A 122,953-nucleotide genomic window follows, 5' to 3' on the forward strand; every position below is an offset into this window, starting at 1 on the left:
TAGGGTTTGGATCTGGATTAGGGCTTAGGTCTTAAAGCCCAAGGGTTTAGGGTTTTGCTACATGGGCTGAAGGCCATTGTTTTCCCAAGGCCTAAAGGCCTGCTTTGAAAGGGTTTAGGGGGATCGGGCTCAGGCCCTTAACAGAAAATGGCCCAAAAGGCCTTATTTGGTTTAAAACAATTTAACTAAAATTAAAATAAAAAGGAAATGGGTTTGGGTTGGGCTCGGCAGGAAAAGCCCAAAGGCTTTGGGTTTGGTGGGTCACCGGATTCCAAGGAAGGAGAAGGCCGGATTTCGGTCGGAGAATTCCCAAGCTCCGATGGAGCTCAAAACTGAACCAAAACATGTCATTCAATATACCAAATTGAAACCTCGAAGGTAAGGAATCGAAATATACCCTTGATTCCCGTCATCGTGGCCGGAGTTGGCCGGAAAATGGCCTGGAAGCCACAAGTGTCAGCTAGAAACTGGGTAAGATTCAAATGGATATAACTTCTTCAATTCTCAACGAAATTGGGTGAAACGAAGAGGAAAGTTGTAGTACTCGACGATATGAAAAGATTGATACCTTGCACGCCGGCCAATTCGCTGTGGTTTGGCCGAAAATTGCCTCAAAAGGGGCGGTGCTCGCCGGAAAACTGAGAAGGTATCCCCGAACTGGTTCTTCTTGGTGTTGACGTCCAAAGCAAGTACAAAGGGGTTAGTTTTCAACTAGTGATGAGGGAAAGACGATCAAAAGGGTCTAGAACTTACCATCGTGACTGAAATTTGAGAAAAGACTTCGAAGCTCATCCTCCATACCGGAGCTCGGTAACTCTTTCGCCTTCGTCGAGTTTCAATGATGCCGGAAGGGAGCTCAAGGATGGTGGTGTTGTTTGTTGGTGAGAAAAGCCCTCGGAGGGGACTGAGATGAAGAGAGCCGAGAGGGAGAGAGAGTTAAAAGAGGGTGAGACAGAGAGTGACAGAGAGACAACGAGAGTGAGAGAGACATGGCGATCGGGAAAAGAGAAAGAGAATGGGAGTTGGGTGTTTGCCACATGGCAGCGTGGGGGGGAAGAGAAATCGAGATAAAGGGTCCGGATTAGATTAGGATAAGGGACCAAAAAGATATTTTCAAAAACCTTTTGGGGAAAATATGAAATTTACAAAATAATTGGGGGTGGGGTGTAACATCAACGATCCTCAAAATATTCCTTTGAGGAAGGATTGGTACTTGATTAAGGAAGTAGAATGTAGGTATATTTTTTCTTTTTCTTACAAATTGTATAATTAGCAAAAGATTATAAACATAATTAACGAACTTTTATTTATGAATACATATTATGGCAGATAATTATGTATACTGTGTAATGGTGGATTTAGTGTTAATTTGTTTTGGCGGATAATTATTAATGTTTTTTTTATTATTAATATTATTTTTGTTTTGTTTTAATTGATTAATTGTGTTTCTGTCGGCTAGGGGCGACAAGACAATATTATTTTAGTTATTATTTAATTGTTATTAATGGTGTATAATATATTTTAATACTGTTTCTGCCGGTTAGGGGCCACCGAAAATTGATTTATCCGATGCAAAATAGTTGTTATTTTATTTAATGGTGTCGGTTTTGAGCGATAAAATATTTGTTTATTTATTCAAAATTGAAATATGTTTTTTTTTATATATTTTTTTTTAATTGTTAGTGGTGTCGATTAGAGGTGACAAAAATTTGCTTTATCCGACAGTCTATCTCAGTTTAATGTCGCCTGTATTCAACGGGAGTTTCAATATCGATTCTATCCAAGGCTAAAATTCTTTAATTCGACACTACTGTCCATTTTTTTATTTTAAAACGCTATGCGTTTTCTTAGTGGTTTAAGGGAACTAACAGACAGCAAAAGCCTTTTTATGACGCAAACAATGTTGTCGATTCTTTTATCCACCATTACATGAATTTCTATCGAATTTTTACTAATATCTGACATAAATTGGCTTTTCTTTTTATTTTTTAAAATGACTCTATTGGGTAGTTTTTTAGTCGTGTTAGAGTATGCGAGTGTGAAAGCCAACTAGTTTTCTCATCAATTAGTAAGTTGTTTACCACTTTATTCTTAATTCTTGATCGTGTTTATTAGTTTATTGTTTAAATTTTAAGAATTTGTATTTTCTTGGTATATTTGTTAGATAGATAGATCGAACATTGAAAATTGAAATTCCAAACAAGAGAAAGGTTATAAACTTACAATGATCTGAGTGTTGGTCGCTGGATTTGGATTTGGGTTTCCGATAAGAGAGAGAATCGTACAAGGAACCGAAACTGCACCGGCAAGAGAGAGCAACTGATATGGTGGAGAATAGACGAGAATAGCTGCTAGGATGTTCAATCCAAGAAGAGCAACTGAGAAGGGAGATAGCGATGAGATCCAAATCTAGGGTGTGGCAAGATTTTTATCCTTCGTCCCTTAGATTAGTTTTTTGTTCATTAAAATGCAATAACCGATAACCTCTAAATACGAAAAGTTTTCTTTTTTTTCGTTTTTTCACGGTATCGAGCCTTTTTTTAATGGGTATATTATCAATTTCCCCCCTGAACTTGTGACCATTGGCCAATTTCCCCCCTGAACTTTAATTTTGGCCAATTTCCCCCCTCAACTCTCATAATTAGTCAATTCCCCCCCTGAACTTTAATTTGGTCAATTTCCCCCCTCAACTCTCAAAATTAGTCAATTTGCACCCTACTGTTAATTTTTTTTTTTTTAATTTTCCATCTATTCTTTTCTTAATTTTCAATCTTTCTAATAGCTTCCAACAAAGTACTAAAATTAACATAAACTCACCTACATAATATAGGGTAAAATGTACAAAAACATAATACAGTTAGTATGTGACATGGGTTGATTATAAGAAAAAGTTATGAATCGGGTTTAAAGCATGTAGAAGAAGAAATAATAACAAAAAGAAATAATAATCCTAAACTCATGGATCAAACCTATTTCAATAAAATGGGTTATTCTTAATAAGGAGTCGAAAATTATGAATAGACTAGCCATTTTTTTACTAAAGCTCGATTCTCCGCAATTTACTTGAACTTAGCTTTCACTTTTATAAAGAAAATTGTATTCACATACAAAAATTTACACATCAATCCTTTTTGTTATCAATTTTGTATAGTCAAAAATCAAATAAAATTACTCCATACTGATTTATTATGACTAATAATACTATCTATGATAAATTGTAAAATTCTAAATTTTAATCTATTTGTAATAGGATAAAGATATAGGAACATGATTAACATACATCTTATTTAGTTTCTTACACACACTTGTTTAATTATGATCAAATTAAAAATTTAACAGTAGGGTGCAAATTGACTAATTATAAGAGTTGAGGGGGGAAATTGGCTAAATTAAAGTTGAGGGGGGAAATTGACTAATCATGAGAGTTCAGGGGGGAAATTGGCCAAAATTAAAGTTGAGGGGGGAAATTGGCTAATGGTCACAAGTTCAGGGGGGAAATTGATAATATACCCTTTTTTAATAGACCGTGCCGACAACTTTCTTGACAAATCGATGCTTCGTCGGGTAAAATTATTTTTTGCAATATTTTATTTGTCAACTTAAACCTATTAGTTTTTAGCTGACAGTTCGGATATTTTGTCGGATAAAGACTTTTGTACCCACAAAATTTTGCTTTGTCGGTTAGAATTTATCGGCAAAATGACATTTTTTAGTAGTGATCTAATGATAATGCACCAGTGTCAACTGAGCAGCTTCATGATCCTCACCAGACATCTAATAAAATTGAACATGAAGAAAAAGTTTTTGATGATGCTTCTTTAGAACAAGACCCAGGAAACGGATTCAAATACACGAGTACCCTGTTAATCAACAAGTGAGGTTCGACATGCTCATATCAAAGTTGGGCCTTATGACCAAAACTTTTTGAGTATCCTAGCTCTCAGTTTGGGTCACAATATTGTCGATTTCAATATTCTTTTTAGGATTGATCCAGCATGTCGTCCAGCACTAGCTGTTGATGGTTTTAACAATTGAAAAAGAATTAAAGACGGAAATAATTGTGTATTTCTTTCTCAGGTCCATCTTCGTTATATAATAATTGTGTTTCTCTTGTAGAAGAATTGATGAACTCATATCAATATGTTGACAAAATTATTATTAAGTGTGTTCGATGGCTTACATTTCAAGCATGTTTTTAGGGGACATGATGAATCCTTAGGTTCGAACTGCATTGACATTAACGAATAAAACCCTAACCATTAAAGTATAGACACGTTTATAAAAAAAAAAATATTTATTTTATATCAATGGAACAGGTAATAGTCTGATTGGAGCCTCCACATGAAGTATGAGTTCAATTTAATCAGTTGCGGAGTTTAAGAGAGAAAAAGGGAGGATACATAAACTGGACATGTCCCTTGCAAATTTTTGGCAAACCTCTGAGTTGTTATTGATTATTTAGCCAAAAATGTGGAGAGAGCACTACATAAACTGAACATGGCCCCGCAAGGCACTGGCCGACCCCCTCTCTCTGGATAATTCCCCCATGGCCTTTTAACATATTACTTCTTGCCACCTGCACCTTATTTTCCACCTGCACGGGCTACACCTTAGATCTCCTCATACATGTACAGGTGGTTTTATTACACATGCATCTTATTTTTCACTTGGTAGTTAAACAGTCAACCAAACCTTAGTCCAATGGATGAAATTATTCGTTTGCATACACAAAACAAGCCATTACTAATAAGTAAATATGTCGAAAATAAGTGTTTCTTTTCCTTTGAGAATGTTTTGTGCATATTTCTATGTCACATGATTTGTTATACGAAGTTTTTACTCATTTTGTTCACAACTTCACGTTTAGATAAGCACTGAAAATATATATCAGCAAAGTTTGCTACTGCATGATGCTCTCTCTTAACCTTTTAAATAAGGGTAATATTAGGGAGAGCAAATTTTTAAACTAAATTTGTAAACCAAATGATGTGTCGCCAATGAGAAACAAATACGTTAATCGACACTTACTTAATAATTCAATCATCTACAACCACATCATTTGGTTTAAAAATTTTGGTCTCCCTAACATCACCCTTTAAATAAACTTAGCGTAGATTTATGATATTGTTGGTTAAAAAATAGAGAAAAATGTTAAGTATAATATGTACTTTAACATATATATATATATATATATATATATATATATTTATTGTGTAAAAATATTAGGGTAAAGTACAAAAAACTACCTCAACTATTGGTGTCACGACACTTTCATACCTCATCTTTTAAAATTGACAATGTCATGCCTCATCTTACGAATTTGTGCCAATGTCAGACCTCCGTCAGTTTTTCTGTTAATTTCTCTGTTAAATGCTGACATAGCCCGACACGTGTCCCACTCACTAATCCAATTGGATTAAAAAATAATTAAATATTCAAAAAATAAAAATATATATATATATATATATATATATTAAATCTCTCTCTTTCTCCTCTCTCTCTCTCACGCTTTCTTGCCTCTCTCTCTTCTCTACATCCCAGAAGACCCAAAACCCATTCCCACCCGATCCCTTCCCTCGGACCCCTTCCCACCCGTCCTCTACCACCCTTTCTCTCCCCTTTCTCTCGCCTCTCCCTCTCTTCTCCACCGTAGTCTCCTTCCACCCTACTTCTCTCTCTCACCATGCCCAGAACCGCCCAAACCCACCTGGGTTTTTTCATTCGCCAAACTCTTGCCCATTGACTCGTGTCCCCCCCCCCCCCACTACCCCACAAACTCAAACTTCGTCGCAAATCAGACCGGTTCCCAGTCCGGGTTTAGGTCGACACCGTCATTTTGGGCGTCCAGGTGCATATCGAGGGTGGCAGAGTGAGGGAGGCGAAGTAGTCGAGGAAGCTGATGTCGTGGAATGGCGTCGTTGCGATCTCCAGATCGAGGGTGGCGGAGTGAGGGAGGCAGAGTAGTTGAGCAATATTGGGTTCTTCGTTTTGGGGTTTTCGAATTGCGGTAACAATTGTTGCAATGGGAAGGTAGGTTTTGTTCCTCCGGGGTCTTGGTCTTCTGGGATGCAGAGAAGAGAGAGAGGCGACAAAAGGGGGAGCGAGGGTGAGAGAGGGTGGAGGACGGGTGGGAAAAGGTTTTGGGTTACAGAGAAAAGAGAGGCGAGAATAGGGGGAGAGAAAGAGAGGAGAGAGTGAGAGAGATTTAATATATATATATATATATATATTTTTTTTTTTAATTTTTGAATATTTAATTATTAAAAAAATATTTTATTATTTTTTAATCCAATTGGATTAGTGAGTGGGACACGTGTCGGGCCACGTCAGCATTTAACAGAGAAATTAACAAAAAAACTGACGGAGGTCTAACATTGGCACAAATTCATAAGATAAGATATTACATTGTCAATTTTAAAAGATGAGGTATGAAAGTGTCGTGACACTAATAGTTGATGTAGTTTTTTGTACTTTACCCAAAAAATTATTTAAAGCTTGTGTTTGGCCCTTGCTAGTCAAGATAGGATCCAAGCTGGATCCTCTTTGTGAGGATCCCAAGGACCTTAATCATGTTTTTTCATCGTACATCGTGTGGTCAGTTTCATCATATACTATTTATGTTCAATTTTAAATAATATAATTTAAAATAATTTCTGACCACACAATGTATGATAAAAGGACATGATTAAAGGATCCTCGGGGTCCTCATAAAGAGGATCCAGCGAGGATCCTATCTCCTTGCTAGTCGACATTCCTGGCTCCATCACTAGTCATAATGCTTTGAAAACCCTACATTTTGGTTCAAATTTTTAGTAGGTTCCTAATGAAGTATTGACGATATTTTAGCAAGACTCAACTAAATAGGTTAAGGTATTTCAGTGGATACGTGTTGAAATATTAAATAGTGTCATTTTTTTTTATTTTTTATGTATTATTAAGTTGGAGCTTACTAAAAAATATGAACTCGTTCGGTAGCTATCTGCTGAAACTTTATATAGTTTTGGCAGATACCTGTTGAAATGGTGCATAATTTTGGTAGGCTTATTTTTAGCAATATTCCTTTGTACGCTTGATCAAGTCTGACTTTATTTTCTATAGGTTAGCGGGGATGCAAGTTTTTGTTCACCTAAACCCTAAACTTCAAGACGTGACATTTCATAATCTGCAATCTCATCCAAGTTGTTTTCTCCTAGTATGTCTAATCACTTGTAAAATGATCACTTTTTCATTCACTTAAAACATAAGGTTTAGCGGGGACGGCTTTATGGCTCAAGACATGAAATTTGAAAACACTGCCGGACCCGACCAAGCTGTCGCAATGCGCTATGGCACCAACCAAGCGGTGTTTTACTGTTGTAGCTTCAAAGGCTATCAAGATACATTATACGTGAAACGACAATCATAGTTCTATCATGACTGTGATATATACGGGACGACATATTTTATTTTTGGCAACGCAGCAGTCGAGCTCCAAAACTGCAGCATATATATACGTGAGAAGACCTATGAAAAATCAAGTGAATGTGGTGACGATTTGCAATCTAGGGAGTATCTGATCAGTTCACTTGCATTGTTATTCACAATTGCCATGTCACGGCCGCTGAAGATTTAAGACATGTGCAACTCTCTTTCCGAACATATTTGGCTAGGCGTTGTGGGTGTACTCAAGGACGGTGATCATGAAGAGTACTTTGAACGGATTGGTGGATCCTCCTGGTCGGATGCCGTGGAATGGAAGTGTTGGCCTGTCCACACTTTACTATGGGTAGTACATGAACTCCTGAGGTGGTGCCTATACATGCAGGAGGGTCAAGTGGCTTGGTTATCACTATTGGAAGAAGCATGTGCTGTTACAGACAGCAAGACAGCACTCAGCAAGACAGTTCCAAAGCATGTGCTGTTACAGACAGCAAGACAGCACTCAGCAAGACAGCAAGGGTGTGCATGTGATTGATGACTCATGGACAGCAGGGAGGTTGCTGCATGTGTGCTGTTGCATCCGAAGCTTTCTTCCAATTGTGTATAAGTTTGCCTTCCCATAAGGCTTTCTCATGATGAGATATATTACAATTTAAATCAGAAAAGTTAATATCTGCTTCTGCATCATCTTATCCTTATCGTTCCTCACAGCCAGTAGCAGATGCCTTGGGATAATCCTGTTCTTCTTGTTGTCCCGAGCTGCATTTCCAGCCAACTCCAGGACTTCAGCTGCGAGGTACTCGAGCACAGCGGCTAAGTAAACCGGAGCTCCAGACCCGACTCTTTGAGCATAACGTCCCTTCTTCAAGTAGCGGCCGATTCTGCCGACTGGGAACTGGAGGCCAGCACGATAGCTCCGACTGACCCAATTGCCATCAGAACGTAATCACCCATCAGCCGAGCTCACCAAAACGCGCCGTTTCAAGCTCGTCCCTCTCTCGGATCCTCACCAACCTCAAAACTCCAAGCTCCTTATCAACCCGGAGCCTCTCCTGCTCTTTGTTCTGCAATTCCGAAAGTCGCTGATGAAAACAGAGAGGCCTCGCATGCCTGACAACGACATGGCTACTCAGATCCAGCCCTAGCGATACGCGCACAGAGAAAGAGCCACCACTCCTGAGCTTTGATGGGTTTGCTGGTGGATTGTTTTTTTTTTTAAAGGATCTCAGCCAGTACTCTTGTGCGTTGTTGCGTTTGAGCGATTTTCAAATCCAATGGCCCATGGGTTCGAACCCGACGGAAGTTGTTGTTGTTTGTTTGTGTATTGCTGTACTTTCAGAATATAAGGTATTCTATAATACCTTTGTTTAAAAAAAAAAAAAAAAAAAAAGGAAGAAAAATTCCTTCTTTATTCTTATAGGTCTTTATATGGCGAAAGAGAATTCTTATTTGTTTAGAGATTCCCAGATACCTTCCTCCTCAACCGTGTCTGAGGTGGATGTCAATCCAAATCAAAGATTAAGCTCGGTCTTGTTAAATGAGTTTAATTACTTACCTTGGTCGAGAGCAGTGAGTCTTGCCCTAGGTGGAAGGTCCAAGCTAGGGTTCATAAATGGAAGCATCGAAGTTCCTGATGTTTCTTCACCAACTTATGAAATCTGGCTTTGCAAGGATCAGCTAGTTATGTCATGGCTCCTAAATTCCATGGAACGTAAACTAGCTGAAATATTCAGTTATTCTGAATCATCATTCAAACTATGGCAGACAGTCAAGGAAATGTATGGCAGCCAGAACAATGCTGCACGTGTGTTTCAATTGAAGAAGAACATTTCCAACATACAACAAGAAGGAAAGCCCTTTGTTCAACTTCTAGGCAGCATGAAGAGCATGTGGAATGAGCTGGAAATGTATCGGCCTCACACAACTGAGGCGTCTTTACTACTGAAAAGGGCAGAAGAAGACAAGATATTCCAACTCTTGTCAAGTCTCGATCCAGGATACGAAGACCTACGAAGCCACATACTCATGAACCCCGAACTACCTTCCTTCACCAGCGTATGTGCAACAATCCAACGTGAAGAAGTACGAAGGAAAGTCATGAACACTGGCACAAAGACCAGTGTAACTGAAGCAAGGGCTTATCTAGCCAACGAAAGAAAATACAAAGTGAAGAATCCACACTTAAAGTGCCAACACTGCAACTATACTGGTCACGTTAAGGAGACATGCTGGATTTTACATCCAGAATTAAAGCCAGAGTTCATGAAGGATAATAAGGGCTCACAAAGACTGAACCGTGCACCACATAGAGCCAACAATGCAACTACCTCAACCTCTCATAGGTCTGATGCACTCAAGAGCTTCACTGCAAATCCAGCTGCACTCATAAATGAGTTTGCAGTGTATCTTCAAAGCAAGAAAGAAAGGATTAAGAGTGACCAAACGGTCGGCTTTGAAGATGGAAATTCAATAGCTTTGCTAAACAAGTTTGCTGGATTTCTGACAGAAACACAACACATGACCCAAGATGACATGCAAGGTATCATGACTGCTTTTAAAACTGCTCTTAATGTAAATATGATGCATGATTTGTGGATTGTTGATTCGGGTGCCACAGATCATATGACCAACCATGTTTCTAAGTTTCACAAGTTTGAAAAATTTTCAAAACCGTCTCAAGTCTCAACTGCCAATGGTGAGAGTTCTAAGGTTTTAGGGAAGGGAAATATCAACTTAATATCGGACAAAATTAAGTCAGTAGCCTTATTTGTTCCTTCTTTTCCATTTCAACTTCTATCTGTGGGAAAAATCACCAATACCTTAAATTGTTTGGCCATTTTCTCTCCTCACAATGTCATTTTTCAGGATTGCCTCACCAAGAAGACGATTGGTGAAGGGTTTTACCTAGATGGCCTCTATTACATATCAAAAAACAGTCCCAGAGGATTTCAAGCCAAGTCCAGTCCATCCCAAGATAGTCAATTGTGGCATCAACGTTTAGCTCATCCTTCCCAACCTGTTTTGTCTTCCTTGTTTCCAAACTTAGGTAATGATTTAATTTCGTGTGAAACATGTCATTTGTCTAAAGCCACCAGATTGTCTTTTACCTCATCCTTATCTAGGACTAGTAAAGTTTTCGAACTAGTTCACTCAGATGTATGGGGACCAACGTTTGAATCTTTTGATGGTTATAAGTATTATGTAACTTTTGTCGATGATTTCTCTAGAGCCACATGGTTGTACCTTTTAAAGTCTAAGAGTGAAGTGATTGAAGTTTTTAAGGATTTTCACAATCTTGTTAAGAACCATTTTTCCTCTCAAATTCAAACCTTAAGATTTAACAATGGCACCGAATATATGTCTCATATCATGTCATTATATTTGAGCAAGCATGGTATCATGCATCAAACAAGTTGTGTCGGCACACCTCAACAAAATGGTGTAGCTAAAAGGAAAAATCGTGACATTCTGGAAAAAACGAGAGCATTAATGTTACAAATGAACGTACCAAAGAGATTTTGGTCACAAGGAGTCATGGCGGTTGTGTACATCATCAATAGACTTCCTAGCCGAGTCTTGGGGTTTAAATCTCCACTTGAAGTCATGAAAGGAAGAAAAATCGACCTTTCACATCTTAGAGTCTTTGGCTGTGTCTGTTTTGTTCATATACAGTCACACCATCGAGATAAGTTGGACCCTAGAGCTCTCAAATGTATTTTTCTTGGTTATTCATCAACACAAAAAGGATATAAGTGCTATGATCCTCAACTAAGAAAAATAATTGTATCTAAAGATGTACGATTCCATGAAGCTAACCCTTTTTTCAGCAAATCACATGAAGTCACAAGTCAGGGGGAGTGCATCTTAGACCTAATTCCTCTACCAAGAATCTGTACTCCTACACCTCCCATTGAAGTCAATAATGAAGGTACTCATCCTGATAATTCTGTGCATGATGATGACAACGGCAACATAGAAAATCCTCAAGGTGTGGATGACAATTTGAACGAGGATGAGACAAACCTCCTAGTACCTCGACGCAATCCTCGGCGTGATAGACAACCTCCCACAAGGTTTCAAGATTTTGTCACATATAAACCGAGGCATCCAATTTCAAATTACGTGTCGTATCAAAAGGTAACTCCATCTCATGCTGCCTTTCTTAACAACATTTCAAGTCACAGTGAGCCTCAAAACTTTTATGAGGCTAATAATCAAGTTGTGTGGAAAGAAGCAATGAGAGATGAACTCAAAGCACTAGACCAACACAAAACCTGGAGCATCACCAAACTTCCACAAGGAAAAAAGGCAGTGGGCTGTAAGTGGATCTATAAGATCAAGTTTAATTCTGATGGTTCGATTGAGAGGCATAAAGCCAGGCTGGTGGCTCGAGGATTCACTCAAACATTTGAGGTGGATTACAAGGAAACATTTGCTCCTGTTGCAAAAATGAACTCAGTAAGGGTTCTATTGTCTGTTGTCGTCAATAAAGGTTGGTCTATGTATCAAATGGACGTGAAGAACGCCTTTCTACATGGTGATCTTGAAGAAGAAGTCTATATGAGATTGCCACCAGGACACCCTCAAAGCCAAGAGCCTAATTTGGTGTGTAAGTTACATAAGTCAATTTATAGACTGAAGCAATCACCACGTGCTTGGTATGCAAAACTAAGTACCGTTCTTCATAGCATTGGTTTCAAAAGGAGTAATGCAGATTCATCATTATTTGTTCACACAAGAGCTGCAAGCAAATTAGTTGTGTTGATATATGTGGATGACTTAATAATTACAGGTGATAATGCTGCTGAAATCACCACACTCAAACAGTCTCTTCAACAACAATTTGCGGTTAAAGATCTTGGGGTGTTGAAGTATTTTCTTGGAATCGAAATGGCATCTTCTTACAAGGGACTATTTCTTAATCAACGAAAGTACGTCATGGATCTACTTAAAGATGCCAATATGAGTGATGCCAAGCCTGCACTTACCCCTCTTGATAGCAAGCTCAAGCTTGACTTGGGAGGCACGCCACTCTCGGATATCAGCTTATATCAGAGGCTTGTCGGCAAACTGATCTACCTAACGATCACCAGACTAGACATCTCACATTCAGTAAGTATTGCCAGTCAGTTCATGCACTCTCCCACCATCGAGCATCTGAACCTTGTCAAAAGAATCTTACGTTACTTAAAAGGGTCTGTTGATCGTGGCATCCTCATGACAAAGAATGACAACACTCAAATCATGGGGTACTGTGATGCTGATTGGGCAGGAAACGCAATCGATCGCAAGTCCACCACTGGTTATTGTACCTTTGTTGGTGGAAACCTGGTCACGTGGAAGAGCAAGAAACAAAATGTCATCGCAAGATCAAGTGCCGAAGCTGAATATCGTGCAATGGCCTCAACCACGTGTGAGCTGATATGGCTAAAAGGACTTTTATGTGACTTAGGTGTGTTCACAGCTCAACCAATGACCTTATTTTGTGACAATCAGGCTGCCATGCACATAGCATCAAACCCCGTCTTTCACGAGAGGACGAAGCATATTGAAGTCGACTGTCACTATGTCCGTGAACAAGTACAGTCGCAGGTGATTCAGACACATTATGTAAAAAGCTTCGATCAGCTGGCTGATATATTCACCAAACCTCTGGCTTCTCATCAGTTTCAAAGACTCCTCTCCAAGCTTGGATCCATCAACCTACTGGATCCAGCTTGAGGGGGAGTGTTGGAAGAAGCATGTGCTGTTACAGACAGCAAGACAGCACTCAGCAAGACAGTTCCAAAGCATGTGATTGCTGACTCATGGACAGCAAGGAGGTTGCTGCATGTGTGCTGTTGCATCCGAAGCTTTCTTCCAATTGTGTATAAGTTTGCCTTCCCATAAGGCTTTCTCATAATGAGATGTATTACAATTTAAATCAGAAAAGTCAATAATCACGTAATAAGGAGTGCAGCGGATGCTGAAAAATTTACTGTTAGGAACTTCATAAGCGGAGATTAATGTATTTCAAGAATAGGAGTACCCTTTGACAGTGGTTTAGAGTTACCAAAATTAGTTTTGTAGTCCGGAAATTGTATACATATGCAATTGAATCATAATAGAAAATTAGATTTCAAGAATAGGACTACCCTAGCTGAAACTAAGGAATACTGAAACAATTTGAACTAAGTTTGATGATCGGATTTGATATGTATTAGTGCGGTATTATTATTCAATTGGGCCAGCAGATAGATAAGGCCTCTTTTAAGCAACCCGAGTGGCTATCTAAATGGCTATCTAAAGTCATCTCTAATCGAATGGGCTATGTTTAGTCTCATTCAAAGTTATAGTAATGCAAGAAATTATTTTTAAATAAATAGTGCCATGTGCCCCCATTTTTTATTGCTTTTTAGAAATTATAGGCCTCTCTCTCTAGAATATGATAGATATCTCTCAAATAGCAGAACCCCTCTCATTTCAGATTTCACTCGACCCTCTCTCCCATTTCTCTCATACCTCTCTCTCTTTAAGATTAAAAATAAAATAAAATAAGCCAAATAGCTCTCATTTCCCTATAATGAAGAACCCTAGCCACTCCTCATCTACCATTTTAGCTCCAATACTTGACCCTCCTCTCTCATTTCAATACACCCACTCATCTTTAGCTACTCACAATAGTCAATCTTCTCTACAAAAACCAAAACCAGCGAGTCTTACCATGGAAATGGTGGCACATTGAAGCTCCAATCTTCCCACAGAAGTAAGCATCGCCCCCTGCCATTGTTGAATATGTATCCATTTGATGATTAGAGACAGAAAAAGTAAGAAGACTAACACAAGCTTTTTTTTTTTTTTATATGTATGAGGGTGAGGAACCGCCTAGGCTGCCTAGAGCCCAGCCGATTTTTCCAACCGATTAGCAAGAAGTCACCTCGAATCACCACCATCCAGCGCCTATGTGCCACTCAAAGAACGAATAGAGATGACACCGAAATCCCCACAACCGAAACCTAATCCTTGAACCATAAACTATGGACCATAACTGTGCATTCCTAAACTATCCAAATAATGAGACAATTCAAGAATTAATTGGACCGTAGTCATGCTTTCACATCCACACGTGAAATCCAGCTAATCATCGAATAGGAAACTAAGTTTTACTACAAAAATACAGGTACGAAGTTAATTACAATTAACTCCGTACATCATAACATATTTGTACGTCATGTACAAATTTAACAACATAATATAAATATAATTTCACAACATAATATAAACATAACAACATAATTTAATTATTTTTATATTTTTTAAAATAAAACGAAGAAAATACCTTCCAAATCGTTCTCCATCAATCGCTAATCACACAGAATATCTCTATAAACAACGAATTTCATGGCGTTAGTATGAATTGACATTAATAATTTTACCCTAAACAAAAAAAAGCTTACCAGACACACCAAGATAGCTCAATCAACCTAGAGAAGAAGATGGAGGGAGTATTAGATGATGAAATTGAGAGAAAATGGAAGTGACGGATGCCTAATTGAAGAAAAACGAAGGGGCAGGAGGTGCAGAGGCAGATTCTGCAGTTTCTGCATTTGTAGCTGAAGTCACATTATAAAGATTACTTTTGCATTTGCGTGACGAATATAGTATTCATCGCGAAAAGCACATTTGCGCGGTGAACCTATATATTCGTCGCACAAGTCTAAATATTTCTTTTTTGTTTATAATTAATTAATGTAAACAAGTTGCGCAATGAATACTCTATTGGTCACACAACATGCATATTTTTCTTCTTCTTTTTTCATTTTTTTTCGTTTCCTTTTTAACTAATGTAAATTTTTATTTTAATCTAAATAAAAAACTCAAACCTAATTAAACATTACCAAAATAATTAATAAAATTAATTTATTAACCCAAATACATATTATAACTAATGTAAATATTAATAATCATCCATATAACATAAATTTATTAAATAAAGTTAAACATAACGTCAAATTTCATTAAAAAAAAAAACAAACAAACAAATAAACTTCAATCTTCCTCCTCCGGGGCATCAGCAGGGGCATCAGGAACTCCCCCACGCTCCATAGCCTACTCCACATCAAACTTCCACTACCGAAAATGCATATTGAAAAAGTCATCCAGATACTTCCATTGCTTCTCATCGGTTTCATCAACATCCCAATGTACTTGTATTTATGCCAATAAAAATAAATTAGTAATTTAAAAAATGCTACTTTTTAACAAAAATAATTATACATTTTTTAATACAAACTTACCGTTAAATCCCCCACCATGGATTTCTTCAACTCCTCAGGCACCATTTTCCAGTACCTCTCTATTCGCAACACAACTTTCCTCATTTCTTTTTCTACCCCAAAATTTTGAAAGAAATAGACTATTAAATAAAATAAAAAAATTCAACCATATCAAATATAAGCCAACTAATTCAACAATAAATTTCTTTTTTACCTTTCCCTTTGCAAGAGCCTTCTTCCTCACAACTTTTTGTTGAATAAGGAACCGAATAGGCCATCATCTTTGAAACAAAACCTTTGAAAACTAGGGTTTATATAGAACCCATAACACTTTGTGCGACGAACCCCTTGGTCGCGCAAAATGCGTTATAAATGCACACTAAATGGGAGCAGTTAAGGGCATTTGACTGTTTTCAGTAAAACCTTGCGTGACAAATATGTGGAAATATTCGTCACACAAACATTTGGTGGCAAAAAAAAATTTCCTGCTTTTTTTTTTAGCATGACAAACACGTGCGCGACGAAAATTTTCATTGCATAAAGTTTTTTGGTTTTTTTTTTTTTTTATCATGCCATTTTTGTGCGACCAATCTATGTTCTCGTCGCACAAGAACCACTGAGGCAATGAAATGTTTTTCGTCACACAAGCTATTTTTTTTTACTAGTGTGTCTTACTCCAACCATTATACACTCAAAGAAACCATCGTATTATTGATTTTTTTTTTGTCGAAATTCAATTATTGATTTATCTCAAAGCTTCTTTACCACACAATACTACGTTCGCATGCCTTAACTATCACAAATTCACAATAATGATGATAACTTTGATAACGATCACCCTGCCGAATTAAATACATTTTAATGTACGGGGACCAGGCGGAGATGGGTGGTCCAAAACATAAATGCTACTCCACTCACTCTCACAATATGTAGCCAAGCTTAGGCAGCTCTAGTGTATATGTAGTCTCTAAAAGGGTTGACCATATGAGATGGCGGAATTGTGTAGCTCCCTCGCATTTCAGGTGAACCGGTCGGAGCCACAACTCATAAAGCCGGCAAAACCAACTCCTCGCGAAACTAAGCGGCTGTCAGATGTAGACGACCAGCAAGGCACTAGGTTTCATTTTCCACTCATATTGTCTTACAGGAACAAAGAAAATCAGGGTGATCCCGTTACGGCGATTAGGGACGCACTAAGCAGGGCATTAGTGTATTACTACCCTGTAGCTGGTAGGCTGAGGGAAGGGCCAAACAAAAAGCTTATGGTAGATTGTAATGGAGAAGGTGTCTTGTTCATAGAAGCCGATGCTGATTTCACGCTTGAGGAACTCGGGGACACCATTCGACCTCCTTGTCCTCTCTTAGATGAACTCCTTTTTAACGTCCCAGGCTCTGATGGTATTCTTGGTTGCCCTATCTTGTTAGTTCAGGTAAGAACAACAACTTGAGTTAATATATAATTTAAATAATTTTATTAAACTTTTAACTTTTAATTCTTTTCCTAATTGACATTAACCTCTCTCTCTCTCTCTCTCTCTCTCTCTCTCTCTCTCTCTCTCTCTCTCTCTCTCGAATCCTAAACCATCAAAAACATGGTTTCCATATCCAACAGATCAATAAAAGCTTAGTATAAGAATAAAAGAGATTCAACATTTTAACAAATGTCTCACAAATCCCATAAAAATTGATTTTATTCGTTTGAGGTTTAACCAGATCAGTTTATGTGACACGCACGGTGGTGCTATCCACACACCAATTTTTACCTCCCACACATCTCTTGTTAATTTTTATCCTTTGATCTTCAATTCATTCAATCATACGGCTGAAAATTGAGATGGGTATGTCGGAGGTAAAAAAGAGCACTAGTATGTGGATAGTGTGAGAATGTGAGGAAAGTGTTAAATCCATGTAAGGGCTCATAAGAGTTTAGGCTACTCCCCATATTGCAATTGATTTTATAGTGGAACCCTAACTTTCTTCATGGTATCAGAGTAGGATGACCCACTGTGAAGCTCAACCACCGCACATGTTCCATGCCACCCTGTTTGTGTTGACCATATCTTACGCTTGAAGTGGTGTGTGAGAATGTGAGGACAAAGTCTCACATCAATGAGGGATCAAACCATGTAAGGGCTTATAAGTGGTTGGGTTACTCCCCATATTACCAATTGATTTTATGGTGGAACCCCAGCTTTCTTCAGATAACACCACTCTATGTGATACTTCGCAACCATATGTTTTTCTTTCCTTGACCGAGGTTGCCATTCTTGTTGGGAATTGATTTTCACACACCTTTTTTAGCCCTATTACACATCTTGTTTAATTATAGGCATTGATTTCGTTGAATTTGTTTAATCTGATGACCATAAATAAAGAAGGGAAGCTAAAAAAACGTATGTGAAAATTGCTTCATAGCCTTTGGTTCCATTGAATTTGTTCAATACGATGGCCATAAATAAAGAGAAGTGTATGCGAAACTAAAAAAGGTGTGTGAAATCACTTCTTTTGTTGTAATGGTCTGCATTATTGGGAATCAAGAGGACAATCTATCGAATAAGCTAACGGTAGAAGTAACTAGGTTAACCTCTGTTAAAACAATAGAAAATAAAATGAAACTAATTAAATTTAGTGGTAGATGATGTGTCATATTTTAACTCATTAGATTGTTAAAATGATCTATAGATAAAATGTGTGTATATGAGCATAATAGCCAAATGTATAAGCCTTTTTTTTTCGGATGGAAAATAGCTAAATGTTGAGGTTCGAGATCCACCTCATAAATTATTTGCGTCTTATATTGGTTTTAGTTTTTGCTTCCTTTTTCAGTTTGTAATCGTAAAAGATCAGGTTTATAGTTTGGGTAAAGGTAATGCTAGGGAGACTAAAGTTGTAAACTAAATGACATAGAAATTAATGATTGGATTATTACTTAACGGTTGATAAACATATTTATTTCTATTTGTGACATATTATTTAGTTTGCAAATTTTGTTTACAAATTTAGTCTCCTTAGCATGGGTAAAGTAGGAAGACTAAATTTTGGAAACTAAATGACATGGAAGTTGATGATTGAAGTATTACTTAAGTGTTGATTAATGTGCTTATTTTTATTGGTGACACATCATTTAATTCTCAAATTTAGTTTACAAATTTAGTCTATCTAGCATTGCTCTTATAGTTTTTGTTGTTTTCTTTTTTCGTTTTTTAGTTCAGGTCAGTCAACTTCTTTGTGAGGAAAATTTTAGCAAATAAATGAACATACAAATAGAAGTATGCTAATTTGCATTACGTGTTGGCAAACATATATAATCTATCTATCAAGCAAGTGTACGCAGTTTTTTTGTGTAGATAATCACGTATAAATGTAACGTGTTGTGAAGCACATATTCAATTTTTTTTTTCTTCTTTACATTCATATGTTCATCTTTTGTTTTGTTTGGTAAAATTTTTTTATGAACATTTTAGGATATAGCAAGTGGGTGCTCCTGTCAATTTAAATCAAGGGAAAGTCTAAAGATTAATTCAGAAAGTATTTGCTGCACTAAATAATGCAGGTGACTCGCCTGAAGTGTGGAGGCTTCATATTTGCATCGCGCGTAAACCACACAATGTTTGACGCCATGGGGTTGGCCCAATTCTTGAACGCAGTTGGAGAGATGGCTCAAGGCACACATTCACCCTCTATCCCGCCGGTGTGGGAACGAGAGCTCTTGGATGCCCGACATTCACCACGAATTACATGCACACATTATGAATATGAGCACATAAGCAATCCAGAAAGCTCATTTCTTTTAACCAAAGACGAGGGCTCGTTGGTCCAACGATCTTTCTATTTTGGTCCACAGGAGATAAAAGCAATTAGGGAAAAACTTCCGGCACACCTTTCCACTTCCTCCAGGTTTGAGCTGATAACAGCTTGTGTTTGGAAGTGTCGCACACTTTCACTGAGATTGAATCCAGAAGAGATTGTCCGCCTTTCATGCGCGGTCAATGCCCGTGGGAAGCACAACACTTTATGTCTTCCTTTGGGATACTATGGTAATGCATTTGCAATTCCAACTGTCGTTTCAAAGGTGGGACTTTTATGTGAAAATCCGTTGGGATATGCCGTGGAGTTGGTGAAGAAATTGAAATCTAAAATGAGTGAAGAGTACATGAAATCATTGGCAGATCTTTTCGTAATAAGAGGACGACCTCCACTTCCAATGGCATGGAATGTCCTTATAGTTTCTGATAACACGCGTACTGGTTTTGGGGAGGTAAACTTCGGCTGGGGAAAGCCAATATTTGCCGGAATCGCCAAGTCTGTCAATCTAATTACCTTCTATGTTCAGGACAACAGCCTAAAAGAGGAATATGGAGTTGTAGTACCGATATGTTTGCCCTTCTCATGCATGGAGGCGTTTGAGAAAGAGTTCAAGAGGATGACTTTGGAACCTGTCCTGGAAGAAATAAATGGAGGCGTTTAAGGAGTCCAGGAGGATGACTTTAATCTTTGGAGCCTGTCCTGGAGGAAGAAAATAAATAAGATGCAAAGGTTTATGTGTGATTTTCCTTTTATATGAGTGTAAAATTATCGTTGGTTGGAGATAAAGGTTGAGAGACCTGATGTTGGAAAGTTAGAACGAATTAAATTAATAAATAAATGATAATTCATTAAGTTATTTTGTTATTTAGAACCATTGATGATGCAAAATAATCTAGGAGAACAAAAGGAATCATGATATAATCATTAAGTGTTTTTTTTTTTTAACAAATGATATTATCTACATCATAGGGGATTGGGTGGGTTTAGCTTCACAATGAGTTAGCAATAATGTGGTTTAAATTCAACTTTGACAAGAATCGAACCTAAGACCTCTCACTTACAAGTGAATAGGTCTACCACTAGACCGTAGTACTATACTGCAAGTTATTTTGTTATATAAAGAAAATTAAACTAGTTAACTATGGTTAAACTATAAATATGTGGCTCGTTTTAGGAGGAGTGGTAATATTCACCACCTAAATAGAGTGATAAGCAAATTTAAGCTATATTTATTGAAGAATGAATTGTCAATCTATGAAATGTTTGGAAATAATGATCTCAAATTCACTTTGGTAAGAAGTTGAACTAAGAAGCACTCTCTTTGGTCGCATAATAATAGTTTGTTTTTGTAATACCCAAAACGGCATGACATTTAGTTATATTTTCTTCAATCGTACTGGTCTTAATATGGTTAAAATCTCTTATGGTTAAAAATGAAGCTTTCATAATACTCAAATTGCTCTTTTCCCAAATTAAATTGAAAATCCGAGAAAAAAAAACATGCAAGGTGGTTAGTGTGACATCCCGTCCTGGAAATATCGAATTGTACATGTGAAATTACAATTTTACCCCCTAGTTCGTTACTTTACGTGTAGTTTTGTGTTGTGTGGTGTTGTAGGACACACACACACTCATACACCTCGTCTCACTCCCCCGGGATTCCCTCATTTCCTGTCTCTTCTCTGTCTCTCTCTCTCTCTCTCTCTCTCTCCCCGAGTTCTTCTTCTTCTTCATTCTACATACGGACACACACACAAACAAACTCAAACCTTCACCAATCAAGAAACCAATTACACCATTGAACTCGTGAGGTTGTGAGGAGCACAACCATACCAAATTCAGGTAAGAATTCTAACGTTTTCACGTCGTTTGGACAATGGCCGATTTATGTACTGTTCATGCAAACTTAATCTAGCTTGTTTTTGGAATTTCTAAGCTTGTAGATGTCTTAGTGAGGTCCCAAGGAGCCTCGGAGTGTTTCGTTGGACGAGTTTGGACGTCGGGAAAGCTTGGTGCAAAGTTGGCCGGTTTTTGAAGTTGTGGACAGGTATGATCTAGTGAGTTTTAGCTTGTAAAAGTGGTCTAACGTTGTTCTACTAGTCCTAAGCTTCATTTTGGCATTTGAATCATGAAAAACGGTTGAGAAACGAGTGAGAAAACACGGTTGGAAATTTTCCCAGTTTTCCGGCGCCGTCGCCGTCGCCGGCGCCGGAGTCTCGCCGAAGAAGAAAGGGGAATATTCCGTTAAGTTTAACGGAATATTCCTAACGGCAGTTGACGGTGTCAGTTAAGTTTAACGGAATATTCCGTCAGTTTAACGGAATATTCCTGACGGCGTCAGTTGACGCCGTCAGTGTGCATGGCACGTGGCCGCGCGTGGGGGGCGCGTAGGTCCGTGCCTATTCAGGCGCGTGGGGGCGCGTGCGGGGTCCAAAAATTATTCTAAAAATATGGGTGTGATCCTGAGGTTGTGTAGAGCACGTTGGTATATTCAATTGTCCATTTTGAGCAATGTATGAGAAGTTATTACGAGAAGTTGGTTATGTGCTTTTAAATTAACATTTTCGTAGCTTTTTCGCATATAGGTGATTCGTATTCCGAGAACGAGCGTACACACTCGAGGCAGGGGGGCTACGACCCTTCCAATTATCAGTGAGTGGGCTTTTGTTTTCCGTATATACCTATATACATATTAATTCCCAGAAATTTAGTATAAATGCTTATTTGTTATATGTCACTCCTTTTATACAATTGGTGGTTATGCATGATTAGTTGCATATACGTTATTTATATATATGTGTATTTGGTGCTGTGGACGCACAGGTAAGTGCCAGGTAAGTGGTATTCATGTTTGTATTCAATAATAGCTTGAGATGCATAGAGAGCTCATAATCTGCACCCCGGTGTTAGTGCTCCCGCCCAGGGCCAGGGCATAGTCCTTCACGTGATGTTCACCCGCACCACACGCTCAGCTTGGATCCAAGATAGGTGCATAGGCTTGTCGTACAGACCACATTAGGTGGTTCCGACTCGTAGGTGACCCGCGATTATTCGCATAGTCTTCACGTGATCGTAGCACTAGAGCGTATATATGATACACCCAATCTTGTCGTACAGACCACGTTAGGTGTTTCCGACTCGTGTGCAGATTCAGTTATTGAGTTTGAGATGGAGCTCTATATGCAGCCGTACAGGTCACGTTAGGTGACTCCCGGCTGCCAGATTATATGTTATTGATGTGATTTACGCTTGAGCACTTACATTTGATTATGAGATTCCATTATGGCATATTATGGAGCATGAATGGCATTATATGGAGCATGATTGGCATATCTATACATACGTATATATGTTCATTTTCTGGGAAGTATACAGGTTTTACGGCGAGGGGTTAGAATGTATTTTGCTAAAGAGTTTTCAAAGAGCTTTGTTTTTGCCCACTCACGCTTTTGTTTTTGCGCCCCTCCAGGTTCTAGTGGTCTAGCAAGTTCGGTGGTTTATCCCAGAGGGCGTCCCGGCATTTCTGACAGACACTCACCATTGTAGGGTCACCTTCGGGTGTATTTATGTCGTATCTTTCCTTTTGGACTGCTGTAGACTTACTCTGAAATTGTGTCTCACATACGCTAGCACTTGTTTTAGTACTTTGTATGCTAGTAGTTTTTAATTATTCATACTTTTATATTACCTTCTCATTAGCTTCCGCACGCGCACATGGCTACGTCACCTTCGGGTGACGGCCAGCACGCCCTGATCTCGGTCGGGGTGTGTCAGCTTGGTATCAGAGCCTAGGTTTGGCAGTCCTGTGTCTTTGTGAGTATTCTAATAGTTGGTGTCTTCTGTTAGAATCATGCCGCCTCGTCGGGAACCACGTCGCTCTGATGAGCCTAGTTTCCCCGATCTTACTCAGTTGGGGGAAGTTATTGCTACAGCCCTTCAGACAGTGATGCGCCTTCCCCAGAGGACTCCTCTGGAGACTATGTATAATCTGAAGTTGGATAAGTTCAATGGTAGTGAGGGTCACGAAGGCACAGAACGTTGGTTGGAACACATAGAGAAGACTTTCCGTGTGTTGCATAACCAGGGGAACCTTCCTATGGATAGGTGGGTCGAGACAACCTCATGGTTTCTGGAGATGGAGTCTGCAGCCTGGTGGGAGCAGGAGCTTCGTAGGTTGACTCCAGCTCAGAGGACTGATTGGAATGTTTTCAAGGATGTGTTTCAGAGGAGATTTGTACCCCCTGAGTATATTGATCGTAAGAAACAGGAATTCACCGAGTTGAAACAGCGAAAGATGACGGCTAACGAGTATTATCGTAAGTTCACCGATTTGTCTCGTTACTATCCTGACGTCGCTGGTAATCCGGCGGAGATGCTTCGTCGTTTCCGCTTAGGCACTAGGAAAAGATGGCGTTCTATGGCGACTACTACTCACTGTGAGTCCTACCAGGAGTTCTATGAGATACTATTGAGGATTGAGGACTCAGAGAATATGTCGAGTGACAGTGATGAAAAGAAAGATGACAAAGGGAAAGGTCAAATGTCGCTTGGGCCTCGCCAGACTCAGAACTTCAAGAGGGGTGGTATTAGTTCAAGTTCGTCTAGTGGTGGTTTCAGTACCTCTGGACAGGGACGTGGAGGTAGGTTTTATGGAGGCGCTCGAGGCCAGAGACAAGGTGATGGTGGTCGAAATCGAGTTCCATTTTGCCGTAGATGTAATAACCGACATTTCGGCGAGTGCAGGCGTGGCAGCGGTGGTTGTTTCACGTGTGGACAGGTGGGACATATAGCGGTGAATTGTCCTCAGGGTCAGCAGCAGAAGCCGCAGCAGACCTTTATGCCGCCACCTGCACCGATTCGGCAAATCCAGGGTCCGAGTAATTATGGCCAGGCAAGTAGAGGTGGTGCCTACCACTATCAGGGTGATGCTGTTCCCTATGCTCCGGGACAGTATCAGTACCCCCAGGACCCGTATTCACAAGGTGGTTATCCCCCGTATTCCAGCAACTACATGCCGTATCCTCCAGCTCCGGTAGGTGGTTCTCAATGGTACCAAGGAGGACAGTATCAACAGGGTGAGATTGCTACTAGTAGTGCAGGGTCTTCGAGACAGTTGAGTCAGCCCAGTCAGGGGCGTGGAGCTCAAGGTCGCGGTGTTCAAGCGAGCAGAGGTCGTGGCAGACGACAGTAGGGCCAGGGGCGTATTCACAATATTTCCCTGCAGGATGCTCAGAACAACCCGGACTTGATTATGGGTACGTTAAACATTCTTGGTTATTTTGCTAGAGTCTTAATTGATTGTGGAGCTACACATTCCGTTATTTCTCATACATTTGCTCAATTGACGCAACCTCGCCCCACACCTCTAGGGTACGATTTAGAATTCGCTATGCCTAGAGGAGAGAGATGTGTTGTAGATTGTATGTACCCAGGATGTCCAGTGATAGTAGAGGGTGTTGTTATGCCCGCTGATCTTATCCCGTTAGATATTGTCGATTTTGATGTGATTTTGGGCACAGATTGGTTGCACTTCTATCGTGCCAACATTGATTGTTACGGGAAAGTAGTTACGTTTCATCGTCCTGGATTACCTGAGGTTACTTTTGTGGGTGAGCAGAGTGGGGTAAGACACGGCGTTATTTCGGCTTTGCGAGCGAAGAAGTTGTTGTCTAAAGGTTGTCAGGGGTATCTAGCTCATGTGGTGCTAGATGAGACCGTTCCTAGCAGAATTGAGGATGTGAGAGTGGTTAGACACTTCCCTGATGTTTTTCCTAAGGATTTACCTGGTTTACCCCCAGATCGAGATGTGGAGTTCACTATTGAGTTGCTTCCAGGTACTAATCCTATTTCATTAACTCCTTATCGTATGGCTCCCGCTGAGTTAAGGGAATTGAAAGTGCAGTTACAGGAATTAGTGGATAAGGGATTTATTCAGCCTAGTACTTCGCCTTGGGGCGCTCCAGTGTTGTTTGTGAAAAAGAAAGATGGGACTTTGAGGCTATGTATCGACTACAGACAATTGAATCGGGTGACGATTAAAAACCGTTATCCATTGCCTCGTATCGACGATTTGTTTGATCAGCTGAGAGGTGCTTGTGTATTCTCTAAGATAGACTTGAGGTCTGGGTACTATCAGCTGAAGATTAGTAGGGATGATGTTCCTAAGACGGCGTTCAGGACTCGTTACAGTCATTACGAGTTTCTGGTTATGCCGTTTGGGTTGACGAATGCACCAGCAGCTTTCATGGATTTAATGAACCGAGTATTCCAGCCTTACTTGGATAGATTTGTTATTGTCTTCATTGACGATATTCTGGTGTATTCTAAGTCCAAAGCGGGGCATGTTCGACATCTTACCTTGGTGTTGAAGAGGTTGAGGGAACACCAATTGTATGCTAAGTTTAGCAAGTGCCAGTTCTAGTTAGATCAAGTCGCGTTTTTGGGGCACATCATTTCTGCTCAAGGTATTCTGGTTGATCCTCAGAAGGTTGCAGCTGTGGAGAGTTGGGAGCAACCACGAACCGTCACTGAAGTGAAAAGTTTCATTGGTTTGGCGGGATATTATCGGAGATTCGTTAAGGATTTTTCGGTAATTGCCTTGCCACTGACGAGGTTAACAAGGAAAGACGTTAAGTTTGAGTGGAATGATAAGTGTGAGCAGAGTTTCCAGCAGTTGAAGCATTGTCTTACTAATGCACCTGTTTTGGCACTCCCGGACGATAGTGGTGATTTCGAGGTTTATAGCGATGCTTCCTTGAATGGTCTGGGATGTGTATTGATGCAGCATGGTAGGGTGATTGCTTATGCTTCGCGGCAGTTGAAACCCCATGAGATGAATTACCCTACACATGATTTGGAGTTGGCTGCTATCATCTTTGCGTTGAAGTTGTGGAGACATTATCTTTACGGAGAAAAGTGTAGGATCTTCACAGATCACAAGAGTCTTCAGTATCTCTTCACCCAGAAGGAACTTAAACTTCGTCAACGGAGGTGGTTGGAGTTGCTCAGCGATTACGATTGCACGATTGATTATCACCCTGGTCGTGCGAACGTAGTGGCCGATGCACTTAGCAGGAAGTCACAGGGCCGTATCAATGCGTTGTACGCTAGTCGTATTCCTCTTTTGGTGGACTTGCGTGCTACAGGAGTAAGGTTAGAAGCAGAAGACCGAGAAGTGGCGTTACTTGCTAATTTTCAAGTTAGACCAATCTTGGTTGATCGGGTGCTTGAAGCTCAAGTAGCTGATGAGCAGACTCAAGAACTAATTCGAGCTCGAGATCAAGGAAGGAGGCGAGATCTCAGAGTTCGTGATTCTGATGGCATGTTGATGTTAGAGGGTAGAATGTTCGTGCCTAGTAATGCGGATTTGAAGAAGGAAATTCTAGATGAAGCACATATCTCGGCTTATGCCATGCACCCATGAGCGACTAAAATGTATCATACCATTCGACCATTTTATTATTGGCCGGGTATAAAAAGGGAGATAGCCGAGTATGTGAGCAGGTGTGCTGTTTGTCAACAGGTTAAAGCAGAAAGAAAGAAGCCGTTTGGGCTATTGCAGCCGCTTCCCGTTCCAGAGTGGAAATGGGAAAATATCACTATGGATTTTGTGTACAAGCTCCCGCGTACACATAATGGCTTTGACGGCATTTGGGTGATCGTTGATCGGCTCACTAAGTCGGCACATTTTATTCCAGTGAGAGAGAAGTACTCTTTGAGCCGGTTAGCGGAATTGTTTATCTCAAAGGTTGTGAAGTACCATGGTGTCTGATGCGAGATTTATACGCACACAAATTAAACCCTCTTTTTATCAATTGTAGTATAGGTGCAAGTAGGGATCGTTCTGGACCGGGGATTAGGAGGGATTGTTAATCACTTGGATTTGACTTAAAAACGTAAAAACATAATATAAAACACTAAACTAGACTCAAAGAATGTAAAACTAAACTGTAAAACATTAAAACAAATCAAAAGACTCAAAATGCTTTTAAAAACACAAACTAAAATGCTATACTAAACTCGAAGAATTCAAAACTAAAAATAAGAAAGATTAAGACTAAGACTTAAACGAAATATGGGGGGATTGATTTTGGACGAATTTAAACTAAAATGGATAGATTGTAAAGAAAACAAATTGTAAATATGAAATTGACGGAAATGAATGGATGGTATGGCTAGCTAAGGGGTTCTTCTCCACACATGTTATACTTGCATACAAGATTGATTCTCAGTTGGTCTTTCGATAAATTATGAAACTCAATGCTCCAAGTTAATTAGGTTCGCTTAAATTAACTTTCAGATTTCCCTAGATTCGTTGGATTGAATGGAATACGCATTACAACCAAATTATTCTTAATCAAAGTCCCTAACTATGGAATACGCATGATAGAGACATTCAACAAAGATCATTAAGTTCAACGGAAATCATAAACATCGACGAGGCATTCGTTACTATGGAATACGCATGAAACTTATGCCAAGAATTCGTTTAACGCGATTGTTTATAAGCAACCTCCACTACTTGTGAATATAAGTTCATAACGATTAGGTGAAACTCACTTATATTCTAGCGTCATATTCATGAATGAAAATTAAGCGTGCACTCTCAATAAACATTCATAAATAAGTTATCAATCAAACGGTTAAACAAATTGAATTCAAAACTTATGAAATTCCAACGAAAGGTAATCAAATCAAAATGCAAGTATAAACATTTATTTCGAATCACCCCCTAGCTAAAGGGGGGTTTATTTCCTCATAACTTTGAAATTAAAGAAACACCTAAACATTCCAACAACTCAAACTTGAATTGTATGAACGTTTAGGCACTCTTCTCTTCCATTCCTCATACGTACAAAACAAAGAGAATTGAATTTAAACTTTGAAATCAAAGAAACACCTAAACATTCCAACAACTCAAACTTGAATTGTATGAACGTTTAGGCCCTCTTATCTTCCTCGTTATTGTAGCACAAGGTCTAAGGTGAGGTTTGGGGGATTATGGAAATGGTAGAGGAGTGGTTTGGAGGGTTGGGAAGTGGTGGAAATGGAAAGATGGTTTTGGATTCTAAGGGGACTCACGGCAAAGAGAAGGAATGGAAGTGTTTGTGGTGTGTTGTGTATGAAATGAGATATGAATTGAATGAATGAATGCAAGGGTATTTATAGGAGTAATGGAGGTGTAAATGGCTGTTTGTTTAAGATGTTTGTGTGGAGGAAATGATGGAAAAACATGGTGGAAAGCTGGAATGTGAAATGGTGCCCACGGCAAAGTGTTTTGGGGATGTTGGATTTGCATGTGTGTGCTGAAAATGGTGTGTGTATGCATGTGTTTGGGAAGCTTTCTTGCTCATTTTCTGGATGCAATGATGAAGAGTTTAATAATTAATGCATGTAGGTGGCTGAAATGATGAAGAATGAGTGGTGGAAATGAAAGGGAAAGCTAGAAAGACATGTGAAGATGCTGGAAATGCAATGGAACTCACGGCACAAGGGATCTTTGGTGATGAATGTGGTTGATTTAATGGAGGAACAAGTGCATGTGTTGAATTGGTGGTGCATGTGATTAAAGATGGAGAAGGTGGTGTAATGATGAAGTGGAATGGCTGAAAATGCAAGGGGGAGTGAAGGCCACGGCAAAGGTGTTTTGGTGCATGTGTTGGCTGTTTTGTTTGTTGGTTAAAGCTTGTGTTTGCATGTGAATGTTGTTTGTGTGAAGTGTGTGTGAATGTGCATGTGTTTTAAAGAATGAATGGTGGTATAATGATGAAGTGTGATGAGTGATAAGTGTATGATATGTTGAGTGATATGTTGAGTGGTAAGTGAATGATAAGATAAGTGATAAGTGAATGATATGTTGAGTGATAAGATAAGTGGTTATTGATATGTGGTTTATTGATATGTAGATGAATGAATGATATGATAAGTAATGAATGAATGATATGTGGTTATTGATATGTAGATGAATGAATGATATGATAAGTAATAAATATATGATATGTGGTGATGATAAGATAAGTGTATGATATGATAAGTGGTGAATGAAAGAGTGGAATGTTGGAATGTTATGCACGACTAAGGATATAGGAAAGGTTTAAATATCCTAAAACTAAAGGGAACAAGGTTCCAACACTTTGGTCTTCAATTAGGTTTTCAATTTCGTCCAACACTTTGGCTCCAAGCATAAGCTATCCATCCTCAGCCCAAAAGTGCTCCAAAATGCATCTTTTTGCTCCTTTAGCCCTTTCGACCTACAAACACACGAAAATAGCTTAAAGTACTAAAATAACTAAAGAAACATAACGTAAATGCACGAGAACAAGCCATTTAAGTCGCATGAATATGCTCCTATCAGTGTCCCTGTGAGTATTGTCTCGGATCGTGACCCACGATTCACATCGAAGTTTTAGGTAGCTTTTCAGGAAGCTTTGGGTACGAGACTACTTTACAGTACGGCATATCATCCACAGACGAACGGACAATCCGAGAGAACTATTCAGACCTTGGAGGATATGCTGCGAGCATCGGTATTACAGTTCAGTGATGCTTGGCACCAGCGGTTAGATTTGATGGAATTTGCTTACAACAACAGTTTCCATTCGAGCATTGGCATGGCGCCATTTGAAGCCTTATATGGTAGATCTTGTCGCACTCCGTTGTGTTGGTCAGAGGTTGGCGAAAGAGTCTTAGTGGGCCCGGAGATTGTCGAGGAGACTACTCAAAATGTTCAGGTAATTAGGTCTAACCTGAAAGCAGCTCAGGATAGACAAAAAAGTTTAGCAGATCGGCATGCTACGGACAGAACGTATGAGGTCGGAGATTGGGTATTTCTAAAGCTTTCACCGTGGAGAGGTGTCGTGCGGTTTGGAAAGAAGGGGAAGTTGAGTCCCAGGTACATTGGACCATACATGGTCACAGAACGAGTTGGTGAGGTAGCTTACAGATTGGAGTTGCCTCCGGAGTTGGCTAAAGTGCATAACGTTTTTCACGTGTCTATGCTCCGACATTATGTTGCTGATCCGTCGCATGTGATACCTCCTCAACCGTTGGAGATAAATCCAGATTTGACGTATGACGAGGAACCGTTAACGATCTTAGATTGGAAAGAAAAGGTTCTGAGGAACAAGACGGTAAATTTGGTGAAAGTCTTGTGGATGAATCACTCGGTTGAAGAAGCTACTTGGGAGACAGAAGATCGAATGAGGGATTTGTATCCCAGATTGTTCTTCGATCACTAGGGGTTATATTTGGTTATTTTGAATTTCGGGACGAAATTCTATTAAGGTGGGTAGGTTGTGACATCCCGTCCCGGAAATATCGAATTGTACATGTGAAATTACAATTTTACCCCTAGTTCGTTACTTTACGTGTAGTTTTGTGTTGTGTGGTGTTGTAGGACCACACACACACTCATACACCTCGTCTCACTCCCCCGGGATTCCCTCATTTCCTGTCTCTTCTCTGTCTCTCTCTCTCTCTCTCTCTCTCTCTCTCTCTCCCCGAGTTCTTCTTCTTCTTCATTCTACATACAGACACACACACAAACAAACTCAAACCTTCACCAATCAAGAAACCAATTACACCATTGAACTCGTGAGGTTGTGAGGAGCACAACCATACCAAATTCAGGTAAGAATTCTAACGTTTTCACGTCGTTTGGACAATGGCCGATTTATGTACTGTTCATGCAAACTTAATCTAGCTTGTTTTTGGAATTTCTAAGCTTGTAGATGTCTTAGTGAGGTCCCAAGGAGCCTCGGAGTGTTTTGTTGGACGAGTTTGGACGTCGGGAAAGCTTGGTGCAAAGTTGGCCGGTTTTTGAAGTTGTGGACAGGTATGATCTAGTGAGTTTTAGCTTGTAAAAGTGGTCTAACGTTGTTCTACTAGTCCTAAGCTTCATTTTGGCGTTTGAATCATGAAAAACGGTTGAGAAACGAGTGAGAAAACACGGTTGGAAATTTTCCCAGTTTTCCGGCGCCGTCGCCGTCGCCGGCGCCGGAGTCTCGCCGGAGAAGAAAGGGGAATATTCCGTTAAGTTTAACGGAATATTCCTAACGGCAGTTGACGGTGTCAGTTAAGTTTAACGGAATATTCCGTCAGTTTAACGGAATATTCCTGACGGCGTCAGTTGACGCCGTCAGTGTGCATGGCACGTGGCCGCGCGTGGGGGGCGCGTAGGTCCGTGCCTATTCAGGCGCGTGGGGGCGCGTGCGGGGTCCAAAAATTATTCTAAAAATATGGGTGTGATCCTGAGGTTGTGTAGAGCACGTTGGTATATTCAATTGTCCATTTTGAGCAATGTATGAGAAGTTATTACGAGAAGTTGGTTATGTGCTTTTAAATTAACGTTTTCGTAGCTTTTTCGCATATAGGTGATTCGTATTCCGAGAACGAGCGTACACACTCGAGGCAGGGGGGCTACGACCCTTCCAATTATCAGTGAGTGGGCTTTTGTTTTCCGTATATACCTATATACATATTAATTCCCAGAAATTTAGTATAAATGCTTATTTGTTATATGTCACTCCTTTTATACAATTGGTGGTTATGCATGATTAGTTGCATATACGTTATTTATATATATGTGTATTTGGTGCTGTGGACGCACAGGTAAGTGCCAGGTAAGTGGTATTCATGTTTGTATTCAATAATAGCTTGAGATGCATAGAGAGCTCATAATCTGCACCCCGGTGTTAGTGCTCCCGCCCAGGGCCAGGGCATAGTCCTTCACGTGATGTTCACCCGCACCACACGCTCAGCTTGGATCCAAGATAGGTGCATAGGCTTGTCGTACAGACCACATTAGGTGGTTCCGACTCGTAGGTGACCCGCGATTATTCGCATAGTCTTCACGTGATCGTAGCACTAGAGCGTATATATGATACACCTAATCTTGTCGTACAGACCACGTTAGGTGTTTCCGACTCGTGTGCAGATTCAGTTATTGAGTTTGAGATGGAGCTCTATATGCAGCCGTACAGGTCACGTTAGGTGACTCCCGGCTGCCAGATTATATGTTATTGATGTGATTTACGCTTGAGCACTTACATTTGATTATGAGATTCCATTATGGCATATTATGGAGCATGAATGGCATTATATGGAGCATGATTGGCATATCTATACATACGTATATATGTTCATTTTCTGGGAAGTATACAGGTTTTACGGCGAGGGGTTAGAATGTATTTTGCTAAAGAGTTTTCAAAGAGCTTTGTTTTTGCCCACTCACGCTTTTGTTTTTGCGCCCCTCCAGGTTCTAGTGGTCTAGCAAGTTCGGTGGTTTATCCCAGAGGGCGTCCCGGCATTTCTGACAGACACTCACCATTGTAGGGTCACCTTCGGGTGTATTTATGTCGTATCTTTCCTTTTGGACTGCTGTAGACTTACTCTGAAATTGTGTCTCACATACGCTAGCACTTGTTTTAGTACTTTGTATGCTAGTAGTTTTTAATTATTCATACTTTTATATTACCTTCTCATTAGCTTCCGCACGCGCACATGGCTACGTCACCTTCGGGTGACGGCCAGCACGCCCTGATCTCGGTCGGGGTGTGTCAGCTAGCAAATTCATTAATTTTCAAAATATATTTTTTTAATAAAAACAGAAAAATCTAAAATTAAAACAATAAAAAAAAAAACCAATTGTAATACGCATAGTAGATTCAAACGGTATTTTATTTATTTTCCTCCTTCCTTAGAGTCAACGCAAATCCAAAAAAGGAAATAACCAAATTTAAGTTTAGGTTTATTTACTTCAACGCCCGTAGAAACTCGTACTCACTCTTACTTTTCCCTATGAAACTCATTTTTTTATCACTTAACCCCCACGATTGTACTGCATCTCTCAATATGCCCCATTTTTGTCCATTCAGTCAAATAAAAGTTAGAGAAGTAGCATTTTTTACAATGAATTTTAAAAAGTAGATTTTTTGAGATGTGGGTGATGGGGGAGAAAGCACCATTAACTCTGCCATGGGGAAGGGAGAAAGAGGGGTATGCCAAAGAAGAAGGGAGGTTGGGTTATGGGTGCTAACTATCACGATGACTATTCAGAAAGGCTGGTGTATATTGAATTAAGATTAGCGTGGCCTCGTGCTATGCGTTTTAGATACGTGATAGATATACAGGTGCATGTATGTCGAACAACTTCACTGAGCGCTAATTACCTAAGAAGCTTAAATGTATGGATTGCTTACCACATGTCGAATTTTACAAAGTTTTGTATTGTAGTATGTAAATGGTTCTTAGACCTGAGGCATCATCAAATATCTTTCGCTTATAGATGTGAACTTGAACTCAACCTCAAAGCCCTCACTACCTCACAGGGCCTAATAGTGTGTTCTTGGGTTCATATGTAATTGTTCACATTCTCGCAAGGCTCGATAGTGTGCTTTTTAGGTTCATATGCAATTGTCCACCTTAACAAATATAATGTAATAATAATAATTAAGAAGGCATCTTTTAAATCTTCAACTTAGTCCTCATTTTTCATAGGGACGACCCTGAATCAAAGAATTCATCATACAAATAGAGATTTTTATAAAATAGATAATCCAAATAATTCAAGATTGAAGTTCATTAGCTAAAGAAGACCCTGGCGAATTCGCTTGGCCTGCTCCACAAATTCAAGCGATAGAGGTAAATTGCTTTGCAAACATTTCGATTGGTATATCAGGACTAAGAATTTGGTAAACATCTTAAGTGTTGAGCTTCCTTTCTCTAGAGAATGGTCCCTGCACTTGTTTTCTGGCTTGTTCTTATTATTGGATTGTTTCTTATCCGTCTTCTTCTAAACTGTCTCCAAGAACTTCCGTGAGGTTGCTCAGTGTCTTCTAGGCTCGTTTGGCTTCATCCCAAAGTGTGTGCTTTTCTGCGAAAACAAAGAACTTGTCAGGGTTAAGTGTTCAATCATGGTCAGCTATCCGAACAGGTGGTTCTCGGCTGGAAGTCCCTTCTGAAATGCTGCATTGACTACCATGTCATCACATCTGACAATCTTCGATTTCTTTGCCTTGAACCTCTTCACGTAGTAACGAAGAGTCTCATACGGTTCTTTCTTGATGTGGAATAAGTGGTCAGACTTTTTCTTGATTGATTGGTACGACGAATATTCCTTAATATAAACCAAGGAAAGTATGTAGAAGTTCTGGATTGATTTCGGCAACATAGTGTAGAACCAGTCTTGCACCTCGCTTTGTAGGATCATAATGAAAATCTTGCAAACGCTTTGTTGTTCCCGTAGAGATTCATGATGTTGCAGTACTGTTTAAGGTGCCTTTCCAAATCCTTATCTCCTTTGAAAAAGGTGAAATGAGGCAGCATGAACTTGCAAGGTGGTTCCGTATGCTTAATCTCGTATGTGAAAGGCAAGCTACTCATGTTGGTAACATCTTTGCGGAACGCCTCATCAGTGGTCTCAATGCACTGAAAATCATGCAGTTCTTAATTAAGAGCATGTCTACTTCTTTCTGGATCTACCTCTACTGAGGCAATGGTGCCTCTGTACGCCTCTAGTGATAGTCTGCAGCTATGCGCTACTTGTTCGTGCCACAACTGCAGTTCACATCATTCATCCCTGTTTGGCAAACGGGCTATTCATGGTTGCGTTTGGTGTTGATTGCCAGTCAAACTTGAGATGGAACATTGTTTTGCTTATTCCCACCCTTGTGATGCATTCAAAGGAATGAAGTGGGAGGAACTCTCTTTAAGTCGAGTCAAGAGTGAACACTGTGTGCAAAACTAGGTTCAATGTTAGTCGAAATGTGGACCTAACCGTGAATGTACGCATGCGCTAAGTCAGGAGTGAACGCTTCTTTGCATCCTAAGATAGGAGAAGATGTTGTCCAGAGGGTCGAGACGAGAATATACACTACCTGAGCCCTCAGTTCATGGCTTGTTAAGTGGCTACTTACCGAGGAGTTGTTGGAAAAAAACATCATCATTTGCCCTTGTCATGCTTCGGGACACCTTGACATGTGCTAAGTCTCAATGTGCTCTAAGAGTTTACTCACCATGGTTGTCTACATTGCGATGATGTTTGTCAATTATGCGACTTATTAGCATGGTATGGATCACCATTCAAGATGGAAGAGCTCGGTTGGTATGTATCTCCATGAGTGAAATACGTATAATGGACATCGTACACGAAATTTAAGCCTGGATGCATTAAAATTGTAGAAAAAACAGAGTAAAAAACCATCGGTTTAGTTGCCACTTCGATGGTCAAGTCGGCATGTCTAGGGACCTAGAGCCAGTTCAACTTAACCGATCTGAAGGTGCGGCCTGATCGCTAGAGATATAAGGGCGCATGTTGAGTCGTGGGTCAAGCCCCATGGACTGCTAGGTTGGGCATCATGCGATGGGCTTGCTGATTTTAGGCTTTGGAATGTTAAGCCCGCTGGGCTCTTGCTGTTGTTGCAGCTGTGTACACCTAGGCATCCTACCCTTGTCTCGATGGGGCCTGCACAAGCTTACTGTGTGCTTGTATGGCTGCAGGTTAGGCAGCAACGCCTAGTCTAGGCTGCTATGATGACAGTCATGGTGGTCTTTAGTGGTGGCAGGGTTCTCTAGCTGCCGTGTTAAGCCGCACAGGGCCATGTTAGGGTATCCGTTCTTCGGTCCATTTCCAAGTACACCATATGTACCATTTGTCGTGGTTTCAAAATTTTCAGTCATGTTCACTTTTCTCTAGGGACTAAAAAAAAACTTTGTCAAAAAATCCAAAGACTGTAAGTGTGCAAGAAAATTAAAGAGGGGAAATTTGAGAAAATGATTATGAGAGCCTTCTACAAGAATTAAATTAGGCTTTCAATGAAAGCATCAATTTGTAGTAGCAAAAATATGTCGTTTCAGTCCACAAATTTGTACCTACAAAACAATTAAACATTTTTCTCAAAGACCAAAACCACGTTCTTAAGTTTTTTTTTTTTTTTTTTTTTTTTTTTTTTTGAGAGGGTTGTGGTTTGGCCAATGGATCTCCAATGCTTTAGTTAGTTTCTCTGAAAGTTGCATAGGGCAACCACATGTGCAGGGTTTGTCATGTCATGTGTCAACATCTCATTGGCTAAGATGTGTCATTTACTGGATGGAGGAAATAATTATTTCGAAGAAATTATTGAATAAATAATATTTTAGAGTTATCGTGCAAAATCATTGATTGGATTTGATTGTGATTCCTTTTGGATTTGATTGTGATTCCTTACTTGATTTAGTTGATCTTCAAAAAGGAAGGTATAAAGATAAGGATTTGATTATTAATCTTATCTTCAATATTTTTGACCTTTCTCCTTGCCATGGCAATGGAGCTTCAAGAGATTATAGCCACCGACAGCTCAAGTCTTCAAGAAGGCTAAACTACGCGTGGAATCTAATGAGGAAATCTTTGTCATTCGTAAATAAAAATTCTCATGTCAGTTCCAAAAAATTTCATAGTAATTTTTTTCTCCACAAAAGTCTCTCATTTGAGTAGTCTAAAATCAACAAAACAAATTAATTATGTTACATAATCGATAACCCACTGCTTCGACCTGTTCCTTTTTCTGCATTTTCAAATATATTGTATAGGTAGCTAGCTAGCTCTGTTCATTCTCTGTTTGTTGGAGAGCCAGACTGGAGGGTTTAAATTTGAGAATTAGAGTAGGGGTGAGTTCTGAAAATCGAAAAAAAAGGGATCAAACACTAAATCAAAATTGAAAAATTGAAAACTGAAAAAAACCGAACCCAAAAAAGGAAAACTGAACGAACCGAATTTTATTGGTTCGGTTTCGATGTTAGAGGTTTAGAAACCAAACCAAACCGAACTGAACTAAATCTCTTTACACTAAGACCTGGTTTGGTACTGAGGTGATTCTGAAAAAAGCTGCTATCAAAAAAAGCTGGAAGCTGTTTTTGTGTTTGGTAAACACTCAGCTTCATCTTTTTTTCATAGTTTTGGATGAAAAAAAGCCAAAAACAAGAAGCTGCAAAACCTAGCTTTGAAAAATCGGCTTTTTTTCACATCTGTTTTACATAAAAGTTTACCAAACACTCTAATACTGCTTTTTTTTTTTTTCAAAAGCACTTTTATAAAAAAGTTTACCAAACACTCTGCTGCTTTATTTCACAGCTGCTTATTTTCACAGCACAGCAGAAGCAGCTTTTTTTCAAAGCACAGCAATACCAAACCAGCCCTTAAAATGATGCCTTTTTATGCTTAGTATTTAAGCCTAAGCCTATAAGCTTGATCTTAGTATTCTTCTTAAATAATAAATAAAATAAAAGCCAAATCTTAACTTTCTTCTTGAAAGCCTAGCTGGTATCTTCTTCTTAGTGCCAAACTTTTAACTCTTTAGCATTAATTGAATATGTTTTCTCATGCTTTGAACCTTTATATTTACAAGGACATGATAACCTTCTTTGCCATGAGATGGGATGTTTTATAGGGTTTAGTGGCACAGAGGAGATGACATCACAGATTCACAAATTGGCATCGTATGCTTTCATAACTCCAATCTTGTGTTCTCATGTGCACCAAATACCACCATGGTTCACCAAAAAATATTTACAAAAAATGCCACCATGTGGCTTTGAAATTTGTTGAAATTATTTAACTTCCTCTAATGTTTTTTACTAAAAGTCCCTATTTGATTGACGTATTGTTTGGATCCAAAATTACATCAGTCCGTGTAATTAAGGTCGTTGAATAAGTATAGCTCTCAACCATTGGATAGGAAAGTTAAGATAATTTTATTATTGTTAAAGGATAATATTATTGTTTTTATCATAATAATTATCTTTTAATATGAATTATCTTGACATATTTTTAAATGGGATAGATAGGATGCGGATTATATCCCCAAACAAGCGGTACAATTCAAATTGATTTGGGATGTCTGGCTTGTGGTTGTGGTGACAGATTGACAAGTAGTAAGAAATGAATTTAAAATAAATTTGAAATTCATTAAATAGGGATCAGAATACATGGATGGGTGATGGAATTATAATGAGATAAGAAAGCCTAGGTAGGCTAGGCTTTTGGTCATAGGATAAGCATGGATAGGCTTTTATTATCTTTGAAAAGTCAACCATATGAAGATAGGCTTTAGCCTATGCCACAAATTAGTTATTCTATGAGTTTGAGTTTCAATTGGTTTCTACGAAATTATCAGGCCGTGCCAAGCAAAAGTATGGATGTTATAAATACAGAATCGCAGGCAACATTTGAGGGACCCCTCCAATTCAACACATAAATTTCCCTGCACAAAGCTTCTCAACAACCTTTGAGATTTTATCATCTTCCCCTTTCTTTTGTCAACACATCTTCAGTTTGAATAAACAGCACTGTGAGGGCAACAGGTGACATCTTCAGTTTGGATAAACAGCACTGGAACCGTAGAATCAGCCGATCAAGGAGCACCTTCAGTTTGGATAAACAACACTGCTTTGAGACCGACTGGTTATGTATCCAAGTCTCGGTCGACAAGGACTTTCGAGTTCCTATTGGTAGTGGTCATCTCATCAACTTTCTCTGCGAAATGAGGTGTTACAGATTACTAGGCTCGACACATTGAAATCCGAGTTGTTTTATGATTACAGTTTGGACTTTCAAGTTCCTGAAGATAGGCTTTAGCCTATGCCACAGATCAATCATTTTATGAGTTTGAGTTTCAGTCGATTTCTACGAAATTATCACGTTGTGCCAAGCAAAAGTATGGATGCTATAAATACAGAATTGAAGGCAACATTTGAATGACCCCTCCAATTCAACACATAAATTGCCCTGAGCAAAGCTTCTCAACAACCTTTGAGATTTTATCCTCTTCCCCTTTCTTTCGTCAACACATTTTTAGTTTGGATAAACAGCATTGTGAGGGCAACGGGCGACATCTTCAGTTTGGATAAATAGCACTGGAGCCGTAGAATCAACCGATCAAGGAGCGCGCACCTTCAGTTTGGATAAACAACATTGCTTTGAGACCGACTGGTTATTTATCCAAGTCTTGGTCGACAAGGACTTTCGAGTTCCTGTTGGTAATGGTCATCTCATCAACCTTCTCGGCGAAGTGAGGTGTTACAGATTACTAGGCTTGACACATTGAAAGTCGAGTTGTTTTATGATTAGATAATCGCAAGTGAGTTTCAGAGTTCGGCATTCTAACAGCCGAACCACATTTATTATCAAGACATATATCTCTTTCGAGTACTTGTGTCCATATAGCCTAGTGCCAATTCGGCATGCTTATACTCTTACGAATATAATCGCCGTGACCGAACTAGGCGTCGACGATTCGCGAACTTCACAGAACTAGCAGCCTTGTCTTCAGGCTCTTGAACCCAAAGGTCGAGATGTGTTCCTTCCTCGGCCACAATTGCAGGATCAAGAAGTCAGCAACATGCTCAACACAACATCAACACATTTTACTCCCTGGTCGAGCTCGGCCGTCGAGTTGGCACGCCCCGCACACAACCGAATGATGTAATTAGCTTATTAATTACTCGGTATGCGCACCACGTAAGCTTAGTAGTTTTCAAGGTCAACACATATACACAAGACTACCTCAGTGTATAGTGAAGACAAGATAAAAGTCATTGTTATGTTGCTATCAAGACTTAAGAGGAATGCTAAGATCAGTTGTTTAAGTGTGCAATATTAATAAAATAAGAAAAACCAAAACTGAACCGAAAAAAATCGAACAAAAGAAATTGAACTGAACCTAACAGAATTTTCGGTCCGATTTTGGTTTTGGCAAAAAATCGAACTGAATGAAACTGAAATCACTTGTAAATTAGATAGTAAAAAAAGGGCAGGTTTGTAAATGTACAAGACAAAGTGGGTACTTTTTGTTAAATTTGAAAGTGTGAGGGTTTTGTTTTATTATTTAGACTTGCAAATATCGAGTATTTTTCGCTAAATTACCCTATTCCTTCCTCCTCTGGCTTTTGCCTCTCTTTCCTTTTAGGGTTTGGTTTTCTTCAGGTTTCCTACTCCACCGGCAAGCCCTCTCCCAATCCAACCAGAATTCCTTCTCCTCTGGCCACAAAACCAATTGGGAATCCCAAAAAATAGAGGATCCTCTCTCTTTGCCCCCAAAACCATCACAAAGTGTCGTCGTGTTACATCAACAATGAATATAATCTCATCGGCTTCCGTCGTCTCCGTCGTCGTCACCTTTGAGATTGAGAATCTTCGCGTCCTCGGTCCCGGCTTGAATCCTTTGGCTCCAAACTACTGCATGGCCAATCATTCTCGCTAAGTCTCTCTTTCTCTTTCTCTCGCCCTTTTCTTCCTAAATATTGTTCTTCCGGTACTTTTGTTTTTTTTTCCTACTCTTTTCCGCTGTCATCTTTCCTACAATTCATGTAAATCTTGGGTTCTGGGATTTGAATTCTGGGGTGAGAGTTGTTGTTGTAGTTGCGTAAAAGTGGGCTTGGTTTTTCTTTGTTGGTATCAAATCGTGCGTTTTTGGGTTGTGGAAGAAATTGAAACCTTGCCCCTAGAGGTGGAGGTAATGGGTACGCTCAGGCGGAGCTTGTCGCGGCGGCGGTCGTTTAGGTCCGGTGTGGATATGGATGATAGAGGATGGACTATGCTGCACATTGGTTGTCGAAAGGGTGATCTTGGACAGGTAAATTCTTGGTCTCATTGTATTATTCATGTTGTAGTTGTTGAGAATGTTGCCAAATGCTTGGTTATAAAGATAGAATAGCATCCGGTGAAATCGATTAGGTTTGGATGGTGTAAAATCTGGTTAAAACTCGAAACTTTCATTAGCCCTGCAAATCGAGTTTAATGCGTTATTGAACAGAACCTGCCAAAACTAATCTTCTATACAATAGGGATGATAAAGTCCGGTGTCGCATAATTCTTTTCTGTTCTAAATTATTTGTCTGGATGATAAATTAGGTCTCAGAAAATTTGTGACAGTCAAGGATTTTTACATGCTTTGCACAATCTAGTTGGACATGGACCTTAGCTGCATTACTTGTATGTTATTACTAATTAAAGATTTATGTGTGTGCTATGATAGCTGGAGCGCGAACGTGTTCTGTTTTTAGACTGAGTACTTGTAATTTATTTGTGAAGGGTCCTTTAGGGTACTTCAAATGAGTTTCTGGATTTGAATTTTGAGTATAAATTGCATAATTGTCTTTAGATAACGACTCTAAATTGTCTTAGAGTTCTAGATTTCTACTTTAAATTGACTTCCAGTTTATGAAATTAATGGAACTGTAAATTGACTTTCAGATTGCTACTGTAAATCATGAAATTGATAAAATAACTTGTTAGAGACTTGTGTATTCAATGTTACTCCCTAGTCCCTGTAAAGTGCATCACCTCTTTGTTCAACCTTTCATCGTCTTACAGTGTTTTTATATATTGTTTTGGCTTTTACTTATATAACGAGTACAAAAGCTACTTGTTTTGTGTTATTGGGTTATTTTTCTGAAAAACCTTCTAAGCACGATTACTTAGGAGAGAAAGTACAGGTCTCTTTTGACTGTGTTGACAAAAAATATGACTCAATGGTAACTTTAAGTGGCTACAAGGAAATGAAATTAAAAATTAGCACCCTGGTCAAAAAGTACTGTCTATTTTTAAATTAATATCAAATACAAGCTTTGCGTTTTCTTGTACTTTTTGTTACATGTTGTGCCCCAACTATTTTGTTTCTTTAAAAAAATTAGTCACTAGTCATTTCAAATTTTTCTGTATTTTCTTGCTTTTGGAAGGTGAGGCGGCTTCTTGACGAGGGAATGGATGTGAATGCTGCTGCTTGGGGTCGCAAATCAAAAGGGGTTACCCCTCTCCACCTAGCTGCTGAGGGTGGCCATTTAGATGTTATGGATGAATTACTTGAGCGTGGAGCTAACATTGATGCCAGAACTAAGGGTGCTTGTGGCTGTAAGTAGCGTTTTACAGCATCACTCTCCCTTTCTTTTCCTCTTGATTTTATATATTTTGAAGTTTTTATGTTTTAGTTGAGTAGATGAAGAAATATAAATAGTTAAGATATTCCCTGATGTGTTCTGCTTCCTTTATTTGTTGAAACAGGGACTCCGCTTCACAGTGCAGCCAAAGAGAGGAGGAGGGAAGCAGTGAAATTTCTGGTAGAAAATGGAGCATTCTTGCCAGATGACATGTATGATTGTAGGTTTAACCCTCCACTCCATTACTGCCCTGGTCTTGAGTGGGCTTATGAGGAGATGAAGCGTCTTCAGCTAGAAAGTGCATCGTCAGGGGAGAGCTCGTGCAGCTCTGAAAGCTAAGTGTTGCTGCGGTATTGTCACAGTTGGTTCAGTGATTGGTCTTGTTATATCTATATAAATATATAGCACGCACAGATAAATAAGATGCAATATGCCTCTGTGTCACCATCGTGTGTTTGTTTGGTTGCTGCTGTCTTGCGTGAAGGATGTTCAGGTGCTTTGTTATCATGGTTCTTTTAAAAGTTTGTGTTTTCGAACTTACTGTGGGTACTATGATGTTCGTCAGGGGAGTGCTCCGGTGGCTCTGGAAGCTAGTGATCGTTTGGACTTGTAGCATTCAGGTTGGGGATTGGTTTGCTTATATATATTATCTGTATATGCCGGTGCTGCTCATAGAACAATCTCATGGCTTCCGTGTCACCATTTTATGTATGTTTGGTTCCTTATGTTTTGTATCTGAAATGTTCGAGTGTATTGTATGATTGGTACCTTCAACAATACTGTTGTATGATAATAATAATGATGCCAACTTGTACCTTTCTTCTTTCTTTGAAACTATGATGCGCGTATGTTTGTTTAACTTTGTGGACGAGGAAGTCAGATTTAGTTCTTCTGGTCTATTGACCTGGATATGACTTCATCAATGAGGCTGCCATGAGTGCAGGTTCATTTGAGTGTATGTTTGCTCACCTCAATGGGGCAATGATGCTCATTGCACACTGCCTTGTATATTATTGTTAGATGAGTTTAAATATCGAGATTTGTATGGTAAATAGATTAAATTGAACTCATCTAGTGGTAATTATTGAGGTGGTCGAGCAAAAATATTTTCGGTTCATTTTGTGGATGGTTCTAGTTTGCGTCTGATTCAATTGGTCTAAATAAACGATAGAAATTTTATTAGGTTTGAACAAACGATTACATCATGGGCTAAAGTATCCCTCCCTTGAAACAAAAGAAGTCACTAAATGTGTTGCCTTATTACAAACACGTGGAGCAAAAAAATTTCTATTGACCTCAATTGCATTTGCAAACACTGAATGTCAAATAACAAAACCTTCGAGCAAAGCGTCATGTTGAATTTTGAACCATTGATCATGCCCACAGGACATTTAGAATCTGATTCCACCTGAACCTCTAAAAAGCCTTTCTCTACGCAAACCAAATGAGCCGCCCTTATCGCTTCAGCCTCCGCAGTTATACTTGATTCGCAGGGGAAGTTACCAAGGGCACCAGCCCCCTTAAAGATGCCTGCAAAGTCCCTTGACACCCATCCAAAGCCACCTTTCCTAGTCGCCTTTCGCCAAGCTCCATCACAGTTCACCTTGCTTGCGCGAAAAGGTGGTCGCTGTCTCAACAGATAGGGCTAGACGCTTCAACCTGAATTGGACGCCGCACTTCATCCACCGAACCTCTTGCCTTGGTTTCATATCTTACTTCAGCCGTGGTATTAGGAATAGGAAAATGATACACACTTTTGTTTAACTCTCGCACATTTATGTTTAATTATGTTCGTTTTCATGCGCTTTATTCAATTTGACGACAGAAAATAAAGAGAAATGTGAGAAAAGCTAAAAAAAAGTGTGCAATCACATTCCTTAAGAATACCCATGAAGAATGTAGACAATACATAAAGCATGATAGTGCCCAACTAAAAACTAATCAAGAACTTAGCTCCTTCCTCCTAATCTGCAACGTCAAATTGTTATAGTAATCCAATATGTACATGTTCAAGAAAATGTTTCTGTTTTTAATGGTATTTCATGACACATTAATGATAAACTAATTATCCTCTCTACGCAGACATCGAGCCAAACGGTATGCTAAGTCAAACCAGAGTACAAGCCCCACAATATGCCTATGTGGGAGTTTGAAGTCAAATTGAGTATTCCAAACATTTGCTTGCTTTCTACTAAACCAACTCCATGAAGTTTATTATAGTTTTATCAACAAATGGTCTTTGAAATTGGGACTTCTCAGTTTGGTCATTGAAATTGAAAATCGCATAAGTCTTCTCAAATACAACTCATAATTATTTTTTAGTATGCCCAAAAAACGAGCACATACTCTATATGTCATTATATAAGTGGGAGGACACTTCAAAAAAACCCTTTCTCTACTTATATAATTACATATGCGTACCATTCCGTATTCCGAGAACATTAAAAATCTTCTTCATACTTATTGCTCCCCTTCCTCCCTTTTCACTTTTGAATTTACCATGATTATTTGTTGCTCTCCCACTACACCACACCGCACACGTCCTATACTCTTGGTCTTGGACCGCATTTATTTTACACATGAACAGATTCGTCGGCCTTCTTTTAGAGAGGTTTTTTGATGTATAAGAAACATAGTTCGATACATCAAATATAATAATTTAATTGGTTAAAAATTTAAACAAAATTTTTTTAACCAATTATATTATGATATTTGATAAATTAAGTTATATTTCTAGCACACTAAAAAAAATTCTGAAGGACATCGGCCCAACAGCACCGCAACGGGGGCCTCTTCACACTTCTGAGCATCTCCATCCCATTAGTTAAATGATCACCTGAAAATAAAAGGACAGGAGAATTATTCCAATTCAGTCGCCAAATCCTACATGAATTTGCTAACAACATCCATTACTCCTCCAAATTAAGTCATGAGGGTCCTTCACTTGAAAGCCCAACATAATATAGATAAACTGTGAGTGCTCCTTAGTGCTTGACTTGGACAGAAAGAAGACCTATCTTTTGTTGTTAACTAGGTCTGAAAGTAATAATTTGAAGTAAGAAAATAAGCATGTTTTCTAGACTCCAAAACTTCAAAATGAATAATATAAACATCCTTTATTCTCTAAGAACCGTGTGTGGTATAAAAGTTTTAATTTAATACTATAAAATTTTAGTATTCGTTAAAATGATGAGTTTATTTAACATTCGTTAAGTCTTATATTCCATAAAAGCAGCTCTAAGATTCAGACTTTTCATTTGCTAGATAGACTATGACCATTAAAAAGCATAAAATAGAATGATTAGTATTTCTAAGCTTAAAGAACTAAAACTCTCCTTACGCTAAAGTCCACCACACCTTGTACTTGGCTCTACTACTGTGTGTTGGACTGATAACTTATGTTAACCGACAGTTTATAAAACCCGTGCTATTCTGGACTTGAATCCAAAATGAAAATCCAGTCCATGATGCTATTTAATAGCATTAAACAATGACATGGGACTTGAATCCATTTTAATGATTCATAGTATATCCCATCCACCCTACCAAAAGAGCTTTTCTTGATCGTTTCTTGATCAATTGGAGTGATAAAAGGCTTCCATTGTTGCTCAAACACTAAAATTTTCAACCATGTTCTTGTTATATTATCAAATTGTTCATGACTTTGCCAAAGTATAATGTAGTACTGGAATCCGGTCATCATTCAAAGAAAGCAACTTTTTTAAATAATGGCACTTTATTGAGAGATTTCTTCATGTGACTCAAATACGAGTAGGTACATTAATTGTCATGCTATAAGTGAAAAGAAATTTAATACGTAATATAACAATCTGTGTTTTGGATACGCTAAAAAAACTCTTCAACTCTGTTGAATTACAATCCATCCAAATCTGTTGAATTTTACCTTTATTATTCTGAAAAGCATAGCTGGCTATAGTTGCATTGATATCTAAACATATCTGAACATCTCACACATGAACATTATCAAATTGTAAGGGCCAAAAATTGTATCCAGTGCTCTTCCAATTGAGGAGTGATAATGAAACCTCAGTGCTATTCCAATTGAGTGATAATGAAACTATTTTAAGGTGAGATTTTTTGTCATTCACATTTTCACGTTAATATCTATGTTAATATTATAAATATTATGTTAAAAGCATGAAGTGATAGAAAAAAAATTGTATCTAGTGCTATTCCAATTGAGGAATGCTAATACGAATTTCTTAAAGTGAGCTTTTTCGTAGAATTTCTCCATGTTTTTTATACAATATTATAATATTAGCACAAATATTAATGTTAAACTGTAGATGACAAAAAATATATATAGATAATCCCATTTTGAGAAAATCTTCTTAGTATTTTTCATTCCAATTTCCAACCTTGTTTTTTCAAAAGTAGACAAATTCTAACTTTCAGTAATTAATTGAATAATTCAATTGATATATGTCTCTCCTTTTCCTCCAGAGGATATTTTTCTCACAAAATAACCTGACCACTCTATTATCACAATTAAATAAATAAAACAACAAAATAAAAAGTTTAAAAAAAATGATAAACTTATAGCATCTATTTGTATTATTATTTGTACAAAAATGTTAATCTTACCACATATTTGTACCATCTCTAATAGAGACATGACTTACATATGTTGACGGACCCTAACTCTATTAGAGAGATGATTCAATGACAGTACAAAGGAAAAATTAGTTTATGGTCCCTAGTTTCTAATGTTCATTGACTAAGACCTTATTAGTTTTTAGATTTTAATTAAAATCCCTACATTAATATATTAATGAATTACATGTAAGTTACATAATTTTTATAAAAAAAGATTTAGTAATTGATTTAGAGTTTTAATACTCACACTTTTATTAAACCCCTAAATTAATTTTCAATTCAAACATTTCCCAAATAAAAAAATAAAATTAGACTAAGTTTGTACCCATTAAATTTTTATAAAAAATTTCAATTTTTTAATCTTATATGTATTCATTCTTAAATTTACCAATTTGTTAAAAATGTACCCTTTTTTAATTTAAAATGTACCCTTTTTCAATTTAAAATGTACCCATTTTTTATATAAAATTTCATTCAATCTTTTCTCTAATCCATTTTTTAAACTTATATGGATACATTCTATTTCATTGATTTGAGCAAAGGGCAGAGCCAAGTACAAGGCTCCCCAAGGCTATAGCATAGGGAGAGTTTGATTCTTCAAGCTTAAAAATATTAATTTTTGGGTTAGTTTATGATTTTTAATTGTCATATTCCACTTAACAAATGAATTTTTTTTTATTAATAAGGCTATTTTTAAGAATAATAAGAGTTAATAGATATTAAATAAACTCATCACTTTAACTGTAACATCCCACATCGCCCAGGGGAGTGGATCCTGTAAGCCTTATATATATTCTCATCTCTACCCATGGGAGTGGATCTTGTAAGCTTTATATGTATATTCTCATCTCTACCTAGCACGAGGCCTTTTGGGAGCTCACTGGCTTCGGGTTCCATTGGAACTTCGAAGTTAAGCGAGTTCGCACGAGAGCAATCCCATGATGGGTGACCTATTGGGAAGTTCTCATGTGAGTTCCCAGAAACAAAACCATGAGGTCATCTCCAACTGAAGGGTCCAAAGGGAGAAAGGGCCGAAAATAGCCCGAAAACCGTCTCCAACCGAGAGCTAGGCCAGAGGGCTGTGGAATCTGAGAGGGCCCCACGAAATCGAAGAGGGCTGGAGGGCTGGCCAAAAAAAATAGTTTTCCTGTTGGTTATAACCGACAGGAATACATTTATATTAAAGCTAAAAATAATTTTGAATCCAACGGCTAGCTAACGTCAGCTAGTTAGCGCCAGTTACTGTTGGATTCAATTTTATTTTTTTTAGGTTTTTTGGGCCTTTTTTTTTTTTTGAAAAAAAAAATTCTATTTTTTTTTCCTATAAATACCTAAACCATTCCTCACAAAATTTTCACCATTCCTACAACATTTCAATTCTCATATTTTCCTTCCTCTTTCAAAAATCTATCCTTCAATTTTTTTAATAATTTTGAAATGGCCTCGTCTGTAATGAAAGGTAGGGCTTGGACCCGAAAAGAAGATGAAGCTCTTTGCAAGGCTTATAGATGGGTGTTGGAAGATAGTGTGAGGGGGAATTGTCAAACAAATGACAATGTTTGGACTCGTGTGTCCAAAAAATACTTAGAGTTCTATGAAGGCACCACTCCAGTGAATATTTAAAACCACGAGAGTTGTTCTTCAAGATGGAAGAAACATCTTCAGCCAAGTTTGAACAAATGGCATCAAGCATTGTTAGCAGCCGCAAGTAGAAATGAAAGTGGCGCTAATTACTACGACAAAGTAAGTGTTTTCACAATTTATTTTAAATATTTAATTATATTACATTTAATTTCATAAATTAATTTCCTTTAATTTTTTTCTAGGTACGCCAAGCGGAGGAATGGTATATGGAGAGCAGCTCGAAACCCTTTCAATTTCACAGTTGTTGGGAAATTTGTAAAGAGTGGTTGTTATTTGAAGATCCACCATAGAGAGCTCCTATGCTGGTGTTCGGAACTACATCCTCAGCTGCAGATATGGATGAAGATGGATCTCCAACCATTCAACAAACAAAGGTAGAAAATCCATGTTCGGGTGAAGGTTCCATACCTAGGGCTATGGGACGAAACAAGGCACGAAGGTTGAAGGAAAAGGGCAAGGCAAATGATGATTATGCTGCTCAACATGAAGTGGCGGCCTCATTGCAATTATTGGAGGAGCAAAATGCCCTTGAGGCGGAAGAAAGGAAGTGTAGGCATGAAGAATGGGCCAAACAAATACAAGAAGAGATGGATGATAAGAATATGGAAGGGAACACTTCGAATTACACTCCAATGAGTAAGGCCTATTTTGATAGGAAAAAAAAAGAAGAAATTATGATCCAACGGCAGTTGTTTACCTTTGACTATACTTCTACGATGGCGGATGACGAAGATGATGTTGATTATGGATATTAAATTTAAGTTGTTGTAGTTTTTAAATTTAAGTTAATGTTGTTTTCGAATTTAATTTGTAGTTTTAAAATTTAATTTGTCGTTTTTAAATTTTAGTTGGAGTTTTTAAATATAAGTTGTAGTTTTTAAATTTAAGTTGTTGTTTTTAAATTTAAATAATTAATTATGTTTGGCCCTATGGCCCTCGGTTGGAGACAGAGGCAAATATGACATTGTACTGTTCATTAAAATGTTAATATCTTGGAGAATCCTGGAGGGCCAGAGGGCTAAAACGAGCCCTCTGGCCAACCATCGGTTGGAGATGGCCTGAGGGCGTGGTCGGGGCCTAAAGCGGACAATATCGTGCTACGGTGGAGTCGAGCCGGGGATGTGACATTAACCAATATTATATTCAATAGTAATAAATTAAAACTTTCATACCACAAATGGTTCCTTATTTTATTCACTTGAAAGCTTTGAAGGCTAGAAACCTGAAAACCTAGCATAAAATTCTTGCTTCAAATTACTACATTCAAGTTTTTACTATTATATAACTTTATGTAGGCAATATATGATTAAAATTTTGATTTCATAATAATAATTTTAGCCTAGCCCACTTATCGAATAATTTCTAACTACACCATTGGATTTGAGAATGTATCCATGTCAAGTTTAATAAAAGAAATTTAATAATGTTATTAAGGCTAATATATATATATATATATATATATATATATATATATATATATTGTGCTTTTGAAAAATGGACCCATGCTTTGGTACAATAATTTTTTGCTTAGTTTTGATGAACGTACCCATGTACACACACACACACACACACACACAATATATTGGAGAGTATAATTCATCTTTAATATTTTTAATCCCATAAAATATGGGTTTTATTTAAAATCTCATTAATATAAATAACTATAAATTTTATTCTTAATTTAAAAATATAATAACCTACGTAGAAATACATTATTACATTAATGTCAGGGACTTCGATCAAAAACTAAAAACCATCAAGGTTTTAGTCAAAGAACATTAGGAGTTAGGAACCGCATCTAAAGTGTCCCTAGTACAAATATGTTGTAAGTGCAACATTACGCTTATTTCATCTCTCTGATAGATGTAGAGTCCACCAACACGTGTGGATTTCATCTTTATTAGAAAATGTTACAAATATATGTGGTAAAAACTACGTTTATTGTAAAAATAAGTAAATAAATAATCAATCCACATTACTCATTCTTAGAAAGATATGAGCCCCGAAGGCGTTTCCACAGCCCAAAGCCTCAACGTCACTGCCGACACGTCCACCACAAATATCTCACCACCACAAACAACGCAAACACATCCACCTCTGACAGCAATCTGATCAACTCCTCTCAGCCTATCGGACTCGAAAATCTCTTCCCACACATCCTTGTTGGGATCGTATCTTCTCAAGGCACCATTGGCTTCGTCCACCACGTACATCACGTCCTCATCCATGGCTACCACCGGTCCTCTCCACCCAATAATCATCCCTTCCAACATGTCTTGCCACGTGTCCTTCTCCACATCATAGACAACTCCCTCTTTTGCAGCGTGTCTCTTAACATTGACCATGCAAAGCTTTCCTCTCCATCCCACAGCGTCAATCGCATCAGTTTTCATGATTTCTCTGCATCTCAAGCTACATTTCTTAGTAAAATTGATAAACACTGTGAACCTAGGAGTTTCCAAGAAGCATCACTCCTCCCACAATGGAATCAAGCCATGATGGATGAGCTTCATGCATTGGAAGAAAACAACACCTAGAGCTTAGTTCAACTGCCACCAGGAAAAAGGGTTGTTAGAAGTCATTGGATTTACAAGATAAAATTTAAGTCTGATGGTTCTATCGAGAGACACAAGGCTAGACTTGTAACTCGAGGTTTCACCTAAACTTTTGGGGTTATAAAGAAACATTTGCACATGTGGCCAAGATGAAATCAGTGAGAGTTTTACTCTCAGTGGCTATTAATTGTGGGTGGTCCCTCTATCAAATGGATGTGAAGAATGCATTTCTTCACGGAGAGTTACAAGAAGAAATGTATATGCAGCCTCCTCCAAGCTATATTGGCCTTAAAGGCAATGTCGTGTGTAAATTGCACAAGGCAATATATGGATTGAAACAATCCTCGAAAGCTTGGTATGCCAAGCTTAGTTCAGTACTAGAGAAAGCTAGATTTGTTCAAAGTAATGATGATTCCTCACTGTTTGTAAAAACTGGTACCAATGGGAAGTTGATGGTTCTCATCTACGTGGATGATCTCATCATCACAGGGGATAGTGCTGTTGAAATTGAGGCACTGAAACGTTCTCTACATCAAACATTTGCTATCAAAGATCTAGGGCGGCTCAAGTATTTTTTGGGCATTGAAATGGCAACTTCTTCAAAGGGGCTGCTTCTACATCAATGCAAATATGTACTGGATCTTCTTCAGGAAGCAAACATGCTTGACTGCAAACTTGCCATCACTCTCGTGGATTGTAAACTGAGACTCAACATAGAGGGAGAAGCCATGCATGATGTGAGTTATTATCAACGGTTGGTAGGGAAACTTATTTATCTCACTATCACACGCCTAGATATAACATATGCAGTGAGCTTGGCAAGTCAATTTATGCATTCTCCCACTGTTGATCACCTTCACATTGTTAAGAGAATCCTACGCTATCTCAAGGGTTCAATAGGGCAAGGAATCATTATGCGCAACAATAAGTCCGCTACCATTAGTGGCTACACGGATGCAGATTGGGCAGGGAATGCACTTGATAGAAAATCTACCACAGGGTATTGTACATTTATGGGTAGAAACCTTGTCACTTGGAAGAGTAAGAAGCGACAGGTCATTGCTCGCTCCAGCGCAGAGGTTGAATATCGAGCCATGGCAGCCACTGCCTGTGAACTTATTTGGCTTAAAGGGCTCCTTTCAGACTTAAGGTTTCCTACTCCGTCCCCGATGTCCCTTATGTGCAATAATCAAGTAGCCATGCACATTGTTGCCAACCCTATGTTTCATGAAAGAACCAAACATATTGAAGTGGACTGTCATTTTATTCAAGCTCAAGTTCAAACTTAAGTCATACGAACCATCTTCACACAAAGCCATGATCAACTGGCAGATCTCTTTACCAAGGCTCTGGCATCAACTCTATTTCATCTTTTTTTGGGCAAGCTTGGCTCAATTAACCTCCTTCACCCAGCTTGAGGGGAAGTGTTGAAGGAATGAAGTGTGTCCCGATGGGTTTAGGGTTAGCTTCTAGGGTTAGCTACCATGGGTAGTATCTCTAGGGTAAGCTTAAGGCCATATTGTTGTAAATCAGCTTTTCCTTAATTTAAGGGAAGTGACTGATTAGTGTAAAGTAGATAAAGCTTTTCCTTGATCTAAGGAAGATGACTGATTGGGTTAAGTAGGTGAGCCCTAGTTGGCTGTGATAAACAGCCTTCTTTTCTTCCTTCTAGTTAGCTGCTTGCAACAACTAACTACTCGGACATCTCCTCACTCTCCTTTCTCATATATACCTTGTCACTTGTACATTTGAATATACGAAAATACATTGAATCTCAAAGCTAGAAAATCTACACCAACCAATTGAATTAACTTGGTACTTTTCCCTTTTGATTAAGTCCCACTTCTCCACTGAATGTGCAACATCCATAGAGAGGTGGGACCCGATCCCACTCGCCACGTAGACCACGTCACTTAGCACTCCTACCACACACCAACGGCGTGGCATGGTGAGTGGGGGACCGAAGGTCCAGTTTCTGGTAACTAGGTCGAAGACCAAAGGGCGAGGGAGAGTGGGGAGAAAGTTGTGGGTGGTGGCAACGAGGAGGATTAGGTTGCCAGATGCGGAGACGGATTGGATGGGGAAGTTGCGGGATATGAAAGAGGGGTGGCGGAGGACGAGGCGGAGAGGTGGGTCGGGAGGGGTTGGGGGGAGGGGATGCCAGTCGGAGGAGATCGGGTCAAAGCTATAGAAATGAATGGAATTAGAGGAGGTGAAGGCTGAGGAGGAGAATAGGGCGTAGAGAGAGAGAAAAGGAGGGAAGGAGGAGGAGTAGTTAAGGCGGGGCCATGAGGTGCAAACGGAGAACAAAACGGAAGGATGGACGAATGAGAGGCAGAGTAAGGCTATGCTGACCAAGCAGGAGGGGCTGATGTTGGTCGTCGTTTTGACTCTGTTTCGTGCGTTCTAAGGGAGATATGGAAGGCTCTGCCTCCGACATTGCCATAGGAAAAATTATGACGAATAATTTTGTCGAAACATGTATTATTCTTATAGTGAAAGCAAAGAAAGTTATCCTTTTCGCCTTTAGAACCTTGTTTTGGTTTGTTTGTGTGAGAAGCGAAGATACATAAATAAAGAAAGGAGTTGTCGAACTCAACTGACATCGTTCTTGCTCTGGTTGGCAGACAGACACAGGAGAAAGTGGGCAATCAAAATAATGTCAGCACCCGGTAACGTGATAATAATAAAAGACAAAAGCGGGTGAGAATATGACAATGCGCTACTTTTTGTGTGTTTGCCTGGTCCACCGAAAATGGCAAAAGCTTAAAAGGCATAATAGGTACCATCTTATATTAATGGATCCCACTACGTCCGGCAAAATTATACACGATACGATAACCCTATACAAAAATTACACGAAATAATTAAGTGTTAAGGTTGAAATTTAACATGTAACAGGTGAACACGTTAGTAGCCGGACACTCGAATCGCCCAACAAGTATCTATTTTCTACCTATTTGTTTCAACCCGTTAAGAGTATGGCTGATTTAGAAATTTTACATGAGAAAGATTTGGTCCCTCAAGGATTGAAGAGGAAATCCTCCTCAAGATCCTTAGTGAGCTATTCACAAAAACTCATATTTATGTTTGGAACTGTTTATATTAAAAAATAAATTAATTAATTAAAAAAAAAAAAAAACTAAGATTGTTTAGTTATCGAACTATATAAAAATATATTGACAGATTTGGTAAAAGCATTACAAACAGTATATTCATTTTTTTCCGTTGAATGACTAAATAGCTTTAATTGATTTCTTGTTGAGTGATTTATCATATGAACAATATGCTCATAAACACAAAGTTTGTGAATAGGTCACAAAGTATTTTGAGGAGAAACTCCTCCTCAACCTAAAGGAGCCAAGCTCTTCTCGTTTTACATACCTACAAAAAACTAACATGAATTCACCACCCATCTTCTTTTCTCCCTTCCTCCCTAAGTTTCATCACTCATCACAACCATCGCACGCAATATTTGAATTGTACACGAAGTTAACATGAACCAAATTTGAAGTAAATAGAGTAGTACTCATACTCAACTAAAACAAAATTTGCTCATATGCACATTACTTGCTCCCGAGAAAAGAACAAGACACAAGAGTCAAGAGGGGACAGAAGAGGCAGCGGAACACCCGATCGAGAGGAAACCCCCAAAAAAAGGTTTATATCATTCGTAAGATAAATAAGTTAACGTGATGGAAAAAATAAAAAATATATAATGATCATAACCAATAGAATGGATTTGGAATATTTGAACAAAAATTATTGAGAATTTAGAGAACAAAATATATGAAATTTTATAAAATTAATAAAAAGTTAGAGAGAACAAAGAGATTTATAAACCTTAATATTATTGTGGCTAGAATTTTCAGGATAAAATACATGAAATTTCAAGAAGGAGAGGATAAAAAACTCAAAGTTTATTATTCTTCGGTTGGACAATGTGAAAGAATATTTTCTTTGATAAAACTAAATCAAACTTTAGATTTTAATTTTTAGAGTTATTGATTATAAAATAAAATGTTAAATGTAGTTTTAAGATGGGTGTTATTGGAATTGAAAAGAAAAAGAAACCTCTTGTTTTAATTATTAGTGAATATAATATAAGAATTTTGTGTAAACTAAAACCAATATCATACTAAATTGACCAAAACAAAAAGTATAATATTAAATTATTTATAAAGGATGAATCATGAAAGGGTGAGGGTAGGCATACTAGACTTATAGTGCCTCCGCCTCTGCAAAAAGGTAGATAAATATAAAATTATTGAGACTTTTATTTGTAAAAAATTGAACGAATATGATTTACATGATTTTTAAAATAAGATATAAAAAATAAATAGTTGGTCACTAAAAAAATATTATGGAATGAGTTCTACAAAAATGTGTGTCAAAAGTATGTGGCCCGAAATCTTAACCCATAAATATATTTTTTCGTTGCTATAAAAGAACAAAGGAAAAACCTTGTATCGGTATTTCCATGCTACGTAACCGGATGAATGACATTTATGACGAATAATTTTGTTGAAAATTTGTTATTATTTCGGTTCTAAAAGCAAAGAAAGCACACTTTGGCTTTACAACTTTGTGGTTTGTTTGTGTAAAGGATACATAGAGAAAGAAAGGACTTGTCAAACTCAATTGACCTAGTTCTTGTTCTGGTTATCGTGTTTGCTGGCGATGGCAGCGAGACGACGACAACAGTGGCGCATCTACCAATGATGACGACGAGTGATCGTTCATACAGCGGGGTGTGGATACCCGATACATACTTTAAGGTTATTCGATGTTTTGAATAACATGGTGCACTCCGTTTTTACTAATTCAGAGTCTTTATCACGTTTGACTTAGGAAATCTTAAATTTACTTAGAAAAGTTATTGAAAGTGTTAATTACAGGTGCAAGCTTGACTAGCGTTGACAATGACAAGGCGCCTGTTGTGGAATCACGATCCGAATTTCTATGACTGGATCCATTGAAATGTTTGATAAAAAATGTTGATAAACTTACATGCCTTTGATTTTATTCTTTTGTGGAGTCACGAGATGCAAGTAGTTAGATGTCATGGAAGCAAAGGTATTTGTCAGAAAAAGGAACAAAATAGAGATCCCAACCGACAATACATTCAAGATAGCCATCTGATATCATTGAGGGTGTGTTTGTTTCCCTTCACTAGCCCTCATTGGACTGGACTAGATTAATAGTCAGTCCAGTCCCATGTTTGTTACTTCACGAGACTAGCTTTAGTGGGAGTAAGCCGGACTCGCCTCGACTAAGGACCGTGCTAGACGGTCTTAGCGAGAGACGTCGCAAACCATGGGACTAGCTAATCCCTTTGATCGCTCTCTGCTCGCGTCCTCTACTCTCCTCTCTGCTCGCGTTCTCTCCCTCTCCTTGTCCCCAACCCTGAATCATGAACAAAGATCATGATTCGAACTTCAATCAGAGAACTCATGAGCTCCGTCGTCCGATTCACCTCCGCTCAGACCAAGCTCATCGGTCGCGCCCTCAGACCCAGAAAACAGGGATATGAAGAACTTGGCCACAAGCTGCATCTTTGTCCTGTCCCACCTCATTCCCGCCGCTGAGGAATAAAAGCAGAGAAACGGACGACCACCACAGCCCACCCCATATATCCGAAAGAAACAATTCACATGGCATTGGCTTTGAACAGCATAATCCCCCACACCACAGCTTTAAGCCTAAACACTTTTGTGCCCTCTCCCAGAAAGTCCTCGAGCCCTCAATTCCAAAATAAATACAAAGTTTCAGCTCGCTCCGTTACCCGCAGCTCCAGCACCCGCTCCGTTACCCGCAGCTCCAGCACCCGCTCCATGCCGTTTTCTTTGAGTCAAAACAAAATAAATACAAAGTTTCAAACTTTAAAAAATAAGAAGGAGGCCAGAGTAATTTGAGGTGGATCGGAAGAAAAAAGGAAGATGGGAGAAGACAGAGGAACAGAGAAAGGAGAGGTAAACAGTGGGCGGAGAAAAAGAGAGGTTTAGACAGAGAGAAGATGTCGAACAAAGAAAAAAGAGTTGAAAGAAGATGATTCTAGAAAGAAAGAAAAAAAGGTAAAATATTATAAAATATTAGTATTTGATTAAATTTAATAATAAAATATTAAAATATATAAATTATATAATATAATACTAAAGTACTGCTTTTCAGTTCGACACTGCACCAAATGTTTCATTAAATCAGTCCAGCTTAGTCTAGTGTAAGCCAGTCCAGCTTAGTCCCTGAAGCTAGTTCAGTCCGAGATAGTCCGGTGCAACAAACGCACCCTGAAGGGATAAGGATTCACTCTCCCTACTTTTTTCCCTTCCCTTTCCTATCCTCCTGTTTGAATGCTCAATATTTCATCTTTGTAGAAAAAGAAAAAAGTAGAAAGAGAAAGAAGTAAAACAAATCATGAGAGGAGAGGAGGGAGGAAAGAGAAAAAGGAAGGGGTGAGAACTCATTCCTCATTAAATTAAACTTTGTCCCTCGATTTGATTCGATGGGGACTCCACCCCTCGTGCCGTCGGAAGTTGGAAGGCTGGGTTGGGAATTTATCATGGTAGGCTGGGAATTATCAAATTATGGATCAATTTTTTCCGAGCAATCGTGAATTTTGTCTTCTTGGTCTTCTTCATGGATTTCATCGTCTTCTACAACGTAATTAGGAATATGAAAAAGATCTGAATCAACGGTTCAAATGGTGATTTTGGAGGCTCCGGTTCAAAAGATCCAAAGAGGATATGAATCCCTTTTATTACCTTCAAATTTTATTTTGTGGCATTCTATTTAGGATTTGACAACTCATTGGAAATGCTCTTATAGGTTGGCTATAGTTACATAACTTGCATGACTATCAAAATTGGAAGGGCCAAAAATTGTATCCAGTGTTATGCCAATTTCCAAGCACTAGTTTTTTTCAAAAGTAGACAATTCGCGCTTTCAGCGTTTAAGAGCAATTGAAACGTCTCTCTCCTTTTCTCCACCAAAAGGATTCGTTGCCTCACAAAGGTTAAAAAACAAAACAACAAAATAAAAAGTTACAAATACATAAATAAATAATCAATCGGCATTGCTCAGTCAGGGCAAGATGTCGATCGCCACGCCTCTAGCCGATATTCTGCCGTCTAAATTGCAGAAAAGATTCGGATTCGAGTGGACAGGGTGAAGCACATCCGTTTTTTTTTTTTACAGAATGTTAAATTGTCACATAAGTCATCAAATTCACTCTTTTAAATTGCGAGTGCTCTTCAGTGCTTGACTTGATCAAAAGAAGACGTACTTTTTTTGTTAATTTGGTTTGTCAGATCATGCATTCTACAGGGAACCTCATTTTCAAGTTGTGAGGAGGTGCGACCGTGCGAGCGAAGACAACGAGCGTGTTTTGGACTCATAGCCAATGTCAATCAACAAGTTATGAAACTTGTGCTATTCTGGACTTGAATCCGAAATAAAAAAATCAGTCCATGATGCTATTTAATTGCATCAAACAATGGCATGGGACTTGAATCATTTTAATGATTCATAGCATGTCCCATCCGACTTACCAAACAGGCCCCTTCTTGATCAATTGGAGTAGTAAAAGACTTCCATTGTTGCTCCATCTTTTCAACATAGACAGAATATAGATCCCTTGCCACCACTAGTCCTCAACTCACTTGGATCTCCAAATTACTCGACGAAATTGGGTTTTGTTTTCCGTGCACTCCTGATCTCTTCGGCTTCTAATCCAATTTTTATAATCCACTTAACGTACGAAAAGTTCTTTAATTTTGGTTATGACTAAGGGAATTGTTATTAATACTCCAAAAATCTCATTTGGCACTTCAAACATTTTATAATTAGAAACAAAAAATATACTTATGAGGAGTGTAGAATGAGATTTTTGAGTGCTAATAACAGTCTTCATGGCTAAATGGTTATTTCCAAGAAAGTTGCAGCTAATTATGTATGTAGTTAAGATTAGGGCTTACTATGTTTTACACCCGCAAAGCTTGGGATGAATTAAAAAATAGACCATAGGGTTTAATTTTAAGGAAAACTAACCAAAAAAGCTTAAAAACTTTAATTTTAACCAAAAACCACCTAATAACTTTTTTTAATGGATAGAACAAAATCTAATATCAAACCAGCCCAACAAAATTAACCCAAAAAATGTAATTTATCCAACTTCCAATTTTGCCCTTAACGTCATGGCTTTCCCGTTTATTTGGTCCGTTTCGCGAGAGAGGAAAGGTATACAGATCTCAAATTTATTTATCCGTGATGTCTGTAATTTTCTCTGTGATGTCTATAGATCTTCTGCTCCGTCAAATCAACGAGCTCCCATTTTACTTGATTCTTTGGTTTTCCGACTGACTAGGTAATTTTCTCTTCCAACTAAATTAAGATTCAACTCCTCTCTGTCTTCCCTCTCCAATTCCAACACACGCATCAACAACCACCAACTCTGAAAAATGGCAGTGGAAACCTGATGCATGTGATGAACAGATGCAGATTGCGTAGATAGATATGCGACTTGATTTTCTATCTTTTGTTTGATTGATGAGAAAATTGAGATTAATTAAGATGGGAAATAAAAGCCTTCTCTATTTAGCATTCTTCAACTCCCAAGCCTTTTGACACTGCCTTTTACAAACCTTTTAAAATCCCTCGCAAGTTCGCAACCCTTTGAAATTATCTTCCAAAATGTCACTGTTGAAAATAAAAACCACAAATTAATGCAAAAAAAAAAATTAAAAAAAAGATTTCTTTGTTCTTTTGTTAGATGTGAGAGAGAGTGAGAGACAGTGGCGGGTGCCAAATCCTATTTTCATCAAGTGCTATCTGGTTTTCTAATGCATGTATAAATCTGTGTTTTGTTTCCTTAATTTTAATTTAGAACAGAGGATCAGATCGAACATGTGAGGTATAATACTATTATTTTATAGGTCTGCAGTTTACTAACAAGTTTATTTTTTTTCTTTCTTTCTTTTAGTTGAATTAAATATTACGTAATGGATTGATCTTGCTCAAAGTTTTGTCTAGCTTGGTAATTACAAATTTTAATTGTTCATGCAGGTACTACTTGTGCTACAATCTTGACCAAGGCTATTTATACCAATTGTCTTTTTTTTTTTTCACCTATATTTTTAATTTCATTCACCATAAAAAGTTAAAAAATTGAAATGTTATTTCTCCACTCACTATTTTTTTATATGGTTATGTCTGAAACTGGACATGGGTACTATTTATGAAACTAAACATGGATACTACATTATTTCTTAAACAGACTATTTCTGAAATTGAACACGGACACTAAACTATTTCTTAAATTGAATACTAACTATCTTTTAATACTATATACGGGTACTATCACTATTTGTTAAACTGAACACTGACTATTTCTTAAATTGACCATATATGAAACTAACACAGGTACTACACTATTTATTAAATTCACTATTTATGAAACTGACACGAGTACTACACTATTTATTAAACTAACTGACTAACTATTTATGAAACTGATACAGGTACTACACTATTTATTAAACTGACTGACTATTTATAAAATTGACACATGTACTACACTATTTATTAAACTCATTATTTATGAAACTGACGCAGGTACTACACTATTTATTAAACTAACTGACTATTTATGAAACTGACACGAGTACTACACTATTTATTAAACTGAATGACTATATATGAAACTGACACAAGTACTACACTATTATTAAATTGATTTACTATTTATGAAACTTAATACTGACTATTTCTTAAACTAACTAGTTATGAAACTAACACGGGTACTACGCTATTTATTAAACTCACTATTTATAAAACTGACAGAGGGGGTACACTATTTATTAAATTGACTTACTATTTATGAAACTGATACAGGTACTACACTATTTATTAAACTGACTAACTATTTATGAAACTGACATATGTACTACACTATTTATTAAACTCACTATTTATGAAATTGACACGGGTACTACACTATTTATTAAACTGACTGATTATTTATGAAACTGACACGGGTACTACATTATTTATTAAACTGACTGGCTATTTATGAAACTGACACAGGTACTACACTATTATTAAATTGACTAACTATTTATGAAACTGAATACTGACTATTTTTATAAATTGGAGTTCATGTATGTTTGTGCGCCCTTCTAATTAATAGAGGATAATGCTAAAGAAAATCAAATTTTAAACTAAATTTGCAAACGAAATGATAAGCACATTAATTAATGCTTAATTAATAATTCAATAATCAACATCTACATCATTTGATTTACAAAATTTGGTAAAAATTTGGTCTCTATGGTATTAACAAATAGAAAACAAGTGTGTTAATAATTGATTGGCACATATATAATTAAGCATGCATGGTAAGGAAGGAAGAAGGTCGACTCGGGGCTCGGAGTACCAATCAATGACAACCAACAGTACTTAAATCGAAGATAAATATTAGTTGTTGCCTCCAAATTCAACTTCAACTTCAACTTCAAATTCAAGAAGTACATTAAAGAAGCTTAGTTAAAAGAATTTAGTTTTTTATTTTTCTTATTTTGTTTATATTATATTGTTATTTTGCTTATATTATATTTTTATTCAAAAGAAGATTAAGGGAGAGGGATGTGGAACAAGGCACACAGAGATGGTGTCAGTCTCACAGACACGCATCAGCCATGCATGGCACCTGCTAGTGCAGAGTTTAATAATTTATTAACTTTTCGATGAACAAATAAAAAGCCCAAATCCCATCTCTCTCTGTTGTACTTAATTGACTTTTACATCAATTGGGTTCTTGTTACTTGCATTTTTTTTTTTGAAGTGCCAAATAGAGAAACTGTCATCGGTTTGAAGAAAGCCAATACCACAATATCAATGCCTGGACCTTTCAAATCACAACGCGACAGTCAATCACATTTTAAGAATAACATTGACAAGATTACTAATCCTCTTCTTGAGGGAAGGAAGTCTACGAGGATCACATAAAGCTTGGGGAGAACTTCCATTGAAAGCCCAAGGCGAACTTCCATTGCATGATGTGTCCACAGGCCAGAAGGTTTCAAATTCCCAGGGGGTCATTTAGGTAATCCTCAAAGCCAAAATCATCCAATCTTCCAGTCATAGCTTCCAAACCCAGCATTGAAGAAGGAATTGGTTCGGCAGGCCTCTAGAATCGAGAAGGGAATCCATCTTTAGTGGAAACGCACTTCCATAAGTGTATCCCAAGATTTTCGTATTTATCTGCTCTTGAGTTAACTTTGCCGATTCCAAAGCAGATTTGAGAGGATGAGCGCCGACGAGGTCTCTCTTGACGCTATGAAGTCTGAACCAAAGGGCGTTGTTTTGGATTCCTACGATTTGGTGCTTCGTCGTCTTCGGTGCCTCCCTTTTGCTTTCTCTGTTTCTTCCTTTCCTCCTTCATGTGTCTTTCATCTCGATTTGAATACCAAACACATTAATTTTTGTCTAGTGGATTAATGAGGTAGTGGCATACTTGTAAATAAAATGAAGTTTATTTGTAACAGAATTAAATGATAGACTAGGTTCCGTTAGGGGCAAGGCCTTATTTTGTTTTGGGCTTTTGATTCAGCCCATGTATGTTCAATGTTTGTGAGGCTTGGTATAGATTAGTCTTGTCCTTATGATTAAATATGAAGCCCTTTTGGTTAAAGAAAAGTACAGGGTAGTTTTTAGTTAAATTAAACTTAGTCCAAACCATTTTCATTAAAACTCCCTTAATTTTATCATATTACACCATTAGATATTGAAATTATACAAAGTTGTGCATTCGATGTGATTGAATATATGATCATTCATTAAAGTGTATCCTTTTGTGTTCTAACGTGTAAGTAATATTTGAACTATATTGAAGAAAAAAAAATATTACTCATCAATTTAATGGAGGATTAGACATTCAAAGAGACAAAAAAAAAATTAATTTATGCAATTTCAAAACCCCAAGGTGCAATGTGAAAAAATTGGAACTTCATGACTCATTTGAAAACCACATTAAACCTAGAGGTTGTAAAATGTTGTTAACAGTTAAGATTACTTCCCGGAAGACATTCATACCAAGTCATTGTCCAAATCTCGATTTCTATGAGAAATGCTAATTATGAGACTTTCTCAAAAGTGAGACTCTCCATGAACTCTCTATTATCTCACAATTTAACATTAATTCTCATGCCAACATTATTAAACATTGTACAAAAGACAGGAGGTGGCAGAGAGTCCATGAAAAGTCTCATTTTGAGAGTCTCCTTAACATTCTCCAATTTTTATTTCTCCGATTTACATTATGGATAATATGATTTTATTAGTTTGTTAATAGGTTGACTTTGTACTACGGTCTAATGGTATTCCTCTTCACTTGTAAGTAAGAGGTCTTATGTTTGATTCTCATCAAAGATGAAGTTGAACCACATTATTCTACCAGACCCATTATGAGGCTTAGCCCTCTCTCACACTCCCTTAGTGTAGATACTATCGTGTTAAATAATAATAATAATAATAATAAAGGTTGACTTTTTCGATTACAATTAATAGGTTGACTTTGGTAACCAAATTTCCTATAAATACATTGTTAAGGTTAATATATTTTTATTTTTTTAAAAAAAAAAGAAATTTGGGGCCTCTCCTAGAGGTGTCAAGGATTGGGAGGAGTTGTATTGGATTGTTGAAGGAATGCTGTTTTGTTCTCTTGTATTAATAATTGCTCCATCATGCTCCAGAGACCAACTTTCGACTTTATGTTCTTACGAGGTGGAAATTAGATAGCCTCATGCTCACAACTCAATGATACAACTAATGGGTTCTATGTGAACAACCTAATTGAGTCTAAAAGTTTTGGTCTTGTCTACGGGTTTGTTTTCGGTAGTCAAACTTATCAAGTAGTTCGACTTTTTTATAAAAAATATTTACCTTACGATCATTTAGAGTCAATCTTTTATCGTTCATTTTTCGAGTATTGAAGAATATTTGTTTACAAAGGAGTACTCCCCAGTGATGAAACTTACGTTTTTAAAGGTCTGCACAGCCTACTAAATCTTAGCTCAAACGCTTAATTTTTCGAGCATGTTCATGTTATGTTATCAAATTGTTTTATGATTTTGCCAAAGTATAATATAGTACTAGAATCCAATCATCATCCGAAGAAAGCAACTTCTTAAAATGATGACACTGTATTGAGAAAATTTTTCATGCACTTGAAACACAAGCCAGTGTCCTTTCACTTGTGTTATAACACGTACCGGCCTAAGTTCTAGATATACTAAAAAAATGAACAATACTTGGTTACTTAAGAATGAGTAGAAACTCATACTTAAAATTCTCTACGTTTCAATCATAGAGCTTTGTGCTTATGATCAAAACCGTTCATATTATAAATTACTCTGTAAATATCATCTCTGCAACAAAAATGAATTAAAACTAAGATCGTTTAGTCCATCTATTATAGCACAATCATAGGATAGTTCATAGTGCTTTTGCTAATTCCATTCATCTGTTTTTATATAGTTCCATAACTAAACGATCTTTATTTTAATTAATATTATGCAGAGCCAATCTTTAAAGAGTAATTTATAATATAACCGGTTCTAGCCATAAACACAAAATTTTATAAATCGATGACGAACAATTTTTAATTATTCGATCTTTGCATAGCCAAGTATTATTCTTCAGAATTTTTGCATTACAATCCATCCAAATTTGTTGAATTCGTTACACTTCTCTTTTAAGGATTTGGATCCGGATCCAAATTGTGAAGATCTTAGAGATCTTTACATCTTAATTATTCATCGTATATCGTGTGGTCATAAATTATTTGACTTTGTTATTTAAAATCAAACATAGATAATACCCGACGAAACTAATCGCATAATATACGATGAACGATTAAGATGCGAGAATCCTTAAGATTCCCGCAAAGAGGATCCTCATCCCTCTTTTAATACCATTATTCTGAAAAGCCACCTCACAAGTTGGCTAACATCTCCCACGTGACATTATCAAAATTGGAAGGGCCAGAAATAATGGCGAATCAACGAACTGTATCCAGTTCTATTCCAACCACTAGTTTTCAAAAGTAGACAAATTCTAACTTTCACCTTTTAAAGAACAATTAATTAATTAAGTAAATATTCAATTGGAACATATCTTTCCTTTCCTCAACCATGAAGATTCGTAGCCTCACAAAAGTCACAGAACAAAACAACGAAATAAAACGTAAAATAAATAAATAAAATAATCAATCCGCGTGGCTCATTCTGGGCAAGATATGGATCGCCACCGCCTCTAGTCCCGGAGGCGTTTCCACAGCCCAAAGCCTCGGCGTCGCCGCTGACACGTCAACCACAAATATCCCACCACCACAAACAACGCAAACTCTTCCGCCTCCGGCAGCGATCTGATCAGCTCCTCTCAACCCCTCGGACTCGAAAACGTCTTCCCACACATCCTTGTTGGGATCGTATCTTCTCAAGGCACCCTTGGCCTCGTCCACCACGTACATCACGTCCTCATCCATGGCTGCCACCGGTCCTCTCCACCCTGCAATCATCCCTTCCGGCATGTCTTGCCACGTGTCCTTCTCCACATCGTAGACAGCTCCCTCTTTTGCAGTGTCTCCCTTAACATTGACCATGCAGAGCATTCCTCTCCATCCCACTGCGTCGATCGCATCTCTGCTGAATCTCCCATCTCGAAGCCCGCTCACTTTTTCCCAACCATTCGAATTAACTTGATACTTTTTCCATTTGCTTAAGTCCCACTTCTCAACTGAACGCGCAACATCGATCGAGAAGTGGGACCCGATCCCACTCGCCACATAGACAACGCCGCTCAGCGCTCCGACTGCACACCAGCGGCGTGGGGTGGTGAGTGGAGGACCGAAGGCCCAGTCTCTGGCAGCTGGGTCGAAGACCAGAGGGCGAGAGAGAGCGGGGAAAAAGTTGTGGGTAGTGGCAGCGAGGAGGATTAGGTTTCCGGACTCGGAGACGGATTGGATGGGTAGGTTGCGGGAGATGAAAGAGGGGTGGCTTCGGAAGAGGCGGAGAGGCGGGTCGGGAGGGGTTGAGGGGAGGGGATGCCAGTTGGAGGAGATCGGGTCAAAGTTGTAGAAATGAATGGAATTAGAGGAAGAGGAGGCGGAGGTGGAGGAGGAGGAGGAGAAGAGGGCGTATAGAGAGAGAAAAGGAGGGAAGGAGGAGGAGTAGATAAGGCGGCGCCATGAGGTGCAAACGGAGAACAAAACGGAAGGGTGGACGAGGGAGAGGCATACTTGAGCTATATGGTCCGGCAGACCAGGCAGGAGGGGCTGATGTTGGTCGTCTTTTCGGCTCGGTTTTGTGCGTTTTGAGGGAGATCTGGAAGTCTCTGCCTCCGCCATTGCCATTTTTGTACCAAAAGGAAAGAAAGTTATCCTTTTTTTTTGCCTTTTCCAAGTTACAACTTCGCTCTAGTTTGTTTGCGTGAAGGATGCAAACAGAAAGAAAAGGCTTGTCAAACTTGACTGACCTAATTGTGGTCGGCAGTCACTCACAAGAGGAAGTGGGGAGTCATAATAGTGTCAGTACCCGATATGATAATAAAAGACAAAAGCGGATGAGAGTATGACAATACGCTACTTTTTGTGTGTGTTTACTTGGTCCACCCAAAAGCCAAAATAGCAAAACCCTAAAACGCCTAATTATTTGGATAACGGAGATCAAATTTCTAAATTAAATGATATATCATTCTATCTTAATAGGTCTAACTAGTAACTACATCTCCCAAAATTTAACAAGACACAATTACACAATACAAAATAACACGAAAAAATTAAGTGTTTAATTTGAAACTTAACAAGTGAACCCGTTAGTAGTCTATTAATTAACGGGTATACTCGAATCACCCAACATGTATTTGTTTCAACACTTTAAGAGTCAGATTAATTTAGCAATTTTATTTGAGAAAGACTTGACCCTCAAGAAATGAGAAAGAAGTCCTTCTCAAGATACTATGATATCTATGATTCGAACGGTTCATATTATAAAATGCAGATAACATTTTACCCTATCAAGTTTGTGTTCAGTCGCAACTTTATACAATATTTTTATAACATTTCAATCTCATATATTTAGTTACTATTTCATTTCAATTTCATACAACCATTAGAAAATCTGTTTAGTCAGTCGTTAAGTGGTGACGTGGCAAGGGTGAAACCTACAATTTGCTGATTTAGAGTTCAAATTTGTGCCATGTGGTAAAAAAATTAAAAAATGCCCCAATTTGCAGTTTATGCAAATAGAATGAAGTACCAAAAAAAAAAAATCAGCTTTTTTGGTGTGAGGGGTTCAATGACGTTGTTTCTATGGATAGCTCCTCATCTTAGACGCGCATTGATTAGACGTCTCTACAACCCAAACAGCATCCATAGCACCATAGTTTCCGATTAAATAACTTATGCATCTGGAATCAAGAACACTCCGATCGATATTTCCAATTTCAATTTAATGGTCACAAATTTTTGGGCGAAATCACCGATATGGGTGGAAGATATACCTTCATCCCCTATTTATGTCAGACGTAAAAATTCTGACCATACATGCGGGTTGCGGCCATCTCAAAGAGAGGGCAGCTCTCGCATCCATTTTCTATAAACTTATCGTAGGTTTTGACGATCCGGCAACGGAGGCAAGCCCTAACCTCGTGGACGAAACTCATCGAAATCCCGACTGTGCGTTTATCATCTTCTTCACTGCACTTTAACACTTATGATTCTTTGTTTTAATTATTGCGTATCAAAACGTGGATCCCCGAATGTATAGTGTCCAATTGCAATACAACATCCTACTCTTGTCACATATGAGAGTGGAGATACAGCCTCAATATCGTTTTATTAACAAAAAGTGGAATTAAAAGGGAGAGCGCACCGTCCATCCCATTCTTCTCCCAAAATACCCGAATAAAAGTGGATTGCCTTTGTGAGTGAAGTACTATCTTCAATTATCAACCAATTGCATTCCGGTTTAAATCAACCGCTTCCTTTAGTGTTGCTTATAATCATAACAAAGCTTTTGTGACTAAAACTTTAGAAACAAAAGTTTAACAAGATGGCCAAGGAATGTGTTTTTGTAGGCTACAGCTTAATACTCGTCTTTATGGTCGTCTTCCTACTATTATGTCTCTTTGTACATTTGGGTGTGTCTGATATCCATATCTAGAGGCTTATACCGCTAACAAATTGGCATCCCGTTCCAAAGAACGTGTTTTTGTAAGCTACAGCTTGCAGTACCAAGGCTACAGGCCTCGGCCCCACGGTCTCCTCTTCTGGTCAACTCTCTGAGCCCATTTTGCAGCAACCAACATTGGAGCATGTTGTTGCTGCTCCTCCGGTCCCTAGCCACACCATGGTGACCAGATCACAAACTGGGCACTCTCGGCCCAAAATTCGAACCGATAGAACAGTACGCTACCCTTTACCTAATGCTCTTACTGTTGCTCTCATTGCTCCTATAAAGCCTACTTGTCATACGCTGGCTGTTCGTATTCCTGTGGCGTGTTGCTATGACGGAGGAATTCAATACCTTACTTAAAATTCAGACCTGGACACTTGTGTCACCTTCTCCTCATCAAAATGTTGTTGGTTGTAAATGGGTCTTCGAGATCAAACGCCTTGCCGATGATTCCATTGAACGGTACAAAGCCCATCTAGTGGTCAAGGGCTTTCATCAGCAGCAGTGGGTTGATTATGATGAGACCTTTAGAAACCTGCTACAATCCGTATAGTTGTAGCCCAGCTGTCACTCATGGTTGGTCCCTTCATCAGTTGGATGTCAAAAATGCCTTTTTGCAAGGCTTTCTGCTTGAGGATGTCTATATGGTGCAGCCACCCGGTTTTGTTAATCCAAAAATGCCACACCTTGTCTGCAAACTTCACAAAGCTATTTACGGTCTCATGCAGGTGCCTGGTTTCAACAATTCAATTCCTTTGTTATTCGTCAAGGGTTTGTTCATGGTCAAGCTGATCCTTCCTTGTTCATTTTTCATCGGTCTGCTTGTACCTTGCTGTTATTGCTTTATGTTGATGTTATAGTTTTGACTGGTGATAATAAGGATCCTCTTATTCGGTCCATTGCTCTGTTGGCCAAGGTATTTGATATAAAGGATCTTGGGCCGCCCCACCACTATTTTCTTGGCCTTGAGGTGCTCCCACATGCTCTTTATGGCCTTCATTTATCTAAGACCAAATATCTAGTTGATATTCCCAAGTGGACTAACATCGTTGATTGCAATCCGTGCTCCACACGCATTGCTAGCTGTGCCCAGCTTTCCAATGAGGGTGACTCCCTGCTCACTGACCCCATAGAGTTTCCTCAATTGGTTGGTTGACTTGGTTCCCATCATTATCTCATTTTGACACGCCCTGACATTGATTTTGCGGTTAATCATGTTGCTCAGTTCATGGCTAATCATTGTGCATTACATCTCATTACTGCTAAGCGTATTCATCGCATATTAAGGGCATTCTTGAACTTGGGATTCAGTTTCGGTCTGGCCCTCCACTGTTACGAGGGTTCTTTGATGATGATTGGGCTAGATGTCTTGATACGCGTCATTCTACATCTGGGTACTTAATTTTTCATGGTCCTAATGTTATAACTTGAAGCTCGTCGAAACAACCGACACTTTCGCGTTCGAGTGCGGAATCAGAATACATGGCTCTTGCTCATGCTTGTGCAGAATCGATTTTGTTGTCTCATGTTCTTCGCGGACTTCATAGTCAGGCTCCTGGACCTATTCTTCTCTTTTGTGATAACTTAAGCACTACTTCCATGGCTACCAATCCGATTTTTCATGCTCGCACTAAACATATTGAGTTAGATTATCATTATGTTCATGAGCGTGTTCAGTTAGGCACTCACAAGGTCCAATTCATATCGTATGTGGATCAACCCGCTGATGTCATTACCAAAGGTCTCTCAAAGGCTCGCTTCTATCTTCTCAGTTCCGAACTTGTCTTTCAGAGACCGCCAAGTTTGAGGGGGATGTTTCCCTTCAGGAATTATTTTTCCATCCCTCTTTCCATCTACATATTATGCACTCAAATGAGCTCCTTACCCAGAGAGTGTCTAGGTCGTGGGCAACAAAGTCAGTTAGAACTGATCGTATCATGATTCTTCATCACTACGTTTTACTTCCATCTACATAGTATACTCTCAACAAGGATAAGGTGCTTTTTGCTCTTTAGCCTTTTTAAGGTTCTAGTTTCAGTTTCTTCTTCTTCTTCTTTAATTTGAAATAGCAACATAGAAATATGAATACATTTCTTTGACAGACAGGAACAAGCTCCCACTAAGAAGCTGAAAATTTTTGTAAGTATCTTGAATGGAAGAGTAACGTTAACAAAACTAACCAGTTCCATTGAATTTGGCTTCTGGGCACTTATCATGCTGATTTGTTGAGTAGAAAGAACACGCAGAATGCTGAAATATTCCTCCATGATCTGACAAGAGCTCCTTCCTCAGCTCGTCAAGCTTCAACTCCAAAATAGAGGAAGTTCGACTGTTTTTCACTGATTTTATACCAGCTACTTTCCTTCATCCGCTAGTCATTTCAAGCTTGGAGTATAATGTTGCGAAATTGACGGTACTTGTGCAGTAAAATATAAAGGAAATAAGCTACAATATTTACGAGATGAGATTCGGCAACTGTATCTACATCTTAATTGTTTCTCATATTTTCTGAATGAAGTATTCATCAATTTACACCTGAACTTGTAAGGATTGACCAATTTCTGCCTCAACTTTAATTTTGACTAATTTATTCCTTCAACTCTCATAATTAATTAATTTGCACCTTACTGTTAATCTTTTTAATTTCTCATCTATTCCATTAAGTAGATATCTGCATGACAGCTTTAAAGGACAAAAAAATCATCTTTCCTACACCTATCTTCTTCCTTTTCTTTGGACTTTCTCTTCTTTCTTCTTTTCTCCAAGCCGAGCCCGTGCTGGTTCTACCGGTGCTCCACCGGCACGATTTTCCCGGCGAACACCAAAAGAAACACCAACCTCTACTTGACATCAAAAGCTCTGATATTTGGGTTGAACCCCATCAAGGAAATGCAGTGAGCGTGGCCTCAAAAACGAAACCCCGGGAAAGCCCATCGCCACTTCTGCGAGCTCTTAAGTTTCGAAATCGTGCAATGGAAGAGCTTTCATTGACTCCGCCATGGCGAACCCACATCGCACGGGGCGTAAACCGAGTCGAACACCAAAATTGGGCTTCTGGGTTTTGAAGGGAGGTTCGATGAGAACTTGAGCCACTGGTTCGAACCGGAGAAGTAGAGCGCAGTGAGCTCAGTGAGGACCATGACTCGGGTTTGGGAGTCAACGAGGACAGAGCTGAGGGAGGACTCGGAACTGGCGAGTCAGAGGGTTGCAGACGACGAGTGACTTGGTTGACTCGGGCGGGTCGGGCGAGTCGCCCCAGAGGTAGACGAGGCCGAGGGAGGAGGCGACAGGGTGTGGGGAGCGGAAGGGGAGGAAATCGAGGGGGAATCTGAGCCATTGGTTGAGGTCAGGGTCGAAGCCGTGGAGGCAGGATGGGGAGGACAGGTGCCGGTGGTGGGGAGGGCGGAGGTGACGAAGCTCCTGACTGACTGACTCGCTCTCCTAACTCAGAGCTAGGTGAGTGAGTGAGTGACCGAGTCACTGAGTGAAAGACTGTTTGGGCAGCTGCCCTAAATCCAAAAGCCCTAAACTTTATCGGTTCTTTGTGTTTCAGGTTTGCTGGGCAGCTGTAAACTGCAAAAGCAGCATATCAAATGGACTGGGCTGCAAACAGCGGAGAAGGGGGGTGTTGGCGGCAGTCACGGGTTCGGTTTGGAGAAAAGGAAGAAGAAGAGAAAGGTCGAATAGAAGGAAAAAGATATATGGGAAATTTGGAAAAATAGCCAAAATTTAGATCCCATATAAAATTATAGTCATTTTTTTAATTTTATTATAATGAGAACCAAAAGTTGATATAAAAATACTAATATACTCTTTTAACAATGAGGGAAGCAATTACGCCCACCATGGCAAAGATTAGAGCTGTAACCACAAAACTCGTTTTGGTGTTATCTGATTCCAACACTTTTTCTTCAAATCAACTTTGCAAACAATTGATCTACAAAAAGCACAATCCTTTTTCTATAAATCTTGTTACAGATCAGAGCCAAATTTGATTTTAACGTGTACTTAAATCCAATTTGATCTTCAACGAAGAGAGATGCAAGAGAGAAAGAAAGATGGAGAGCTTACTGCTTAGTGGTTACCTTAGATAAATGATATGATTGTCTTCAAAAAAACAAATTGTAATGTTGCGTGAGGCTCCAACCTTTGGGTTTTGCTAGGATGGGAAGAAGATGACAAAGATTGGGATTTTAGAAAAACTTAGAAAAGTAAATGTTAATATCATATGGAAAAATAACCAAGAGCTTAATAAAACTTCTCATGAAAAATTGGCTGAGCTTTTGAGCTTTTTGAGAGGGCTAGAATTGTCTAGGTTGCTGACGTGAAGCTTTGAATTTCTTTGGATTTGTTTTGTAAAAAGTTTTAATCATAAGGGTGTATTAGTACTTTTATATTAGATTTTGGTTATAATTATCATAAATTTAAATAGGTGGCTATAATTCCATATGAAGTTCTAATTTTGGTTATTTTTCCAAATTTCCCAAGATAGAAGACGTAGGAAATGACTTTTTTGCCCTTTAAAGGCAGTCATGTGGATACCGTTAACGAAAGAATAGATGGAAAATTAAAAAAATTAACAGTATGGTGCAAATTGACTAATTATGAGAGTTGAGGAAGGAAATTGGCCAATCCTTACAAGTTTAGGAGGTAAATTGATGAAAACTCTATCTGAATTAACAGGAATACAAAGATAATTCTCACTATTTTTTCTCTCTATCTTTCTAGGCTTGGTATAGCATACATGAATTTCTCTATTTTGTGTTGTGTTCTTCAATGATACAAATATACCTCTTTATACAAAGGTTTTCGTTCTTTCTTGGTCATACTTAGTTGCTCGTGCCTCTCAATCTAACAAATCTACAAAGCCACTTTTTTTGAAAATTTTGAAAAACATGTTCATACTTAGTTTCTCACATTTACGATGGGCATTCACACATTACAACATATAAAACTTTCTTTCCTAAAGGTTACCATGGGTTTTGGTAGTTTTACCAATGAATATTACTGAGTTGGGAGATCCAAAGTCAACGGAATAAGCAATCATTGGTGGAACGACGATTCTTCAATATTCAATGAAACTTAAAAAAATAATAATAATTTGATTCTTTCTATAGCATTTCATGCTTGTAAACATGTCTAGTTATCCTATCAACATTAACAAAATTACATGAATCTTCTCATACTCCTAGACAAATTACATCTTCTCAATAATATCCATACAAATTCTCAATAATATCCATACAAATGCTTTGACTCACACTTCACACACACTTGCTTAGAACTCAGGACAAGAAGAAAGCAATATCTCAGCCTCTCTACATATCCGTTGTTTGTTAGTTTCTAGCCTGTAGGTTTTGTCTTTGACGAACAAAGGATAAACGGGCAGCCAACCAAACAAGTGATTAAGTAGTAGCTGGAGTCTGGAGTGGGAGGAGGACTAATTTCCTGCATCCCTGGTACGCCACCACCGGCCTTCTGATCATCTTCATGGCTAGCTCTTGGTCTCAGTGTCCGCCTTTCGAGTTTTCGAGCAAGTACTATCACGTGGCCGGAGACGGAGGTGGCTGTGTGAGGCAAAGCAGCTTCTTTGGAGGCAAACCAGTGCTTAATCAGGGCGTGGGGTATTCTGTTATTCTTGGCTTTGGAGCCTTCTTTGCTGTCTTCACATCTTTCTTGGTTTGTTTTCTTTACCTTATTATTCCCATCTTTTTTGGATGAGTATAAATTTGTCATTGTTACCCTTTTAATCCATTTACTCTAATTAATTACTCTAATAAATTGTCGCATCTCAATAAATTGTCCCATCTAACTGCTATACTGCACAGTTCTTAGATTAATATAGTAATCCCGTTTTGAAGCACCCCAAATATGAGCTTAATTGGAGCACGAATATTTGCATTTCTGGTGTTAATTAGTGCAAGAACTTTTACCATTCTTATTTTCTTATAAATTTGGCAAATTGGCAATGACTGCAATCTGAAGAGGTGTAGAAAGGCGATTTAAAGAATTTGAAAGTCGATGAAAGTCCAAGTAAATGCTTGATATATTTCCAGATGTGTTGCTCCAATGCTGACACTAGTTTATTGTCGTTCTGTTCAAGGGGAAGAATGAGAAAGGAATATATATTTATATTTTGTAAGGAACTAGATAACTAGACTCTTAGGGGGCGTTTGTTTGCCCTCACTAACTCGGACTGGACTGGACTGGACTAGCTATTAGTCCAATACTGTGTTTGTTCCATGCTGGGACTAACATTAATGAGACTAAAGGGGACTAGCATGGACAAAACCCTTCACTAAGAGGTCTTAGTGAGACCCCCCAATAACCATGGGACTAGCTAAGACTATCCTCTATTTCTCGTCCTTGTCATGCTCAACGACCACTCCCGACAGACTCCTCGTCATCGCCGGTCACCTAGATCAATCATTAACTTCCCGACTCTCTTTCAGATCCATTTCACAACCAACTTTCATATAAAATATACCAAATTGAAGCTGGGAGTGACAAGATTACGATTTTACTTGAATCGAGGCCAAAATGTGGTCAAATGTGGCCGGAAAATGGCCTGGAAGTCTCGGCCTGTTTGGGCTTCTTCAAATCCATGACAAATACGAGCATGCAAAGCTAAGATCTCGGTCCAGGGATGGTGATGAATTTTTTGGCGGTGCTAACTTCATCCAATTTAATGAGGGTTGGCCAAAAAACACATCGGGAAACCTGCAACTCGTCGGGAAAATTGGAGCCGTGAGGTTCCGTTCGAACAACGCATAGCTAGAGAGGGAGGGAGGACAGAGAAATAGAGACTGGAATCAATAAGGAGTTTGACCAGGAATGAGAAAGAGACATGAATTGAGAGGTCTGAGAGGAAAAAAAGAGGGAGAGGGTGGGACGATGAGAGAAGAGGAAAAGAGTGGGACGGAAATGATAGGAAAAGATGGAGAAAAAGATAAGATCATAATAAAATATTAATAATTTATATATTAAATAAAATAATATTAGAATTTGTTATTATCCAGCTTCTTAGTCCAATACTGCACCAAACGCTTCACTAAGTTAGTCCAGTTTAGTCTAGTCTAAGCCAGTCCAGCTTAGTCCTTGAAGCTAATCCAGTCCGAGATAGTCCGGCGCAACAAACGCCCCCTTAATTGCTTGTGTAATGCTATTTAGTAACCTTGCAGTCTATTGATTCATACAATTGTTTGCATCAACAATTGCTGATTGTATGTTTATCTTTCGGTCAGGTATGGCTGGAGAAGCGATATGTTGGTTCCAAGCACACATCTGAATGGTTCAACACTGCAGGAAGAAGTGTTAAAACAGGACTCATTGCCAGTGTGATTGTCTCCCAGGTACAGTACAGTCCCTAACTAGAATCAGATGCAACCGTTCACAAATTCTTCGGGGAAAATTCTGTATTTAGAGGCAACTTTGATGAACTCGTTGCTCTCCTTTGCGAACACTTGTACAGTGGACTTGGGCTGCTACAATCTTGCAAAGTTCTAATGTTGCTTGGGAGTATGGAGTAAGTGGACCTTTCTGGTATGCTAGCGGCGCTACTATTCAGGCATGTCGAAGCTGTTTCCTTTCTGTCAATTGCTTGCTACAGTACTTATAGTCTAATTATATCACGGAAAACTAAGGCATGCCAGATTAACAATTTAACGGTTTCTAAACATAGGTACTCTTGTTTGGTATAATAGCCATAGAGATCAAGAGAAAGGCCCCTCATGCTCACACTGTATGTGAAATCGTGAAAGCTCGGTATGTGTATAGTTCGATAAACTAAATTATATGATTCATTGAGTTCCATCCTTTACTATGATTGGTTTCCTAAAGCTCATAGTTTACTAATATATAGAATAATGTTCCTCTTCTTCAGCTGGGGCACAGCGGCGCACATTGTCTTCCTCAGTTTCTGCTTTTTGACAAATATTATTGTAACTGCAATGCTGCTGCTCGGAGGTTCTGCTGTCGTAAATGCACTTACAGGAGTAAACATTTATGCTGCTAGCTTCCTTATCCCTCTTGGAGTAATCGCCTACACATTAGCTGGAGGACTAAAAGCGACGTTCTTGGCAAGCTACATACATTCTGTTATAGGTAGTCACTTAAATTTCTTTCATATTTTCCCTTGATGTTATTTATTATGTTTTCGTCTTTTCATGTCAGCCTAAGATACGTTTTGTTCTTCGTGTATTTGGTTTCAGTTCATGTGGTACTAGTCATATTTGTATACCTTGTGTATACGGCAAGCAGTGAGCTTGGTAGCCCAAGCATCGTGTACAACCGCCTTGTAGAGGTAGCGAGTAAATCAAGGATTTGTCAGGAGCCAGTTTCTCATCACGGCCAGTCTTGTGGTCCTGCGAGTGGGAATTACAAAGGGTCGTACCTAACTATGTTGAGCTCCGGAGGACTAGTCTTTGGGATTATCAACATCGTCGGAGGCTTTGGCACTATTTCTGTTGATAATGTAAGATGATCAACAGATTAGAATTGTAACTTATTAGCGGACATTTTTATATGTTTCGATTCAGAACTTTATTTGTCATATTTGACAAATTAACATTGAAAACTTCAGGGATACTGGGTAAGCGCCATAGCTGCACGGCCTTCGTCAACTCATAAGGGCTACTTGTTAGGTGGGCTTGTCTGGTTTGCAGTCCCATTTTCTTTGGCGACATCATTGGGACTGGGAGCACTGGCCCTTGATCTACCACTAACCGAAAGTGAAGCAAGTCGGGGACTTGTTCCTCCTGCCACCGCTATAGCTTTGATGGGAAAAGGAGGATCTGTTCTTCTTCTTACTATGCTTTTCATGTAAGTTCTTTCCTATATGTTTTGGTGCAAAACAACATATAACGTGCTTTTCGATCATTCAACTTTGTTATATATTGAGCAGGGCAGTGACTTCTGCTGGTTCGTCAGAGCTTATAGCAGTATCCTCATTATGCACGTATGATATCTACCGCGCATACATAGATCCAAATGCAGATGGAAAGAAAATCCTCAAGGTATCAAGGGGCGTGATCCTTGCTTTTGGTTGTTTTATGGGGCTGCTGGCAGTGATACTAAACAAAGCTGGAGTTTCATTGGGTTGGATGTATCTGGCACTGGGAGTGCTCATCGGTTCAGCAGTTATTCCCATCGCGTTTATGCTTCTATGGAGAAAGGCAAACGCGATTGGTGCAATCCTAGGAGCAACTGTTGGCTGTGTTCTTGGGATCATCACATGGCTATCGGTCACGAAAATTGAGTATGGTCGCATAAATCTGGACACAACAGGTCGAAATGCACCAATGCTTGCAGGAAACCTCGTCTCTATACTTAGTGGTGGAGCCATACATGCTATCTGCAGCTTCTTGTCACCACAAAACTACGACTGGGGTACCACTAAGAAGATCACCGTGGTTGAGAAGGCAACGAGTGATCTTCCGGCAGAAGAGTACAAGGAAGAAAAATTACTGAGAGCAAAGGCATGGATAGTGAAATGGGGTGTTGGCTTTACTGTTGTGATCGTTTTACTGTGGCCTCTTCTCTCTCTTCCAGCAGGTAAATCCAGCAACTTAGCGAACTTAAACGTTGGTAGGAAGATGAACCTTTCTTGTTGCTTATCTCATGTTTGGTGTGTGAATGCAATGCAGGTGATTTCAGTATAGGGTACTTCACATTCTGGGCGGTCATTGCAATAGCATGGGGCACAATCGGTTCAGTTGCAATCATCGCTTTACCGGTAATAGAAAGCTGGGAAACGATCCAGAGCGTAATTCTGGGAATGTTTACAAATGACAGGCTCATGGAGAAGGTTGAAGAAATGAATCTGAAGCTGCACACAATCATGTTGGCCATACCGGAATCTGAGAAGATTTACTTGCTTGAGAAGGAGAAGGCTAAAAAGAAAGAAGCATTGGAGCAAGGAAGCCACTCACTTTCTGCTGCGGGACAACCATGAGAAACTGAGAATTGGGTTGCACACCCCTCTTAATCATGGCCCTTAATTTTCTTTGATTTGTTTCAATCGAATGGCTCAGAAAAGAGAGGGTTGTGCAGGAGGTGAAAAAGGGTGTACAAATATCATTTCCTGACGTGTAATCAAACGCTACTCAAAGAATTGTATAATGTCTCTGTGTTCTCAACATATTTGCATTTGATAGGATGATTCAAGTATAACTTATTATACGTAGATTCTTTTTACACGTAAAAAGAAAGAGAAGAAAGGCAGCCCAATTCAATAGGTAACTGGTCGAGGATAACGGATTTGGATCCTCTCCTGAGCTAATGGAGAGGATCCTCCTGATCAATTATCGTGGGCCGTTGGATTTTTATTCAACGGCTACAATCATTATAACTTTAAAGGAACCTCAATGTTTGTAACCGTTGGATAAAAATCCAACATCCCACAATGATTGATGAGGAGGATCCTCTCCATTAGCTCAGGAGAGGATTCAAATCCGAGGATAATAGCTACTCACTCTTTCTTTAACAGAGTGTAGGACACAGCTAAAAGCCACCTACCAAGAATTACAATCACGGTCAACACCACATGACCGATCTACCGTTGTTCCAGCTCAACGATAAGATCGAGGTATTCCTCGACAATTGTAAATGAAATATATTAAGTTTGATTATGGTTGATGAAGAGTTCAAATATACCTCTTTATACAAAGGTTTTCGTTCTTTCTTGGTCATACTTAGTTGCTCGTGCCTCTCAATCTAACAAACCTACAAAGCCACTTTTTTTGAAAATTTTGTAAAAAATGTTCATACTTAGTTGCTCACATTTATGATGGGCATTCACACATTACAACATATAAAACTTTCTTTCCTAAAGGTTACCATGGGTTTTGGTAGTTTTACCAATGAATATTACTGAGTTAGGAGATCCAATGTTAACGGAATGAGCAATCATAGGTGGAACGACGATTCTTTCAATATTCAATGAAACTTAAAAAAATAATAATAATTTGATTCTTTCTATAGCATTTCATGCTTGTAAACATGTCTAGCTATCCTATCAACATTAACAAAATTACATGAATCTCCTCATACTCCTAGACAAATTACATCTTCTCGATAATATCCAGACAGATACTTGGAACAGTTGTGAATTGCGATTGGGAAAAACCATAACGCCATCGGACAGACAGCTTCCTTGTTTGACTCGCACTTCACACACACTTGCTTAGAACTCAGGACAAGAAGAAAGCAATATCTCAGCCTCTCTACATATCCGACGTTTGTTAGTTTCTAGCCTGTAGGTTTTGTCTTTGACGAACAAAGGATAAACGGGCAGCCAACCAAACAAGTGATTGAGTAGTAGCTGGAGTCTGGAGTGGGAGGAGGACTAGTTTCCTGCATCCCTGGTACGCCACCACCGGCCTTCTGATCATCTTCATGGCTAGCTCTTGGTCTCAGTGTCCGCCTTTCGAGTTTTCGAGCAAGTACTATCACGTGGCCGGAGACGGAGGTGGCTGTGTGAGGCAAAGCAGCTTCTTTGGAGGCAAACCAGTGCTTAATCAGGGCGTGGGGTATTCTGTTATTCTTGGCTTTGGAGCCTTCTTTGCTGTCTTCACATCTTTCTTGGTTTGTTTTCTTTACCTTATTATTCCCATCTTTTTGGGATGAGTATAAATTTGTCATTGGTTACCCTTTTTATCCATTTACTCTAATAAATTGTCGCATCTCAATATGTTTACCACAATATTTCTCCACCTTTTAGGCGGGCTAATTGCTATACTGCACAGTTCTAAGATTAATCTAGTAATCCCGTTTTGAAGCACCCCAAATATGAGCTTAATTAGAGCACGAATATTTGCATTTCTGGTGTTAATTAGTGCAACAACTTTTACCTTTCTTGTTTACTTATAAATTTGGCAAATTGGCAATGACTACAATTTGAAGAGATGTACAAAGGCGATTGAAAGAATTTGAAAGTCGATGAAAGTACCCGTGATCTATATTTGTTATCACAGTTCCAGATTGCAAGTAAATGCTTGATATATTTCCAGATGTGTTGCTCCAATGCTGACACTAGTTTATTGTCGTTCTGTTCAAGGGGAAGAAGGAGAAAGCAATATATATTTGTATTTTGTAAAGAACTAGATAATTAGACGGTTAATTGCTTAATTGTTTACATCAACAATTGCTGATTGTATGTTTATCTTTCGGTCAGGTATGGCTGGAGAAGCGATATGTTGGTTCCAAGCACACATCTGAATGGTTCAACACTGCAGGAAGAAGTGTTAAAACAGGACTCATTGCCAGTGTGATTGTCTCCCAGGTACAGTACAGTCCCTAACTAGAATCAGATGCAAGCTTTCACAAATTCTTCGGGGAAAATTCTGTATTTAGAGGCAACTTTGATGAACTCGTTGCTCTCCTTTGCGAAAACTTGTACAGTGGACTTGGGCTGCTACAATCTTGCAAAGTTCAAATGTTGCTTGGGAGTATGGAGTAAGTGGACCTTTCTGGTATGCTAGCGGCGCTACTATTCAGGCATGTCGAAGCTGTTTCCTTTCTGTCAATTGCTTGCTACAGTACTTATAGTCTAATTATATCACGGAAAACTAAGGCATGCCAGATTAACAATTTAACGTTTCTAAACATAGGTACTCTTGTTTGGTATAATAGCCATAGAGATCAAGAGAAAGGCCCCTCATGCTCACACTGTATGTGAAATCGTGAAAGCTCGGTATGTGTATAGTTCGATAAACTAAATTATATGATTCATTGAGTTCCATCCTTTACTATGATTGGTTTCCTAAAGCTCATAGTTTACTAATATATAGAATAATGTTCCTCTTCTTCAGCTGGGGCACAGCGGCGCACATTGTCTTCCTCAGTTTCTGCTTTTTGACAAATATTATTGTAACTGCAATGCTGCTGCTCGGAGGTTCTGCTGTCGTAAATGCACTTACAGGAGTAAACATTTATGCTGCTAGCTTCCTTATCCCTCTTGGAGTAATCGTCTACACATTAGCTGGAGGACTAAAAGCGACATTCTTGGCAAGCTACATACATTCTGTTATAGGTAGTCACTTGAATTTCTTTCACATTTTCCCTTGATATTATTTATTATGTTTTCATCTTTTCATGTCAGCCTAAGATACGTTTTGTTCTTCGTGTATTTGGTTTCAGTTCATGTGGTACTAGTCATATTTGTATACCTTGTGTATACAGCCAGCAGTGAGCTTGGTAGCCCAAGCATCGTGTACAACCGCCTTGTAGAGGTAGCGAGTAAATCAAGAATTTGTCAGGAGCCAGTTTCTCATCACGGCCAGTCTTGTGGTCCTGCGAGTGGGAATTACAAAGGGTCGTACCTAACAATGTTGAGCTCCGGAGGACTAGTCTTTGGGATTATCAACATCGTCGGAAACTTTGGCACTGTTTTTGTTGATAATGTAAGATGATCAACAGATTAGAATTGTAACTTATTAGCGGACATCTTTTATATGTTTCAATTCAGAACTTTATTTGTCATATTTGACAAATTAACATTGAAAACTTCAGGGATACTGGGTAAGCGCCATAGCTGCACGGCCTTCGTCAACTCATAAGGGCTACTTGTTAGGTGGGCTTGTCTGGTTTGCAGTCCCATTTTCTTTGGCGACATCATTGGGACTGGGAGCACTGGCCCTTGATCTACCACTAACCGAAAGTGAAGCAAGTCGGGGGCTTGTTCCTCCTGCCACCGCTATAGCTTTGATGGGAAAAGGAGGATCTGTTCTTCTTCTTACTATGCTTTTCATGTAAGTTCTTGCCTATATGTTTTGGTGCAAAACAACATATAACGTGCTTTTCGATCATTCAACTTCGTTATATATTGAGCAGGGCAGTGACTTCTGCTGGTTCATCAGAGCTTATAGCAGTATCCTCATTATGCACGTATGATATCTACCGCACATACATAGATCCAAATGCAGATGGAAAGAAAATCCTCAAGGTATCAAGGGGCGTGATCCTTGCTTTTGGTTGTTTTATGGGGCTGCTGGCAGTGATACTAAACAAAGCTGGAGTTTCATTGGGTTGGATGTATCTGGCAATGGGAGTGCTCATCGGTTCAGCAGTTATTCCCATCGCATTCATGCTTCTATGGAGAAAGGCAAACGCGATTGGTGCAATCCTAGGAGCAACTGTTGGCTGTGTTCTTGGGATCATCACATGGCTATCGGTCACGAAAATTGAGTATGGTCGCATAAATCTGGACACAACAGGTCGAAATGCACCAATGCTTGCAGGAAACCTCGTCTCTATACTTAGTGGTGGAGCCATACATGCTATCTGCAGCTTCTTGTCACCACAAAACTACGACTGGGGTACCACTAAGAAGATCACCGTGGTTGAGAAGGCAACGAGTGATCTTCCGGCAGAAGAGTACAAGGAAGAAAAATTACTGAGAGCAAAGGCATGGATAGTGAAATGGGGTGTTGGCTTTACTGTTGTGATCGTTTTACTGTGGCCTCTTCTCTCTCTTCCGGCAGGTAAATCCAGCAACTTAGCGAACTTAAACGTCGGTAGGAAGATGAACCTTTCTTGTTGCTTATCTCATGTTTGGTGTGTGAACGCAATGCAGGTGATTTCAGTATAGGGTACTTCACATTCTGGGCGGTCATTGCAATAGCATGGGGCACAATCGGTTCAGTTGCAATCATCGCTTTACCGGTAATAGAAAGCTGGGAAACGATCCAGAGCATAATTCTGGGAATGTTTACAAATGACAGGCTCATGGAGAAGGTTGAAGAAATGAATCTGAAGCTGCACACAATCATGTTGGCCATACCGGAATCTGAGAAGATTTACTTGCTTGAGAAGGAGAAGGCTAAAAAGAAAGAAGCATTGGAGCAAGGAAGCCACTCACTTTCTGCTGCGGGACAACCATGAGAAACTGAGAATTGGGTTGCACACCCCTCTTAATCATGGCCCTTAATTTTCTTTGATTTGTTTCAATCGAATGGCTCAGAAAAGAGAGGGTTGTGCAGGAGGTGAAAAAGGGTGTACAAATATCATTTCCTGACGTGTAATCAAACGCTACTCAAAGAATTGTATAATGTCTCTGTGTTCTCAACATATTTGCATTTGATAGGATGATTCAAGTATAACTTATTATACGTAGATTCTTTTTACACGTAAAAAGAACGAGAAGAAAGGCAGCCCAACTCAACCGGGAACTGGTCGAGGATAACAGCTACTCACTCTTTCTTTAACAGAGTGTAGGACACAGCTAAAAGCCACCTACCAGGAATTACAGTCACGGTCAACACCACGTGACCGATCTACCGTTGTTCCAGCTCAACAATAAGATCGAGGTATTCCTCGACACTTGTAAATGAAAGATATTAAGTTCGATTCTGGTTGATGAAGGGTTCAAACCAAATTATTATATCTGATCCGTTGTGTGGCTTATTATGGTCCCCAACCTCTTTAGTGTAAATATATATCGTTGAAAAAATGCATCTTAGATCCGAAATTCCAATTCTTCCTATCGAATGGAGAGTTTAATGGAGAAAATGTTGCTACTGGGGTCTTTGACTCCAAGTGCCCTATACACCTCTTAGTGTTAATATATCATACAAAGGTCACAAGCCAAAAAGAAATATTCACAGAACGTTACCCTTTTCGATGAGATGGTACAAAACGTTTCGACATTAGTGACGAAAAGATTACAGTGCTAGCATATCTAGTTATAATATTTACAGCTCGAATACAATTGAGCAAGTTGTACTTAACCATACGCATAATTTATCCCTCTGAAGAGGATGTACCTGAACAAGAAAATGTCAAGTTGCCGTCCAGTTTCCGGTTTCTTCAAAAACAGAGCTTAAGGGTAGACAGATCTTGACCTGTATGGCAGCTTCTGAGAAAGTAAAACCTGCCTCAAAAAGAATTGCAGGCATAAGGTTTTGAGTTCGAAGCAGGGGTAATTTGCGTTAACTTGGTCGAATTAGGGCGTGAAGTAGAAAATGATTCTTAAATCGACCACCAGTTTCTGGCAACAAATACGTCGATGGGCCACCAAAACATCAACTGTATGATGTAGATTTCATGGTGCTCTATTTAACATCATCTTTCCTTGCAGATGAATTGGTTACTGTCCGGTCTTTAATGGCTTCCCTTTCAAGCTTCTTTTTTTCGGCCTCAGCAAGTCTTTCATTTTCCTCTCGTGACTTCTTGAACATCTTGACAAAAACGAACAAGACCTGTGTCACTGCAAGGCCAAGAAACGTTATATACAATACATCAAAATGTTATTTGATTCTACATGAAAATTAAATAGTTAAAACATAAATCAACAATAAAAATCAAAAAAAGAAATATAACCAGTATATCTGTAATTTGCTTCGCCTTGAATATTTAAGTTTGTAATTGGAAAAGAAAAGCTAAAGAGGTGGAACAAAAATTTACGGAAATTGAAATACTTATAAGGTCTTCCACATGGTTTATGTGAGTTTGATTCGCATATATAGAAATCAAACTCACGAGACCCGTATATTACACTCAACAATTGAACTCCCCACATTAGAATTTACCACCCCAGCATGTGAGTTTGATTCCAATTTATGGGCATCACTCAAAATTTTCAGCCCACTACGAAGGTTAAGCTTTGATATCAGAAAGGACAAAAACATATGAAGTACGGATAATCGTAGATAAAGATTCAAGAGAACAGTTTCTAGATGTTTAAGAGAATAAGTGACAGAACCATAGCAGTAAAATTGGGAGCAAGATAATAATTGAAAAGCTAGCTGAAACCAAGAAACATAAAAATAAGATGTGAAGTAACTAAATTAGTCTGTGAAGACTCCAATCATACAAATGGGAAACTTTTTCAACTTTGGTCTCACTCTTTCATTACCGTCTCATTGGCTACCTCACACATAATTGGCATTTATATTCAATCTAGAGAAATAAACACATGGAAGCAAACGAATACAGTTTCTTGTTGTACCAAACTCATTTTCTAGCCTTCTATAATTATCTAATTATTTTGTAAACTATGACTGCAGAAAGACTAGGTTCATACAAATGGAAGATAAGTCTTTAATAGGTTGGACATGTCAAATTACGATAGAAAAAAAAATGAGGGGGCGGTTTTCAAGAACTTGATCCCTAGTCACTCTGGTCTCAACGGGCTTTCAGCTTTTCCAAATAATAGGTTAAGAAAAGTGAGACGAATTCCCATAAGTTGAGGTGGGCCAATAATGACCTCTTTGTCCACAATTCAAGATTCAAGAATGCACATAAGTTTTTATTTCTAATTCTTTCATTCAAAAATCGTTGTCCATAAGATTTGAACACATGGCCTCCTCTAACAAAATGGACACTGGTGTATTCATGAGGTAAAGAAAGTAGCAGACCTTGTTCAAAAGGACACCGAGCTGGATCCTCCCCGAAGTATTGAGACAAAGAATCTGCATTTCTTCCCTGCAAGAAGAAGAATTAAGCCATTAGACCTGTAAGCTACGCAGTACAAACTACAAAGATATCTACCAACAAGATAAAAACTGTGATAAGGACTGCACTCACCACTTCAGAGTACAAGGAGATTAACGACCTTACGTCAGCTTCAGCAGTATCAAGAAAATTCTTCAGCACCTGTAAAGGAGGAAGTTTTTTTTATTTATGTAAATGCAGAACCACATCTTAATCATCACCCATGTTTCTTCATCTGCAAAATATACTACTTAAAAAATATATCTCTTCAAAGAAGCAGTCGTGAATGAAAAAGCATGGGCATAAAGAAATTCATTATGTTTGCTAATAGTACTTTGTAGAACATGCATTTTCAAGCACCAGAAAGAGGTCTTAAAGGAAAATCAACAACATCCCTCCTACGCATAAGGATAATGCTCGGGCCCAAACCAGTTAGGACCTCTACATCACTACTGTGTGCTCAGATTATAACATCTACCAACAGAACATCTTTTGTAGATTGTGAAACATTTTGTCTCACGACATTCTTTTTTCACTTCAAAGTTTCAAACACAAAAATATGATATAACTGAAACATTTAAGAAGTGTGACTAGTTTTCAAGAGGAAATTGCAAACAGCAATTAATTAATTAATTAATGTTATCCTTATAAGTGGAAAGTAGTACATATCGTTTAGTTAAGGAACCAAATATCATCAGTATTTCTCACTTTTTGGAAACCAGCAGAGATTGCTCCATCGTTTTCTGAAGCAGCAAGTTCTTGCTCAACCTTTTCCAGACCTTTACTCACAGCTTGCATTTCTTCAGCCAAAGCTTTCAATTGAATCTGGTTATTTGACATTATGATCAAATTGAATGAGCTCTGAATTGGTTACAAACAGAAGTTACAGTAACATCAGAAAGAACCAATTCTAGCAACATAATCAGCTTACCTTAGAAGCAGCTTCTAAATGAATCAGATCTTTATCAAAATCCAGCAACTCGGGCATTTTCTCAGCAAGGAGCTAATGGAGAAAAAAGTTGATTTAAGACTACATAAATATCCTAAAACTAACACCAACTACAGAATGTGAAAGATATAGCAAGACATTTGTGCAGATGGATATTAACATCAACAACTTTGACAATGTTGTAGATGGAACAAACTTAAGAAACAATGAATAACACTGCACGAGTTGATGTTTAAGGAAAGACCACAAAAGAGTTCGGGTGATATTTTAGTATCTATCCATATAACACCCTTTTATTTATATGCGAGGATCTCATAAAAGAAGTAACAGTCAGTCCTAGCATTATTGTCCTTTCTTTTTCTTTTTAGTTTTTAAGAGTAGGGTTTAAATTTCAGATATTATACCTTACACAAATAATGCATCAAAGTCATTTTATTGTTTCTTGCACGGGTATCAGACAATTTAAGAAGGCTGTCCAATTTGAATCCTACAGCAGATCCTGCAAAATAAAAAACAAATTGTAGGCTAAAAAACATAATGGTAATAATATTAATACCAAGAAATAAAACGGAAAAATAAATCATAGCATTAGACAGTGGTACCTCGAGCAGTGCCTTGATTCAAGGCATTTCCCAAAGTAAGGATTGTCTGCATTATCTGTCGCAATTTCACAGATTCCTTCACCTGTACATACAAGTGGCTTTAGATGAGCGTAAAAATATGCCCATACACTAGTTTAATAACCATTAATTATCATGATACCTCATTAGCAGCACCATTGATTGTATTCAGATTAGATCTTAAATCATTCACCTGATCAAATTCAAGCACCAAAATGCTGTTAAGCTTGTACCACGAAAAATCAAATAAAGAAAACAAGCTAGAACTTACCTGACTAGAGAAGGTAATTTTGAAAGCAAATACTCGCAACTTGGACTCTACTCGTGGAACCTTCATTAGCTCCACGAAAAACTGAAGATAAACACACTGTTAGTAGGAAATCCAAGAGAGCACACATACATCTAAGATGACGGCATCAGAAAGAACCTGTTCACACTTCCCTAGCATTTCCTTGTCGCCTGCATAGTTCTGGGGGTCAAAAAAAGCAAAATCAGCACACTTAAAGAATTAACCCTCTAAACTAGACAACTTCTGGAAAAACAAAAAGTATATAATTTGGGCATAACTCTTGATTCTTCTTCGAAACAAAATTTAATCAATTAATCTTGTATGCATTACTAATTAGGACAGCAAGAAGAAAAAAAACTATCTGCCATGAGACTGCAATCCTTTTTTTTTTCTTTTTTTTTTTTTTTAATTTCTATTATTATTTTTTCTGAGAAAAGAAAATTCTATTTAACAGCTAAAATAGCGATATGAAACTTAGTGAACTAGACGTCCACAAACGAAATGATTCAACCCTCAAAATAAACTCTAAAAAATATCCTACAGCAGGTCCCCAATCGAAAAAATCACAGAAAATGAAAGACACCGGAGCCCATTATCCAGAACACCAAGTTACTGCATACTTTCAAGAGAAGGGAAAAATTATTAGTTCATTTAAAATATGAACAAAGCATGATAAGGATCGAGTTACATGGAGCAAGAATAACAGCAAGATCTATCAAAAAGACATGCACGTGACCAACATGTGGAAGCATGCATTTTTGTGAAGAAGAGTGGAAAGGAAGAGTGACTTACCTTCAAAGTTTCCATTTCTTCTTTGGTAGGACAAAATTTAATGAGATTCTCAACCTGATCAATGTCAAGAACAGAAGAATCCAGAGCTAGAACTGCATTCTGGAAGCACACATATCTAGTTTCAGCACCATACTCCAATAAACAAATAGCATTTATGTACTAACCACTACCAAAATTGCCAAAGTTTACTTTTTTTTCATTTTATCCTTTTTTAGAAGATAATAACGAAAGAAAACAGAGGGCGAGCTTTGGCGCAATGGAAGGGTTGCTCCTTTGTAAGGTCATCGGTTCAAGTCGTGGAAACAGGCTCTTTGCAAAGCAAGGGTAAGGCTGCATCAATAGATGTCTCTCCCCCCCCCCCCCCCCCCCCCCCCCAAAAAAAAAAACCCCACAAAACCGTTGCAAAGTGGGAAGCTTTGTTGCTTGGGGTTGCCCTTTTTTTAGTAATGAAAGAAGAAAACAAGTAAAAGCTACATAATATTTGAGGAAGGATATCCAGCTTATTTAGCATAACAGAATGCCCTACTACTTTCATACAAGGTCATACAGTTTCTGGCAGATCTACTCAACATTGTTATGGTGATAATAAAGGACGAAGTGGGGCTGGTCATACTGGTGACTGTGGTCCCAGGAGGTGTTTGTGAAGTCTGACTCTGCAAAGACTCTGGTTAAAGATGGTAAAGCACGGACCATGCACGTTGATATTCCATCCAAGCATGATATTTCTAGCCTCACTTTTACGATGCACTTGCTAATCGGGTATGCAAAACTAGTTTAAACAACAATACATGTGCCTTCTGGTTATGTAAGACGCATGACAATTGATTGTCTTACAATCTACAATATAGCAATTGTGGCTTGATTCTACAGTTACAGGTCCAGAATTCTATCATCAATCCAATTATAAAATGTCATATTACATCAGAACAACAGAATGGTTTCCACACCTGAATGAGAGAAATGTCACGAGACATGAGGACATCAATGCTAAAGCATTAAAAGCATTGATGTGCTCAAGAGTAAACAAAAAGACTAGACCTAGAGAGTTTATTTGTCTATCCACATTCCCCCAAGGCATGCAAAAGGAGGCCCACAAAACCAGAGGGAAACAGATTTTTCTGGTGATATGTATGAAATGTACATGAGTAGGAGGAAGAACTTACAATCATATCTGGCAAGGGGATCTTTACTTTTGAAAGCATAATTTCACAGTTATACGCTCGTCGCAAGTCAATCTGATAAATAGAGAGAAACATAGCAATAAATTTAGTTTCATATATCTCCATGGAGCATAAAGCATAAGTTTACTCAAAATCTGCACAAAGTTGGTCTCATACATCTCTATTGAAAGCATTGGTCTGCTCAAGAGTAAACAAAAGAGAGAGACAAAGCAACAAACTTAGTCTCATACATCTTTATGTCAAGAGAAACCATAAAGCATAAGGACCCTATGGAGCATTATATTCATCTTTTCTCAAAGTTTACACAAGTTTCAGCTTTGCAAACTTATAATTGTTGAATTAGGAATCATAATTTGAAGAACTCTATCTTTTACTAGGTTTTTCAAATCGACAAACGAGAACAAGTAACACTTGATCTTAGCTTAGGTTATCAACTCCCATTGCTTAGGCAAGTTTTAGTATGCAAATAAATGCCTACAGCACTCCATCCTCCCACTACTTCGGTGCTTACATATGATTGAAAAATTGGCATACAGAACATGTGCGTTCAAATGAAAAACTAGAAGATCCGGTTTCCCTATCCTCCTATAACTTGGTGCTTTTACCAAGTACATATATATCACTGAAACAAATTATAATCATGAATCAATTTATCAATTTACCACGTACATATATATCACTGAAACAAAATATAATTATGAATGCCAATGACAAAGCATTGAACACGGTAACATTCTAAAGGAGACCATAACCTACTACATGGACAAAGAAAGAAAGCTAACCAGTTGCACTTTCTCAGGTTTGGTAATGTTAGAACCACGTCGACCAGCAGTCTTACTGCCATGCACATCTGAAGCAGCGGCTGCTGAGAACAGACTTTCAAGTTCTGATATATCTATTTCAGGAGCCCTGAGAAGAACTTCCATAATGTTACATCAGAAGACAAAACGGAGAATACAAATCGGGCAAAAATAGAGAAAGAAAGCCACGAGGAGAAAAAACATACACATAAGCAAAAACCAACACAAGTCAAATTAGCACCACATGTGAAATAAAACGAAAAATACTGTAACACTTTACAATGACTCCACTTAATTCATCACAATTAATATCATGTTCCTGCAAAACCATTCATTTAACTAAAGTGACTTTTCTTAGAGCTAGTGTTCTTTTTCATTCAGTGAAAGTTAATCGTCTAGAACAATTTCTATAAGAATGCACCTTGGCTGATTGCCTTGTTTCTGAAAATCCTCCCATAAACTCTCTTTCATTGCTCGATTAACTTTCACCCAGTGTAAGGGCTTTAAGGAAGTCTTCTTTGGGGCAATAGAAGTAGCACGGCCTTTTCCAACAATCCCCAGCCCAGAAGATGCTTTGCCCCTTCCAACTGATGGTGGCGGTGGCGGTGGTGCACTAGAGCCTTTTGCTCCAGGTGGTGGAGGCACAGATGTTGTTGCACCGCGACTTGGTGGCGTTGGTGCTGGTGGTGGAGGAGGTGGGGTTGGCCTTGTAGGTCCTGAAGGAGGTGGAGGTGGGGGTGGTGGCCTAGTATAATTACCAACACTACCACTCATAGGAGGAGGAGGCGGAGGTGGGGGTGCTCCAACCCCAGAACTACAAATGGACGGTGGAGGAGGAGGAGGTGGGGGCGGTGCCCTACTCTTAGTACCAAGGCTACCACTCATAGGAGGAGGTGGTGGAGCTGGCGGTGCTCCAAAAACAGAACTAGAAGTGGATGGTGGAGGAGGAGGAGGCGGAGGTGGTGTCCTATTATTAGTACTAAGGCTACCACTCATAGGAGGAGGTGGTGGAGCTGGAGGTGCTCTAAAAACAGAACTCGAAGTGGACAATGGAGGAGGAGGTGGCCGAGGTGCCACTATTGGTTGTAGATTGTTACTTACAGGAGGAGGGGGAGGCGGTGGTGGCGGTAGCTTGTTAGTTGTACTTCCCAAAAACGGAGGAGGTGGAGGTGGAGGTGGTGGTGGTGGTGGTGGTGGCGGCGGCAAAGACTGCTGACTAGACTTAAAGGGAGGAGTCGGTGGGGTCGGCGGTGGCACTGTAGAAGAAGTTGGTGGAGGTGGGGGAGGAGGTGGCAGTGGGCTGTTGCTAAAGACAGAATGAGATGGAACAAGGGGTGGTGGTGGTGGTGGTGGTGGTGGTGGTGGTGGTGGTGGCGGCGGCGGCGGCGGCGGACCTCTAGTAGTAGTCAAATGTAAGCGGTTCACAGAATCTTTACTGGATATGCTAAGGGGTGGAAGTGGTGGGGATGGTGAAGACCCTCTACTAACACCAATAAAAGGAAGTGGTGGTGGTGGTGGCGGCGGCGGCGGAGGTGATGGTAGAGTGTGAAGAGCAGGACGTAATGGTTCTGTTGTTAGGGATTTTGGTGCCAATGATTCAGGGAATGAACAAGGTGGAGGTCCTTTACTTGTATCTAATGCATGCTGATGAAGAGAATCCAGGACAGGTCCAAATGACTCTTGATCAGGAGGCTCTGAAGTATAGTTCACATCAGGTGGGCCATCATTCTCATATGATAAGGGGACAGAATCAAAACTGTCCAGCATCAATGCTTTTGTTGAATCTGCCGAAGCCTTGGAAACAGTGTCAAATGCTTCATCAGCACTGTCTGCAGTGCTAGATGCATTATTTTCTTCTTCAGAGTCAGCAGGTGATGAATATAAACTCATTTTGTTTTGAAACCTTGACAATTCTTTCGCATCACTTAGGACAGAGAGCTGTTTAAGAAACCACAAGGCCGCATCATCATTGCTATCAATCCACTCAACTCCATTGAAAAGTTCTTGAACCCTAGAAAAAGTATCATGGGGCAATCCACCTTTCTCCTCACCATTCAAAGTTGTAGTTGGAGCTCTAGGAGGAGAAATGCTCTCAAACTCCCCAAACAATACCTGAATAGATGAGTTCATTTATGGTCAGATGGAAGGATAACTGATATGAGTATACATACATAAAAATAAGGAGTAGTGTTTTCTTGCCATTCTAAGTATCTAGACCATTGATTAGGATGATTGTTGCTATAATGTGTCTTCCAGATTCACAGTCTGGCAAAAAGCATTTGTCTAGCAAATATGAGTACAAGTCTAGCACCCTCAAGTCAGACCAAAGCATCAGCCACTACTTGTAACTTAGAGAGAAAACTAAAATCAAGTGCACTTAGTTTCTTGACAAACCTAACGTCTCAGGCACGTTTAATCTTATTTCTAATAAGCTAAAACAAAGGACTCAATAATGGTCACCTCAGCTCGGAAGCCTTTTGGATAGCGCTCCTTTGCATCCCATAGAATGTCCAAGTTATCAGAATTCAGCATCAGTATGTTGGAACGAATAAATGCAGTGTTGAACATAATACGGAACATCATAACTTCCCTCTCTGGATCCAAATCCAAGTGGACACACTCCAATACAACATCTCCTTGCACTAAACACTGAATGTCAATTTTGATGACATCACAGTCTGCCTGCAAAGAAGGAACACTCATAACAGAAGTAGTTGATAAAACTTATAAGGAGTATTGACTAATGCAAAAATGTAGAGTAACAAAAATCAAGTGGGATTATGCTGAGAACAGTAGTTACAGTACAAATCTTACTTGACGGTAGTTCCGAAGTGTCTTCTTCCTAGGCATGGAGAATATCATCTGGGTTGAAAGCCCGCCCTTACTAAGGAGATTCCGACCAAAAATTCTGATAACTGGAGTGCAGCCTTTTTGGGTATCAAAGTTTGGAATGGCTCTAAGTATAACACAGTCCAAAGAAAGTGCCCGCTCAGGAGGTGGCCACTCTGGAGCTATATTTCTCCTTGCCACGTACTGAAGGTACCGCAGCTGAGATGGGAGAGGATTTAAAGGCGACAAAAGCTGCAATAAACCTTTAGGAGCTTCTCGATGTACAATTTCAAGTGTCTTGCGTTCCCCACTATGCAGTTTTCTGAAAATGAGAAAGCTAGCTAAAAGGAAAGCCAAGAGTGGCCAACCTCCCCTCTCACAATGGAGAAGAATAACATTTTGTTGCTTGTCATTCAAGAGCCAACTCTCACAAACACGAAGAAAATGTTGAATAAGAGATAATGGGAGGAGTGGACAACCCTCATACTGTCGCGGATAATCCATAACTGTAACATCATATTCGCATAATATCTCAGCAAATTGGCTACGTTTTTCACCCTCCCGAAAGTTGAATGCAAGGAAGGACGAGTCGGGGAATTCTTCATGTAACTCAGTAATGATTTCGTGTAGATATATTTGGTACATTTCATCAGGCAAGACTTCAGTGGAAAAACAGGAATCAAATACTGCACATATTTTCATGAAAAGAAAAATACCGAATTCAGCCAAGTCACACACAATGACATAGAAAGAATAGCAAAACAAGATTAAAGAACGAAAAAAGAATGTTACCGTATACTCTCTCTACGAATTCGAGCAACCCATCTGGGGGTCTTTTGTAAAAGAATCTACTCAGAAGTGACATTTTCCTCTTATTTTCTTTAATTTTCCCAACAGAAATGCATGTGTGAGTTTGCCAATAGGCTGAACCTGAAAAACCAAAATTATACAGAAAAAAAGGCACTAATCACTGATATATTAAAACAAAACACAACAAATATATCAAATCACCGATTGGTAACAGGAAAATTGATTGAATTGAGTTAAAAAATTGGAAACTTTCCGCATTAACTCAAGAAATTCCATCAGTCAAGCTAATATAACCCTAATTACAGAAACCCTTTGCCCGAAAATTCATCATTTTCTCAACAACCAAACAGGGAGTGAACTTTACGCGGTATCGGTGCAAACCCAGATAAAAAGCAAGACGTCGGAACCAACGAGCTAACCTGAGATAACAAAAGCGCGAACCGGAGAGCGGCGATTCGGGCGGTGGAAGTCGAACCAGTTCCCCCCACTTAATGGCTGCTTGAATAATGAGAGTTCAGGCGCATGAGACCCTTCAATTTCAATTTTGAATTCCTTTTTCTCGCCAAAGTTTCAAACTTTAAAAAGCAGGTGGTTTTTTGCATACCTCATATTTTCCCCCAACGGGGACCCAAAAAAATCAGAAATTAAATTTTAGGCTAAAGTACAAAAAAAAATACATTAACTATTGATGTCACGACACTTTCATACCTTATCTTTTAAAATTAACAATGTCATACCTCATCTTACAAATTTATGCTAATATTATATCTTCCGTTAGCTTGACGTTAATTTCTCAATTAAATGTCGTGGCTTGATTCAAAACCCACTTTCTATTAAAAAAATTTAATAAAAAATTATTTAATATTTTTTAAATATTAAAACAAAAGTTAAAAAAAATAAATAAAATAAAAAATAAAAAAAAAACTCTCACTTCGTCCATCCCCCCCCCCTCTTCTCTCTCTTCTCCCCCATCTTCATCTCGCTTAATCTTCAACCAAAAAACAAAAAAAATTGAAAACACATCAACCCAAACGCAACCCAGAAAGAAGAACCCCCTCTCTCTCTTTTCCCCCCATCTTCATCTTCCTGCTTAATCTTCAACCAAAAAAATAAATAAATAAATAATTTGAAAACCCATTAACCCCCATCCCCACTCGAAGAAGAAGAAAGAAAAAAAAACATGCAACCTAGAAAGAAGAACAGGAAGAAAAAGAAGGAAAAAAGAAAAAAAAACCAAACCAAACGCAATTCGTCCCCCCCCCCCCCCAAAAAAAACAAACCCAACCCCCTGCAACCCAGAAAGAAGAAGGAAGGAAAAAAAAAAACAAAAACCAAACCTAGTTCCTCCCCCCCCCCCCCCAAAACCCAACCCCCTACCAACCCCAAATCCACCACTCCCACCCCATCATGAAGGTTTCCCAATTCCACCTCAACGGGATCTGGTTTTTTTTTTAGTTGCCAGTAGTGGGTGCAAGGGTGGGTGCGGTTTTAGGGAAGACGGGAGGGGGGAAGAACGGAAGAGGGGTCGGGGAAAATCGCGAGTTGGGGGGGAGATAAATTGGTTTTTTTTTTTCTTCTTCTTCTTTTTTCTGGGTTGCAGGAAGGGCGCTGGAAGGGGGAAGAAGATGAAGATGGGGGGAGAAGAGAAAGAAGGGGGTGGGGAAAGGGGACGTGAGGCTTTTTTTTTTTATTTATATATATTTTATTTATTTTTACTTTTCTTTATTATTTTAATATTTAAAAATTATTAAATGATTTTTTTAGTTTTTAATAATATTTTATTAATTTTTTAATAAAAAATGGGTTCCGGATCAAGCCACATCAGCATTTAACTAAGAAATTCATGCCAAGCTAACAGAAGGTATAACATTGGCACAAATTCATAAGATGAGGTATGACATTATCAATTTTAAAAGATGAGGTATGAAAGTGTCGTGACACCAATAGTTGAGGTAGTTTTTTGTACTTTACGCTAAATTTTATTTATGATATTTTCCTTATGTAATTTTTGCATCAAGACACGTAAAGTGTGTTTGTTTGGACTTACTGTCCTTCACTCGACTAGACTGGACTAAGTTTTAGTCTAGTCTTGTGTTTGTTCCCTACCCGAACTAAGTTTAATGGGATTAGTATGGACTAGCCTCGACTAGGTCCTTCACTAACAGGTCTTAGTAAGACCCCCCGATTCGGAGAGGACAGTTAAACCGCCCTCTAATCCCGTCATCTCCCTTCTCTTTCGCACCTTCGCACATCAACCGCAGCAACTGCAGCTTGCTTCCTCGTCCCTTTCGCACCTTCGCCTTTTCCCTTCTCCTTCCTTGTCGCATCACCTCGTAGCCGTCCAACATATAAACAATCGATGATGGACCTATATCGCTAGCGATGGTCTTCGTTTGGTGCTTTTTGCTGCGTCATGAAATCAAAGTCTTTGCAGCATAAGAAAAAGAAGACAAACAAGCGTGCGTTGGATTTGGGTGCCCTAGCTTTCTAATTTCTAATTTCATTTGGATTTTCTAGTCTTTCATGTCGATCCCTGTTGAATTGTAGTTGGGTAGAGATGCTTAACGGACTCAGAGGTGTTTGAACTCTAAATACCTTTTCTACATAATATTGATTTCTTAATTTTCATTTGCTAGGTTAGTGGATTGGATTGTCATCTTAGTTTGTGTAATTTAGATTTGCTTCATTTGAAATTTACAACTCTAATTGGGGTTGGATTTTAGAAATATCTTCCGTTTCCGTTTTTTCGTGTTGAATTTCAATGAATTTCCTTCATATTCGTTTCTTTGATATTTGAAGGTTTTATTTTCCTGATATCATGCTGATATGAATCTTTGAAGCATAAAAGTTTGTGTGAATTCATTGATTTTGATGTTGAAATAAATCTTTCAAGGATTTTTTTTTTTATAACATACTTATGCTGGTTTTTTGGTAAGAGCCAATTCATAATTCTGATATGGTCGATATATACTTATGCTGGCATTCAATTAACATAATCATATTATTTTTTGTGTGTTTGTGTACAATGTGAAGAATATATTTAGGTTTCGATCTAACCGATACATATATATGTGTAGTCATTTTCTCCAACCAAATTGTATAGTGTCTATTATATAAATAATGGGTATTTTGCAATTTAGGATTTGATTGTGGGTTAGTTAATATACCATGTTGTTGTATAAAATTCCTTTGTTGTGATTGTTCAAGTCCATTTGTACTGATTTTCGTTATCTTACTTCTTAGTTCGACACTGCACCAAACGCTTCACTAAGTCAGTCCAACTTAGTCTAGTCTAAGCCAATCCAACTTAGTCTAGTCTAAGCCAATCCAGCTTAGTCCTCGAAGGTAGTCCAGTCTGAGATAGTCCGGTTCAACAAACGCACCCTTAGGGTGCATTTGTTACACCTCCTTATGAGGGACTGGCTTGGAATGGCTTAAGTAGGACTATAATACTGTGTTTGGTATGTCCTCGGACCAAAATAAGTGTGACTCGCCTCGACTATGAGGCCCTCCAGGGTTCACTAAAGCAGGCTACCTAATCCCAAGCTTTTGCTTGGTATTTAGGAAAGCCGACATTTAATCCCCAACTTTTGCTCACTGACATCCAGTCCTTGCTTCTTCTGTTGCGTTGTCGCCAGGGCATCGTGCTTGCTCTTTTATGGCCCAAGTCCGGTCGCCGGGGGGTGGGGGGGGCGCAACTACAGCTCACAGCCGCTGCTGTTGGTGGACATTACGGCCAAAATCAGCATGTCGGTGGAGAACCTGCTAACGTTGCGAGCCGAGAAGCGAATTTCGAGTCCCTAGTTGAAAAATCGCATTGAATTTGAAGAACTCAAATGAGCGGCAAGTCTTCGAGCTCTGTGGAAATTTCAGTGTTTTCTCTCTCTTTTCTAGAAAGCAGATGTTTGGCTTCCTACTGCCCTGAGAAATTTGCAGGTTGGGTTGGATATTAAAATTGGGAAAAATGAAAATGGGTTGATTTTTTGGGGCATATTTGACAGTTTGAGGGGGGAAGGGGAGGGGGAGAGAGAGAATGGAAAGATAAGTTCGAAAGTTCAAAAAATCAAGTTCTTCTAATTCATATGAGTGGTAATTCAATAAAAAGTTGAGTTTCCAATTGAAAATTTCCAAGGGTTTTCAATTGGGCTTTTGGGTTCCATTGATTAATTGGAAAGTTTTGTTTTTGGGTTGAGAGAATGTAAAATCTGAGGGTTCAAATCACGTTTTTGAGAGAATGTAAAATTTGGTTTCTAGGTGTAGTTGGATTCTGCAGAAAATTTTGATGTTGGGTTCAGTTTCTTTGCATTAGAAAATTGTGAGATCCCACATCGCCCAGGGGAGTGATCCTTATATGCAAAAACTTTTTTTTCCTTTGTGTCCTTAATTCTGCTTCTTAGTCCGACTCTGCACCAAATGCTTCACTAAGTCAATCCAGCTTAGTCTAGTCTAAGCCAATCCAACTTAGTCTATAAAGCTAGTCCAATCTGAGATAGTCTGGTGCAACAAATGCATCCCAACCTTTTGTATTTTTTCTAGTTTTAATTCGTGGTTTTTTTTTATTGGAGTTTCAACCTTGAATTATCGAGAATGACTAAGTTCAACCAAATATTGTTTCGATTGGATCAAAGATGATGTTGATGTCAATGCAAAATTTCGCCATCTTTAGTCTTGACGAAATGCACTTGCAAAACAATTAACACCTTTGATCAAGGACCTAAGTCTCACGCGCCCACGAGGTGGGGGGGTTCTCATGATGGGTGACCCACTGGGACGTTCTCATATGAGTTCCCAGAAACAAAATCGTGAGGGCGTGGTCGAGGCCCAAAGCTAACAATATCATGCTATAGTGGTAGAGCGGGCCGGGGATGTGCAAAAATTCTGGAGAAAGTATTCTTAACAAAAACTTTTTTTCCTTTTTGTCCTTAATTCTACTTCTTAGTCCAACTTTGCACCAAACGCTTCAATAAGTCAATCCAGCTTAGTCTATAAAGCTAGTCCAGTCGGAGATAGTCTGGTGCAACAAATGCATCCCAAGGTGCAAATTTGATTAGAAATTTTGATTCTGACCACTTTAAGAAGAAAGTTTGTTTCCAACTTTTAAAAACCCAATTTAAATTTGAAAATTTTGAAATTCCAAAGAATGTTGAAATGAAATTGAAATCTATATTAAATCTAAATTCTACAAAATCCAGTTAAGATGTAATTATTCGATCATAGCCGTCTCGACTTTCTAGTTTTAATTCGTGGTTTTCTTTTTATTGGAGTTTCAACCTTGAATTATCAAGAATGACTAAGTTCAACCAAATACTGTTTCGATCGGATCAAAGATGATGTTGATGCCGATGCAAAATTCTACCGTCTTTAGTCTTGACGAAATGCACCTGCAAAACATTTAACACCTTTGATCAAGGACCTAAGTCTCACGCGCCCACGAGGTTGGGGGGGGGGTAGGCCAATGGATCTCCGATGATATGCCTAAGTCAGTTTCTCTGAAAGAGTAAAGTGTTTAGGGCTTTTATAGGGTAGCAAAAGCTTCTGAAATTTGGTAGAATATGGGGTACATACAGGGGAGAGGGTCGGCCATAGTGTTAGGGTTTTACCCTACACATGGCGTCATCATATTGGCCAAGGTTTATGGAGAAATATTCTCAAGATATTAAATAGAAAATAATATCTTGAGATAATGGAGTAATTATCCCTAATTGATTTAAATTGGGATTACTTACTTGATTGAAGTCAATATATCAATTGGAAATGTATTAAAAATAGGATTTAGGTAATTAATCCTTAACTTTAATGCTTTGACTTTTCCTTGCTAAGGGCAGGTGAGCTGTGGACAGTTGTATTTAGCTGCTGAGACCTTTAGGGGTGTGAGCTGCATGTGAGAATATCTGACGGGTCTACTCAGTTACTGAGGGCAATCTTGTTTTTCTTGAACAAAAGTCTACATGTCGTCTCTAGAATTTTTGGAATTATTTTGGGCTCCACAGTAGACGTATAATTAATAAATAGGACTGGAATTTTCAAGATAGGGAATCCCTAAACTAAGGAAAATTAACGAAAAGTCCAAAAAAAAAAAAAAAAATTAATTTTAATGAAAAATGACAAATAAATATGTAGTGAATCGTACTAGGGAAATATAAAAATAATTTGAAATATGGAGTTCCATGAAATTGCTCTAAAAATTTAAAAATTTTGAAATTTTCGAAATTGAAATGGATGTTAATAAACCAAAACTCTTTGGAATTAATTGTAAGTCACTTCTCATCCAGAAGAGTGGAATGGGACCCCTTAATTTCCATCCCATCCGTTCAAACATAAGACTTCAGCTCCTTTAAACTGATCAAATCTAATTTATCATGTCATTATTTTTTTTTTAGTCGTCATTTTCTTATTGGTTATCACAATGCATCTATATAATTTTCAAGATCAAATCTTATGCACCTAAAATAAGTGTGACCTCTTTATGGCTCTAATCAATGACTGAAATATATTAATTTTCTGACAACAAAGTTAAGAAAAATTAAGTTTATAAACAAGTGTTAATCACTGATTGGAACTGTAGAGATGTCGCACACATTTTAGATGCAGAAGATTTGATCTCTAATTTTTCTAACTACACATCACTCTTATCTGGTTTGACCCACCATTTAAGATGGGTGTATCGGCCCCCTCTGGGGGGGGGGGGGGGGCGGTGTGTATTCAATTGAGATTTTGAGAAATTTTAATTCTTTTAATGAATTTAGGGGTATTCGATCAAGATTTTAAGTGATTTCTTGAAATTCAATGTGTATTCAATCAGAATTTTAAAATAGTTTATTAAAATCCTTATAAATATGGGTGTATTTAATTAGAATTTTTAAGAAGTTTATAGGTGTATTAAATTAGAATTTGATTTAGAAGAATTTGGAAAACTTAAGGAATTTGAGGGAATTTGAGAGATTTTGTAATGTATTTTAAGCATCCACAAATCTCACTTTTGCCAATGAGATTTCGAGGGAATTGAATCAAAATTTTACATATAATCTCTACAAATCAGTTAAACTCCATAAGAATCTATGGATTTATAAATCTATTAAAATCTCTCTAATTCCCAATTCAATTTCCTCGAAATCTCATAGAGATGTGAGATTTGTAGATGCTTAAAATACATTACAAAATCTCTCAAATTCCCTCAAATTCCTCAACTTTTCCAAATTCTTTAAATCCAAATTTTAATTGAATACACTTGGAATGTTATAAACTTCTTTAAAATTCTTATTGAATACATCCAGATTTCTAAGGATTTTAATAAACTATCTTAAAAACCTGATTGAATACATATTGAATTTCAAATAATCACTTAAAATCCTGATTGAATACCCCCTAGATTCATTAAAAGAATTAAAATTCCTTAAAATCCTAATTGAATACAACCCTCAAAGTTTTATAACCTTTTTTGTTGTGTAAAATGACTTTCAGAACAAATTGTTAGATATTTTTTGTGTTAGGACAAATTATTTGGAATCTAGGATAGCATTTCTATCTACACCCATCACAAGCTATAGTGTCACGCCACAAATTTGGTCCAAACAAAACCCGAGCATGTGACTTTTCTCACCATTTTTAAGAATTAATTTTTGTGTTAGGGAAAAGGGATAGCAACAAAGTTTAACGTCTGAATATTTTTCTTCTTTTTATATTACTTTTTAGTAACATTTGATGTAGAAATAGACATTTTCATGTATTTAACGAAGTAATTTTTATACATATCAATGTACAAAGGGTTGAGGGTCAAAAAACCTGAAGCCCCACTTCAAAGGCTAAGCTAGGGCGCCTAAATTTATACAGCCGGCCCTAATGTGGTGTAACACTCGGCGAGAGTCTGGCTGCAACAACTAAAGGTACAATTAGCCTATGAGATAATGTTTCGAGCACAAACTTCTTGACATTAGGATTATATCCCTAATTGTTGCTGTTTAGCTATTTGGCATCCGAGTTCATGCACTGAGGTATTTACTTACTTGAAATGAATGAAATGTGCTCAATTTATAAAAATCAATGGTATAAGTTGTAATTTACACATTAACTATGACTTTTCTAATAAACACAACTGGCAAATGACAGTTGATGGAGAGATTTTGTAGTCTACTGAGAAATGGTTTGATGAACTAAAATGGTTTGATGAACTAAGTGTAACATAAAAATAAAAAAGACGATTTCAAGATAACAAGGCTCATCACTTAGGGTGCGTTTGTTGCACCGGACTGGACTAACTTCAAGGACAAAGTTGGACTGGCTTAGACTAGACTATGATGGACTAGTTTAATGAAACCAAACGTTTGGTTTAATATCGGACTAAAAAGTAGGATAATAAAAAAAATGAAAAAAAAAACCCATGATATCTTACAAAATATTTTATTTTCTTCAACTTCAATTTCAACCAAATATTAACGTTGTTCCTGTTAAACATTTCATTTTCTCCATGTTCAAAGTATGTTGGTGTCACTCAAATACAGTATTTAATCCAACCTTCTTTCTTCTTCTAGCAATTGCCACCAGTGCCATCTACCATACTAGATATTGCAAATTCTTGAGATTTCAGAACCAACAATTGATAATTTGTTTCACATTTAAACAAAAACCCATCCACAACAAAGCAACCCATCACAATTTTTCCCCAAAAATATCAAATTTACACAAAAGAATCAATGTGGATTTTGCGAATAAGGAAATATACCAACAAGAACAAATAATACAAAAGCCATACATCAGATCTAGCAAAAACATATACATACATATATGTGTGCGTGTATGTATATGTGTGTGTGTATATATATATATATATAGAAACCTAGAAAATGGGGCTTTCTATAATCTCAGCTTAAATTAGAAAGAACCACCATTGCAAACACCATTAAACCAAACGAAACATATTCAAAAAGCTGAAATTCATATTATATTACCAAAAAAATAAGCAAATCTGAGGAAGATTGAGGATATATGGCATTACATCTTTCCATCTGAAAATATCAGTTCTTCGTGCCCAGATGGACTTCGCAGCCAACATCATCTGAATTCAACCTCCTTTTGAGCGAGCTGACACGGTGTTACGGCGGTGGTAGCCATCGTCGAGACTTAGATAGAGAGAGCGGGAGATGACCTTAGGAAATGGAGTGGGGTGGCGCCGGCATCGATCTGGGCCTCGGATCGAATCGACCCATCGGTGGGTGCTAATTTGATTTTGGGATTTAGGGGTGGGTGGTAATGAGATAGAGCAGGGAGAGAAAAGAAGATTCATGCAGGGAAGGAGTGGAGGATTTGACGTCGAGGTTGCTGATTACGATGAGCAGTGAACAGACGAAGCAGACGAAGGAAAGGCTTAGCAGTCCGTTGCATTTTGGGGGGTTTCGCTAAAAACCTCTAACGAGGTCTCTAGTCAAGCGAATCCCGTTTAATCCCACTAAAACTAGTCCCTGGGATTACCAAACACGGGACTATACTAATTTTTAATGTAGTCCAATCCAGTAAAGACTAGTGAACCCAAACAAACACACTCTTAGTATACGGTACCGTGTTAGACTGATAATTTCCCGGTGGGACCCTATTACCGCACTAACAAAAGGGTATTTAGGTCTTTTCGAACATCATGCAAGGAAAACAATAGAAACTGACATTTTCTCGTGGAGAAGAAGATCCATGTGCGTTTGCTCTCTACCCTTCAAAACAGTTCATCTTCCACCCCCGCCTCCAACTCCCCTCTATCTCTCTCTTTCTCTCTCTCTCGTGAAGAAGAGGCACCAAGAGCCACCTTCCACAACCGCCTCCAAACTCCAAGCTAGTGAGTATGCTTGACTATGGCCAGGAAAAAGCTGAAATGCCTCTGTGAGTTTTCTAGGCCCCTAAAAGGGATGGATAACCGTGGCTTACCATTAGTTGTCCTGCTTTACAAATAATAATAATCAAGATTAATCTCAAAGGTAATAAAACCAACAAATTCTCCTCAACAACATAACGCATCAATTAATGACTTTATAAAGATGAAATTTGTTAACGTAAAATATATATTACAATTGGGAGTTGAGGCTAGAGTTTAGGATTAAAAAACTTAAATGAATTTGGAAGAAATAAAATTAGGCAGCTAGAGGTGGTGGAACGGCAAATGGTGCTAGGGGATGGGGTAACTTGAGTTTAAAGTTGGGAGGTTGCAACGATTTGGAGGATTAAAACAAAAATTAGAAACCTCTTCTTCTTCTTTATAAGCACTGCTGCATGCACATCCATGGAGGCAACTAGTCTCTCCGCTGCACCTGCCCAAATTGTTGGAGGGTCCCGAAGGTCAATCACAAGTGTTTCTTCGGACTTCCAGAGGATCCCGGGACCTCCCAGGTCCCTATATGGATTCGTCCATGATCACATCTCAGTCTGACTTGAAAAGAAAATGAAGCTCGCTCTGTTTTTTGGAAACCAAGTTTTGGACAATCCTCTGTCTCAATTTTTCGAAACAGATTTTGAGAATATTTTCTGAGAGAGAATCGATAAAAGGTATCAGTGGCGTTGGAACCAAGCAGAACACCAGCATTGTCGCTGTTCTTGCTTCCTTCCCAGCCACTAGGGCCACCGTGGATGCTAATTCCGCCACTACAAACCTCTGCCTCAGTTCCATTCCAGTAGGAGAAAGCTCCAGGAAAGCCAAGGAACTGCGGCAGCATCGCAGAATCCAAATCCATGCGGGCGAGATCATTGGAGCTACCTCCATCTGGTGGCAGTGGTGAAACAAAGGTGATGATCACAAGAGTTAGGAGGAGCGCTAGTTTCTTTAATGTTTCCAACAAGATCACATCTCACATATGTGGGTAAGTAACCAGGTATCCAACTATCCATCATTAACTAGCTCCTTAAATTTGATTAAGTTTTTGCTTGAAATAAATAATTGTATTAGGGAGGTTAATTCTCAGCCAAAATAGCTTATTTTCATACAACAACATTAGGAAAAAAATTTTGAATCCAATCAATCATTCATAATCTAAACTACCCATTAATAAAATTCTATTTATCAATCAAAATTCTATAAAATTACTATTCTAACTCTCTCATCAAAATTACCCAAAATAAAAAACCATGGACAATTTAGTAATTATATACAACACAAAGATGTAAATTACATATATATATATATATATATATATATATATATATATTGAAGTTGTACTTATTTTATAAGTTTGTACCAATATTTTACTTTCAGTCCAATACAAGAAACATCGATAGCATTGCACCCTCACCGTCGATTCATTAAAATCACCCAGTGTTGCCTTATTTCCTTCAATTTGATCGCGGAATCCGAAATATCTACCATCACCAACAGGACTAGTTCACAGTTCCTCACTCACCAATCTACACTTGTTGAAAAATTACATAGAAAACCGATTCATAATTGAAAATTCAAGTCAAAAACAGAATTTGCAATATTGAACACACCAGAACCGCCTGTATCCTCATCTATGGTCTCATCGTCAACATCCTACTCTGGGGTTTCACCGTCCACACCCTCCGCCGTGGTCTCAACATCCTACAAAGGCAGTGCAGGTGCAGGCAACAAGTTACCCTCCAAGGTGAATCGTTTCATCTATCTATGACTTTTCACTAGGCTACGAACTGATTTCTCTCAGAGGAAAGAAAGTGAGTCAGGGCATCAAGACACACCAATTTGCAAGGATTTCGTTAAAAATCCAAGAAAGAATTCATCTGCGTTTCTATGACAAACGAATTCTTTCTTGGAATTTGAACAAAATCCTTCCAAATTGGTGTTTGATTCCCATGTGCCACTTTCTTTCCTTTGAGAAATTGGTCTGTTGCTTGGTGGAAAGTCATGGACGGCTGAAACGATTCGCCTTGAAGGGTAAGACTGTTGTCTGTGATGCCTTGGCAAGATGCTACGGTGAGACCACGACGGAAGGTGTGTGCGGCGAAACCCCGAAGTAGGATGCGGACGGCGAAACCACAAAGGAGGATGCAGATGACGATTCTGGGGAAACCACAAATGAGGATGCAGACGGCGATTCTAGTGAGCTTGATGTTGCAGATTCTAATTTTGAATTGAATTTTCAGTATGAATCGGTTTTTTGGGTAATTTTTCAGTTGGTTTCAAATGCGTGGGTGTAGATTAGTCAGTGAAGAATTGTGAACTAGTTGTGTTGGCGATGGTAGATATTTTGGATCCAGCAACCAAATTGAAGAAAATAGGGCAACTCTGGGGATCCATGGTCAATAGTAAGGGTGTAGTGCCGTTAAACGGTTCTCGTATTGGACTGAAATTTGAATTAATTTTTTAATTTTGAAAATTGAATTTAGGTAGCGACTTAGGACAAATTGGAACGATGAATTGGCACAAAATTTAGACGGTTCTTTATTCTCTAGCAATTGAACCAGTGCGAATGAGAGAACGAGTTTCAAAATGGATTAATTCAGCCTGGTTCACACGGATTGTAGGATGAGATTTCAAATAGTTTGTAATGTTTGAACAATTTGGTGGTCGCGTTAGTTTTGTGGTTATGCAGAAAAGTTCTCAGATTCCATGACACACCCCGACCTGGAATATCCACTAGGACTTCGAATTGAGATGTGCTAGCCGACACCTGGAAGGTGACGAAGCCATATAGTATAATGATGTGGACAATGTGAATAAATTTAACCCTAAAAGTGCCTAAGGACCAGAGTGCATTGCGAGCGTGAACGAACCTGTTTCACACGCAACGTCAGAGCATAAGTAAAGTACAGTAGTGTGGGTAAGGATCATACCCTCAGAGGTAGCCACCTATATTGAGATTCGCCACAAATCCTCGTCGATACGGACTTTCAGCAGCTAAAACCTGGAGGGGTGCAAAAACAAGGGTGAGTGGGCCTGAAAGTAAAGTTTTTAATAAAAACCTTTTGAAAACATTATAACCCCTCACCATAAAACCCGTATAATTGCCCAGAAAATAATAATACATACGTATATAAAAATCATGCTCGAGATTAGTGAAAACCAAGTATATGCCATGTCAAGTATCTCAGCAATGAAATAAGCAAGTCAGGTGAAATAAATCAATGTAAACTGATATGCCAGCTAGAGTCACCTAACGTGACTTGTACAGCTCTAAACCTGCACACGAGTCTAATGTGGTCTGTACGACAGGCTGGGTGTAAATAAATACGCTCAAGTGCTACGATCACGTGAAGGCTGTGCGAAGTATCGCAAGTCACCTATGAGTCAAAACCACCTAATGTGGTCTGTACGATAGGTTGGCACCTGCCTTGGATCTAAGGTAAGCATACGATGTGGGAGGTGAACGATCACGTGAAGGCTGACCCTGACCTCGGGCGGAGCACTGACATCGGGGTGTAGGATAATGAGTACCAAATGCATCCAGGCATAACCATATACATCACAACCATTAACATCATAATGTACTCACCTGTAGCTTACGTGGGCTCTGTAGCATCATGTAACATTATACATGACTACATTAATGCATCTACTAAAATATAACGCAAATATAACATGGCATTTCAATCACATTTCATTTAAAACAATTTCTGGGAAAAACATCAAGTATACATATGTATATATAGAGAAAACCAAAAGCCCACTCACCTGGAGTCCGCGCTACAACTCCCTAGCACAACATCAAGGAGTCACGAACGATCGGCGCCTAGAACAATTATCAAAATGTCTTAGAATTCTTATCAATAGAACGTATAAGTTACATGTCCTAATTGGGAAGATCTGTACGTCAGATTCCTGGTCCGTAAGTTTCTAATATCCTCAAATATTACGTATTATAACTTATCAAAGTTTGGTGACGATCCAACAGTCGGATCGTCGATTGCTATAATAATCAAGTGGCAGACCTTAATGAAACTAGGTTCAAACGACGTAAATTCATCAATTGGACCTCACAAATGGAATCAACGTATTCAAATTTAATCTAGGAAGGTCAGGGGACGTCTCGGCCCACGTGCCACCTCAGGTGGCAGTCGGCCACCCTGATTCACCGGAAAATTCAACTATTTCTAAAAATTCTCAAATTTCACAGAAATGAAGGTCTCAATGAGTAGAGCAACTTTCATACCTGTGACTAAGGTCAATTAGGCCGAGAAACACTTCAAATTCCCTTCGATCCATCAGAAAACCCAATAAAGGGTGATTCTTGATTCGTCCTCAAATAGACTCCGACGCTCCAACCAATGATTGGGCATTGTTTCTAGGCTCAAGGGAAGTATATTGGTGGTGGAGATGGATGTGGTTAGTTTTTGGATTTAGGTGATTTGAACCCAAAACTGCCGCACCCCACCGTGCGGGTTCTCCCATTTTCAAGGCCAAATCTCACCAAATTGGGGTGGAATGGATAGAGGGAAGGTCGTGGAGTTGGTTCTAGGTGGTTAGGTGGTGTAATTCGCTAGAAAAATGGGTAAAAAGCTGTTAGAAACCATGGAAATCGCGGGTCGGGTCGCGGGTCTTCAAAAGGACCCGATTCCCTCATTTTCTCCTTCCTCATTTCCCCTTCTTGCTCTCCTCTCCCATTGGTCGGTTCCATCCCTTTTTCTCTCTTGCATTCTCCTTTTCTTTTCATCTCAGCCACACACGTGGCTCCTGATCAAAGCTCCAACAAATCTGGAGCCTTCCAGAATAACAACCAATTTACCATTTTGTCCCTAACTTTAAACATTAATAACTCTTTCATTATAACTCCAAATTGTGTTCCGTTTGCACGCACGCGTCCGTAGCGACGAGTCCTATGAGGATACTTTAAGAAAATGAATCTTACGTAACACGACACGATAGTCAACAAAAGTCAACACTTTGCCTCGAAGGGATTTTCGTAAATTCACATTTAAAAATCATAAAGATCGTAATAATTGGGGACAGGTCGTTACATTCGGACTCTGAACTTTTGATCAAAATGTTGGTACAATATTCTCCTTATCCTTCGTAATTTATTTTCAAGGTAAAAATCAGTAATAACGTTGTTGGATTTGTCACTCAACGAAGAGGAAGTCTCAAATGTACTTTTGAGACATCCTTGGAAAATTGGGCGAATTGTTACAATTCACGAAGAACCTAGCTTTGAGGCCAATGATGGAAATAGGGTAGTGAACAAGATCACAACACTGATCGATCACAATATGGTATGAGGATATGAATCAGAGAGTGAAAACATTTATATGTTGGCATTGAATGCTCTAACAAGAAAGGGATTTGGTGAATGTATAAATATGAAGTACCTTTTTTGGAGGACAACTTTTCCCGTTGAATACCACTATTCAGTTATACCCAACAGTCATATATTTTAGAATGAACTAATTAAATATATAATTATTTTTTTATTAATTAATGAATTAATTTCACTAGAATCATGCGTATATTAGTAAACCATAACAATACACCAATATTGTTACAGTGTACTTTCACACATGATTATACATACTGTAGAAATCATGTCACCATAATCATATTCCAACAGCAACATGCACTCCAAGAGCAGAACAAGCTTCCCCGCTACAGAGACTTGGTGTGTGTTGAATAATTAGAAGAGTTGAGGGTTAGGTTGATAAAAGAGCAGGTGAGATCGAGGGAGTGAGGGAGTAAGGGAGTGGGTAGGTGATTAATTTTTTTTTCTTTTTCCAAAAATCATGTTTGCATAATTAAACTTGCTTCCAAGCATACCGTTTTCATGATTGTGCTTCCTTCCAAAAACCAAACACTTAAATCTTACACTCAAAATTTTCTGATGAAACTTCCGGAGTTTTCTATATTTTGAAATTTTTTGTTTTCAAGCGGCGAAATTTCGAGACACTTTTCATTGGTGCGAGTTCGAGAATTTACTTTTGTGACTATTCGACTTTTGTGAGTTCTTATTCCGACAAAATCTCTTTAACTTAAACATACTTTATCTCGGAGTCTATCTCCGTAATTACTCGATTTTTTTTTTGAACAAACGATATTATCTACATTAAGGGGAAGGGTGAGCTTAACCTCACAATAGACAAACAATAATGTAATTTTGTCGGGATAAAAACTCACAAAAATCGAGTAGAGGTAGAAGTAAATTCTTAGACTCGCACAAATGAAAAGTATCTCGACACTTTGAAACTCAAAATATTAAAAAAATTCAGTGCGGTTTTTTCCAGAAGGTTCGCCCAAAATTTTTTAGCGTCGGATTTATGAGTTTGGTCTTTAGAAGGAAGTGTAATCATGCAAATCGGATGTTTGGAAGAAAGTAAGATTGGGAATATGGCTGGGCTCCTTTTTTTTTTTTGGCGAGGACAAGGGCTTATTTATTTCTATTTTGCTTAACAATGTGTTATATCCAACTTTGAAGCTTGTTTTAATTCCCCTCATTTGCTACTTATATCATCCTCCCTGAAAATACACTTGTTTTACATGTCCCACTCAAAACTTATGGTTGTCAAAAATTAGAATAAGGGTAGGCCAAAGTGGAAGAGAAGACAGGATTAACAGTCCTTTGTTTTTCATGGATCTCATTAAGACATTCTCTTTAATCTCGTTGAACTAAGTTCATGTGCGTAACAAACATAAGACTACACTAATAGGTAGTGCAGTCCAATAAAAATGAGTGATGTCAAGCAAAAGCACCTAATCAGGCTAATCTTTGTTTTGGTTATAAGATGAGTCAAAACTAGGCTGAGAGAAGCAAAAATATGTCAACGACAAGGAGACAGCTCTTATTTAAGTAGGTGGTTTTTCCAAATTACAATGCAGAGCCAGAGAAATATTATCTTTTCAAACATAAAAAGATGAAAGAGTAAAGCTACGTACATTCAGTGGCGGATTCAGGATTTTAAGATTGGGGGTCCCAAGATAAAAGTTCAAAAAAAATATATTAGACTAGTTTGGTTCCATAGCACTATTTTTTATTGAATTTGGTTCATTGAATAATCAAAATTAATCAACCACATCAAGTGGCCAAGTGGTAAGGGTGCGGATTTCGGTTCTTAAAATACAAAAAACAGGGAGGTCCCGGGTTCAAGGCTCCAAGCTAGTGAGTCTGCTTGACTATGGCCAGGAGAAAGCTGAAATGCCTCTGTGAGTCTTCTAAGCCCCTAGAAGGGGTGGATAACCGTGGCTTACCACTAGTTGTCCTGCTTTACAAATAATAATAATCAAGATTAATCTCAAAGGTAATAAAACCAGTGGATAACCGTGGCTTACCACTAGTTGTCCTGCTTTACAAATAATAATAATCAAGATTAATCTCAAAGGTAATAAAACCAACAAATTCTCCTCAGCAACATAACACATCAATTAATGACTTTACAAAGATGAAATTTGTTAACGTAAAATATATATTACAATTGGGAGTTGAGTCTAGATTTTAGGATTAAAAAACTTAAAAGAATTTGGAAGAAATAAAATTAGGTAGCTAGAGGTGGTGGAACGGCAAATGGTGTTAGAGGATGGGGTAACTTGAGTTTAAAGTTGGAGGCAAATAGCCTCTCCGCTGCACCTGCCCAAATTGTTGGAGAGTTCCGAAGATCAATCACAAGTGTTTCTCCGGACATCCGGAGGGTTCCGGGATCTCCTAGGTCCCTATATGGATCCGCCCATGCGTACATTTACCATATTTTTCATACCTAATTTATAACACTTCTCTAACAAAAGTATGGCCTATAACATATGTGGATTAGCAGTGATGTTGACTAAACTTGACAGAATCGACTAAACTTCGTAATGACATTAGTTCAACTTCGAAGATACAAGTCTGGAAAGGTAAAGAAATTACATGACATGTCCTATGCAGCTATACACCCAATCCCAGAACAGCTGAGTAGTGACAAAAGCAAAAAGCTTCCTCTCTTCCAAACTCACAACCCCAGACCCCAAAAGCTGCTCTTTTTTTGGTTCCCTCTCCCTCTCTGAGCTCTCTCCTCTGTTGCCCACATTACCAGAGTCTTCCTCTCAGTCACAAACACGCACGGACACCCAAAAGCGACTCACTTACCAGTCCAACACAATCCGAAAACCCAAAAGCTCTCCCTCTCTCTCTCTCTCTCTCGATCTCTCACCAGTCAATCATGGCTGAAAACGGGCACAAACTACAACAACAGCAGCCAGAAGAAGAAGAAGACACGAAGAAGCTATTGTGCTCCTACCTTGGCCTGAGCCTGGGCATTTTCCTGGCTTTAGCTCCCGACAACTTCCAGGAGCTCCAGACCCAAGTGGGCGAGCTCTCTGCCCGGCTGTGGCAGGCGGAAGAGCAAGTCAGGCTCATGACTTCCCGCCGGAAAGAGGACTCCAAAGCCAACGCCAGGGTCGTCGAGATCTTCGCCAGCCACCGCAACGCTTGGCAAGCCGAGGAGAAGCGGCTGCTACACCAGATCGACGCCGCCCATCAAGAAATTGGCCACCTCCATGCCAGGATTCTGGAGCTGGAGAAAACCCAGGACGATTCCAGCGCCAGGATTCGGGATTTGGAGAGGGAGGTTGGGGAGAGGGACGACATGATTGGCTTCATGGCCACCAGAGGCGGAGGAGGAGCTGATGCTGAGGCTGTTGACGCCGACCACCACTGTCACCGCCACCAAGGCAAGGAGGAAGTCAATGTCTACGACAATGCCGTCGCCTTCAGCTTCGACTCCCACTTGGTAGCCGATGCTTCCAAGCTCTGGCAGGTTTGCCTCCATTACTTGCACACATTGGGGCTTCGATTTCGTATGGATTAAGACTTTTAACAGTTTGATTATTATGTTGTTAATTTAGCACTTGCATGATCAAAGACAGCAGTTGAAACTCTTAAGCCATTATTATTAGGCTTTTTTTTTGCCATGACACTCGAACTCGATTTTAATCTCACTTTGTTCTTTACAACTCAAAAATCATAACTTTACTCTCTGAAACTCAAAATTCGCTTTACTTTGCCCTTCAAACTCGATTTTGATCCCTATTTGCCATCTGAAACTTAAAAATCATCTCTATAAAACTCAAAATTCGCTCCATATTACCTTAGATCTGTTAATTTCTTACGTGGGTTTGATTTCGGTGAGGAAGCTAATCAATTCCTTTTCTATTTTTTTCATCTCTTCAATTTCTTTTAAAGTTAATATTCTCTTGTTGAATGTTGACGCATAATGGAGATTTATAATTAAGTTTATTATACATGTGACATGGTTTTATTGGGGGTTAGGTCATACGTATGCTTTAGGAGGTGGCCTATTAGGAGAGAGTTCATGAGTCAAAGTGGAATGAATTTTGCATTTCAGGAAGTAAAATGATAACTTTTAAGTTACAGAGTAGAAATGGAGTTCCAGGGGTGTAGCTAAAAATAAGCCTTATTATTATTAGCATCTTATATTAGCAAACAAGTTACAATTTGGAGGTGCATTGTCTCCTTCATCACTACCAAACAAGTTGCAATTTGGAGTTGCATTGTCTCCATCATCACTTGCAAACAAATTGCAATTTTGGATTTGGAAGGCATGTGTTTGCTTATATGGAAAGGGAATCGTTATCCCGAAATTATGTAACTTGGCATCTCAATTTCACCCCTTTTTTGGCACTCATCGCTGTAGTAAAGTTCCAACACCAATATTCTCTGCAATGATTTGATCAACTGTTCTAGCTTTTTGGAAAAATGATCGAAAAAAGAGAAAAAAGCTTGTCCTTTTCTTTTCCCTCTTGTCTCCTCAAATTTGTTTCTTTGTTCTTACTTCCTGTTTTCTGAAGTGAAAGTTTTAACTTAAATTGTTTTTTAAGAGTTTCCATCTGAGCAATCAAACGTCAAACGCAATTGGAAACAATTAAAACACAATCCAGTGTCATCTTCTTTCACCGCGTTGCTGGTTTAGTTCTTTGAAGTTTTTCTCATTAAGGAACGTTAACCATTATGTTGGCGTATGTTCTCTTCTCCGAATTTATCAAATTGGAAAGGTATGTAGCTTGATTTTATCCTTTGTCCTCCTCATGCAGGATGTACAGTATGAATCCCTTGAACCGTTGTATCACATGAAGCATTTTGTGCCAAGGTATGTATTTGACAGCCTATCTGCTGATCAGTTCTGAGGCATCTAGTTAATGTTCTGCAGCTAATTAAAGATCAACGCGTCTTTATTTCCTAGGGAGTCACCTTGGAAGCTAGATGGTGAGTCGACCAGAATATCCTCGAAGCTAAAATTACTTGAACAGGAATTACTGAATTTGGAAACTATTGGGAAGAGTGATCTTTCCAAGGTACCTTCATCGATGAGGAAGCAGACCAAGAGGTATCAAGCTCTTGCGGGGAAGATAGACGATCTGTGCAGAAGAATGGTAGTGTTTTATGTTCCTTGTTTTACTTTTTCCATGCTATTTTACGTCTGCTAATAAGAATTAACGGAAGAATTAGTTAACCATAGACATCTTTTAGTTGATGTCACTTAGTTATCGCTGCACCCGGTTTGTAGGATGAACTAATTCTTCGTTGGGCAAGTACAAGTTCTGCAGTCGCCCCATATTCTACATCGTCTTTATATCTGTTTTGAATTGTGGCATTTTCATTACTTGTCTCCGGAGATACTTGACAGGCTACAATTTGGGTTGTGTTGCTCGCTAAATTTTCTTGTTTTTACAGCAAGGTAGTGATCCCTCCGAACCTACAATCAGTCCAGAGTTTCGTACACAAAGACAAACGGAGTTTTTACTCGAATCATTTAGACTTCAACAACGTGCAACGGAAACTGGACAGAAGCTGATGGCAGTACAAACGGAGATTGGGAAGAGTTCTTATGGGGACGAGCTGGGGAACCAGGCCAAACACAACACACGACGGTCTTTGGATTCGATCAGAAACAACTTGAAAGAAATACAAAGAAATTTGGAGATATGGCTGGCCCGAATCATCGGAGATCTTGAAGGTATTCTGGCTAGAGATGGCGCTTCTCGTGTAGGGGAATATTGTATCTCTAGATATCCTTTTGTTCAGTAGATCTGTGGATATGAACTTAAATATTTCTCCCAAATTGTTTTCACTTTTTGTAATTATCCTGGTTCCTGGTGCAAATGAAATCATTCCACTTTGTGTATGATAGCATCTGTATATTTCTTCTTGCATGCCCACGTCCAATGCGCCTCTACCACTATTACTGTTGCCACCAACCCTATCTACCACCATCATCTCCGCCGTCACCATCACATGGCCAAGACAGTGACACCATTGTTGTCGTCGTCATCGGCACCTAGCCATAACCATGAGCACCACCATCATTCTCGTCGCAACCGCCACCACCCAACAACCATCACTGTCGTCACTACTGTCGCCATCATGACCGCCACCACCTAACAACCATCACTGTCGTCACTACTGTCGCCATCATGACTGCCACCAGCTCCACTAGCATGAAAACCAATTACCATAATTCATTTATAGATGGATGAATCTAAATACGCATTATACTTTGTATTAGCTCCTTTATATTTATTTCGAGTTAGCTTAATAAAAAACTTAACAAATTCTAAAAAAATAAAAAAATAAAAAAACCTTCAATATTTGAAATTCCTTATTATAAATCACTCCATGATATCATTTTTGTAAAAAATTATAAAATACGAGATCTTTTAGCCTTCGGATTGTATAAAAACACGTCGAAATTGATAAAAGTGTAACGAACCGCCTATCTATTAATTTTAAACGACATTTGTTTTGATTTTTTTTTTTTTTTTTTTTGTATAGATAATATTTTCAAAATGATATACAATAGTAACAAGTCTGATCACTGACATTGAGTTTTGTGAATAAGTTACAAAGCGTTTTGAGGAGGAACTCCTCATCTTTAACAAAACATCATTCATAACATTGTCCATCTATCTATTTATTATTCATTGATTGAAAAATATTTGTTCTAATTAATTTTTTGCAAGATAAATTTTATAAAATTATATACAAAATTAACAATCTTCATTATAAATACGAAATTCTATTAATCTGTGATGAAACTTTGTGAAAATGGCTCTTCTTGTTCAATTTACCCAGTGGGAAATGTGGACCACTACCCTGTTTCCCAGTTTTCGTTAATTTCGAAACAGTTATTTATCAGTTGCATGGATGTTGACCCGTCAATCCTATCTTTCCTTTGGGAATCGACTAGTCCAACTACCTTTCAGTTCAACCTCTGTTATCTTTTTGGTAGCTGCGCAGCACTTGTTTACCGGGAACAGGATCTCCTTCGGATTTATTTTGTGGGATCCTAGGGATTTCTATATTGTAACCGTTTATTGTATATTTTGCGATCAATTTTTATCAAGTACTATTTGTGTTTAATTTTAAATAAAAAAGTCAAATGATTTCTGACCGCACGATACATGACGAATAACTAAGATATGAGGATCTCTAGGATCCCTACAATTTGAATCCAGATGGAATCCAAATCCTATCAACCGTGCTTAACATTATCCTCCGCGGATCACTTAGTACTACGGTCTACTGGTATTCCTCTTCATTTGTAAGTGAAAGGTCTTAGGTTCGATTCTCGTCAAAAACAAATTTGAATCACATTATTACTAGCACATTGTGAGACTTCCCTCTTTTAACGTAGATAATATTGTTTAAAGAAAAAAAATAAAAAACACTATTCTTCGTAAAGGATCGACCAAAAATACAAAATATCCTTTGGGCTGTGGAGAGTGAAACCTTTCATTTCTCCTTACCCTAAACCCTAAACACGTCATTTGTGGTATTTGTACGTATCAAATTGCGGTTTACACAAAAAAGTATGTAAGAGGGAAGGAATGACTCGTTATAAGGAAGGATCAGAGTAGTGTTACTTTTACCCGTGTTGCCAAGAAGGACAATGTCAGCTACTATTCGCTCTCAATAATTGCCCTGATCAACCCAACCTAAGCGCAATCATGATATTTTAGAACTTGGAAGCTACCTTCAGCCAGTTTAAAATATTGATGTAAGTATAGATGAAAATATCGATATGTAAATTTATGAAAACATCGGTTGTTTTTGACAAAAATGTGTTATCAAAATAGTATATAAACTCATCCAAATTTAGTCAAAATTAGAAGTAAATTTTCTCAAAAACAAAAAAAAATAAAAAAATTTTGCAATCAAACAGGTATATCAACTAATCTAACAAAATTTATCGTTTGACATAACGGCGTGGGTTCAAACCCTGTCGGTGGTTAATCTAACATCTAATCTAACAAATTTTATCATTTGACAAAAAAATAAAGCATTAGTAAAAGTAATGGACAAGTAAAAGCAATTTTTTTTTTGGTAAAAGTAAAAGCAATTTGGGCAACTAAAATTCACTAACACTGCAAACTCCTTCAAGCATTGTAAACCAACTATAAGTAAAACCATTCTACCGAAAGTATCTCGTAGATTTAACATTCACATACATTTAGATATAACAGAGTACCAGTACGAAAGAGTACAATGTTTATTTTGATTCAAACACCACCTTACGAAAGCATCAAGTAGAAGCTCCAGCTTCTTCAAGCAGCTGCTTCACCTTCGTGATGTAGTCGCCCATAGCTTCCTCCTTGGATTTCCCTGCCAAAATGAAAAATTATACGTTAGAATTATTCTAGAACATACGGAAAATTATACCTTAGAATTATGCTAGATTATACGACGAAGATTTACATATAATAGAAAACGATATGCTCAGAAGTATCACCTTCAACAGCCTTCCATGCATCCCACTTTGCTCTGTCCCTCATATTGAACATTCCTGGGCGGCCTGCAAGTCAGCCACAAAGAAACAACACGAAGGGAAAATTTAGAGGCAGTTGAGAATCTTATGAATGAAAAATTTGCATTGCAAGTGAGAGAACGAAAAATGGCGGATTCTCAAAATTTTTATGGGAGCATTGTCCTAACTGGTGGTCACTGCTCCAACGGTGGCTTGCTTGTATAGCCCATAGAGGATGAGCTTGTTCTCATTGGTTGTTGACTCTGGAAGGGTCTTGGCTTTCTCAGCATGTTCATCAAACTCTTCCTGCATGACACCCAAATCATCAAATGTCATACAAAACAAAAACTTTGATCGTTGTTCCGATTAAAAGCATATAGAACAAAGTCATAGAGAAACTTTATAAACACGGATGCTAAGAACGCCAAAAACTGTGGAACTTCAGTTGACTAACTAGTAACCATGTATCATTGACAAAAGAAATCGGAGGATGAGCAAATGAAAATAAACGTACGCATTCAACAAGTAAAGATTTTATCACCTAGAAGGTAGATATGCATTCCACATGTACACATTGTGTTCAACTTTACTGTCAATGTAATACTATCAAAACAATGAAATTCTCTCGTAATTGATTACAGTAGGAAGCAAATCATACATTCAGACTATCGTGAAGTGCAATTTATTGCCGCAAAAGCAAGCTTATAACTAGCCAAATCTATAACTGGATGTGTTTAACTGAACCAATACGCTTTACTTCCACGATAAATTTAGACAGTGTTCCAGATTTAGACAGGTATAACTAACTCACAATTCCGAAATCAATAAACATAAAAGGACCAGACCATATACCGAGCCTCTTTACTCTCTGGCCTTAAGTGTGTTCCAAAGTCGAAGCTGCATACATGTGACACTAAAACTTGCTCGGCTTCCTCAACCAATTTGGGATATGCAAACCCCATTCATTACAATAATTTTGAAAGTCATAGACATGTTAATGCAACACGAAGTATATGGAATTACGAATAATAACGTTATAGGTTTAATGTTTTAAAAGGTGAAGGCAAAGCCAAGGAGTTTCATGGATAGTCCCGCCTAGGTGAAAGCATTGAGGCGTGAGGCAAAGCCACATAGGAACTAAAGTTTTATATATATATATATATATATATATATATATCCATATATTATAATCAACAATAGAGTCGAAATCAAACATTATAGAACAACAATAAACAATCAAATAAAATATTTATTCAGGTGAGAAACCCTAACAAACAAAAAAAGAAGCCCCAGCCGACTCTTGAGGCGCCTCAGGCGCCTAGGCGCGCCTCGACCAAGCCAAGGCAAGTTTAAGCCTACTCCCGCTGGGCAGATGTGTTTTCCTCACCGCCCCACCTCGAAGGCCGCCCAGGCACGCCTCAAGGTTCGTTTTTTAAAACACTTATCAAATGATGGTTTTTGATAAATATCGTTTGGGAAGCTCGTAGGAAACTGGTAGATTGAACTTTAGATTTCAACCTGCTTATCACAAATCTTAGACACTGCCTTATTTCACATTCAGTTCAAGAAATCAAGCAAGCAGTAAGGAGGGAAAATAATCGAAAACCCTCATTAGACGGCGATCTGTACGTTAATAACATCCGGATTTGAACTAATTGGTGTCACCGTGATAAACACTAGTTAAAACTTACAAAAGCTCTGATCCACTATACCAGGATCAAAATCTTGATCCCAAAAACAAGTAAAATACATAAATTAAAGAGAACCCACAATAATTAACTATAATTCTGGCTGCTTTACCTTGAACAATTCATCAAATTCAAAACAAACAAAGTAGAACACAGATCTGAACTAATCACACTACTGAAACCCAAGAAAAGTAGCAAATTTAACGACAAATGGATGATCTTTCATTGATAATATGATATTGAATCGATGTTTATGGGGAAGGGAGAGAATGAGAGCATACCTTCAAACCCATTTGGTTGATCTGCGAGACGGATTCTGGTTCGCTTGGATAAACGTATGGAGTGTGAGTGGCGTGTGTGATGGGGAAGGAGGTGGTAAGCTGTAATATATAACATTCAGATTCTCCTTCGCGTTCTCCTACTATTTAATTAAGCGTAAAAGTAGATCAAAATTTTAAAATAAATCTGCAAATTGATACTAAGAGAATAAGCACGTCACTTAAGCAATGCAAATGGTCATTTAACACAGTGGTACAAAAATGTTAAGCTTTTACATAACGGTGTGGATTCAAATTTCATTAGTAATTAATCTAATAAAATTTATTTTTTAACAAAAAATAAAAAAGCAACACTTAAGCAATAATTTAATTATTAATAACTACATCATTTCATTTACAAAATTTAATTTAAAATTTTGATGTTCCTAACATTCTATTTTAATTAATAATTGCCACGCAACATTGGTTTAAAAAACAGAAAATATTTTATGTTGGAAAAAACAGAAAATATTTTGTCTTCAGTTTTCTAGGCAATAATAGAAGGGAAAGTAAAAACTGATTTAAGGTGATGGAAAATAGTTTTTTTTTTTTCGATGGAAAAAGCATATTCCGTGTGTTATTGATGGATAGAAATTAGAATTGAGGGGTTCATGAATGGGTTTGGGAATTGCTATCTACTTTTTCGGTTCGGAGTTTAGCATCAATTGAAATGTGACGATCGATAACTGTTTGGTTTATGCTGCTTCAATTTAGATTCTTTTTATGTTTGTTTTTGCTACCTTCGTGCCTATGTTTGGGATTCCTATTATATTTAGAGTTGCAACCCTCCTTTTACTTAGGCCTTTTACTTTATCGGTTGTTTATGAGAAGTCTTTTGATCTATCTCTTACTTGTGCTAGTTTTTTAATGTAAGTAATTTCGTTTGAGAAAAAGAAAAAGATATGGGATCACAATAAGGTCACGACAGATAGGCCCCCATATTTAATATAAGTAGGTTATTGACCAAAGTTACGTTATTAGTTGTAACTACTAACCACTACCTCTAAATGCCGATCCATCTACCAAAGATATTGCACCTTTTTTTTAAAAATTTAATTAATAAATAAAACAAAAAGGGATTGCATGTTTGACAAGTTTTTGCATACGTGATTTGTTGGATCTAAATTTCTGCATTTTTATGTGTGGAAGAATGATCGTAAGAAACCTGCAAGACAAGGAAACAACCGTTAATAAGCCAAGGCGAGCTAATTACACTAACGCTATTGAGGTTTGACGGGTTTTCACAAAATTTACTCATGCTTAATAGTGTACGCTATATACCCTTTAAGCTTTAATTCACTTAACTTCATTTAAGATGAATTCACTCCTACAATTAACTACTTAAAAGAAAGTGTTATAAATGTACAGAAAATGAAATCAAAATTTATATTAAACTTAAAAATAAAAGAGTGCATTTTTGCTTACCCCAAGTGAGGGTGATTGGTTATGTTAGGTTAGCTATATGTTGTGCCTTATCAACAATTCCACATAAGTATGAGGTCGGAAACTCTTAAGTACGGTTCTAAGGGTGAGAACTTTCAGCCATATGGATAGTTCACGGTGTTCATCAACACCTAATCATTTTCTTCTTTTTTTTGCACAAGGAGCATTGGGCTTTTTTTAGTTTAAAATTTGAAATTCATGTCTTAAACCAATTGAATCAAACTAATCTTACGACAAATTTTGGACAAAGTTGCACTCTTAAAAAGAAAAAAAAGCCAAATTCTTGTGTGCGTTATGCGAAGGTGAATTGAAAACTGATGAGGTGTTAATTTTGTTATGGTAAAAAGTGTGCAAAAGAAACTGATGGAAAAGATGGAATTGTCAGATTTAGTTATTAAAGAATTTTTTTGGGAACTTTAACGAAAAGCTTCAAGTACTGTTTACTTTAACGAAAAATTACATTTTTACACTAAAAAGTCAATTATGATACTATTTACTCTATCTTTTATTTTATCTTTATCGTTAAAAGTTAAAATTTTCAAATTATTTTCATTAGTTTTCATTTTTTTTTTTATGGGTCATGAAATCAACTCTGAATAAAGCCCAAGGTAAAACCAACAAACCCAACTGCTGGAAAACTCAAAACGATATTGGAAGAATACAGAGAGCCCATGGTTGCTCTATCATCATCATTATCGCCTCACCAACACAAGCAACACCACCCCTCACAACCACATTTAACACATACCTAAGGCCTTCCATAGTAGGTCAGAAAATTGAGTGTAATGCCAATACTATAGGGATCATACTCTTACGGTAGGTTGGAAAATTTGAGTCCTAGAAGAGTGAATTTTATTATTTTAATTCAATATACTCATAAAATAAAGAAAAAGAAAAAGTAGATGAATCCTACATTTAATGCCTCGGTGGTCTTTCCGGTCCTCAAAAAGGTAAATTACAGTGACAAAGTCACCAACTGATTCATTTTTTGTAAAAACTAAACAAATAACAATAATCAAACTCACATCATTGTGGCAATAATGTAATACAAATGAAACTCTCATTACTTAATTCTTACATATACACCATTTTGGAAGGCCTAACGCTTAAATGAGCCATTCAATTAGCTAAATGAGTACCCTTTGACCGTCTCTAGGTTCGGTTGACATCTCTTTGGGTTTTCTAAAGTGAGGCCTTTTCTTAAAGTTTGGACCAAGGCCTCCGTGCTCGTCTTGAGCTTGGGCCGGATTTGCTGAGTTTCAAGTTTCTAACTACATAGACATCAAGTGAACGTCAATAATGTTGCGCACATAAACAAAATTAACGCATCCGTTGACTGTCTCTTTAATGGATGTGAGTTTCTGTCATTACAAGTGGAACACAACACATCCATATTGATAAGTATGTATCTAAGTAGCATTAGTACTCCTCTTGACAGCCTAATAGAAAATAGATCTGGCAACGAGTTATATTTTTCGAGTTTGTGTCATCTGGCAACGAGTTATATTTGTCGAGTTTGTGTCATACTTATCAATCTAAGTAGCATTAGTACTCCTCTTGACAGCCTAATAAAAAATAGATTTGCCAACGGGTCATATTTGTCGTGTTCGTGTCATACTCGTTATCTTAACGTGTCGTGTTGTGTCGTGTCAAACCTGTTATCATAATGGGTTCTTAACAAATGGTAGGTCTTCCATCTTGCAAATAAGGC

The 122,953-nt window shown here is 38.4% G+C and overlaps 8 protein-coding genes, 1 long non-coding RNA gene and 2 pseudogenes across 9 annotated transcripts; 6 read left to right on the top strand and 5 right to left on the bottom strand.

Annotated features, from left to right (window-relative positions):
* Positions 1–16,542: 16,542 nt before the first annotated feature.
* On the top strand, positions 16,543–20,333 carry LOC137711399 (alcohol acyl transferase 1 allele GSa-like). Its single transcript, XM_088696066.1, has 2 exons — positions 16,543–17,104; positions 19,228–20,333. The coding sequence occupies exons 1-2, from the start codon at positions 16,664–16,666 to the stop codon at positions 20,140–20,142; spliced, it is 1,356 nt and encodes a 451-aa protein (XP_088552192.1). The 5' UTR covers positions 16,543–16,663; the 3' UTR covers positions 20,143–20,333.
* A 19,996-nt stretch (positions 20,334–40,329) lies between these two features.
* Positions 40,330–43,208, top strand: LOC137710722 (phytochrome-interacting ankyrin-repeat protein 2). The gene is made up of 3 exons (XM_068449829.2): positions 40,330–41,086; positions 42,192–42,363; positions 42,514–43,208. The coding sequence occupies exons 1-3, from the start codon at positions 40,970–40,972 to the stop codon at positions 42,726–42,728; spliced, it is 504 nt and encodes a 167-aa protein (XP_068305930.1). The 5' UTR covers positions 40,330–40,969; the 3' UTR covers positions 42,729–43,208.
* Positions 43,209–50,635: 7,427 nt separating this feature from the next.
* On the bottom strand, positions 50,636–53,645 carry LOC137711263 (F-box/kelch-repeat protein SKIP25 pseudogene; annotated as a pseudogene).
* An 8,482-nt stretch (positions 53,646–62,127) lies between these two features.
* LOC148696466 (cyclin-B1-2-like) lies at positions 62,128–63,300 on the bottom strand (annotated as a pseudogene).
* Positions 63,301–65,312: 2,012 nt separating this feature from the next.
* LOC137711628 (F-box/kelch-repeat protein SKIP25-like) lies at positions 65,313–66,745 on the bottom strand. The gene has a single exon (XM_068450883.2). It carries the CDS (start codon positions 66,609–66,611, stop codon positions 65,466–65,468), a length of 1,146 nt encoding a protein of 381 aa, XP_068306984.2. The 5' UTR covers positions 66,612–66,745; the 3' UTR covers positions 65,313–65,465.
* A 5,019-nt stretch (positions 66,746–71,764) lies between these two features.
* LOC148696467 (uncharacterized) lies at positions 71,765–72,255 on the top strand. The gene is made up of 2 exons (XR_015963247.1): positions 71,765–71,889; positions 71,987–72,255. It is a non-coding gene; the product is annotated as an uncharacterized LOC148696467 (long non-coding RNA).
* A 1,429-nt stretch (positions 72,256–73,684) lies between these two features.
* LOC137710935 (urea-proton symporter DUR3-like) lies at positions 73,685–78,571 on the top strand. Its single transcript, XM_068450102.2, has 9 exons — positions 73,685–74,112; positions 75,678–75,785; positions 75,905–76,000; positions 76,115–76,197; positions 76,316–76,536; positions 76,644–76,906; positions 77,015–77,253; positions 77,336–77,985; positions 78,078–78,571. The coding sequence occupies exons 1-9, from the start codon at positions 73,924–73,926 to the stop codon at positions 78,383–78,385; spliced, it is 2,157 nt and encodes a 718-aa protein (XP_068306203.2). The 5' UTR covers positions 73,685–73,923; the 3' UTR covers positions 78,386–78,571.
* A 909-nt stretch (positions 78,572–79,480) lies between these two features.
* On the top strand, positions 79,481–83,499 carry LOC137710795 (urea-proton symporter DUR3). The gene is made up of 9 exons (XM_068449925.2): positions 79,481–80,016; positions 80,606–80,713; positions 80,833–80,928; positions 81,042–81,124; positions 81,243–81,463; positions 81,571–81,833; positions 81,943–82,181; positions 82,264–82,913; positions 83,006–83,499. The coding sequence occupies exons 1-9, from the start codon at positions 79,828–79,830 to the stop codon at positions 83,311–83,313; spliced, it is 2,157 nt and encodes a 718-aa protein (XP_068306026.1). The 5' UTR covers positions 79,481–79,827; the 3' UTR covers positions 83,314–83,499.
* A 527-nt stretch (positions 83,500–84,026) lies between these two features.
* AFH14 (Formin Homology 14) lies at positions 84,027–94,719 on the bottom strand. Its single transcript, XM_068450428.2, has 18 exons — positions 94,553–94,719; positions 94,116–94,253; positions 93,309–94,009; positions 92,955–93,176; positions 90,916–92,606; positions 90,477–90,603; positions 89,677–89,748; positions 88,514–88,612; positions 87,860–87,901; positions 87,704–87,784; positions 87,575–87,625; positions 87,415–87,496; positions 87,217–87,311; positions 86,795–86,866; positions 86,572–86,688; positions 85,957–86,025; positions 85,788–85,854; positions 84,027–84,637 (listed from the first exon to the last, which is right to left on the bottom strand). The coding sequence occupies exons 2-18, from the start codon at positions 94,186–94,188 to the stop codon at positions 84,483–84,485; spliced, it is 3,816 nt and encodes a 1,271-aa protein (XP_068306529.2). The 5' UTR covers positions 94,189–94,253; positions 94,553–94,719; the 3' UTR covers positions 84,027–84,482.
* Positions 94,720–111,897: 17,178 nt separating this feature from the next.
* On the top strand, positions 111,898–115,175 carry LOC137711403 (uncharacterized). The gene is made up of 4 exons (XM_068450638.2): positions 111,898–112,790; positions 114,085–114,140; positions 114,234–114,423; positions 114,725–115,175. Exons 1-4 carry the CDS (start codon positions 112,194–112,196, stop codon positions 115,076–115,078), a joined length of 1,197 nt encoding a protein of 398 aa, XP_068306739.2. The 5' UTR covers positions 111,898–112,193; the 3' UTR covers positions 115,079–115,175.
* A 2,250-nt stretch (positions 115,176–117,425) lies between these two features.
* On the bottom strand, positions 117,426–119,921 carry LOC137710405 (acyl-CoA-binding protein). Its single transcript, XM_068449414.2, has 4 exons — positions 119,764–119,921; positions 117,983–118,100; positions 117,780–117,842; positions 117,426–117,652 (listed from the first exon to the last, which is right to left on the bottom strand). Exons 1-4 carry the CDS (start codon positions 119,773–119,775, stop codon positions 117,573–117,575), a joined length of 273 nt encoding a protein of 90 aa, XP_068305515.2. The 5' UTR covers positions 119,776–119,921; the 3' UTR covers positions 117,426–117,572.
* Between the last annotated feature and the right edge of the window lie 3,032 nt (positions 119,922–122,953).

This window comes from Pyrus communis, chromosome 6, assembly GCF_041283825.1.
Source record: "Pyrus communis isolate YQ-2024b chromosome 6, ASM4128382v1, whole genome shotgun sequence".
In the NCBI taxonomy this organism is placed as follows: domain Eukaryota; kingdom Viridiplantae; phylum Streptophyta; class Magnoliopsida; order Rosales; family Rosaceae; genus Pyrus; species Pyrus communis.

Bases quoted from the DNA above. Each gene is read 5' to 3' on its own strand.
- LOC137711399 (XM_088696066.1), top strand. From the start codon at position 16,664: ATGGCGGAATTGTGTAGCTCCCTCGCATTTCAGGTGAACCGGTCGGAG. The intron at 17,105-19,227 runs GTAAGAACAACA...TAAATAATGCAG, and splicing joins GCCCTATCTTGTTAGTTCAG to GTGACTCGCCTGAAGTGTGG.
- LOC137710722 (XM_068449829.2), top strand. From the start codon at position 40,970: ATGGGTACGCTCAGGCGGAGCTTGTCGCGGCGGCGGTCGTTTAGGTCC. The intron at 41,087-42,191 runs GTAAATTCTTGG...TGCTTTTGGAAG, and splicing joins GAAAGGGTGATCTTGGACAG to GTGAGGCGGCTTCTTGACGA. The intron at 42,364-42,513 runs GTAAGTAGCGTT...TTGTTGAAACAG, and splicing joins AACTAAGGGTGCTTGTGGCT to GGACTCCGCTTCACAGTGCA.
- LOC137711628 (XM_068450883.2), bottom strand. From the start codon at position 66,611: ATGGCAATGGCGGAGGCAGAGACTTCCAGATCTCCCTCAAAACGCACA.
- LOC137710935 (XM_068450102.2), top strand. From the start codon at position 73,924: ATGGCTAGCTCTTGGTCTCAGTGTCCGCCTTTCGAGTTTTCGAGCAAG. The intron at 75,786-75,904 runs GTACAGTACAGT...ACACTTGTACAG, and splicing joins CCAGTGTGATTGTCTCCCAG to TGGACTTGGGCTGCTACAAT. The intron at 76,907-77,014 runs GTAAGATGATCA...TGAAAACTTCAG, and splicing joins GCACTATTTCTGTTGATAAT to GGATACTGGGTAAGCGCCAT.
- LOC137710795 (XM_068449925.2), top strand. From the start codon at position 79,828: ATGGCTAGCTCTTGGTCTCAGTGTCCGCCTTTCGAGTTTTCGAGCAAG. The intron at 80,017-80,605 runs GTTTGTTTTCTT...TCTTTCGGTCAG, and splicing joins CTGTCTTCACATCTTTCTTG to GTATGGCTGGAGAAGCGATA. The intron at 82,182-82,263 runs GTAAGTTCTTGC...TATATTGAGCAG, and splicing joins CTTCTTACTATGCTTTTCAT to GGCAGTGACTTCTGCTGGTT.
- AFH14 (XM_068450428.2), bottom strand. From the start codon at position 94,188: ATGTCACTTCTGAGTAGATTCTTTTACAAAAGACCCCCAGATGGGTTG. The intron at 89,749-90,476 runs GTTAGCTTTCTT...TCTATTTATCAG, and splicing joins AACCTGAGAAAGTGCAACTG to ATTGACTTGCGACGAGCGTA. The intron at 87,497-87,574 runs GTATCATGATAA...TTGTATGTACAG, and splicing joins TCAATGGTGCTGCTAATGAG to GTGAAGGAATCTGTGAAATT.
- LOC137711403 (XM_068450638.2), top strand. From the start codon at position 112,194: ATGGCTGAAAACGGGCACAAACTACAACAACAGCAGCCAGAAGAAGAA. The intron at 112,791-114,084 runs GTTTGCCTCCAT...CTCCTCATGCAG, and splicing joins ATGCTTCCAAGCTCTGGCAG to GATGTACAGTATGAATCCCT. The intron at 114,141-114,233 runs GTATGTATTTGA...TTTATTTCCTAG, and splicing joins ATGAAGCATTTTGTGCCAAG to GGAGTCACCTTGGAAGCTAG.
- LOC137710405 (XM_068449414.2), bottom strand. The intron at 117,843-117,982 runs GTTAGGACAATG...GCTGACTTGCAG, and splicing joins CGTTGGAGCAGTGACCACCA to GCCGCCCAGGAATGTTCAAT. The intron at 117,653-117,779 runs GTGATACTTCTG...TCATTTTGGCAG, and splicing joins TGCATGGAAGGCTGTTGAAG to GGAAATCCAAGGAGGAAGCT.